Source organism: Lygodium microphyllum, chromosome 5 (assembly GCF_053477565.2).
Source record: "Lygodium microphyllum isolate KBCC chromosome 5, Lygodium_microphyllum_v1.1.10, whole genome shotgun sequence".
NCBI classification, from domain to species: Eukaryota; Viridiplantae; Streptophyta; class Polypodiopsida; order Schizaeales; family Lygodiaceae; genus Lygodium; species Lygodium microphyllum.
This window is the reverse complement of record NC_141139.1, coordinates 110,328,306-110,472,484: the sequence shown is the minus strand read 5'-3', so window position 1 is coordinate 110,472,484 and position 144,179 is coordinate 110,328,306. Positions and strand designations below refer to the sequence as shown.

Sequence of the window (144,179 nt, the reverse complement as noted above, 5' to 3'; positions counted from 1 at the left end):
GAGGCATATTCCACGGTGGATTTCGTGCCACGGTGGATTCCGTGAGGTTTTACGGTGGATTCCGTAAACTTAGATGACCGGGGCTCATACACAAAGAGGATTCTTTGTGCGAGAAGTTGATGGGGACGCCTGTCCTTTTCGGGCGTTTCATTAATTTAGTGTGTACATGGGTGATTCGATAGCGGGTGATTCCGCAAAATGCATATTAAATTAATAAACGTTTATGAGTTTAGAGTGTGCACTCGTAATAAATTAAGGTTAGGATTTCTTTCTAACCAGTTGATTTATTTATGTAGCTGAAGACTGCTAGGTATTCGCTTTTGTCGGTTTAATTGTATTATTTTACTAACGATTGTGAATGCTTCAGTTGATGTGTAGAGATAGCAGCAGTGGCGGAGGAAAGCATTGGAGTTTAGCGAGTATTCGACTTTTGGACTATATTTTGATAGGTGCCACGCCTATATTTTGTTATGTCTATTGAGGCATCGATTATTGATTATTATTTTGTATGCGCTTATGTGCCCGGATATGTTATTTCTATTTGGACATTGAGATTGGGCGTGCCAGACTCTATGGGCACCGTCCATTAGCTTTATTTTCCTATTTTTGTAGAAAGCAAACTCAAAAGCTAAAAGCTTGTCATATTTTTGTAATTGGGCTATTATTGAGCATGAAGATTGGAAATATACATTAAATACATGCTTTGTGAAGCGCTCACACAAGGCATGGGGAAGATTGAACCCAATTTGTCTCTTGCCTCTTGTCGTGCATACTTTTACATTGTTTTTTGTGCAAAAAAGTAGAGTTCATTGTTCTTGGGGACCTTCCGGGATTCACCACGTAAGCTATCTGCGACCGATCTGCGCACCAGTGGTATCAGAGCGGAGCAGAGATCAAGAGCTTCCAATCGCTACCAATCTCGGGCGAAGGCGGAGCTCCAGGAACAAACGGGCTCTACAGTCAATCTCATCGCGAACCGTCGATACAGGCAGACTTCTGGCGATCAAGAACCCCTGTTTCCACTGTCAGATCGCGAAGGACCAGGCTCTGCAGGTGGAGGACCACTCATACATCTCCATCATCAAGTCGTTGAAAGACAGTGAGAAAAATTCTTAATCTTCTTAATCAAAAGCTCAATTATCAAGCTTTATAAGCTTAAAGGAAGCTTAGTGCTTCAAAACTCACTTCGACGTATCAAAAGACCCCCCCGAAATTTCCGCGCGGCCAAAAAAACGGCCCCTCCCCCCCTCACGAAATCGACGCCGCCTGCTAGTCCACCATTAAGCTTATTAAGCTTAAGCTTAATCACTTAAGCTTAAGTCACTGCAAGTTACACAGGCCAGACAAGTCGGCAAACTCCAGGTCCCGCACTTTTGAAGTCAAGTTCAACAAGTCAATTGAAATCAAGTTCTGTAAGTTCTGCAAGTCGGCCTAAGTTCAGCAAGTCAACAACTCTGCAAGTCTGCTAAGTCTGCAACTCTGCAAGTCAGACTAAATCAGAACTGACTAGTGCTTAAAACTCCTAGAAGACTTGTTCGTACGCAAAAACTCTGAACTGGAAAGTTGTTCGCAGCAAGCTGTTCTACCTATCTACAAGTTCGTTGAAGTACTTTCAGCAAACGAAGACAGAAATATTGCAGAATTTCTGAAAATATACAAAGAAATACCCAAAAATACATAGCCTTGTAACCCCAAATTTGAGCTACGCTCATCCCACTAACCTAATTTTGAGTGAGAAAGGTTTATTGAGTTTTACAGGATGACTACCCCACATATGGATGATCCTATGACTGAAGACGATCTACCTGAGCCTACCATGGAACAAAAGCTGGATCTAATCATGCTACAATTGGAAGAAGAGCAAAGGGCTAGGCAAGCATTGCAAGTGCAATTGACAAAACTTCAAAGAGCATCCACCGACAAAGAAGAACCACAAGCTGAAGATTTGATTCGCCGTACCATCGACGCCACTCTTGAAGCACAAACCATTCGCAAGGAATCGAAGATAAGTAAACAAAGTTTCAAGTTTCGCACTTTCAATGGCATAAGAGAAGGAAAGACTGTTTTATCATTCATTAGCCAGTTTGATGACTATTTCCATGAGGAAACTTATCCCGAAAAAGATAAAATAAAGTGTGTTACTAATCATCTGATAGACAGGGCATCACTTTGGTGGACTGTAGTCCGCAAGAGCATAGAATGTCCTGCTACTTGGGAAGATTTCAAGAAGAAGTTCATGCAAAATTTCCTTCCACCGCAATTTCATGAGAAGGCTATCAAGCAATGGGATTTACTCCAACAGCGAGATCGTGAGCCTATTCCACAGTATCAGAGCGTTTTTGGAATGCACTCCTACAGCTACGCATGCTTGAAGACGTACTAGAGACGACACATAAGCGGAAGTATATGTCTGGACTTCTTGGACATTACTACGCTGAAGTGAACATGTTCAAGTCTGCTACCCTTGAAGACGCCATCTCCTTAGCTCACGACACTGAAGATAAGTTACGCGGAAGAGATCGACAACCACCGCCATTCCAAGCCAATGGTAATTATGCATCTAATCAATTCAATTCCAATTTTAGAAGGTTTAATCCAGGTCGTTTCTCATCACCATCTTTCCGCAAGAATTGGCCTAAACCACCTGCATTACCATCCACTGTCAATCCAAATCCCAAGCCTATTCCACAAGCAAATCCAAATGTACCCAGACTCCCAATCATTGCAAATAATGTAACAAAAGCCAAGCCAATAGTATGCTACAAGTGTCACCAGCCAGGGCATCTCGCAGTAAATTGTCATTCAAAGAAGCCATCAGCACATATCAGCTACCTTGGAGCCATGGACGAAGATGAGCATGATGATATGCCAGATTTCACTGAAGAAGAGGATGATCCTACTACTACTTCGGACACTTTACTAGGTATGCCTACTCCACATTCATTATTGACTATGAAATGTATGGTGCATGGTAAAGAAAGAACTATATTGCATGATGACGGTAGTACCCATGACTTTATTTCAACAAAATTGGTAAAGGAATTAAAATTGCATACTGTACCTACGCATTATCGCATAAAAGCTGCATTTTTAGGCACTAGGTACAATGGCACACAAGAAGTTCAAGATTTAGAAATTCAAATTGGTTCATATATTGAAAGAAGAAATTTCTTAGTTGTCCCATTACAGTCAAGCGACATTATTTTAGGAATGCCATGGAGACACCAGCATAATCCAAATATAGATTATTCCACGCACACAATGAATATTAATTTTCAAGGAAAATCTATTACATTATATGGTATGCATGCATCTCATATTTTTCCACTGCTTTCGCATACTCAAGCAAAACGTGCACTACGCGAGAATACTAAATCATATCTCATTTGGGTGAATGAATTGCACGCAAAGGAAAATCATATGCACCCTAGGCATAAGGAATTTCTTGCATATTTTAAGGACTGTTTTGCAAAAGACCTACCACCAGGTTTACCACCATCACGTCCAGAAGACCATAAGATTGATCTAATTCCTGGCACACAACCACCTTGCAAAGCACCATATAGGCACAATCAAATAGAGCAAAAAGAAATCCAGAGTCAAGTTGAAGAATTACTAAATAGAGGCTTAATTCGACCTAGCAGTTCTCCATTCGGTGCACGTGTACTCTTAGTCAAGAAAAAGAATAATACCTATCGTATGTGTATTGACTACCGAGCATAGAGTTGATGACCTTATGGACAAACTGCAAGGATCTTCTATATTTAGTAAAATTGACCTTAAGTCTGGATATCATCAGGTGAGGTTAGATAAATTAGACATATTTAAGACTGCATTCAGAACACAGTTTGGCCATTACGAATTCTTAGTCATGCCATTCGGATTAACTAATGCACCTGCTACTTTCAGTAGAATGATGAACCGTATCTTTTTGAAATATCAGTATTGTGTGATTGTTTTCTTTGATGATATTTTAGTGTTCAGTCAAAGTGAAAAAGAGCATCATGAGCATTTATCATTAGTTTTTCAATTACTGAAAGAAAATCAATTGTTTGCAAATCTTGAAAAGAGTGAATTCTTTAAGACAGAAATAGAATATTTAGGTCATATTGTATCAAAAGAAGGAATTAAAGTTGATCCTAAGAAAATTGATGCAATATTGCATTGGCCTGTTCCTAAAAATGTACATGAATTACGCTCATTCCTTGGTCTTGCTAGTTTCTATAGGAAGTTTGTACGTAATTTCTCATTACTTGCTTTACCATTAACCAAACTTCTTAAGAAAGGAATTGTTTATCAATGGACTGAAAACCATCAGAAATCCTTTGACTTACTAAAACGTGCATTAACCAATGCCCCTGTTCTACAATTGCCTGAATTTAATAGACCATTCTTTCTAGTTGTGACCGATGCTAGCGGATCAGGAATAGGAGCCGTACTAATGCAAGACAACCATCCAATAGCATATTCTAGTTCTAAGCTGAAACCCTCTGAGCTCAAATGTTCCACTTATGACAAAGAACTATTAGCAGTTGTACAAGCATTAAAACAATGGAAGCATTATTTAATGGGTTCAGAATTCATGATAAAGACTGACCAGCAAAGCATTAGACATCTACTTAGCCAACCCCAAATTTCTGACCGTCATATCAAATGGGCTTCCTTTATTCAAAGCTTTCATCCTATCATTCAATACCAACCTGGAAAAGAAAATGTAGTTGCTGATGCATTGAGTAGAAGACCTGCAATTCATAATATTTCTATCATATCTTTTGATTCTTTGATTGCTATGAAAGACACATATCACCAGGATATTACTTTTCATTCTGATTGGCAAAAATTAGTTCAAAATAATTTCATTCCTGTTGATTCATTATCATATAATGATGGATTTATGTTTTTTGAAAAGAGACTGTGTGTTACTATTCCATTCCGATCTTTTGTTTTGAATGAAATTCATTGTCCCCCATATCAAGGTCATAGAGGTATCATATCTACATTACGCATGTTAACTGAAGATTTTTATTGGCCGCATATGGATGCAGATGTATCTAATTTCGTTTCTGAATGTTTGATTTGTCAAAGAATAAAGAGACATCATGGTAAACAGTATGGATTATTAATGCCTTTGTCTATTCCATCTAAACCTTGGGAACATATTTCTATGGATTTCATTACTGGTTTACCAAATACTAAATCTAACCATGACATGATTTGGACAATTGTAGATAGATTTAGTAAGCAAGCATATTTCATTGCATGTAAGAAAACTTTAACAGCATCACAAGCAGCACAGTTATTTTTGAAAACTGTCTTTACTAACCATGGATTGCCAAAAGTGATTATTTCAGATCATGATTCTAGATTTTGTAATAATTTTTGGATCACACTGTTTGCAAATCTAGGCACAAAGATTGATTTCTCATCTGCATTTCATCCAGAAACAAATGGACAAACAGAAGCCACAAATAGTACCATTCTAGATCTTTTACGTGCATATACTATCTCTAAACCTCAGACATGGGATACTCATTTACATTTATTACAGTTTGCATACAACAATACACCGCACACATCTACAAAGAAAGCACCTTTTGAAGTCATTTATGGATATAGATTATCTACACCTGTTGCATCTTTGTCTAATAGAATTCAGAGTGCTGATGATATTGTTACTATGCATAATAGTATTTTTGATGAGGTTAAGGATATGATTGCTAAAGCCCAACAATCATATACCAAACAAGCCAACAAGAAAAGACAAGCCATGAATTTCAAAGTTGATGATTATGTTTGGCTTAGAATAGAAAAGCGTAGACTGCAAAGTGTAGATAGACATCCAGTTGTCAAATTAACTCCTAGATTCTATGGACCGTTTAGAATCATTCATAAGATTAATGATAATGCATTCAAGTTAGAATTGCCATCTCATTGGAAAATTCATAATACATTTCATATTAGTTTATTGAGACCATTTAGAGGGCAATTACCTATCCACCCTGTCTATGAAAACCCACCTTTATTACAAGAAGAGACTGAAATACTTGAACCAGAAGCCATCATAAACACTGACTACATGACCACTAGAACTGGCCGAAGGTATTCTAGATATCTAGTCAAATTTAAGAACCATCCTGTAGAGGAAGCACAATGGATGCACGCTAGAGACTTAAATGCTTTCCCCACTCTGTTAGCTCCACATTGAGCTAATAGCAATTGAGGTCAATTGCTATCCCACCCCGGGGGTATGATGCCATGAGGCATATTCCACGGTGGATTCCGTGCCACGGTGGATTCCGTGAGGTTTTACGGTGGATTCCGTAAACTTAGATGACCGGGGCTCATACACAAAGAGGATTCTTTGTGCGAGAAGTTGATGGGGATGCCTGTCCTTTTCGGGCGTTTCATTAATTTAGTGTGTACATGGGTGATTCCATAGCGGGTGATTCCGCAAAATGCATATTAAATTAATAAACGTTTATGAGTTTAGAGTGCGCACTCGTAATAAATTAAGGTTAGGATTTATTTCTAACCAGTTGATTTATTTATGTAGCTGAAGACTGCTAGGTATTCACTTTTGTCGGTTTAATTGTATTATTTTACTAACGATTGTGAATGCTTCAGTTGATGTGTAGAGATAGCAGCAGTGGCGGAGGAAAGCATTGGAGTTTAGCGAGTATTCGACTTTTGGACTATATTTTGATAGGTGCCACGCCTATATTTTGTTATGTCTATTGAGACATCGATTATTGATTATTATTTTGTATGCGCTTATGTGCCCGGATATGTTATTTCTATTTGGACATTGAGATTGGGCGTGCCAGACTCTATGGGCACAGTCCATTAGCTTTATTTTCCTATTTTTGTAGAAAGCAAACTCAAAAGCTAAAAGCTTGTCATATTTTTGTAATTGGGCTATTATTGAGCATGAAGATTGGAAATATACATTAAATACATGCTTTGTGAAGCGCTCACACAAGGCATGGGGGAGATTGAACCCAATTTGTCTCTTGCCTCTTGTCGTGCATACTTTTACATTGTTTTTTGTGCAAAAAGGTAGAGTTCATTGTTCTTGGGGACCTTCCGGGATTTACCACGTAAGCTATCTGCGACCGATCTGCGCACCAGATGTTCTAATAAAATATTCCTAGATAAGAAAACTAGTTGAAACCATATATATAGTAAAATTTTCCTATACAAGAAAACTAGTTGGAACCATTAATACAAGCCATTACCACACTAATATATAATGTTAAGCAAACTAATCACGATTTCTTCACAATGTTGTATTGTTAGCAATAGAATTGTGATTGAATCCACCAAAAATGTTTTGTCTTGAACACTACATTCTCTTTGCTTCACCATGTTATACAGCATCTATAATAAGCGCTGGCATTCGCAACAGGAGCTAGAGCAATTTATCTATAGCTATTATAGGGAATGCCATAGATCAAGAGAGCAATCTATCTATAGATGTTATAACATACCTACTATAATACTCTAAACACCTCTAAACCTATATTTTTTGACTAATAAGACAAATCTGAAGCTTCATTCACTAAAAGAAATGATAATTTGTCACCTGTCAAAGCATGAGAAGCACAACTAGACAACTAGATATACCTTTTTATTGTAGTCCCACAACCTCCTCCAAATAGGTTGCACAACTAGACAACTAGATATATTAAAAAAAAAAAAAAACCAGCTTTCTTTGGTGATGAAGAAGATTCAAAATCTGTCTCCCTGGAAGGTTTTTCCATAGTTGTGTTGCATCATGCATACTCTCTTACTGGTTTCACCTAAGCAAGGAAATAATGTGAAATTATATATTCATAGATAAAGCATGTCTTTCAAGAATGAAACAAAAAGCATCAAAAGCAAATTATAGAATGGTAAAGCACAAACCTTGTCAAACTGAAAATTTTCTATCACTTGTGTCGATGCCAACACTAGTAACAAGTTTCGTCGCAATAAGGTCATCTACTAGTTTTTAGGGTTCTGCTGCTCTCTGAAACCCTAATTTATGCACCAACAACTACTAATAACCTCATTTTTAGGGTATCCTCTCATTTACAACCCCAGAATCTGCTCAACATCATGTTACCTTGATGTCCTAGAGCTTGAGCACATGTTCCCTACTCACCACTAAGTTCTCCTTTAGATCTGCCCCAAACAACCCAAAATGGGAGAAAAACAGCCCATGGAAGATACACTTTCGTGCAACCAAAAACTGATCCAAACTTGGCATTTATCAATCAGGGAGGGTGGGACTAGGTCTAAATATAAGGTGATTGTTTTCCACTCTCTGTGTCCTTCAAGGAAGGAGGTGACTCATAAGCACATGAGTCGAATTTGTGCCTATAAGTAACAAGGGAGGGTGGTACAATGTGCTAAGGGAGACTTCCCACATGACCAGTCAGAGGATAGAGTATGATGCACTTGCGGATATGGAGAGGTGCATAATGCACAACTACCATTCCCAACAACAAAGCACTAGGGTGCAAAGTGGTACACCTCTAAGTATTTAATGATGGCCTAAATCCTAAATGTGCATCAAGAACACTGTGTGCTAAGACTAGATAACCTATGGTAGGTCTAAAGTAAGGTCCTAGAGTTAGTGTAGATAAATGTATATGTTCATTGAAAGTGGGAAGAAAGGGTAGAAAATGTGAGGATAAATCTAAAGTACCAAACTCATGCTCAAATGAAACAAAAGATAAAGGATTACCTTGTGGAACATCTATGTTCAGAGAATGTTCTTCAAATCCATATTAGTACTGAATTGGGTCTCCTAGATGACTTACAATTAGTCCCTACATAATTAAAGAAGCAATACATATAATTAGACTCACACAAAAAATGGATTGCACAAACCATCAAGTCAACTTCAAACTAGTTAGAAGTGAAAGGAACTTACATAGCACATAATGCAAAGTATACATATCCAAAAGTAAAATCTTGACTAGCTTCTTCGAGCTTTTCCAATGAAGCTTTTTGTAGCTCATCCGAGGAGATTTTGATCCCGTGATTTCTACAGATTCATCAAAAGCCTTGTCTTCTACGATCCTATCTTCTGCATCAAGCTTGAGTCATTCTATCATGCTCTGCTGTAATTCAACATAATCAAGCTATAGAGAACAAAAAGTAAATAAAAGGACATATTACCTCCATCCATCTTGATTCAAAAGAACAAAACTTAAATCTTATTTCCAAAATGGTCTCTACAACCTTGGCATGTACCCAATGGGGCAACTGGGACACAATGAACTTGAATGCAGGAGTTGTATTACTTACAAGCTGAGGTTCAATAGTAGCAACAATACTAGAAGCATCCAATTCGTGTGTCTGAAACTTGTCACATCTCATGGGGATTGAAAAAGTATTGTTTAGTTGTCCTTTTGAGTCAGTAAGTAGTATGGATGGATTGGATATTTGCAATTCAGATTGTAAACTGCAACATTTCTGCATCATCTTGGTCAGAAGATTAGGAAGCCTCCAAACAAACATACAACTGTCTCCACTAACCTCTTTGAAAACAATAAATTAGCAGCACCAAGTGAAAAAACCGTAGTAAAGAAGCCAAGATCAGCATATATACAATTCTAAATGCCACCTTAAACTTACCAAAATTAGCCGCTTGCAATCAGGCATGAAAGCTATCAAGTTGTCCATTGCAAGTTTCTTCTACATTGCAATCAAGTTGTTCATTGCAAGTTTCTTCTACATTTATTGTTTTTATTCTGTCCTCAAAAGTACCATGATCTTTCTCACTCAAAACAGTATCCTCTAACTCTTCAAAAGCTATCCATCAATTTCCTTATCCCCATGCTCCAAAATACCTAGAGTAAAATTTTGAGCTCTTCAACTCCAGGTTTTGTTCCATATACATTGCTGTGGAGTTCCTTAAAAGCATCAAATGTCTCTTGGTCAAGACCAAACTGCAAACCTTCTGCCTTCCTTTCATCCAACTTCATCTGCCAAAAACTCAATTTGTCAGGAGACCTTTTTTTTTTCCCAGTCATCAACCTTTGAGTATACCCGTAAGAGCCTCTGCCATTTATCCCTGCATTGCTGTGCATTCCTTCCAATTCCATTATTCTGACAAAATGCTTCTATTTCCTCCCACTGCTCCTTGGATTTTCCACTACTGCTGAACCTTGCTGCCTCAGACTCCAACTGCTTCTTCTTTGCAGCAATCAAAACTGAGACTTCATGTGGTTACCAGTGCTGCCTATTCGTTGCCTTCTTTTTGGATTGTTCCACATCCTATATAGAAGCTTGTGTGGCAACGCTTCTGGAGTATAAGGTCCACGGCCTGTGTTTTAGTGATTCAAGCCATGGAAGAGACCTGTGCATCAGCAGCATGCCTAGGTGGCAATTTCTTCTTGTGAGCAGCAGGATGTGACATTGGAGGAAGGCCAACTCTCAGAGCGTTCTGATTTTCAAGAACCCCATTAGGGGTTGCATTCTAAGCCGATAGAAGTTGGGATGCGATCTGCAGCTGCAAGCAAGCGGCGGCCTCATCGGAGAAGAAGGGACATGGAATGTCCCAGCCAAGGCGCAGACGTTTCTTGGGACACAAGGTCAAGATCCATTCGCAGCGACCAAAATCAGCAGAGAAGAGCAAGAGCCCGGGAGTAGGGTTTCAGGGAAGGGGACGACAGCAAATAGAAAGCAGTGATAAGGTTTCACAAGAACGTGAGAGAGAAAGAAATAGAGACAGAACTAGATAGACATAAGGCGCCTGGGGAAGCCATTCTGAGGCAGAGGCAAAGGGAGGCCTGAAAAGCAGTTCCCTGCAAGGTATCAGAAGCTCACATATATGTCAATAATGGCAATTCCAATGATGACATATTGATCTAGTTCAATTTTGACAACTTGACTATGTATCATTGTATCCCATTCTCCTTTTTGAACGCTCCCACATGCCTTTAAAATGGATGGGAATAGGTAATTGTCAGGCATTATACCCTATTGAAGAATTCTCACGTACAGTTTAGGAGCAATGATATGTTTACTAGCTGCCATGTACCCTGAAATCATTGCAGTCCATGACAGCAGATCTCAATTTTTCAGTTGATTAAAAAACAATTGTGCCTGTGCTATAAGGGCACACTTTGCATACATGTCAACAAGTGCACAGGTGCGCCCCTGCACAGACCAACTCCTCGGCTGCTTGTGAGTAGGTTCATCCTCATCTTTTGCTAAATGAACTCACACATAAGCCTAAATTCAAGTCCTTAACCCTGTTCCCAATATGTTTCATGCCATGGCAATCAACACTAAGTCGATGTTTTACCATCCTACACAATTAGTGCCCATCTATTCAACCCTGAAATGCACAATCCTTATAGCAATCAGTGCCCTTTCTTTGCTACTCCCTTGCTACCAAATGACCATATGCATTATCAAGTCGATTCCTATGGGGATGGCTCCAAAAAATAAGTAATTTATGTCAATGCGTTGTGAGAAATGCTAGAAATTGCATCAATCTCTACTCTACTATGTATTAATTCTAAATGTCAGCATGAATCTTTGCCTCTCTGAATGAGGAGAGAGCCCCCTCAAGAACAAGCTTAACCCCTACTAAAGTACCATAGCTCAAAGACTTGTCAAAAACTAGAATCCGCCTCATTGTCCATTGGTTTCTCTTGTGTTGTTGGCTCGCCTGAAGTAGTGCGCCACTCTACTGAATATTAAACAGCCCATCATGTCATAACATATTGTAGGAAGACACGAGCAGCATGTTGCCCTTTCTTTGCTGCTCCCCTGCTACCAAATGACCACATGCATTATCAAGTCAATTCCTATCGGGATGGCTCCCTTATTTGTTGTCCCCCTTGTTGTCCTTCCATTTCTCCTATGTTATAGGCTCCCCTCTTTGAACCAACCCTGCCACTCTGCTGAATATTAAAGATCCGGCTAATCTTTTGCAGGTTGACCTTGGCCTCATTTGCGAGTCCTTCCAATCAGCTCTTCAATCTCCTCTTGATTGATAAGGCCTGAAACATCCAACTAAACTCGCTGAAGACCTTGAAATAATTTTATTTTGAAGGCGATGCTAGAGTAAGGGGGGCAGTTATGTGGCACGTAACTTGGCCTCCGTCGAAGACATTGTATAAAACGAATCTCTTGAAATCCTTCAATACAGGCCTTCCTTGACCAGAACACAGTTGGGAAAGAAAAATCTCAAGGATAGTCACACGCCATATCTAGAAATCGACCTTGTAAAGTACAATCGAGACAGAAAAATTGACTTAATTAAATATGCATAATGGAGCCGTACACACCTTGTGATGCAGCCTGCACATGCGTAGAATATGTTGCTCCTCGTAGGACAGCTCCAGGTATGCACAGACGGAATTAGCAGCAGCACAACGAATGCACTCTTCTCACATGAGCCCTCTTCATGCCAAGAAACTGCCCCATAGTGTTCAAACAACAGTCAATGCTAGACCTATCACAAGGTCGATGGACACGATAATGGTTTTCATCTACTTCATGTGCATTGTCGCATGTAGTAGCACAGCCCCTACCCCATTGTTAGCCATTTTCTAGCTTGCCATCCTAGACCTAGCTTATCCTCAAACCAACCCATATCCCAATCCCATCCACTTATAAGAGCCCTCTTTGATGGTGACAAAGGAGGGCAATTCTAGTCCACATCCCCATTCCCATTCCCATTCCCAAAACCATCCACATCACTATGCTATGGGCACTAAGTAGTAGAGTGTGATGGTGGTATAGTGTCTAAGTATTATATAATCATGTGCTAATGCTACCTAGAGTGATTCATGAGTGCCTAATGTGGCCTAAATTGCTGAGTGAGGTTATTGTCATAAAAAAATGAAGTTCTCAATGTGGTCAAAGGGTGCCTCGTGAGATCAAGGGTAAGAGACATAGGAAAGGTAAAGTGAGTTGAAATACGGTGCATGATTGTGCAACTACGTGACTATGTGATTGAGTATGTGCACGTGGAAGAGTGTGCTTGAATTTTTGCCTAATTAAACATGTGGCCAAAGTGCTCCAAGTAGTTAGGACGATGTGCTTCAAGTGATCAAGTTCTCCAATGTGGCTAAACAATCATGTGGCCTATCTACATAGTAGTTGAGTGGACTAAGGTGCTTAAGTGGTTGGGTGAAAAAGGCAATGTGTGGTCCCCATGATGAAGAGGGAAAAGATAGTGTGGTTCAAGGGTACTAACCAATGTGGTGAATGCTCATGCATAGCCATGGTTGATGCAAATATATACCCATACAATATTGATAGCTTGTAGATATGTTGCAAGATGAGACTCATGTAGGTTTATTTATTTACTAGTTTTACCTAGCAAAATCATGAGTCTACGTTAACTTGAAAGACTATCCATAATTTCCTAGTTAGATGATAGTACTTGCTAGTTATGACTAGTGAAAAAAATAATTTCCTAGTTATGTTGATATTGTTACTAGATATACAATAACGTACTAGATAATGTTACTAGATAAGGCTTCAACTTTCTAGATACTATCTAGAAAAAGGGATTCACTAGTTTGAAGAGATTCGTGATGACAAAATTATCTAGTTATAACTAGAAAATTCTACATTCTTCCTAGTTTGGTTGCTATTCTTCCTAGTTATAGTGTGAACTTTCTATATAGTAAGTGGTCTAGAGTTTGTTGTGCACCCCCCTTATCACCACGTGTCATCCCCCTCTCTCTCTCTCTCTCCCAGCGTGAAGCACCTAGAGGTAGGCGTGGAGTGCCTAGCACACACACACACACACACACACACACATACACACACACAGAAAGCGTGTGTTTTCATAGCACTTCTTCACTCATGTATAAAATTAAACTCAAAATCACAAGGTAACCAAATCCATAAACATACATAGCCACATCAAATTACCACATGCACAAAAATACATGTTAATGCATATCCACATCATCATTGAAGCACAATCGTGTTCACTAAGAACACAACGGATATGCTACCGTAGCCTGAGCGTCAGATTTTGGTGTAGTTGCTCGTGACGTACTGCATGGCTTGGTGTTGTGAGGGGGCCCCCACTACTCGATCCAGCCCACTTGACTCCTCACTTATGACTTCGTGCGTGGCTTGGTCAAGATGGAGGGAGAGCGAGTGATCCACGGACCCGACTTCTTTTAGCTCGCTCCATGTTTTCAAGCATTACACACATCCACCATCACGATCCATACATCCCAGTAGAGCCAGGCATCCGAAAGGGTCCCCACACAAGGTAAGTGTTATTTTATAGTGGACCACATAACCACTCGCCCTTAGGCAGTTGCATTTCCTTTGGCACCTGCTCCGCCGTTCCAGCCGTACCAACACAGTAGCTCGACTTTGGAGACATGACCTAGCTTTGCCCACTTATTTGTATCGCTCGCTAGCATCCACGAGCTCCATTTCTTTGTCCTCGCCGGCACCTATGATTTTTAGACGGTTTAAACACAAAGAGATCGTAACATGGCTTTGCCCACTTCTTTACACACTCACCGGGCTCTATGAGCCCTCACTTGTTTATGGTCGTAGAGGCGTACAAGTCTCGGTCCAATTCATGAAGCACATTTGGCTTGGTTTCTTTTCATTCGCCCCAGGTCCACAAACGGTGACCCGATTTCTTTAGGCTCCCTCCAAGCTCAAGAGCTAACATTTTTACATTCTCTCATGTCAAGAATTTTGAGAGAACGTGGGGATTCCCTTTGGTGTCATTGAATTGAGGTGCATCACGCTTAAGCAAGAGGTAACTTGCATAAGTCTACATGAAAGCATACCAATTTTGTTTACGATTGACCTCTCCCATGGTATTATTGTTGCAAAGAGGACGATGATGTATTACATGTATACATGCAAGAAATTTAGGTAGCCATCACTCAAAAATTTATTTGACCGTGCTATTGCTTTTGGGAGACTTTTGTGGATCAACAATACTTGGACACATTTGGAAAGCATATTTCTAGACAAGAGGGATAATAGAGGCATCACATATATTTCTTCCTATTCCATCATTTATGCTACTATAGATTGCGATGAGGATTCTCTATATGGTTGGTATGATACTTCAAACACCTACTCCAGGGCTAGTCCATATCCCAATGTAATCCAACTTATAGGAATGATTATGCCTTGGATTATGTAGGGCATGATATGGACTACAATATGATGCTTGTGCATTATACTTGGACCATGTTGGTCATTATCAAGAGACCACGGATCATTCACACGCCACCTCCTCAATAGGATGTCGTTGTCCTCTAGGAAATACATGCACAAATTTTAGGTAGCTTAACACTCATATTTTATTTCAGTGCATTATTGCATTTGGGAGCCATTGGTAGATTGGCTAGTACTTCGATGCTCTTAGGAATTGTATTCTTCAATGAATGATAATAGAGCCTCGTGGCATTTCTAGCATAACTAAATACAACAAAAACATTAATACTCTTTAAGGATGAAATTCAATGTTTCCTTTGGTTCTAATCCACAACATCCAACACATTTTACTAACCTAAATGCTAATTCATGTAGTTTCATTTGAGAATAAAACCCCCTATGCATGTAGTGTGATATGAACATAATGTGGTTGGATGCATCTACATCATCAATACTTTCTCATTTCTCATCCTCTTGCTTGATGATTTGCTTCCATTGTTTGTTCTTGTTCTCTCCTACTTGATTGTCTTTCTTCAACATCAGAATCTCTATAGACTTACATGTCCTCAATGTGCAAGTGTGTCTGACACTAGCATGTGCCATCACTTTCCATTACACACCTTGCAGTCATTTCACTCTCACATGGTATACACATTTCAAGCACGTCACATGATATTGGAAGATACTTTCAAAAACACATCACGGAAGGTTGTTATACATTACAAGATTGGTATGCATACACACACAAAAACACACACACACACACAAGGCATTTCATTGCAATACTATAAAAAACAATCTAATAGTAACTAAAAAGGTTGCGTTTTTGGTAATTTGCCACTTTGACTTCATTTTTCCTAGGTTTATTTGGGAATATGTGTTGTACATATATAATACAAAAAAATCTTTGTTTATGTATGTTAAATCAAACCACCTAGTAGATTATTCCATTATAGCCCCATAGAGAGAGAGAGAGAGAGAGAGCACAAAGTTGTTACCCTTAAGACTTCATTTTTCCTAGGTTTATTTGGGAATATGTGTTGTACAGATATATAATACAACAAAATCTTTGTTCGTGTATGTTAAGTCAAACCACCTAGGACATTATCCCATTATAGCCCCATATATATATATATATATATATATATATATACATACATACATAGAGAGAGAGAGAGAGCGTGCACAAAGTTGTTACCCTTAGAAGTTAATGTTAATGTTATAAATACAACTATAATATATTTAAATTCTCATGATTAATCTTAGTTTACCAAGCCTTTCTTGTATACCCATCATAACTACCCATGTGGTCTAGGAATGGGGCCTGAATGAAAGTTAAACATAGAAATAAAATAGATAAAATACTAAATATTAGTAAAGTAAAAATAAGATTGATCTAGTCACCTTAGTCGAGTATGTGGGCTAGGTGTGGGGCCAGCAAGTTTGGCTAGGTATTGTATACCCAAAGCTAGAAATTTTAGTGTTGTATAAGTTGTAGCAAAGGCACATTCACTTTCTACAAGCTCGAGTACTAGCACAAGAGGCACATGCTATGGTTGCACAATAATCTCTTAATCACTTGGCATTTCTAGAAATGACATATGTTGTAAATGTGATTATAAGAAAATAAGCTCGAATTCTTGCATGGGAATGGAGGGGATAATGGTTGGCATGGAGCATTGTGGAATTGTAATATCTTGTGTTTTGTCCACGCATGTGTCTCTTTGGGTGTGAAGGGGGGGACTCATGGATGAAATTAAAACAAAGGTTGAATAATATTTACAAAAGCCTTTCCTTTCTCTCGTCAAGTGGAGCCGCCTCAAATTGCAATTGAAATATATGTTCCTCGTCATTTTCATTTTTCTTATCCTCATCACCACAACGATAGTCATCATCACCTTTGTCCTTACCTTCTCGAAACCATCAATATCAGCTGGAATTGAGAAATAGAGAATTGTGATAAACATCATCTTTATCTTATCCTCATTGTACCTTTAATTCCCTATTACATAAAAGTAAGGAATCACATCCTTATAATTCCTTATGTAGGGATTTTCAAAGGAATGTGGGGAATGTTCTATATTCCCTATTATAGGATGTAGGGAATGTAGGGACTTTCAAAGGAATGTAGGGAATGCTCTATATTCCCTATTATAAGATGTAGGGAATGCAATTTCCTAGTTATAGATGGGGAATACGTACTTGTCTACATAGGAAATATTGGAGAATTTCCTATATTTCACCAAATTGCCTATGTGGGGAATGATTGAAAGTTCCTTGTGATCCCGTCCGACACTGTTACTAAAAGATGGGCTTGTATACTCGAGTAAATACAATCTAAACGGGTGAAAAACCAGGCAGGGCAGAACTTCTTAGGGCGATAGGAAAGAGTCATTAATATCATAGTTAGTCAAGTCATATGTTTTCTTCTATCCTAGTCAAGGCTTGGAATACGTATTCAAATATTCTAGCTAAATATTTGACACAACTATCTTGTGCTCTTGTTTAGAAGGCCACAAACATATGCAAGTTTGCATTGCTAATGATTAGTGAAGACTGCATCCATTACTCAACCAAACATGGAAAGTAGTTGTTAGGGTGCTACTTCCCAGTCTTGCAATGCTCTCACATAAACACCTGATATCTTTCATATGCACACTTGGACAAAACTATTTAAAGAATTGTTCCCATTGTCTAGAAACAATTAAACTAAATTCTTTAATATACGAACCCTTAGCAATAATAATCTAGTTGTCTAGACACCCATATCATATATGTACCTTCCCTATACCAAAATCATATTATCAATTGTGCTATCATCCCTATTTTTGCAACAGTAGGCTTGCACTGCTATTCCATGTTGGCAGTAGCTTCTCTTGATGAGTGACTTATACAATGGAGGTTCTTATAAGCTAATCATCCCCACTTCCTTCTTGGTGTCACTTGCTATATGGATCATGAGTCCACCACAAGGTTGTAGAGCATGTTGCAACATCTGAAATTTGGGAAAAAATGGGTGGGAGTTGTTCCCATGATGTTTGATGTAGAGTTTGTTATGAATTTAAAATTCCAATTTGCAACATCATTTAAGCAAGTGTTACTACAAGTATCACTTATGAGACCAAGTTTTGTATATCATTCAATGTTTTTAGTGAAATGAACATTATAAGAGATGCAGAGAATTTTGACACTAGTTTCTCAAGCATTTCCAAAAAAAAAGGGACGTGGCTATAAGCACCAATATGAGCTTTAAAAAAGGTGTGCACATTATAATTGCCAATATTTCCACATGTAAATACAAGTGTTTATACTAATTCTATTTAAAATATTGGCTAACCAAAATGACAAAATATATTCCAACACTAGTAGAAAATACTTACAACCATGGGCTTCCTTTCTTCATTTTTTGATGGTACAATCTAGCTTAAAGGAAGTCCATAAACCCTATTGCATTTTTTATTTTAGTTTTCCTCTTCTTTGTATTATTTAAGATAGATTAACTCACCTAAGTGCATTGTATATTGTAGATAGTAAAATTTTTCCCTTTTTTGTGTGTTCTTATGGGCTAGGTGGATGTGCGGGTAGGTGGATGGGTGCATGTGTAGGGCATATAATTTAGCAATATCATTGAAATAAGGGTGATTGTGTTGCAATTAGGCAGCACGGTCAATCTTCATTTGACATATGCTAGGTACAAGCATGCACTTGAAAATTGATACTTCATTATTTAAAAAAATATTTATAATTTTAAAAAAATAGTGATTAATTACGAAATAAAAAATATAAAATTAATTAGTTATAAATATAAAACTAGTAAATCAATTGTAAAGTGATTTGGAAAAATAGAGAAAGAGAGAGTAGAGAGTAGAAAGGGGACAAAGAAAAAAGTTGAAAGAGTGAGAGACAAAGAGAGTGGAGGGAGATTGGAAATCCATCTAGCTTAAGTTAAAGGACCATAATGACAATCTCCTCAAAAGGCTCTAGTTAATGAGATCCAACATTAAGAATAACAAGAATCCAGCAAATCAAGGAGTGGGTTCTAACAACATCTTTTATCTCTACAATTAATGAAATGCAAGCACATCACAACTCTCCAAACATTGAGAAGAGGATTGGTAGACTCTAGCAAACTATTGGACTACATCAAATCACAAGTATACTAACAAGAGTTTATGACGAAAGTACAAAAAAAAGTCTACGCTCGATACAGTCAGTATTTCCTATGTTAAAATTACACTAATAGTTGTATCAGTATATCAATCAATAATACATGGTTGAATATTTTGACACATATTCCAATTGAGGATACCATGGCATATTCTAGCATAAGTATTGGCGCATATTGTAGCATGCATTTTGACATAGTTACCAATGCACTTTAAATTTACCCTTCAAGTGAAACTTTTCTTTTCTTTGTATAATTTACAAGGATACGTGTACCAAGAGCGAGCTAGAGCGAACGTGACCAAAAACAAAATGGTAAGAGCTCATCCCCTCCATAATTCTCAAATTTTTGGTTTTTTAATTTGCTTCATTTCTAAGCATTTTCTCTTCTCCACACTATCATTGAGAAAAGCCATGGCTTCAATATGGAATTTGTTGTTTTTGCATATATATACATGAAAAACCGACATTTTAAGCTTTGTTGCAATAGATTTGAGTGAGAGAGTTTAAATGTGTGTGTGAATTCAAGATAAATAAAGAAAATAACAATGTATTTTGTTATTTTCAAATTTAGTTTCTTAATCATGAAATTTGTACATAAGGAAGAGATAGAAAGAGAAAGACATATAATATTATGGTTTGGTTGCTTCAGAAAAAGAGAGAAAGAGATGAAAGCTTATAGTTTGATCACTTTCTTGGCTTATTTTTTTCTTTAGAAGAGAAAGAGAGAGATAAGGAGATTAGGGGAAAAAAATATTAAATAGAGAAGAAATGAAGGGACATAGAAAAAGATTAATAAAGAGACAAGTGTGAGGTCTTTTAAACCTAGATATAAATTATCTAGTAAGGCATATACAAGTAGAGGTAAGCTTCTTATGTGTAGAGGCAACCAAAGTAGAAAACATTGAACATCGATATCTCCATTGAGCATCCATGAAGTATGCTAGTTAACATTGTTAATTATAGAAAAAATTATTCGGAACAATTAGTGGTTTGCTATAGAAAACATGACAAGTCAATTTTAATTTCTTTATTAGAGTTATGGTTTATGTTTTAGAGGTCTTAAGTACATTGTCAGGCATTTATGTGAAAACTGGATCTACCTCAAACAAGTTTGAAATGTTATCTCAATGAGGTGAAGCAAGTACCATTTAGCTCGTAAGTCAGGCACACAAGGAACTCGTTTTTTTCAACTATTTGGAGGTGAAGGATTTTTTTAGCTTGACTGAAGAATTTTAGTACTTTTGAAATTGATTCTATAATTTGGTGGTATTACTTGGTCTATATTTAATGTTGGAAATCCTTATTGTTTTCAAGATAAAGACATACTTGGATATGTTGAAGGTGACCAAGATGGATGCATACTCAAACCTTAAGAAATGTAGAAAGAAATACATGGAAAAAGCTAAAAACTAATAAGAGAAACTTGTTGAGGTTTTTAAGCTTTAAAAAATGTTTGAAAGCCAAAAGGTTGTCGATTTTTGAGGGGTTGATTCAATATTTGATCGACAGAAAAATCACAAGGAGGGCTACCAAAGGACGTTCAAGAACGACCGGTATAACTAAGAGGAGTTGGCTTTTGCGGATGGAGGAGATATGAATTAAGGGTGGCATTGTTTTGAAGGACATAACTTCAAATTTTGGGAAGTATTGAAGGTTTATTATCAAGGCAAATCATCAAGGTTAAATACTATGATGGTGGTCAACATGGAAGTGCTAGTTTAGAAAAGTCCAAAAAGGGTTGCAACATTTGCGAAGACCTTATTTGATAACTTGATGGCTTAAGCTCAATATTTTCTAACTTTCAAAGATGAATGATTAGAAGAGTCCAACAAGGGTGGCAGCATTTGCAAAGATATTGTTTTATAGCTCGATTTCTTAAGCTCAATATTTTTTAATTTTTGAATATGAATGATGGTCTTCATGATCACGCAAAAGGTGGCTATTCGGCAATTCGGAGGTCAATAGAAAACTGGGGTTGATAAGATATATTGAATGAAAAAAATAAAGCTTAAGGAGTAAGTATGAGGCTTAGCTTTGATTCGGGGGGAGAATTGGATAAATCTTAAAAATACAATCTGATCGTGGAGTAAATTTTTAGAATGTTCAAGGTGGATACATTTTCAAGACGACTATATTGGATGTAAGGCTTGATTAAGGTGCAAATCGATAGAGCCGATTGATCACATCATCCTTGAAGAAGTTTCATCCGTTAAAATTTGCATGTTTCAAGTATTTGAGCATTTGAAAAGAAATGAAACTGATGTGTGATAATAGAATATCATTTGAGTATAACTCAACGTTGTTGGAATTGCTACTGTGTTGAAGACTACAGCTATGGATGAATGTGGGCAACCATTTATGTTTGTGGAAGTGGATTGTGATGGTGGGCCTCTTCAAATACCTGAGGGCATGCTACGAGTTACTTGATGAGGGACTCCATGAGGTGCTTGTTATCAAGTTTTATATTCTTGGATCCTTTTTTATGCGTGATTTTATTGCCTTGCACATGTTGTATTCAAAAATTGTGGGATGTGAGCAAAAGGATCTCTTTTTTTTTCATCTAGCACTTTTTAATGGGATACATGTATTCTACTAGATATCTAATTGCGAGGTGATATTTTATTTGGTTGAGTGGGTGGAGGAGTTAGGGGGATGCACATCAAAACATTGAGTTTCATGAATTCTAGAAAGAGTTGTTTGGATAGAAGCAATTGAATTTTCAGAGTTTTAAAGACATCACAATGAGCCATAACTTATACCAACACTCCTTTTTATTGCATGTATTGGGTTTTGTGAAAGATTTACTCTCGCTCATTGCTCAAGATACATTATTTTTGGTGCCCCCACACCCTTAAGGAGCACTAAAAGTGGTTTGGTGATATTTCTTTGCAGTTATTGGTTACAAACATGGCAACATTTCATAAGAGATTGGACAAAGATGTTTATGCTTGGGTGGATTTTATGGAGCAATGTATGTGTATGTTTGATATTGTTGGTGATGAAGATATGGTGACTTTTTCCTTGAAACGGTGTCATGTTGCTGCGCATCCGAGTCGTATACACCTCCATTTCTTTTGTTGTGCATTTGTGTTAATTTCTGCGTGTGATTCATTGTTTGTGTGATGCATTCTGATAATCCGCATCCAGTGTACATATTCCCTTAGTGCATGTGTATGATTTTGTTTGGATGCATGATGTGTGTGTATTAGAAAAATATGAAAAACTGATGCCAAAGGATCTTTGTCCTGCTGCTATTTGTTCTAGCTCTATGTGCAATGACAGTCTTTAAGATCACCACATGCTATACATCTCGGTATGAAGGTCAAAAACCAGGAACTTCAGGGTTGAGGAAAAAGGTTACTGTTTTCAAACAACCAAATGAAGTCACTTTTGTTTCTGCAGTCAAAGTTTGCTCCAACATGACAGCCTTGGTGCAAGTGTTTTGAAGATATGCTACAAGAAGGACATTTAAAGGAGGAAGCAGAGTTGCTGCAAGATATGCCTCTTGCAAATAATCTTGTTGCTTGGATGTCAATGTTAAATTAATGCAAAAGGCATGGTGACATATTGCTAGCACAGCAATGCTTTGACAAAATTGTCTCATTGAACTCACATGATGCCTCAGCTTATATGCTCATGTCAGACCTTTATACAAGGGTCGGAATGAGGGAAAAAGCTAAGAAAAGAGAGATATTTTTGAAATGCTATCAATGGCGGGCTTGCAGAAAAGCCAGGAAAAGGAAGGACGCTTTCGGAACGAAAAGAGGGGGGGGACTGGTCAGGAGCCGCCTGTGTAGGATACGAAGGTGGAAGAATTTGAATGGGGAGCTCTTCCTGTCTCTCTCTCTAGGGTCTACCTGTACAAGATGCTTGTGACATAGCTTAACTTTTGCGGCGTTCATGCAACTTGGCTGCTCAGGAAGACGCAACACTGTCACGCAGATACTCTACTGTCATTGTATCACCGGCCAAAATGCAAGCAATTGCCAAGTCTTTCTCCGTCAAAGGAAGGCTTCTCTAAGAATCCGTGCTGCAACATATTCGAGTTGCCAGCCCCTCTGCACGACCTGCCATTTTCTAGCGGTCTGAGTCTGGAGCCCCTGAGCGCTTGGAAGAGCTTGGCTTTGAAAGCACAACTATTTCTGATATTTTGAAAGCCAAGGGTGAGAAAGCTGATGGTTCCTGGCTCTTCTGTACAACAGAGGACTCAGTGTACGAGGCTGTGAAATCTATGACTCAACACAATGTGGGGGCTCTTCTGGTGGTAAAGCCAGGTGAACAGCAGGCTATTGCAGGGATTGTCACAGAAAGAGATTACTTGCAAAAGATAATTGTGCAGGGTAGGTCATCCAAAACAACCAAAGTTGGTGATATCATGACTGAGGAGAATAAGCTTATCATAGTGACTCCAGAGACCAAAGTTCTGCGAGCAATGGAGCTGATGACAGATAAAAGGATCAGACACATTCCAGTGATTGAAGGAAAGAAAATGAAGGGAATGGTTTCGATTGGTGATGTAGTGCGTGCTGTGGTGGATGAACATCGAGAAGAGTTGAAGCACCTGAATAGCTTCATTCAGGGTGGATACTAAAACAGAAACATATCAATATGGTTGTTGAAATGGGATTCAACAATCTTGTGCTTCAAGCCCCAAAACCTGGAGATCACTGTATCCATATAGGTTTCACTGACTTCAATTGTCTTTGGAGGTTAATAAGTACCATCTGCTAGTTGTTGCTGATGGTATACTGACTGAAAGGCTCCAAAATCCAAATATGAGATCTTTGAAGCATGGGAGAAAGCATATCTCTATAGTGCAATCCTAACTGATGTGGTGGTTTTTATCTGGAGGCTTGATTTCAGGTTGTAATACAACCTATCAAAGGGTCCTTTGTTAGACATTCCTTTTTGTGGAAAACCTATGACTCCTTTGTTGAGTGTATTGGGTTCAAATCATACAGCTAAAGTGTTTCCATTCTCGGCTGTTCACTGCTATTGTCTTCTCTTGTGGCAAGATCTTGCTGAAATCTGAATGCTAAAAATAATCTTGAACTGATGCTGAATGTTGGGCTGATTTTTGGGTTGATTGCTCAATGTTTAAAGCGAGAAAAAGCTCAGATTTGCTGCCCAGTAGAACTCTTCAAATCTCCTCAAGCCTATGTACTAAAGACATAACTGTCTTCAAAAACCTGAATGTAAACAGTTTATGAGGAACTTCTGATTATTCTGAACATGAACTTCTTGTAACTCATTTGACAAGGAATATAGTGAACTTTGGCATCAACAATTCAATTTTCTTCTTGTTAGTCTCTTCCATTGCTGTACCTTGAACTCCGTGTTCCACAGCCCTTACACGAAATCTACGACAACGGTTCAAGGATTATGCCTTGGAATGTATCAGTTGTGTTCTAGATTATATTCTCAAAAATTGTGGGAAAGTCTCTCTTGGTTATACAGAGTTTCTTCTTTATTTGTCACGTAGGTTCTAGCATGAGTGACCAATCATATAGAAAGGATTAAGGATTCTACCAGCTTCAACTCAATGACATTAGAGAGATGGAATGCTATTATGAGAACTATGTGGATGTATTGGATCCACTTTGGCAAAAGGTACAAGATTTAGCATTTGGAGTATATCCACAAAGCAGTGATGAGTATGTTGAAGAGAAGGCATTTGTATGTCTAGATGAGATGGAAATATCCACATTGTGGATTATTCTTTAGTTTTGGACAAAGCTAAAAAATTTTGCTAGAGTGACAATTTATGATAGTGATAGAGAAGAGGAGGGATTCCAGGAGTCTCCTACATCTTGTGGTGATATAGGAGGTGTTTTGTCTACTGATATTGGTTTGGACTCTTTGGTTTGCAAGGAGGATGATGGTGTTTCTTTGGGATTTGGTGAATTGTTGAGTGATGTTGAGAGTCATCATGTTGAGGTGTTCCATGATGATTGTGGTGATGTTTCTGGTATTGTAGGGGATGAGTTGGGTGTAGAGTTGGTTGTTGAAGGAAGTAGACAAGAGCATCTGTCTTGTATGCCAGAGGATAAGGGGATTCTTGAAGAGTACTCCTTGGAGTTGGTTGATGCTTCTAGTATTGAGAAGATATTTTTGGATAGTTTGGGACGTGATGTTGATGATGATTTTGTATGAAGATGCTGGTACAATATTATTATTAAATAAAGTAGTGCAATATGTATCTATTAAAGAAGACCAAGGTTTGTAGATAGAGGAGGCTATTCCTAGCCCTTGGCAAAGAAATTGTTGGATGTATGTAGCAATGCCTAGTCTATAGGGTATCAAGGAAGAATACTTGATTAAGCCTTTGGAATTACCTCTTGTAAAGGAAGTTATATGGAATATGAGGAGGAAACATTCCTATTGCATTAAGGAGTCCAAGTCAAAGTAAGAGATCATGCTGATCAATTTATATGTAGGCTTTCTTATTTGGATGTATGGTTGTTGGTAAAGCTTGCAAGTTTTGAGGAATTAAATATGGTATTTGGAGGCAAGGATTTGAGTTTATGAGATGATGAGGTCATTATTATGGATTTGCATTGGATAAAGCATATTTCTCGAGATACTAGACTACAGAACTTTTATGCATATGAGTTATATGGATTTCCTATTTTATCTTCAGGCCTATAGGAGTATCATGCATGGGATGAAGAAGATGTTATCTATGTGTTTGATCCAGGAGTTCCAAAAGTTTGCTTTATAGAGAAATTTGATGAGAGCAGGATTACCTTTGTGTTTGATCTAGGTACTTGACAAAACTTCTTTGGTGGCTATCATGATGAGGGTGAGATTATTTATGTCTTTGATCCAAGTCGACCGCTACACGTAAATGTTTCCAGGCTAGGGGGAGGGCTGAATATGTCAAGCATTGTTGTGAAAACTAGATCTACCTTGGACATGAGGTTCAAAATGCTATCTCAGTGAAGTGAAGAAAGAACCATTTAGCTTGTAAGTCAGACACAAGGAACTTGTTTTTCCCAACTATTCAGAGGTGAAGGATTTTTTCGGCTTTATTGAAGAATTTTAGCGGTCTTGACATTGATTCTATAATGTGGTGTATATTGAATGTTGGAAATCCTTATTGTTTTTAAGATAAAGACATTCTTGGATATGTTAAAGATGACTGAGATGGGTGTATACTCAAACCTTAGGAATTATAGAAAGCAATACATGGAAAAAGCTAAAGACTAATATGAGAAAATCGTTCAGGTTTTTAAGCTTTAAAAAAATTTTGAAATCTAAAAGAAATTTGGAAAGCAATTGTGTTTGAGGATAGATATTTAGATGAGGATGGTTGTCGATTTTGAGCGGCTAATTGAACATTTGGTCAAAGGAAAAAAAAGTGAGGAGGGTTGTCATAAGACATTCAAGAACAGCCAGTATAGGTGAGAGGAGTTGGTTTTTGTTGTTGGAGGAGATATTAATAAAGGATGGAATTGTTTTGAAGGACATAGGATCAAATTTTGGGGATTATTGAAGGTTAGCTATCAAGGCAAATCCTCAAGGTTAAGTACTATGGTAGTCATCAACATGCACTACAACATATAGAGCCAATAGCAACGTTTAAAGTGACAAATTATTCATGGAAAAAATTCCCTCATCATCGCCATTCGCGTCACTAATAGTGACACGAAAAATTTGTTAGTATATGCATCTCTAATTAGATTAGCGACTCTAATAGCAACAGTTGTAGAGTAAATGTTCGACGCAAATAGCGACAGTTATAGAGGGGAAAACAATTAGGTGGCAGGGCATGCAGTCTTGCCACCCTTCTAGCTCTATGCACTAAATATTCTTGCATAATTCATTTACCAATGTCATGTACACATAATGTCTAAATATTGTGCATCATATTTTCTTAAAAAAGAGGGATCGTCTGATTGTAAACTAGATATAATCAATTCAAAAAGGTATTAGGCAATGAGCTTTTTCATTACTTGCTTAGGCCCAAGAAGAAGAGCTTCACTTCAAGCTTTCATTGACGTTAAGACCCTAAGGTATGCATAAGTCCCATTGATCTTCTGCTCACTCCAGCTTATTCCAAGCTTGTTCAAGTCTTTTTGTGAGAGAATTTAGGCATTTGTAAGAGTTATACCATGGAGTTTGACCCACAAACGCTTATATAGGGAGTAATAGTGTCTCTAAGCTATGCATCTTTCTTCTTGTTTTTACCTACATCTAAGTTGTCTTCTATCTCTTCTTTCTTGGCCTCATCCTTCATTAAAGGCATCTGATGCCTCACAAGAGGGTGCCGACCTAACCTCACCCTCAATCTCAATGGATGGAGGTGTTTCAAGATAAAAAGAATCAAGCTCATCCTCCCCCTTCTCAAACTCCATTTCTTGAGCTGCAACTTGTGGTGCAAGGGTTCATCCTTCTAACATATCCACATATCTTTGTCTTCTTTGTTGTATCCTAACTCCATCACGATACTTTATACCTTTGAACACACATCCATTCTCCATCCTTCTCCCTTCACATAATACTCCATCATTTCTTCCTCTTCTTTGACTCTGTTAGGTTGACATTCTTCGAGATAGGGGTGGTTGGTGTAGAGATATTATCCTTCTAGGTGGTAGTTGATGGGAAAATATTCATCGTATTCATTATAGAGGTACTAGTCTTTAGGGTAGCCTTCTTGGTAGTAGTCTTCAGGGTAGTAGTCGAGGTAGCAGCAGTCAACTCCTTCTTAGGGACAAGGTGTTCCAAGATCTAGGTTGAGCTCATCCTCTTCCTTTTCTTCTTCTTCATCTTCATCTTACCAAAATTATTCATCTTTTTTCACATGTTTCTTCTTTTCTTGGCTTGGTTCTTTTTTGGTTAGCTCCACTCCATTTTTGAGCTCTTGGACTCTTTTGGCTCTCATCTGCTTCAAGTATGGTTTGGTCTGCTCTCTGGCTTCTTCAGATCTAGGGGCAGTCTCCGAGTTCCACCTCAGTATGCTTTCTTCTTGTAGCCCCATATCAAGGTCTCGAGCCATCTTCACTTGCCATTGCCTCTCTACCCTCTCTCTCTCTCTCTCTCTCTCTCTCTCTCTCTCTCTCTCTCTCTTTCTCTCTTTTCTCTACTTTTCTTTTACCTCTCACTCTCCCTCTATCAAGGAAGTTACTATATGTATATCATCTACAACACGTGCGTTCAAGGCCTATTTATAAATATCTTTATCTGTGATTTTTTTTGAATAAAACATAGCCCTTTTCTATTCAATCTATAAATAACCCTTTTATATTACATCCTTCTATAAGTTTAAAAAATGTATAAAAATGATATTTTAAAAATGCTTTATTTTGAACCCATGTGATGCACACATATATTCATGAGTAACTTACCCGAGCTCTCTCTATATATGTGTGTGTGTGGATATGTTCTCTCTCTCTCTATTTTCTCCTCTTTTCTTTATTTCTTTCTCTCCATCTCTCTATCTATTTCTCTTTCTCTCCCCCTCCCTATCTTTATTTCTCTCCTTCCCTCCCTCCCTTCCTCCCCCTTCCACCGTCATATATATATATATATATATATATATATTCTCTCTCTCTATCTCTCCCTCTATTTTCTCTTATTGTCTTTATTTTTCTATCTCCTTCTCCACCCTCTATTTCTTTGACTCCCTCCCCCCTCTTCTCTTTTTTCCTTTTCTCTCTCTATTTTTCTCTCCATATATATCTATATATATCTCTCTATGAATCTCTTCATAAACAATAAGAAAGAGAGAAGCAAAGAAAAGAGAGAAGAGATAATGCACTTACCTCAAAGCCTGAAGAAGAATCCTTTCACGCTTCTCTCTTTCTTCTTTGTCTCCTTCACAGGTTCCCTCCTTCTCCTTTGCAGTTGTCCCCTCTCTATTCATGGTGGATGGCGATGGTAGCGGACTCTCTCTCAATCTCCCTTGCTTTGATCTTTCTCCCTTCTTCTCTCTATACATCTCTTCATCAACAAAAAAAAGAGAGAAGTAAAGAAAAGAGAAAAACAAAGAGAGAAGAGATAATGCACTTTCCTCAAATCTCGAAGAAGAATCCCTTCGTACTTTCCTACATTTTCTTATCCTTTACGAGTTCCTTCCCTCTCCTTTACAGTTGTGTCCTCCCTCTTCGTGGATGGTGGCACGATTTTTAAAGTTAGTGGAGAATTTAAAAATTATAAAAGTAAAAAACATTCATAAAAAATGAATAAAATGAACCTTTGTAAATTTTTTTAAAAATGACAAAATGAATAATACTTAAAAGTTATATTTTTCAAGGTATGATCCAATGGATGTAAGCTTACTGGCTATAATTGTAGTGAATGATAACATGGAAAAGGATTGTAACCTTTGTTAAAATATGCCTGATTGATGAATGATGCTTGACTTGGAGAAGAAGAAAGGGAAGGAGTAAAACAAGTCTTTAATGCATACTTACATGCTTAGGAGAAGAGAAAAAAGGATGGCTTTTATGGAATCGGGCCCCACATTGCACACAATCCTAATGAGATATATTTGAAATGTCCCCTTGTCTGTCATTTGGTTTGCATTATCTATTGGACAAGGCACGTACTTGGACCCAATGGCATGCACAAAGACTATAAGTCAAGTTTGGAATTCCTTGTCATGATCATTGAGTCTGAGTCATCAAGTTTCTCCTCTTTGTAATTCTCATTTGTTTGATGTGAATTACTTGTAAATACATAAAATAGTATTTGATTGTGACGGTGGACCTCAAAATTCGCACACTCACAATTAGATAAATTCAAAATTTCCTTTTATATGTCACCATTTTGGCCAAGTTCAATTAATTTGTGTTGTATGGTTCCAAATGCATAATAATCATAAAAAATAATTTCTATACATGGAACATACATAGAGCCAACAATGCTCACATAGACTATAAGTCAACTTTGGAATTCTCCCTTGCATGTCATTATGTCTAGATCATCAATTTTCTCTTCTTTGCAATCTTTCTCCTAATCACATGTTTGATGCAATTGTTTCCAGGTGTCTAATGCTCACATTCTGAAGTTGATAAGATCAACAATTGATGCCAAGAGGCATATTCTACGGTGGATTCTGTGAGAGCATGGTGGATTCCGTGAATTTTTCTTCCACGGTGGATTGCGTAACACTATATTTATTTGTCGGGGCTCGTACATAAGGTGGATTCCTTATGCGAGAAGTTGACGGGGTCGCTTGCTATTTTCGGATGTCATGTTTATTTAATGTGCACGTGGGTGACTCAACAGCGGGTGATTTTGTAAAATACATATTTAAATGAATGGATGTTTATGAGTTTAGAGTATACTCGTATTAAATTAAGGTTAGGACAACAGAGTTCCAACATATTTATTTATTTTGTAGCTGAAAACTCCTAAGTATTCACTTTTGTTAGTTTAATTTTATTATTTTCTAACAATTGTGAATGCTTCACTTGATATGTAGAGCAGGTGATGGTGGCGTTGGGAAGCATAAGGTGATAGCGTGTATTTAAATTATCTAAAGTAAATTATCATTTTTAATGGGCACACGTCTTAATATTAAAGACGTGGTGCTAATATTTATTAAGGCATGCTTATTTATTGAAGTATTTGAAAAATATTTATTATTTTGTATATGCATGGATGCATGGTTTAAATATTTCATTATTGGACATTGTATTTGGGCATAGCCCGACTTTTGGGCCGCCCAACCGCTTTATTCTTTATTTGGACAAAAGCAAACATAAAAGCTAAATCATGCTTATTGTAAAATTGGCCTATTTTTTGAGCTTTGAGATATATGAATTTATAAATACATGCCTTATGAAGCCCTCACACAAGGCATGGGAGGAGATTGTACCCAATTTATATTTTTACCTCATATCGTGCAAATCTTCTTTCTTGTTTTTTTAAGCTTAAGTAGAGTTCCTTGTTCTTGGGGACCTTTTGGCGCTTGCTATGTACACATCTAGCATCCGATTTGCATACCAATGGTATTAGAGCGAAGCTGAGATCAAGGGCTTCCAATCGCTTACCATCTTGAGCAAAGGCAAAGCTCCTAGAATGAACGGGATCTATAGTCACTCTCGCGACAAATCGTCAATACGAGCATTTTCTTAGCGGTGAAGAACCCTCTACTGTGCAGTTGGATCGTGAAGGACCACTCTTTGGCGCGGAGGATCACCTCCCAACCTCCTTTATTAACACCTTTTTCTTAGAGAAGAAGATAAGAAAATTTCATTAGTTTGGAGGTTATAAAGCTTAATTAGCTTTATAATAAAGCTTAACCCTCTTAATCTCAGCAATCGATGGCGGTAGGATGTACTATAGGATACCGGCGTTGTCAAAAAGCTCCTGACGTCCTGTTGTAGCAAATTCATTTGGTCAAAGTTTTTGTATTAAAAATCTTAAGCTTAAAGTTTTAATCTTAGATTAAAGCTTAATAATTTATTATTTAAATCTCCTTCTCAGTAGCCACTACAAGGATACGGAGGCATAGCGACGGCACTTTCCGAGACAAAATAGCGGCATCGCTATTCGACATAATTAGCGATGGTGCTCAGATGAAAAAATGCGGGCCGAAACCCAAGCGTATTATTTTGCGCAAATGAATGAAAGAGAGAGCGAAAGGGAGAGTGAAAGGGAGAGCAAACTCCATCTTTCATTTGAGAGGGAGAGGGAGAGAAAGAAGGAGAAGGAAAGCTTCTTGCCACCATCGCCGCCGTTTGTGAAGAAGAGGAGGAAGTGTACGGAGGGCAAAGAGGAGCCACCGGCGCGAAGAGAAGCCGCTGAATCCATCCTCGGGCCTTTGCGGTTAGTACATTGTTCCTTCTTGCTTTGTTTTTATTTTTTCTCCTTTTTTAAAACTTTTTTTTGTTAAAAATCACGTGTATTGAGAGAGGGAGAGGAAGAGAGAAAAGGAAAGAAGGAATGAGAGAGAGAGAGGGGGAGAAAATATCAAACATAATAGGGAAAGAGAGAAAGAGAGGGAGAGAGAGGGAGGGAGGGAGATTTTGTTGTTATTATTGTTGTTGCTTTATTTCTTCTTTTCTTTTTTTCTTATTTGTTGTTGTTGTGGTGGTAGCGGTAGCGATAACAGGAGTGGTAGTTGTTGTTTAATTTCTTATTTTCTTGTTTGTTGTTGTTGTGGTAGTCATAGTAGTAGTAGTAGTAGTGGTAGTGGTAGTGGTAGTGATAGTAGTAGTAGTTGTTGTTTAATTTCTTCTTTTCTTGTTTGTTGTTTTTGTGGTAGTCATAGTGGTGGTTGTAGTCATCGTAGTCATGATTGTAGTAGTAGTACTAGTAGTAGTAATAGTAGTTTTCTTGTTTGTTGTTATTGTAGTAGTTGTAGTTTTTTTTCTTTTCTTGTTTATTATTGTTTATTTTTCTTATTTGTTGTTGTTGTTGTTGTAGTAGTTGTAGTAGTTTTTTCTTCTTTTCTTGTTTGTTGTTATTGTAGTAGTAGTAGTAGTAGTAGTGGTAGTAGTGGTAGTAGTGGTAGTAGTAGTAGTAGTAGTGGTAGTAGTAGTGGTAGTAGTAGTAGTAGTAGTGGTAGTAGTGGTAGTAGTGGTAGTAGTAGTTGTTGTTGTTGTTGTTGTTGTTGTTGTTGTTGTTGTTGTTGTTGTTGTTGTTGTTGTTGTTGTTATTGTTTTCGTTTTTTTTCTTCTTTTCTTGTTTATTATAGTGGTAGAGGTTTGTTATTGTGGTAGTCATAGTCATAGTCGTAATCGTCGTAGTCATGGTTGTAATAGTGGTGGTGGTTTTCTTGTTTATTATTGTTGTAGTAGTAGTTTTTTTTTCTTGTTTATTGTTTTTTAGTTTTCTTATTTGTTGTTGTTGTTGTAGTAGTGGTAGTAGTAGTAGTTTTTTCTTCATTTCTTGTTTGTTGTTGTTGTAGTAGTTGTTGTTGTTTTTTCTTCTTTTCTTGTTTATTGTAGTGGTAGTGGTAGTGGTAGAGAGAGAGAGATGTTCTTTAAAGGAAATGAGAGAGGGAGAGAAAGAGAAAAGGGAAGAAGGAATGAGAGAGAGGAAATAAACATACAACATAATAATGAAAGATAAAGAGAGAGAGAGAGATGGAAGGAAAGAAGAGAATGAATGGATAAAAAACAAAGAGAGAATGGTAGCAAGGTCTAGTGCAATACCACGAGACGGGAAACATTCCATTCCGACATACGATAATTTATGGGTGGGTGGAGACTTTACATACGTTAATTTTGCTGAGTTACAAGAGAAGAAATCCCTTCTCAAACAATTTAAGAAAGAAAAAAAGATTGATAACAAAAACAAATTATTTGTCATAACGTAGACCAAATGGAAACCAATAAAGGTCCTGATGCTCAAAATCGGGAGAGGCGTATCTTAATTAGTGTGTCCCATGTCCCTGCACTCAATGTAAGTTGGCAATTAGACAAAACATTGATTGTCTATAGAACACATACGACACTTCGGTGAGTTTCAATCTGAGATCATTGATTAGGTGATCTTTGATTTTGAGAAAATGGTAAGAAAAGTATATATCAATCATGCATTGTATTCGCAAGCTAATTGAATACCATATATAAAAACATTGGGTGTGACTGGTAAATTTTCTATCCATGGAGGTGACGTTTTGTCCTAAGGAGGTGTGCACCCTTTGCGGCCAGTTAGAAGAGTTCCTGGGTGCACGATGGATGGAGTGCCTGAGCCAATCCACCACTTGGAAGGTACTATCCAATCTATATGGTCAATACTAGAGGAGACAGGCAGCCTTCTAGACTTACCTACAATCTTGGAGCCTGAGATAAAGGCAATGATCGATGCATTGATGCCCATGGATGTCGAGATTTCTGATCCGCTTAGAGAGGAAGCATCCATACCATTATATGATGGGTGCAGAGTATCTCGCCTGAAGGCACTGCTTGCACTCCTAAGTGTGCAAGCAAAATATGGGTGGAGTGATGCGAGAGTGACCGAGTTGTTCAGGTACCTTGTATGTACACTTCGTTGATTTTTTTTCGCTACTATCATTAAAAATATTTGTGCTTTTTCAAGGTGTTTTATGACTCTTTTTCAGGTTACTGAAGTATCATATATTACTAGTTGCAAATACCATGCCTGAGTCTTGTGATGATGCACGACATGTTTTACGAAAACTTGGCATGGACTACAACAGCATCCATACATGTATCAACGATTGCATACTGTTTCGAGGAGAATAGGAGACTATGGAGATATGTTCAAAGTGTGGTGCTCACAGGTATCGACAGGACTTGCAAGGGTAAAACATCCCTCAAAAAGTTCTTAGACACTTTCCGCTTATCCCTCACATAAACCACATGTTTCATACGTCCGACATGGCGAGCTTGACAACGTGGCATGCGCAGAATAGGTCCACAGATGGAGTTCAATGAATATCAGCGCATTCACGTGCATGGAGCCACATTGACTCTACCTTCTCAGGCTTTGCTCGAGAGCCAAGGAATCTTTGGCTCGGTCTTGCTATGGATGGCGTGAACCCATTCGGTCTGTGTTGAACCTCTTATAGTGTGTGGCCTATAGTCCTTGTCAACTACAATATCCCTCCATGGCTTTCTATGAAGAAATGACATCTCATCCTTAGCTTACTCGTTCTCGACCGCTATAAAGTCAAAAATATGGACGTGTATCTTCCTCCATTAGTCGATGAGCTTAAGATTTTGTGCGCGATTGTCAATGGTCCTCCAATATTTGAGTCATTCTCATGTGGACCATGCATGACTTTCTGAGATTCCGAGAGTGCTTAGGTAAGTAGGCTTCCATTCTCGTTGGTAATATCTATCATAGCTTGTTCAATTTTGTATTCACTAGATAGAGGTGTTGGGACAGGTTTGGTTACCTCAGGTTATCACGCATGTCCATTGTGTGGGCCATAGTTAGACTCCCAAAGGTCACAAACCATGAAGAACATGGTATATCAAGGACACACCGCTTTCTTGCCAAAGGGTCATGAACCCAGGGAAGGTTTTCTTGGACGATCTCCAGCACGTACAAATGCCCAAAGCTGGTGCGAGCTAAAAATGGTCCACACCGAGTCACATCCAAATGGAATGCGATGGTTCTCAGTTTTCTACGAGTTGCTATATTGGACCCACTTACAGATCAACCACTTGTTGGATCCCATGTATATTTTCAAAAACGTAGGTAGCTTGATATAGGACCACATCACAGAAAAGAGAGACACTGTAAGGGCACGAATGGATTTGAAGGAGGTAGGCAAGATGGAGGCGCTTTGGCCGCAATCGAGTGCTGATGGTCGCTTGCAACTACCTCGCACTCCTTGGGTTTTGTCCAATAAAGAAAAGCATACTATGAAGCAAATATTCAAGTCTATTCATACTCCGATGAGTATGATGCGTTCTCTCAAGTCCGCATTTTCTAAAGACGACCAATTATTGGGGCTAAAATCCCATGATTGGCATAAGATATATCAGGTTTGTACTACGAATGGATTGTAAGTGGCCTACATATTTTGCTATTTAGAGTGTAGTCATTGTTCATAATTCTTTCTCGTTTGTGGCAGTTTGTACGACCGATCACGATCATAGGATGCCTTACTCCACAAATACGCGGGGCGATTTACAAGTTGTCGACTTTAGTGCAATGGATCTCACAGAAGGAGATTAAGATGTTCGCTATTGAATTCGCGAGGCAAGGTGTAGTGGAGATAGTCTATCTCTTTGAGAAATACCTGCCTACCAGCATGCTCACAATACAAATCCACCTTCTTGTGCATCTTATAGAGGAAGTGGAGATTGCTGAACCTGTCCATACGTAATGGATGTTCTTCTTAGAGTGCTTCATGAAAACCCTAAAAGGCTTTGTGCAACAACGATCTCGGCTAGAAGAAAGCATGGCTGAAGGTTTGTTGGTGTGTAAGGTGCTAGTGCATATTTCACAATGGCTACCAACGGTGGATTTAGACAGCAGTATGCTATGGTCATTGAAGAACGATGATAGACTGACCGGAGATGTGGTGGTTGGAAATGGGTTACAAAAAAGAATGGATGGTGCAATGGAGGAGAAAGTGAATCGCTTTTGTATGTTGCACCATGTCTCTATGGAGATGTGGCTTGCTAGGTACCAGCAAGCTAGGAAAGATCGAGAGGAAACGCGATCTGAATTTCGACGTAGTACACACCATCGACCGATTTGATATCCCAAGGGCATGGAGGAGATGCCACGGTTTATGTCAATGTGATGGTTGGGGGAACATACTGGAGGGGAGCAAGGACTACATAGTAGCATCCTTGCATGAGGATTTTTCGGGACCAGCCGTAGCAGATAGGTTTTCTATGGGCTGGATGATGAAGTGCATGCATGCATACATGTCACATAGATGATGGGACACACGCAAGGCACTCAAGAGTGGGGCTTCAAAGCCCGAGTGGCTAGATGCGGACGACTGGCATCGACTCAGGGAGGAGGCTACATATTCTCCAGGATGTTGGAGACAACAACGTGAGATGGTGAGGGCACCACTAGAGGCCGGAGTGGTCCATCATCTTCGGAGTGGCGGGCACAAGATATATCTGGAGGACTTTGTAAGTTTTTCTTTTGTTTTTCTTGCTTATTTTTTTGCAATATCCTTTGTACTGACAATCATGTTTCTAACAGTTGTATTTTGTTTTCTTTGCAACACTCCACTACAAATCACGATCCCACGCAGAGAGGCACGGTCTCACTGCATTGATCAATTGATTATATGGATGTGGCGGCCCTATAAGTCACTCATCTTTCTTGTACATAGTTACTATGTTTAATTAGAATGCATTATTGTATGGTGGACTGATGTGTAGTTGTTTCTTTTTTTGCAGAGTTCGTTCAATGCTCCTTTGCGACGGGATGAGGTTTTGGATGGCGAGAATCACCCTTGGATCCCTATAGCTCACATATCCTTCTTTTTTGGTCACCTGATCTGTGTAGATATTTTTAATGTAATAGTAGTATCTTGCCATGATTGTACTGGTCGCTTTCATTATGCGATCATGCATTTATTTCATGTATCAGTGTTATGATTTAAGTACACTTTGCCTTTATTTACATGAGCATTGTACACATTACTAAAACCATTTTGTATGGCCCAAGTAAAGCACATAGTGCTATGTGTGACAGTGCAACAATAAATTTTTTTTCCCTGTTTACGGTCGCTATTAGCGTCACAAAATGCATCACAAAGCGTCATTATTAGCGTCGCTATTTGCATCGGTATCGATGCTGATACGATGCAAATAGCGACACTAATAACGACGCTGATACCGACTGTTCTATGGCATTACCAATAACGACATTTTTTACAACGACGAGGGAAATTTTCTTTATAAACATTTTCGTCGCTTTTAACGTCAGTATAAGGCCTATATCTTGTAGTGAGTTGTTCACACTGAGTTAATTCCGAACTTGTTTCCAATCTTCCAACAAGCCCCTCTTCGTACCTACACTCTGATAGAGCCAATTTCCAGTAAACAGATTCCTATACACAATCTACACGGACAAAGTATTCATTGAAATAAGAACTTCATCAATTTCCGTACTCGTAAAAAGAAGAAAGATTGCAAAAAGTCATTGAAAAAAAAGAAGCAAGCCTTGTAAATCCAACTTTGAGCTATACTCATCCCGCTAATAAGATTTCAAGTGTGTAAGGTTGATTGAAATTTTGTAGGATGTTTCATCAAACCATAGAAGATTTTATGGCGGAAGGTGACTTACCGGAACTAAGGGTGGAGTAAAAATTGAACCTAATTATGATGCAGCTTCAAGAGGAAGGAACTACACGTCAACTTTGCAAGCTCAACTAGCTACTCTTCAACAATCTACTATCAATAAAGATGGACCGTAACCCAAAGACGTTATACAACGTACGATCAGTGCGACACTCGAAGCACAATCTATCAAGAAAGAAGCCAAGATAAGTAAAAGAAATTTCAAATTCCATGCTTTTAATGGGCTACGTGACAAAAAGTCCATTCTTGCTTTTATCACTCAGTTTGATGATTGTTTCCATGAAGAACAGTATGCCGAAAAAGACCAACTTAATTGTATCACAAACCATTTAGTGGACAGAGCATCGTTATAGTGGATTGTTGTCCGCAAAAGTATTGATTGTCCTACTACTTGAGAGGCTTTTCAAAAGAAATTTTTGTAGAATTTTCTTTCATCCCAATTCTACGAAAAAACAATCAAGTAGTGGGATCTTATGCAAAACAAAGAGATCCTGAGCCTATTTTACAATATATTGAGTGTTTTAGGAACATCTTATTGCAACTTCGAATGCTTGAAGATGTACTTGAGGCGATCCACAAGCGCAAGTATATGTTTGGTTTTCTTGGTCACTTCTATGCGGAGGTGAACATGTTCAAGCCAACTCTCGAGGATGCGATTTCTTTAGTCCATGATGTTGAAGACAAAATTTGAGGACAAGAGAAGCTACCACAACAATTCTCTACTAACGATAACTTCGGTACAAAGAAATCAATTCTAACTTTCGAAGATTGACTCAAAATCACTTTGTTCCATCTTCTTGGACATGACCCCCTGATTTACCATCAAATACAAATCCAAATCCTAAGCCATCTTTCCAGCCAAATTCCAACATACCTAAACTCCCAGCCATTACCAATAATGTTTCCAAAGCCAAACCCATAGTCTGCTACAAGTGCCATCAACCTAGACATCTAGTGGTGAATTGTCAATCTAAAAAGCGAACTATTCACATCAACCACTTGGGAGCAACTACAGATGAAGACCATGAAGAAATGTCAAATTTCATAGAAGACGATGATGATATCAGTACTACTTTAGATACTTTAACAGGTATGTCAAATCCTCATTCATTAATAACGATGAAATGTCTTGTGCATAGTAAAGAAAAGATTATTTTGTATGATGATGGGAGCACACAACATCAAAGAATCGAATTTACATACTATTCCAACTCATTATCGCATAAAGCATGCATTTTTAGGTACTAGATATAATGGTACACAAGCACTACAACAAAAAGGCTCCATAGACGCGCTTGTAGACACAATATTTGAATTGTGAAAAAAAAAGTGGACGCGTTTATTTATGCATCTATTTTTGCGTCTACAAAATCGCGTCTAAAAGCGCACTTATAGGCAGAAGTAGACGCACACTTAGACGCGCCTATAGACACAGGTATAAACGGGCTACATAAATATATAATCATATTTATAAAAAAGTGGATATATTCATATTGTGCATCTATACATGCGTGTATCTACGCGTCTAAAACCGCGTTTACTCTGAAAGTTTTTTACGAGAATAGACGCGCATTTATCTTGCAATTTAGACGCGCTGATAGATGCGCAAAACAGAGGTATGAAAAAAAACCAGAGAGCATGTGGCCTTGCAGGCCACATGCTCTCTGGTTTTTTTCCCCCCCATCAACATCAAATTGTATACTTAGGGAAAACAGAGAAAGATTATTTCGAAGATTGGATACTGAAAACAAAACAATGTATGTAGCACACGAAATTTTATATATATAGATGAAACGTTTTAACATTATGAGTTCTAGTGCTTGTGATGTCATGATCGCAAGCACTAGTTGAAAGTAATACATATCAAAAATGAAAATTACAAGCCAAGGGGAGGCATGCATGCATGGGGCTCCTCTATATCTCCTCAGAAGAGGCATCATCATCGCTACCACCACCGCTGCCTGTGCCGCTGCCGTTGCCGCCACCGCTACTGCTAGTTCCCCCTTCACTATCCTCAACTGCATCAGGGTTCGCCTACACAAAGGATTAAAGTATATAAATACCATTACAAATAATAAATCATATTGATCTATACTTTTCATGTAAAAAATAAAACATACCTCTTCTGGTCGTGGAATCCTCATGGCGCGATTATATTGGTCCTCCATGATGAGTCCCTCCTCGTAGAAATGCTGCCAATAAGTGGACACCCGGTTATGACCTCGATGGTAGCCTACCTCTCTAGGAGTAGGCATCCTACCAATGATATGGAACTACAAAACAATTTGAACATACAACGTATTAAAACACACTACATAATGAAATGAAACAAATTACAAAATTTAATTTTTTTTAAAAATCAAATAATACTTACAAACTCAGCCTCCCATGACTCCCTGCCACCCGATCCATAATGCGACGATCCCATGGTTGCCATCTGGATACGTCGTGCCTCTGCATGCTGGCGACTTGTCATTTTCTCCGTTGCTCTCTTCTTGGCCTCTTTCCACTCCTTGCGGTGGCAATTGGATGGTTGGCCATATCCAGGGCGCCCCTGCTCTTGTCTCCGTAATGACTCCTTGGCGCGCGTCATAAGGTGAGACCTCTTGTTATGAAGCGCGTCTCTCACCTTTGACAGTCCCCAATCATCTGAGAATCGTGAATTCTCGGGATTAGGGTACCTTTTATGTACTGCCCGCATCACCTCTTGCCACAAATCATTTTTTTGGTGCTTGAAGGGAATCAAGCAATCTTTGTATGTAGCATGCACGACACTCCTCAAGTAGGCTATCACTTTCCTCCCCTCGAAGTCATGCAAGATACCACCAACATCAATGATAGAGTAGTACATTTTTGGAGGCTCACCTCTCTCATTTTCCGGTGAGGGTGATCGAGAGCCACCACCTAGGCAACCCCCACAAAGCCCTCGACCTCCTCGTCCTTCCGCACCACTCTCCCTCCTGGGGATTGTTACGGCTCTCAAATGTGACAAGGAGTACTTTATTGGAGCTTCAGTTGTGGTAGAGACAGATTGCTTGCCATTGATTGGTATGATTATGAGTTGCTCTACTCCGGATATAGCTATGTTGAGATGGATTGCATACATCAAGTCATTAAATCCGGAATTTAAACACATAGCAAGGAATGATAATCCAGTGTGGCAGATATGCTGTCTAGAGCTAGATATGATGATGAGGAGACTTTACTTGCAGAAGAGGATGTTGCAGAAATTTCAGCTGCTATGGTTGATCATGTTTGTCATGTCTATGATATTGTGGCTTTCATAGAAGAACTCTATGTTGGAGATTGGTTGCAGATTGGCAAGTATCTTAGTACATTAAGAAAAAGAGATGAATGAACAGATGAAGAGTTCAAGAAGATCAGAAGGAAAGCCTATGGTTATTTTCTCAAGGACGGATTTCTTTGGAAGCATCCGAAGAAAAGAGGCGGATTACCTTTGCGGGTTGTCTGCAATAGAGAGACACAGTTACACGTGATGAGGGAGTTTCATGAGAGTCCTTGGGCTGGTCATAGAGGAGTGTGGGCTACTTATGAGAAAATCAAGGAGAAATATTGGTGGAAAGGCATGTATAGAGATGTTTCTCACTTTGTAGAGACTTGCAGGGGCTGTCAGATGTATTCGGCAGTGCGTCATCGAGATGAGCTTCATCCGACCTATCCGCTATGCATTCATTATAAGTGGGTAGTTGATTTGGTTACTATGCCTATGGGTCTATGCAGATGAGGTATATTGTTTTGGCTAGAGAGGATCTTACCAATCATGTTGAGGGCAGATCTTTGAGAACAAAGACCACTAGCGCAGTGTGTAAGTTCTTATTGGAAGAAATTTTCTGCAGGTATGGCTGTGTGAGTAAGATCACTGCGGATCGCGGTGAATTGGATGCAGATGAAGCTAGGGAGTTTTTCTCTCAGCTAGGAATCAAGTTGGCTCTAACCAGAGCATACAATCCAGAGGGAAATGGGAAGAGTGAAAGAGGGCATCCGCCGATAGTGAAAGCATTAGCCAAAGCATGCAAAGGACGGATTGGAGAATGGTCGAGACTTCTACCATTTGCTTTGTGGGCTGATCGTATGACTCACAGTGTTACCACAGGATATATGCCCACAGAGTTGATGTTTGGTCAGAAACCTGTTATGCCGATTGAGACTTGTGCTTTGACTTGGTCAGTTTTACCTTGGCAGGAGGATTTGACGAGAGAGGAGCTCTTAGCTCTTCGGATTCGGCAGTTGGAGAGAAGACCTGAGAATATTCAGCTAGCTATTGACAGGTTGAAGGTTGCTAGACTAAGAAATAAGGACAGATTTGATAGCAGGCATCACTTGCGGCCTAGAGCAATAGAAGAGGGAGACTGGGTATTAGTCTTTGATAGCAGCCTTGAAAATCAGCATACTGCACTTCGAAAGATGGTGAAAAGATGGTTTGGGCCGTACATAGTCAGACATGTCTCTGATAATGCAACATATGAGTTGACAGAATTGGATGGGACAGTGCTTAGAGTGCCTATTGCTGGAAAAAGAATCAAGATTTTCAAGAAAAGAGATGATGAAGATTATGCATTGGAAGAATTTTCAAGAGAAGAGCAACGAGAAGAAACTCCAATGGAAGAGCCAGATGATATGACAGATAATCTTGTTGATATACCGGAAATGCATAATGAAGAGATTGATCTGTTTGTGGATCTTGATGATAACGATCATGGGTACTTGGCCCATCTGGAGGATGCACAGGATTAGAGGGGGTGGATGTCATATTGCTGCGCATTCGAGGTGTGAAAACCACCAAAAAGTTGTGTGTGTGGGATTTGATACTTTGTACATATTTAGTTGTTGTGTTTATACTTTTGTTTTGCGTGGGTAATAAAGTGAAGAGGGGTTTGGTACAAGAGGAACTTATCCGTAATGCTTTGGTTGACATGTACGTTAAATGTGACATGCTTGAAGAAGAACAGGGAATTTTTGATAGATTGGTAACTCGAGATGCAGTCTCATGGGCTATACTTATTTCAGGATATGCTGGTTATGGGCTTTTTGAGGAAGTACTAAACTGTTTTAAAGAGATGCAGATTGAAGTAGTAAACTGTTTTCATACCCGTATTTAGCTCTGGCCTGCTACTTTCTTCACAGACAGGATATTTAATGCATTGGTACAGTTCAGATGGATTGGAGTGGTGTATAGAATGGCTCCTTTCAAGGAAGGGACAGTTTTGTGCATATTTCACAAGCTGGTGGATAATTTGAATCCATTGGAGAGCGGTCTTTCTGGAGCGAAGCACCAAGACAATGTATGTGTGCAGTATTTACATACAATGTATGTGAAGTTTGAACAACTTGTGTAAGGAATCCTTATGCTTTCCTAAAGGGAATTGTATTTCTAGAGGAAGGAAGCAAAAGCATTAGGGAATGTTGGAAAAAGTAAGGATACACGGAGGGCTATTTTTTATAAGGGTTTTTTGGGGGGAGAGGAGCTTAACGGAGAAGGAGAACAAAAAAGCAGAAGGAGAATTTTGGGGGCAAAGGAGGGCGCTATGTAGAAAAAGCGGAAGGAAGAAAACTCTGAGCATCAGAAAAGAAAGAATAGAGAAGAGAAGTGGGACGGACTGTAAAAAAAAATGGCCAGTTGATACAGAAACTGAAAGCAGGATCTTCTTGTCGAATTCTATGCTGGAGAAAGGAAACTGTGATGAATGATTTGAGTGAATTGAGAGTTTTACAGGCCCATCTAGATACGGTCCTGGAGGGGGGGGGAAATAGTGACGTGGGACGCATAGGGACGACGATGCTAGATCTCGAAGGTGATGACTGAACATAAGGAGAAGGCCATAACAAAGAGGGAGGCCGATATTGATCATCAAGCTGTGATAAACATGAAAGAGGGACGAGACGAGCAGAGGACGATGACAAAGAAGTACCAGAGCCACACTTTTTGTGCCTGTTAAATGAGTTATTGGTTCCAGATCCTTTCCATAGGCCTGATATGGTTTTCATACTGACCGTTCAACATACTGAACCAGTGATGAAGCTCAAAATCTCAGAAGCAAAGTGTCGTAATTTAGTAGGTGATCACAGGAAAAGGATTGCCATCGCTCGAAAGGTGGAAACCTCCTAGACTGGCAGCGTAACATTCGTGGAACCATAGGAAAATGGAGGCACAAGTCGCTCTGAAGTGTGGTCCTAATCCCAGGATTGTAAAGTTACCTAGAGGCCAATCGTTCGCAGGAATGTGCTTCAGCGCAGGCACTTGAATGGGGGCTCCGATTGTTCCTCTCTTGCGCCGCCTGTGGATTTAATACTCATGTTTGATGTCTTTTACAATATCAATACAATGCCTCAGCTTTGCAAAATCCCTGGAAGATTTATGCGATTCTTACACGCAGATTTTACTGGTTTATGAGCTCCATGAAGGAAGTGCTGAATTGAGGGAAAAAGGCGACTTTTCTGATGATGTGTGAGGGAAAAGCCTGAGAAAGAAAACAAGGAGCAGAGGATTGGGGCAAAAGGGATTTTGGGGGATGGGAAATCCTTCGTCAACAGGGCTGGTGTTCTCTTACAGGAGGCAGGGCATTTGTGGAATTGTGGGGAGATGAATAAAAATCTTCAACTTCAATTAAAGCGAAAAAATAAGTCGCAGCGAACCACCGCAGGATCACAACCAACAAAAGCTTCTTGGCCAAGAGACTCACTGGAACATCTTCTGTAATAGACTCAGAAAAAGCTTTTGGATTGTGGGAAGAACAGAGGATTAAAGAAGAAACGAAAAACGGACAATGGAGATGAGGACAGGAGCCAGAGTTTCGGAAAATATCTCAACTCCTGGAATTGCCTCTCATATGTACACTGCTTAGTAAAAATGTACTTGAGCTGAAGAATTGCTCACTTCCCCAGAAAACATGTTAGCAAGGCTGGTGCATAAATACGACAATGCATTCCATTCGCACATACAAGCTTCTTGGTTTCATTTTTTTTGCTTGCAAGTTACTCAACCATTCATGGCAGTAGCCTGGAGATAAATGCAACTTATTGTGTAGGGTACAGATGAAATCTTATTTTGATGCATCCTATGGGCATTGGCTTCTGAGGATGTAAACCATGTGTTACGGGCCTATGGGCCACAACTGATTTTCTAAAGTCGTTTCGTAATACTACATGGCATCATCATAGATGATCATGACTTCATACTAGATTCTGTATATCCGTACACACCTGCCTAACATGGACATAATCTAGTATTGAAGTTATCTAGATTCTTTAATCATGGAAGTTGTGTGATATGTAACAAGCAACCCTTCATCTGTTAGAACTGGTTATCTGAGTTGTGCATGATTCTTTGACAATCCTGTGTCATCTGCTATCAAGTATACCTCAAACTTTCACAAGTCACAATGCCTACCATTCGAAAGCAAACATCAGACAACAAAGAACAAACTTTCCTCGCCACTGAGATCGATGATGGGACGTTTCTTCACATGTCAAAAGAAACAACCACTAGTTGAGATGTGACGTCTAAAGAGTGCAGAGGTAAGAGGAAATGCATCAGTAAACATTGACCTGACAGAGACTCTGCATTTGAAGGGAGGTTTATAGAGACAGCCCATCATAACAACATATTGCCACCTACTCATCCTATTCTGCTTGGATTAGCCCTGAAAACTTGATGTTGAGCTCACTGTAGAATATCTACTTTCAGTGTACTACAAGAATGCTATTGATGCACTCTACCTGTATGACATGCTGAAGCCTAAGTAAACAAGAAAATACTTTATACTTTCCCAAGAAGAAGATGGAAAGACTCTCAACTGTCTTCAGTTTTCCTTCTGCAATTCTGGGAAGGCATAACTAGTAATCAAATAGACTGTTCTTTTCTGATTTAAACTCACCTTGAGTTTACCATTTTAAACTTTACATATTGGATAATAAAAGTTACAATTGCTTTTGCTCAAGCAAAATTTATTGATTGAGTTCTGGAATTGTTGTATGGCTATTAAAAATATATGATTCAAAGTTAATGCTAGAACTAGTTTGATGATGAGTTCAATCTCTGACATTGGATTATTCATTTGATTGATCTTCTATCTTGACATATATCAAGGTCTTCTGAAGATGCGACTTTGCTTTCACAAACCCTTCGACAGCGGAGTCATTGGGCTAGGGCAACTACAGAGACGATGGTAAAAATTGGAGAGAAATAGGTGCCTTATGTTGCTTTGGTGGATCATGGTTCAGAGATTAATCTCATAGTTCATGGAGTTTATGAGAGTAACAGATGGCCTATGGATGTAGAGCATGGGTGGCGTATGAGAGTTGCCAACAACACTGCAGGTGATTTGTATGCTGCTTGTTTCAGTATCAGGGTTTCTATTGGAGATGAAGAGGAGGATTTCCATTTCTTTGTGCAGGATTCATGCTCTTATCCCATAATTCTTGGACATCCATTCATCACAGAGATGCGTATGGAAACAAAGGTAATGGATGATGGATCTGCTTATGCACGGATTCGCAGTAAAGATGGCATGAGAGCAGTTCAATTTATGACTGTGTGTGTGAACCATGTTAGAAATAGGGATACTCTCAGAGATGCACCTTTGCCCACTGTGAGAGATTCGGGTTTTCATTAGATGAACAGAAGGAATAAGTCTATCTTGATTACATCAAATGCCTCTGGATACATACATCATATCATAAAGGATATTTTCAGATTCTCAATTCATTTATAAATGTCAAATACAAGTTCTAATGGCATTTATTTCAAGTACATAGATGGATTTCAACCCTCTGGATCAAGTATATTGATGATAGATTCAAATGCATCCAAGATTTGGGCCAAAGATACATGAAATGAATTGAAGAAGTATAATTTTAGCTTCAGCCCTGTTTTAAAACAGAAAATTCCAGGCCATAATCAAGTTCAAAATGAGTGCATAAACTCAAGAAGAAGCACTTCTGATCATTCATGAACAATGTCCTGAAGAACGGATTTCAGCAAACAGTTCAATGAGTTATCAGAAGACTTCTAAGTTGCCTAGAGCTGCCAGGCAGTACATATGCAGGAAGGAGAAAAATTTGAAAAATGCAAGAATTTTAGAGGATGATGAGCACATAGATGGGATGTATGATAGTATGACTTGTGCAAATACGATGGAAGAGATGGAAGATATGCTGAAAACTGATATGCAGAGTTGTCACAGTAATGTATTAGTGCAATCCCTGGACATGTTTCATGGAATTGCAGATTTTGTGTCACAGATTGAATCAGAGGCTGAGGTGATTCAGCAAAAAGTGTTGAGTGCTGAAGAAATTCAGCAAACAGAGTTTCCAGCTGATTATGATCATCTTACAGAGACACAGAGGGCTGAAAATTTTCAGCCAACAGAGTTTACTGCTGAAATATTTCAGCATCCAGAGTTTAGGGCTGTTCCTATTATGCACTCCATAGAGCAGAGGGCTGAGGATATTCAACAAATGGAGTGCAGAATTGCAGATTTACAACAAGATTTGAGTAATGTAGAGGATCATAATGAAGCCAGGGTTGACACGAAATACAAGACTATGGATAAAAAGCTGAAGCCAGTAGCTGTACCGCTTCCACCTAACAGTGATCAGCAAATAGAGAGGGCTGCCAAACAGCCAATTTTGAGGAATCCGGAGCATATTGGCCATAAATTTTCAGCAGAGACTCTTGCTGAACTGAAAATTGGAAATGGTGATTTATTGCTACCTACAGAGAAGCAATGCTTTTAGGAGATGCTTGAGCGACATGGAAGGGGGTTTGCTTTTTTCCCGCATGAGATTGGATGTGTGAATCCTGATATTGTTGCTCCTATGTGGATCTTTACTATTCCTCATATTCCATGGAACCTCCGACCTATTCCAGTGCCTAAGGCACACCTGCCAAAGCTGATTGATTTGTTGAATGAGAAAATCAGGATGGGAATTCTTGAGCCTTCATCTGCACCATACTCAAACAGGTGGTTTACGGTTCCAAAGAAGAATGGTACTCTCCGATTTATACAGGACATGCAGCCAGTAAACAGAGTAACTATCAGGAATGTTGGTATAGGTCCAGTTGTGGATGAGTTTGCAGAAGCATTTGCTGTACGTGCCATCTATTCTTTAGGCGATTTGTATTCGGGATATGATCAGTTTCAACTGGCTTTGGAAAGCAGGGACATAACCACCATGAGAACTCCTATTGGGCTTGTCAGGATGTGTACCTTGCCTCAAGGTGCCACTAATTCTGTTGCGCATATGATGAATGCCATGCATAAGGTTCTTCGTGATTACATACCTCAGCTTACCATGACTTTCTTGGATGATGTGCCCATTAAGGGGTGTATAGAAGAAGATAAGAATGAGAGTCTAAATGAGAAGGGATGCAGATACTTTGTGGCTGATCATATTTCAGCTTGTGAGAAGATTTTGGCCAGGTTCAAAGAAGTGAACTTGACACTATCAGGGCAAAAATCTATTTTTGGAGTAAATGAGGTTGTCATTGTTGGACATATGTGTGGATATTATGGTAGGAAACCCTCACCTGAGAAGGTGGATGCTATAGGCAAGATTGCGGAGTATTGTTCTACCACTTCAGAGGTACGGAGATTCATTGGAGCTTGTGTGTTTTACATGATTTGGATACCCCATTTTCCACACATAGCAGATTGTTTATATCAGCTGCTTCGAAAGGGGCAGAAATTCTATTGGGATGAGAGCCACACTAGAGCCATGCGGAAATTGAAGAAGTTATTGCAGATTGCTCCTACTCTCAGAAAAGTGGATTATAATTGTGGAAGGCCTATTGTATTGACAGTTGACACTAGTCCAATTGGCATAGGTTGGGCTGTGGGTCAAGATGATGCAGATGGAAACAGGTATGCTATTCGGTTTGGGGCAAAAGTCCTAAACAAGAGACAGAGGAGATATCCGCAAATCAAGAGGGCGTTACTGGGGATTGTTACGGCTCTCAAATGTGAGAAGGAGTACTTTATTGGAGCTTCAGTTGTGGTAGAGACAGATTGCTTGCCATTGATTGGTATGATTACGAGTTGCTCTACTCTGGATATAGCTATGCTGAGATGGATTGCATACATCAAGTCATTAAATCCGGAATTCAAACACATAGCAGGGAAGGGTAATCCAGTGGCAGATATGTTGTCTAGAGCAAGATATGGTGATGATGAGGAAATACTATTTGCAGAAGAGGATGATGCAGAAATTTCAGCCACTATGGTTGATCATGTTTGCCATGTTTATGATATTGTGGCTTTCATAGAAGAACTCTATGTTGGAGATTGGTTGCAAATTGGCAAGTACCTTAGTACACTAAGCAAAAGAGATGAATGGACAGATGAAGAGTTCAAGAAGATCAGAAGGAAAGCCTATGGTTATTTTCTCAAGGACGGATTTCTTTGGAAGCATCCGAAGAAAAGAGGTGGATTACCTTTGCGGGTTGTCTGTGATAGAGAGACACAGTTACAGGTGATGAGGGAGTTTCATGAGAGTCCTTGGGCTGGTCATAGAGGAGTGTGGGCTACTTATGAGAAAATCAAGGAGAAATATTGGTGGAAAGGCATGTATAGAGATGTTTCTCACTTTGTAGAGACTTGCAGATACTGCCAGATGTATTCGGTAGTGCATCATCGAGATGAGCTTCATCCGACCTATCCGCTATGCATTCATTATAAGTGGGTAGTTGACTTGGTTACTATACCTATGGGTCTATGGCAGATGAGGTATATTGTTTTGGCTAGAGAGGATCTTACCAATCATGTTGAGGGCAGATCTTTGAGAACGAAGACCACTAGTGTAGTGTGTAAGTTCTTATTGGAAGAAATTTTCTGCAGGTATGGCTATGTGGGTAAGATCACTGCGGATCGCAGTGAATTGGATGCAGATGAAGCTAGGGAGTTTTTCTCTCAACTAGGAATCAATCTAACCACAGCATACAATCCAGAGGAAAATGGGAAGAGTGAAAGAGGGCATCCGCCGATAGTGAAAGCATTAGCTAAAGCATGCAGAGGACGGATTGGAGAATGGCCAAGACTTCTACCATTTGCTTTGTGGGCTGATCGTACGACTCACAGTGTTACCACAGGATATATGCCCACAGAGTTGATGTATGGTCAAAAACCGGTTATGCCGACTGAGACTTGTGCTTTGACTTGGTCAGTTTTACCTTGGCAGGAGGATTTGACGAGAGAGGAGCTCTTAGCTCTTTGGATTCGGCAGTTGGAGAAAGACCAGAGGATATTCAGCTAGCTATTGACAGGTTGAAGGTTGCTAGACTAAGAAATAAGGACAGGTTTGACAGCAGGCATCGCTTGCGGCCTAGAGCAATAGAAGAGGGAGACTGGGTATTAGTCCTTGATAGCAGCCTTGAAAATCAACATACTGCACTTCGGAAGATGGTGAAAAGATGGTTTGGGCCATACATAGTCAGACATGTCTTTGACAATGCAACATATGAGCTGACTGAATTGGATGGGGCAGTGCTTAGAGTGCCTATTGCAGGAAAAAGGATCAAGATTTTCAAGAAAAGAGATGATGAAGATTATGCATTGGAAGAATTTGCAAGAGAAGAGCAATGAGAAGAAACTCCAATGGAAGAGACAGATGATATGACAGATAATCTTGTTGATATACCGAAAATGCATAATGAAGAGATTGATCTGTTTGTGGATCTTGATGATAATGATCATGGGTAGTTGGCCCATCCAGAGGATGCGCATGATTAGAGGGGGTGGATGTCGTACTGCTGCGCATCCGAGGTGTGAAATCCACCCAAAAGTTGTGTGTGTGGGATTTGTTACTTTGTATATATTTAGTTGTTGTGTTTGTATTTTGTTTTGTGTGGGCAGTAAAGTGGAGAGGGGTTTGGAGCAAGAGGAACTTATCTATAATATTCTGGTCGATATGTATGCTAAGTGTGACAGTCTAGAGCAAGCATGCTAATTGTTTGATAGATTACTAGTTCACAATGTAGTTGCATAGACAGCCATGGTTGGAGCATATGTCTGATGCAGTGATTGTAATTCTGCTCTTAAACAGTATGACAAAATGCTTGATACAGGCATTAAACCAAACAAAGTCACCTACTTGCTGACATTCAAAGCTGCAAGTTCTCTCAAAGGAGCATGTTTAATAGAGAAAGGCATCCTGGAGGATGACCATAGCAGCAGAGTTTGTCAAAGACAAGTTACTCAATTACATTGTTGAAGATGTGGCATTTCCAATTGCAATAGAAAAGGCTGTCTATCATGCCTTTCTGCAGACTGAGACAGCATTTGCAAAAGCTTGTTCAATTAATCATGGCTTGTCATCTGGCATAACAGATTTAACTGTCTTAGTGCTTGGAAGAGAGTTGTTTGTGGCCAATGCAGGAGATTATAGAGCTGTCCTCTGCAAGAAGGGCAAGGCCATTGATATAACAAGGGATCATATGGCCTCATGTTCACTTGAAAGATGGTGAATAGAGTTCCTTGGAGGCTTTGTGGATGATGGATATCTGAATGGACAGATCAATGTTGCAAGAGCCATTAGAAACTGGCATATCAAGGGATTAAAGGAGGGCATGAATTGTCTTCTCAGTGCAGAGCCAAAATTGAGACAAGCTTTGTTGATGTGACTGAAGAAGACGAGTTTATGATTATTGGTTGTGATGGTTTCTGGGATGTGTTTTCAAGTCAGATACTTGACAATAATGAGTGTTTTAAATCATATACCTCAAATATATACAACCGAAGAGTACTCAGTGGTGAATTTGTGGTTGTGAACAAGCATCTTCTGAATGATCTGATTGACATGGGACTTTGGAACTTAGAGTTGAAGATGGCTCTATACAGAAAGTTTAGCAGATTCCTAATGATTTGAAAGCAGTTTACAGGAATGTTTGGGAGATCAAACAGGGGACCATTGTTGACACGGTTGCAAGACCATATGCATTTATCAAGTTTGATACTGATATTCAGAAGACCAGAAAGCTTTACTTGGACATTTGTGTAAATGAACTTCTTGTGTTTTGTAAGGAGACAAGTGCTCTGTCTCTCGAATTGCCTGCTCTATATGACCAGTCACTCAGTCAGGAAGATCCAAGTTAAATAAATGCTGAAGACATAATGGACATCATGCTGATAATTTTCTGTTCATTGGCTGGGTATATTCGCCATCCTGCAAGATTCAAACTCTGGTTTGTGGTTCTGGTTGGTGCACTTGCCATGCTTCTTGAGATATATGATTTCCCCCCCCCCTGTATGGGGTGCTTTTGATGCTCACTCTCTTTGGCATGCAACCACTATACCCTTGACAATGCTATGGTGGAGTTTTATCAAAGATGATGCATCATTCAGAACCACACAACTGCTTCAAAAAGCCAAAATTGTGGATGGAACCAAAAAGGATCAGTAGTGCAGATGTTGGGGCCGCTTTTCTGTATAAAAAAAAGCTGCGTGTTGTATGGCAAAAAGGGGGGAAGATGTTTTTTGGGATGGAATCTGGCAGAAAGAAAAAGCTCCTACAATTATAGGCTGTAAGGCTTTATTGGTCGTGGAAGAACAGCTCTTACAGAGGGGGATGCTGGTGGGACAGAGGTTCAGGGCTAGCAAAGGTGCACCAAAGCGTAGAGATTAAAGGGAGAGTACATGCAGTGATTGACAAATTCGCTGAACAATGGCATCGACTCTCGACCGAGATGTTTTGGGAAAAACTTCCTAATTGTTGGTGGACAGCGTCTGTTGGCACACCTTCAAATCCAGAATTCCTAGATGGCAGAGAAGAAGGCATTGGCAGGGTGTGCTTAACTTTGAAGACAGGATATAAACCGTCAACCAGAAAAATGGGGAGAGACGACATCAAAGGTAAAAAAAGAAAAAGCTCTGAAGAGGCAGAAGCCGAGGACAAGACGAGACGAGGAAGGAGCCAAAGTCGAAGATGACCTGCAGTCACGAAAGGATAGTAAAAGACGAAGCGACAACAACGAGAGAGGACAATGTGCTCAAGGAGAGATTGAGGCCACAGTGAAGCTGAAGGATGAGAAGTCAAAGAGAACAAATCAATGCAACAGAAGAAGAACAAGCGCTAAAGAAGATAAAGATAAAGGGTGAGGACGCTGCGCTGAAGACAATGTGGTGAAATCACTGTTTTGAAGACGATTGAAATCCAGAGGATACTGCTGAAAATCTGAAAATTACTGGCCACTATAAAAACAATGACTTTGATGGCATTGCATTATACCCAATCGAGTTCATCGACATCAGCACAGGATAACTTGTGGCAGAGAAGATTGACAAAAACGTTGTAACCATTGGTCCTGTAAACAAGCTTCATCCTGATTAAATTGCTTGCATCTGTGCTTATCCATATTGTTACAGATTCAGTACAATTACCGTGACTTTTTTTAAAGCCTGATCCAGAACAACACCTTATAATAGGTTTTGATTGTGAAGATGTTGATCTTGCCCGACATGGTTCTCTTTGTATTATGCAGTTTGCCTTTGAAGATGAAGTTTAGCCTGTTGATGCTTTGAAAGGCTGAAATATATTGATGCAGGCTTACAAGCATGCATTAGAATCTCCTCACATTACCAATGTTGTGCATGAATGTAAGCAGGATAGTGAGGCTTTGTACTTCTGATATGGGATTAAGCTAAATAATATTTTCAATACTCAGACTGCCTATTCTTTAATTGAAGAAGTAGATGGGATTAGTGCAACAGGAACACCCTGGTTATTTACAGATTCAGAGACTAGAGATGGTGTAGAAATAGAGATTGACCTTCTATCCTGAAATTATTCAAAGTCCTCTATGGTCGCGACTTTGCTTTCGAAATCCTTCGACACTGTGTAGATAAAACATATTATATACAGCGTCTATACCTACGTCTCTGTGCGCGTCTATACCTACGTCTTTGTGGGCGTCTGTCAGCGCATGTATCCTCATGTGTACACTGCAGAGCACACGCGCCCGCACTCGCACTCAAAGACGCACCCCCAGAGAAACGTTTTCCGCATCTATATCTGCGTCTACACTGAGATGTAGACGCACTATCAGACGCGCTTGGTCGGCTGATTTTGGCAGACGACCACCATTATTGATTTACAAATGCAATACATAATGGAATCACAAATCCTAAATACACAGACAGAGCAGAGAGAGGAAGATAGAGAGAGAGAGAGAGAGAGAGAGAGAGAGAGAGAGAGAGAGAGAGACTCACCTTGGGTGTTTGGTGTGGCGGGTGGTGGCACTTCTTCCTTCTCCTTTTTCCTCTCCTTGGTAAGTTACCCTCCCTTGATGCTTGCTTGCTGCTTCTTCTTGTTCTCCTCTCTCTTGTTCTCTCTTTCTTCCTCTCCTTGGCTTTCCTTTTTCCCTTCTTGTGTGTTTGAAATGAAAGAAGAGGTGAGTCATGAGGAGGTGAGGCATGAAAAGACTAGGTGAGGCATGAAGAAGGGAATCACTACTCGCTCCACATTGAGCTAATAGCACTATGATACTAGGAGGCATATTCCACGATGGATTTCGTGAGTTCTTATTCCACCATGGATTCCATGAGGTTTTGCAGTGGATTTCATAAAACTATATTTATTTGTTGGTGCTCGTACATAAGGTAGATTCCCTGTGTGAGAAGTTGACAAGGACGCCTGTCCTTTTTGGGCATCATGTTAATTTAATGTACATGTCGGTGACTCCACAGCGAGTGATTCCACAAAATACATATTTAAATTAATGGACATTTATGAGTTTAGAGTGCACTCGTATTAAATTAAGGTTAGGACAAAGTTTCAACCTATTTATTTATTTTGTAGCTAAAGATTGCTAAGTATTCACTTTTATCAGTTTAATTTTATTATTTTCTAATAATTGTGAATGCTTCAGTTAATGTGTAGAGTCGGCGGCAGTGGCATTCAAAAGCACTGGGTGATAGCATGTATTCAAATTATCTAGAAAAAATTATCATTTTTAATGGGCACGCATTTTAATAATACAGACATGGCTCTAATATTTATTTAGGCATGCTTATCTATTGAAAAGCTTGATAAATATTTATTATTTTGTATGCGCATAGACACACGATTTAAATATTTCATTATTAGACATTGTATTTGGACATAGCCCGACTGTTGGGCTGCCCAACTACTTTATTCTTTATTTGGAAAAAAAGCAAACACAAAAGCTAAAGCATGCTTATTGTAAAATTTGGCTATTTTTTAAGCTTTGAGATGAATAAATTTATAAATATATGACTTGCCCGTAGTAGTCTATACATAGACATAGTACTATCTTTCTTATTTTGAAATAGAATTGTGCTCTCCACAGTGAATTACTTGGTCTAATGTATCCTTGGTCCAGCTACTTTAGCAATCCCTTTTCAACGGTCTTGGAAATTCACATTCGATAAGGTCGCTTTTCTATGGGTCTAACTCTTGGAATAAGCTTGATCTCATGGTCAACTTCCCTTTTAGGAGGAAGCACTGTCAATTCTATTAGAAAGACAGCAAAATATTCATTCATCCAAGAAGATTCTTCTTTTGCCTTGTTATCCCAATCCACCATGTTAAGCATGATTAGGTAGACATGTAATCCTTTTCATAAACCTTGGATAATATGTGAAGCTTTTGGTAGTTGGAGATTTGGTCTTCTAGCTTTGCCTTGCATAGCTATTTGAATTCCTTTTGCATTTTGCAATGTGACTTGGCCCTTTCCACAATGGATGTGGGAATCACTAGGGATTCGCTAGTTCATTCCAAGAAGGTTCTCACATGTACCTAAATTCATGACATTTAACCTCATATTGGTATGCTCACTACCTAGATCAAATCCCACTTCTCTAGAGTTTTGTATAGAAATGGCCTCTTTTCCATTAGCTAATTCTACCATAAGACTGGATGTAGGTGCATTTGCTATTTCTAATCTTTTTGAGTGTTTGGGTGAGATAAATGAACGAGTGCTTCCACAGTCAAGAGAATCTTGAAACTTTAACCTTGATAGCTTGTAGGGGTTTGAATCACCAAAAATTGGTGGTTCAAACCTCACTTGTTGAGGGTAACATACATAGTTCCTTTCTCAAATTTGGCCTCCATAGTGGGTTTCTCTTCTTCTTGTCCCTTGAAGGTAACTACCATAATCGTTTATTTACCTTTGGCCATTGGTGATTCAAACCTCGCTTGTTGAGGGTAGCATACATAGTTCTTTCTCAATTTCGGTCTCCATAGTGGGTTTCTCTTCTTCTTGTTCCTTGAAGGTAATTACCATAATCTTTCATTTGCCTTTGGCCATTGTTCCCTTTTTCTGGCCATGGAATCATCGTTGATGAAAAGTTTGGTTTAATTTTGGGCACTCCCTCTTAAAATGTCTAGGCTCATTACATTGATAGTATCATTGAGCATCATTATTTCTTACTATGGGATTAAAATTTCATGTTGTATGAAGGTACTTGGTCCTTTGTTTTGGTAACCTTGCTCCCAATATCTTCTACCATGTGGTTTGGATTGGATCTCTTAGTACAGGGGCTTGGCACAAAGCAACGCATCCTAAAGGTCTGTAGGTCACATCGCTTCAACTCATGTATGAGGTATCCCAAGGAAAGTTCAACCCATGACAAAACTTGGTCACCTCTTGAACATTGTCCATGGATAGCACATATTTCTAGAGTGTAACAAAATTTGAGTAATAAGCTGCTAAGCTCAATCCCTGCTAACACAAGGTAAAGAACTCATTCATCTTCATGGTGTGATATGCAGGGAAAGATATATCCTACACACTCTGTTAGTTATTTCCAAATAGCAACTAACTCAACTTGATCCTTCCACAATTTTTTCCACCACAATTAAGCTTCGCTTTGTAGCTTAAGCTTGGTAATCATGTCTTAGTTTCTAGGACTAGTTATGTAGTAAGGAAGTAGTCTTCCATTGTCTCTATTCGGGCCTCTGTGTTTGTTTCTATATCTCTCTCTTCCCTCTGCCCATGAGGCAAAGTCTCATTTTGTCCCCCCTAAAGTGACATTAATCAGGCTCTAAAATGTTCCCTAGCACAATCACATATTCAGCTCGTTCTAATCCAATGTCCTAGGATTTGTGGGAAACCTCTTGGCTTATCATGACTACCCTTCCCAACTTTTGCTTCACTTTTAAAGTGGATGTTCTTAGTTACCTAATTACCTAGCATGGTTAATGGAACATACAAAAAGAGCTTTCTTAATTAGCCCCATTAGCATAGGTTCAATTCAAATAATCTTAGCATGGACACAAGGACAAGTTGAAAACAGTCTTTCAACAAAAAATAATTCTTCATTCAAATTGGGGAATATAGCCTTATTTAGATCAATATACTTGTCCAAGATAGGACTTCCTCATAGGAATTTCCACCAAATTCCTACCCTTAGCTAGTTTTAGGGCCTTTTGAGAACCCATCCTGGACTCATAGGGGATTAGACTAGTATTTTAGGTGCAAGGGATTAATAGACAGAGCCCCCTAGTACCCTTTCTAGCTCTAGCTAACTATACTCACTATGAAGAGACCTCTCACTTACGGAGATGGTCCTGACATCCAGAGTGACAAACACCACTCTTCGGTGAAATCTTCTACAACTATCCTTAGGGGAGATGTAGTGCATCTTTGAATTTATCCTAATTTTTAAATATTTCCTAAATTAGTATAGGTTCAATTACAAATAGTCACATTATTGCATCATCCCCTATGCATCAAATAGTCTTTGGATGCAATTTAAAAGAGTTGGGATTTATTCTAGGTAGTATCCTACCAATATCAAGTTTTTCTTGATTATTGGTGTCAAGTTTAGGTAAGTAGCATTATTCTAACCCTCGGCCTTTTGATTGTATCCAAGTAAATAACTATAGGGTCATAAGATTCAATGACCTTTAAACAAGTTTAATTTTCTCTTTCAAGGATCCATAATCCCTTTGATTCGAATAGTTGGGTTTAATTCTATCAAACCTCTTTTTCTATGATCAATTTGATCATAACTTGAAAATTCTAATTAACTTCTGGTCTTATAATGTCCTAAAGTTACTTCCTCACGTGCGATAGAAAGAGAGATAAAGTGTCTAACTCCATCTATATAGTTTCCTTTCCTAGTTTCTTGGTATTAAACCCTTAGGGGGTTTCAAAAGAACTAATTCTCTTTAGGGGGTTTAAAAAAGATTTAATGTCTTTGATAGCATATTTGGTAGGTGGCGTAGAATCTATAAATTGTATTAGTTTCTACTCCATTTGAAATAATGCATTTCTTATAATAGAAACTTTAATGAAACAAGGACAAAGGTTCACTTCCTAGACTTTGAATCCTTGTCCTTGAAGAACCTGATCCCACACACACACACACACACACACATCCTTAAAATTATGGGCCTAATTCTTCTCTAATTTGTTCTTGTTCCAATAGAGATTTGAATGTGTCCTAAACTTCCTCATAGTATTTATTTAGACTTGGAAAAATCTATCAGTGTGTGAAAAAAGGAAAAGTATTCATTAATTTTTATCGAATATTTCTTGCATTTCTAATTCTTACTACCCTAATCTACATTCGCGGATTAAGCTACTTTTATGGATTAATGCACTCCCACTCAGATCTAACCACATCATGGAGAAGAGGTTCTTTACAAATGTCCCTCTAGGTTGTCATAAAAATATACGAATTTACCTCACTAACTCACATTGCACCACAAGGGGTCCCAACTTTTTGGGGGGGATTGCACATCCTTTATTTCAACTTATTTTAATGATGATCATTCAATTTAAACTATAACAAAAAAATGATAGAAGGAACGTGGGTTTGGTTTGGAGTGGTGACATGTCCCACTCACATGACCTCTACAATTTTGTGGTGCATGCTACACTATTTGGTCTTGGCTAGTCTTGAAGCTTCGAATCAATGCTTCTCCGTGCTTTGAATGAAAACAGGGACTTGATAGGATAAAGAGCTTGGAAATCCTTTGGTTCTTGAGTATCTTGGGCGAAACTACCTTCCTTCCTTTGTCTTTCTTTCACTCTCTTAATCTTTATCTCTCTCTCTCTCTCTCTCTCTCTCTCTCTCTCTCTCTCTCTCTCTCTCTCTCTCTCTCTCTCTCTCTCTCTCTCTCTCTCTCTCTCTCTCTCTCTCTCTCTCTCAACCCTTCTCTTTCTATCCCTCTCAATCTCCTTCTATGTCTTGTAATTACTTTCAATCTCTCTCAACTTCAATACCTTCTCTTCTTTATCTTCTCCAATACTTACCTTCTATTCCTCCTAGCATCTCTCTCTCTCTCTCTTTCTCTCTCTCTCTCTCTCTCTCTCTCTCTCTCTCTCTCTCTCTCTCTCTCTCTCTCTCTCTCTCTCTCTCTCTCTCTCTCTCTCTCTCTCTCATCCCTTCAATGATTAGGGCTCTTTCTCTCTCAATCCCACTCTTCTTTTGTCTCGTCCAATACTCTCCTAATGTCCCTTGGCCTATCTTCTCTCTTAGAAAAAAATTAAGATTAAGGAGGAGCCTAAAATCATCTCTCGCTACATCTTATATAATGTTTGTATGTACGCATCTTCTTGCCATTATCACTCTGTTATCCCTCTCTCATGATTATCATTGAGTAAAGAGTTTCAATGCCCATTTTATGGGTTTGATGAGGATTAGTTTGTTGAGGCATATGGAAAGGATGATGATGATAATAATCAATTTGTTAACTCTAGTATGTTGGTGATATTACCCATGACAATGAGGAGTTTGAACATCTCGTGATGATATTAATGGCAATGAGGACGATGATGATTGGGAGTCCAAGTAGCAACTTTAGAAATATTATTATTATCATTAGTATAATTTTAATCCATAGGGATATCTCAATATACCGAGCATCAGTGTAAAGATAGTTGTGGGCTTCACCTAGCCTATACCTGTGTTGCATGGATGCGTCATCTACACCCGCATCTATATGTATACACTAAATGTAAACTAAGAATAAGTGTAGACATAGACATGACTAAATAAAAAACTTAAGAAAATAACAAAGAGAAAGTTTAAAGGGCTTGAACCCATAACCTGTTCATCACAAGACAAGATTTTTGCCATTACTACATATACACACATTAAAGATAGTGAGTTTTAAGGTATTTATAGAAACTACTTTTTGATGGGCTATTACCTAAAAACAAGATTCTGGTAATAAACTTTTGTCAAGCTAGATTAATTGTTGAATTGGGCACTTATTTTTCTAAAAGTAAAGATCATGATCACTTACATGCGTCAAGTGCAATTTGGGTTGTAGATCCCAACTCTATGGGGTCTTTAAGACCTTGTGGGAGAGTGTTGAGGCACCCATCCCCCTTTGGACCCAACAATGGATGTTGTGGAACACTAGTATTGAAGACACATTCACATTATATTGTCTACTCTTTGTATAGGGGCCAATAGGGTTATAACCCGTGAAGGAACTATAGGTGACAACCTAAAAAGTTACACTTTTCTTGACACTTCTAGCTTTGTGCTTGGTGGATCGTTTGAAATGTAGCTTCTAATTAGTTCTTGTTTTCCATTGTTTCTCTCTCTTTTGGCTTGTCATTGATTATAACTTTTTTTAAAAACATGGAAGATTGGTAGCATTGTATTGGCCCTTTTATATGCTATAATGTGATAGTGTAGAATATGCAGCTAGTAACTACCCGCAATTTCAAAACATTTTCAAAAAGGAAATGTGGAGGGGAGAGGGGAGGTTTGTTGGTTAAAAGGAGGTCAACTCATTGTGTATCCAATAATTTTTTGTTTTGTTTTCTTTAAAACTGATTTTATGCATGCAAGGCTACTAACTGCAGAGAAGCAGGTCTATAGACACGTCCATAAAACACTAGTAAGCTTCATAGCCTTGCTCTCACTTTAGAGAGAGAGAGAGAGAGAGGGGGAGAGAGAGAGGGGGAGAGAGAGAGAGAGAGAAAGAGAGAGAGAGAGCATGCATGCATGATATCTAGTACATGAATAGAACGATCAGATTACCACCAAACAAATATGATTCCAAGACCAAGCATGTGCGTTGGATGCTGCAACCCAAGGTTGAAAATATAAGAAGAACACGCTAATGATGCATTGAATGATGCTATGAGAAGAAAAGCTGATACAATAGAGCTGAAGCTCAGAAGATAATGACATTGTTTGTTTCAATTAGGTGGTAGCACCCATGGGAAATTTGCACACTGAAGGGTACGAAATGCAGTCCTTTGGGCAATGGGCTATCGCAATAATCACTGGAATGTGAAAGAAAACTATCGAGGGAGTGGTGAACCATAGTCCTCTAATGTCGTCAAAAATGTGGAAGATGATCACCAGTTGTTGAGGGAGCGAACCACAATCCTCTGAGGTGGAGGACTAACTTGCGCAGCAAAATGCATATCCTAGAGTGTTGCAGCTGTCAAATGTAGGGAAAGCAGCCCAAATGCTCATGCCAAGTGGATAATGATGACGCCAGATAATGGAAGATGAGTCGAGCTGCTGCAAAAATGATGCTAGGAGGCATATTTCACGGTGGATTCCGTGCCACGGTGAATTCCGTGAGGTTTTACGGTGGATTCCGTAAACTTTGATGACCGGGGCTCATACACAAAGTGGATTCTTTGTGCGAGAAGTTGATGGGGACGCCTGTCGTTTTCGGGCATTTCATTAATTTAGTATGTACATGGGTGATTCCATAGCGGGTGATTCTGCAAAATACATATTAAATTAATAAACGTTTATGAGTTTAGAGTGCGCACTCGTAATAAATTAAGGTTAGGATTTATTTCTAACCAGTTGATTTATTTATGTAGCTGAAGACTGCTAGGTATTCACTTTTGTCGGTTTAATTGTATTATTTTACTAACGATTGTGAATGCTTCAGTTGATGTGTAGAGATAGCAGCAGTGGCGGAGGAAAGCATTGGAGTCTAGCGAGTATTTGATCTATGGATTATATTTTGATAGGCGCCACGCCTATATTTTGTCATGTCTATTGAGGCATCGATTATTTATTATTATTTTATATGCGCCTATGCGCACGGATATGTTATTTGTATTTGGACATTGTGTTGGGCGTGCCAGACTCTATGGGCACCGTCCATTAGCTTTATTCCTATTTTTGTAAAAGCAAACTCAAAAGCTAAAAGCTTGTCATATTTTTGTAAATTGGGCTATTATTGAGCATGAAGATGGAAATATACATAAAATACATGCTTTGTGAAGCGCTCACACAAGGCATGGGAGAAGATTGAACCCAATTGGTCTCTTGCTCTTGTCGTTCATGCTTTTTACATTGTAATTTGTGCAAAAAGGTAGAGTTCATTATTCTTGGGGACCTTCTGGGATTTACTACGTGAGCGTACAGCGACCGATCTGCGCACCAGTGGTATCAGAGCGGAGCTGAGATCAAGAGCTTCCAATCGCTACCCATCTCGTGCGAAGGCGGAGCTCCTGGAACGATCGGGCTCTACGGTCAATCTCATCGCGAACCGTCGATACAGGCAAACTTCTGGCGATCAAGAACCCCTCTTTCTGTTATCAGATCGCAAAGGACCAGGCAATACAGGCGGAGGACCACTCATTCATCTCCTTCACCAAAATCGTGGATAAACAGAGAAAAAGAGTAACTTTCTTTTCATTAAGCTTCAAAGCTTCAATTTATGATCGCGGTACATCAGGAGCTGCCCGCGTTTTTCGCCGCCTGGGAAAAACGCCCCCCCCCCTCCACGAAATTCATCGATTGAGCTTTTTAAAGCTTAATCCCTTAAGCTAAATCAATTAAGCAATACTAGTCATCTCCTGCAAGTCAACAACTCCAAGTCCCGTGCCACAGAAATCAAGTTCTGCAAATCATCTGTGATCAAGTTCTGCAAGTTCACTAAGTCGGCTAAGTTCTGCAAGTCTGCTATGATGCTAGGAGGCATATTTCACGGTGGATTCCGTGCCACGGTGAATTCCGTGAGGTTTTACGGTGGATTTCGTAAACTTTGATGACCGGGGCTCATACACAAAGTGGATTCTTTGTGCGAGAAGTTGATGGGGACGCCTGTCCTTTTCGGGCGTTTCATTAATTTAGTGTGTACATGGGTGATTCCATAGCGGGTGATTCCGCAAAATACATATTAAATTAATAAACATTTATGAGTTTAGAGTGCGCACTCGTAATAAATTAAGGTTAGGATTTATTTCTAACCAATTGATTTATTTATGTAGCTGAAGACTGCTAGGTATTCATTTTTGTTGGTTTAATTGTATTATTTTACTAACGATTGTGAATGCTTCAGTTGATGTGTAGAGATAGCAGCAGTGGCGGAGGAAAGCATTGGAGTCTAGCGAGTATTCGATCTATGAATTATATTTTGATAGGCGCCACGCCTATATTTTGTCATGTCTATTGAGGCATCGATTATTTATTATTATTTTGTATGCGCCTATGCGCACGGATATGTTATTTATATTGGGACATTGTGTTGGGCGTACCAGACTCTATGGGCACTGTCCATTAGCTTTATTCCTATTTTTGTGAAAGCAAACTCAAAAGCTAAAAGCTTGTCATATTTTTGTAAATTGGGCTATTATTGAGCATGAAGATGGAAATATACATAAAATACATGCTTTGTGAAGCGCTCACACAAGGTATGGGGGAAGATTGAACCCAATTGGTCTCTTGCTCTTGTCGTTCATGCTTTTTACATTGTAATTTGTGCAAAAAGGTAGAGTTCATTGTTCTTGGGGACCTTCCGGGATTCACTACGTGAGCGTACAGCGACCAATCTGCGCACCAAAAAACGCAAGTCCCAATAGCCTATATGATAGACGAGTGACACTAAGTGATGGAGGAGGAGCCAAAGTGCAAAACATAGGTCCTAGCAGCCCTTGTGATAGACAAGTGATTCCAGGTGATGGAGGAGAAGCGAGGCTGCAAAAATAGAGGTCCTAGAGCAGCCCATGTGATAGATGAGTGATGAGATCACTCACGCTTGGTGATGTGGACTATCCCTAGAGGTTATGATGCTGATGCCAAGCTAGAGATGATGATGCCAGGCAAGGAGAAGATCTCCACACTAAAAAAATGTAGGAGAAAGTGGAGCTTGATGGAGAAAGGTGTTGACACCAAGAAGATGATGGTGATGTTAGGTGGAAGATGCTCAAAATGCAAGGCTTGATGTTGGAATAGTGTGCTTGAAGTAGAAGAGGAAGGGTGAAGGCAGCCACAATGAGCCATGAACCGCAATGTCCTACTAAAGGGGTGCGAGGGCAGTGGAAGGGGTTGGTGAGAGAAGGGAAGGGTGTCTGATGTGATAGAGGAAGAGGGCTAAAGAATGATTGAAGAGTGATGAGAGTGTTAGAAGAAGGAATGAAGTGACTACCTATTTATAGGTGTAAGTTGTCTAGGGTGGTGCACCATTGTGTGGGTGCCCACTGAAAAAATGGCCAAAATGTGGACACAAACCCTTTTTGGGGCTATTAGTGTGAAACCCTATATGAAGTGTGTGAATTGAGGAAGTGGTTTCTCAACATCATGCACTTTGCTTTGATGGCATTTTGACATGGTGACCCCACCAACGAATCATGTGTTTGAACTCCTACCCCAATCATCTTAGGGGGTAAAAAAAGTTTCTAGTCTTCCCTTTTTCATGCCTATTCACACATTTGTTAAAGAAAATCATCACTTCCACGAAGGCAACCTAATGCTCCACTTTTTGAGCTCTTTCATGAAGGCATATAATACAAAGGTGACATAGAAGAAAAATGAGATGCAAAGGTTGATGACCTAGAATTTTGTCTCTCTTCACTATATTCCATTCAATCATTCAAATTTGAATGTGGAGAGCAAGAAATACTGCTCTCAAGTAATACTCACTTTAACACCACAAGGATGTAATATCAAGAACTAAAATGGGGAGTGGTTCTTTTATATATCTTCTGAGGAAAAATTTTACCTTCCTCCACAATGGATTATCACAGATCAAGAATTTTCTTTTTTTATTTTATGTACTTTTCAAAAAATCTAATGACTTTGAGATGAGCATGTGGGGCGGGTTTTAGCATATGTTTCACCCTACTCAATTGAGGTGTGGTGATAAATGGACCGCCTGCCTAGCTTACAATAACAAAGTGGCAGTCCTTTGAATCACAAAGCCATACTAGGGCTTCAAGTATATGTTCAAAGTATAAGGCTTCGCCTTCAATGCTTCAAAAATGTGGCATTATCTTTTCCCTGGTTCCTATTGTTTGCTTATTGGAAAGTGCAATCTGCATACCAGTGGCTTTGGTGCACATGTTTTGTGGTCAAAACCCCTCACGCATACTTGACTTGCAAGAGAAATCAATCATGTAGAGGGGATAGTTATACAAAGTTTTATAAGCATGCACATGATATTGGGGGTTTATGGTAAAAGGATGCCAGATTATGCAAATATTTATGACCTATAATTATCAAAATAGAGTTCCATAGTTTCAACTCTTTATAGAATTATTTAAATAAAAGCATTTCTACACATTCTAACCTAGAGCAAAAGGTTATTTATGGATATATTCTAGCCTAGGTTTGAGACTATAACTTGTGATGAAGCTAACACGGACACCCATACGAGCTTTGGAGAAATCTCTAACTGGGTGGTCAAATATATTATGGGACACTCAAAAATTATAAAGAAAGTTATGCAATGACCATATGGTCAATCATCAAGAAGCCTTCCCTTCGTTTCCTTCCCACCAAGAGGAGCATACAACTAGCTATTACACATAATTAAGTCAGCTCCTAAAGACATTGCATAGTATTGAGGTTGGCTTAAAAGACACTTGCCACCAAGTCATTATGAAGATGGGTGTTTATGTAGGTACCGCGTGTCACTAACAATAAATTAGAATACAAGGCCTTTTTGATGGGGCTAAATCTTCTAGATACGGTGGTATTTGTTATTTTTTAGTAAAAGGTGACTTGTATTTGGTAATCAATTAGTTGAATGGGACTTATAGGGTATGTGATCCCATTCTTTGTATGTGTTGTTGTGCTTGATATGCTTTACACATTTGAGTTAGTAGCCTACTGGTTAATTCATTATCTCAATGGAACCACTTTGTGAATTCCTTGTCAAACTATACTTACGTTAAGGATGTATTCTTCAACTATTGTCTTGAGGATCTTTTGTAATTATTTGATTATATCAACTGCCGCCTAGGGATACTTTGTGTTTTACTTTTTGTTAAAATATAATTCTTTGGTAATTAGTGGTGGTTAGTCTGGGTGATGAGTTAGGCAGCTATAGACCACCTTCCAATTCTATCTTGGACACACAAGGTTGCTCAATGTTATATTCATTTTAGACATCCATTATGTGAGATTTGTATAAATCAAGGGAGTGCTTGTCAGTAGTGTATTACTAAATATTATGATATCTTGATATATTTCATTAGGCCAAGAGGGATATTCCATTTCCTTAGGTGCAGGTGGTTTTAACTTTTTTGTTGTTGAACTTTGTTATGCAAGTCCTTTGGTTCACATTTAAGGAGGCGTCTAAGATCTGTGATGTGAATTATTCTGTTATGCAAATCCTTTGGTTCACATTTGATTTGATGCCAAGATGGGGGCTATGGATTGAGTGGTCTCTCTAAGAGGGATGCATCCTTTTCTATCCCCTTTCTTGAGGATACTCATAAGTTGAACATGAGAGTCATTTTAGTTAGCTTAATGGTCAAAATCTTCTATAAGGTAGCTATCCTAAGTATAAGTCCCAAGCTAAGTTCCTATCATGATGAAGTCCATAGTGGCTAAGGGGCTAGTTTGAGTGATTTCCTACAAGCTAAAATTTCTTAAAAGTCTCATCATGAATAAGAAAAACCAAAAAAGGAGCTAGAAGGATACTTATTTCCTTGTGAGGGCTTGATAGGTTATTGGGTTCAAGCCAATTCAAGCCTAGCAATGATACACTATCCTCCTTGGAATGAGACCTAACCATGGGGAAGAAAGTAAAAAAGAAGAAAAACCCTATCTATTGCCTTGCAAGATCTGGGCAAGTTCCTAGGTATGAGAAAACCTTGGGGCCAATGCCGTGGTCTCCTTAGGACATGGTACTGACTCAATTGGTAGAGGAGCTATTTTCACTAAATAAAAATATAATGAACAATGATGGAAAAGAAGAACCTCAAAATATAAATAAAAGGGCTTCAGTTTTATGTTTCTCAATAGAGGGTGGTAAAGTGATAGGGAGATGGCCTAGGGTTCCTCCTAAAGCTAGTGTGCATTATGTGGGGGCGATATGATCCCTAGGTGTTGAGATGTCAAGCTATACATGAGCTCCCATTCACTACATGCCTTGTTGATGTGGTAGAATATTATTCACTGGCATGCTAGGTGACTGACATGAGGATACACCAATGAATCTACAAGCTTAACTACACCCACATAGTCCATCCTTAGTTATGGCATATTCATTGTGCCACCTCTTTTGTACATACATTGTGGTACTTTCATATTAGTCTTTTATCATGTTGTAGACTTAGTCCTTTGTGTGGAAGAAGAAAAATATAGAAGAAGAAGATAATGTCAACCCTATCTCTCTATGTGCTTAAGTTTCCATTGTTCTATGTGTGTGCTCTTGGTTTATTCACCTCTCTTCTCCCTTATCTGTTTTCATGCTATCAGAGATATCCTATGGTTATATGGAGCTTGATTGAAGGCTGAGGTGAAGGCATTGGAGCACAAAAGTAAGCAAACAAGCAAGAGTAAGAAGTTCTTTCACCTTAGTTGATTTGCCTTGGATTATAGCCAAAGGAGGCTCCTCAAGTTAGCAGGGTTGCAATCTCTAAGTTTGTAGTGAAACTTTGTGAACAAGACTAATAATGGATATACTATAGCTAACCCTTTTGGGATTATCTACAGTGATTTCTGCCGTCAATTTGGTCTTTGTTTTAGACTTGTAACTTTTCTCAATAGCGATTTTTGGATATACTCTCACTACAAGATGTAGGCCTTATACCAACGTTAAAAGCGAAAAAAATGTTAATGAAAAAATTTACATCCATCATTGCAAAAAGCGTCATTATTAGCGACGCTATAGAACAGCCGATATTAGATGCTGATAACGATGCTTTGCGATGCATTTTGCGTCGCTAATAGCGACGGTAACAAGGAAAAAAAATTATGGCAGGGTAGAAAATGTATACAATGCTCGTGTAAATAAAGACAAAGCATACTTAAATCATAACACTGATACATGAAATAAATACATGATCACATAATGAAAGCGACCGGTAAAATCATGGCAAGATACTACTACTACATAGAAAATGTCTACATAGATCACGTGACCAAAAAAGAAGGGCGTGTGAGCTCCAGGGATCCAAGGGCGAGCTATAGATCATTGCCATCCGGAACCTTGTCCCATCACAAAGGAGCATCGAACAGACTCTGCAAAAAAAAAAACAACTACACATCAGTCCACCATACAATAATACATTCTAATTAAACATGGTGACTACGAACAAGAAAGATAAGTGACTTACGGGGTCGTCGCGCCTATACAATCGGTCGATCAATGCAGTGAGACTGTGCCTCTCTACATATCGAGTCTTAAGGCCGATGGGATCGCGATTTGTAATGGAGTGGTGAAAAGAAAACAAAATAAAAGTGTTAGAAACACAATTCTCAGTACAAAGGATATTGCAAAAAAAAAAAGCAAGCAAAACAAAAGCAAAACTTACAAAGTCCTCCAAATATGTCCTGTGGCCGCCACTCCCAAGATGATGGACCACTTTAGCCTCTAGTCGTGCCCTCGTCGCCTCGCATTGCTCTCTCCAACATCTTGGAGAATTTATAACACCCTTCCTGAGTCAGCGTCAATCTTCCGCATCTAGCTACTCAGGCTTTGATGCCCCATTCTTGAGTTCCTTGCGTACATCTGATCGTCTGTGTAACATATATGCACGCATGCACTTCATCATCCAACCCATAGAAAACCTATCTACTGCGGCTGGTACCAGAAACTCCTAATGCAAGGATGCTACTATGTAGTCCTTGCTCCCCACTAGTATATTATTCCAATGATCCAAGACATGCCGAGAAACTTGTTGGCACAACTCTCTCATGCGAGCCATCACCCTCCTCCCCTCAATATTCATGATGATGGCTCCTGACCTATCATCTACAAGGTAGGCATACCCCTCTAGGGTATGCCTAAGATGGGTCCTCTCCCACTTGCGATTACGCTCTTGGACATATCTAAGATATCCCTGTACATCTGGTGTACCGACCGGGGTAGTATCTATCGGAGTAGCACCCATAAGGAAGCCACCTACGGATGGTTGTGGAGTAGACGTCCCCACAGGTGTGACAAATCCCGGAGGTGACGCAACTCCAGCAGAACGACAAGATGGAGATACCGCATCCATGCCTGCATAGCAACCATCTGAGCCACACTCTCTCAAACCACCACAAGAGCAAGGAGTAGCACCTGTATCCCGAGCCGACTATGGGCTCATTACATCCGGATCTCTACAGTACCCCCCTAAACCACTCCCTCCGTTTGGCCCAAGTCTGGAGTGTTGACCTCCTCTACTCGAAACTGAAGCATCAGTTCGTGCCGATGTAGATCTAATAGAGTGGCCTGACGGTGTCCGAGACAGCTCCTGGTCCGCCATGTCTTTGAATCTCGCCATTTGATCTAGAGACATATGCGTGAAGATCTCTTGCAGCTCCTCATGGCTCATCCCTCGACTCATCCTAATGATCTAAATATCCACAAAGGTCACTTGCACAGATAAAAAATAATGTTAGCATAATCAATTTAAATCATACAAAGCACGGTAATATAAATCTTTAAAAAATTAACTTACTTAAAATGCATATCTTAGCTATCCTTATAAGCGATTCGTTAACGAATTGAGTAGGTGGATGATCCAAGTATGAAGTATCCTATGGTCCCATGTCTATCTTCTGACACAACTCCGCATACACTAGAAGATCAATAGACATGTCACCACAAAAGGATGAGTCCACCTCATTGTCAAAGAATTCTTGGATTCCTATATTTCCATCATTATTACCCGATGCTGGCTCCTCTACATGCTCCAAGCTTTCGGTGGCCTCCACCCCTTACAATATCGACCCCTCTATTTGCATATTGTCCTCATCTATGCTTGGAACATCGCTTTGATCATATACTCTCGCATTTCGGGGAGCTGAAGGTATAACATACCACCATCGAGGTTTTCGGGGGTTTGGATAGAAGATTATATGTTCACAATCACGTACAAGAGAGATTTAACTATTGTGACATGTATCATATCGTAATACAATTAAAAAACAAATGAGTTCATGCACCTGTTCACAATGGGCCAGCAACACAAAGGTGTCGCGCAAATCCGTTCATCGTCAAAGTGTTGCTCCAGCTCCTTCAAGTACCACTTTGAACCATTGCACATCGAATTGGATCATGGAGAAGCTACATTAATCCACCTAACAATACTTTGCAAATTCCCAAAATATTCCATCTCATCTATAGCCATGTTTGGATCCATTGCTCATCGTCGGCTCTCTTGCTCGAACCTTGCCATGATACCACAAACTGTTGTGGAGCGCATTTTTTCAATATGCTCCAAGCGAAAATGCCTTTCGTGCGACCACGCTGCACTATATATTTTTTACTGTACATTGAAACACTCAATTAGTTGTCGCATATAAAATATAGATATGAAAAACCCTAAACACGTCATCACCTTTGGACTACATCCCCTCGAGAATTCCCACTCCTCAGTTGAGACCTCCGTCCCTTCATGAGATGCTGCAATGAAAGCTCCATGCAACCATCGTCGTTGAAATAAACTGTGGCATCTCCTCCATGCCCTCGAGATATCAAATCGGTTGATGGTGCGTACTACGTTGAAATTCAGATTGTGCTTCCTCTCGATCTTTCCTAGCTTGTTGGTACCTAGCAAGCCACGTCTCCATAGAGGCATGGTGCAACATACAAAAGTGATTCACTTTCTCCTCCATTGTAGCATCCATTCTTTTTTCTACCCCATTTCCAACCACCACATCTCTAGTCAGTCTATTATCATCCTTCAGCGGACCGTAGCATACTGTTGTTTGAATCCACCGTTGGTAGCCATTGTGAAATATGCACTACTGCCGCAGACTCCAACCAACCTTCAGCTGTGCTACCTTTTGGCGGAGCTTGTTGTCGCACAAAGCCTTTCAGGATTTTCATGAAGTGCTCCAAGAAGAATAGCCATTGTGTATAGACAGGTCCAAGAATCTCCACTTCATCTACAAGATGCACAATAAGGTGGATTTGTATATTGAGCATGCTGGTAGGCAGGTATTTCTCAAAGAGACAGACCATCTCCACTACTCCCCACCTCATGGATTCAATAGAGGATGTCTTAATCTTCTTTTGTGAGATCCATTGCACTAAATTTGACAATCTATAAATTGCCCCGCGTATTTTTGGAGTAAGACATCCTGCGATCGCGATCGGTAGTACAAACTGCCACAAATGAGAAAGCATTATGAACAATTGACTACACTCCAAATAGCAAAATACGCATGCCACTTACAATTCATTCGTAGTACAAATTCGTAGTACAAACCTGACATATCTTATGCCAATCATGGGATTTTAGCCCTGATAATTAGTCATCTTTAGAAAACGCAGACTTGAGAGAACGCATCATACTCGTTGGAGTGCGGATAGACTTGACTATTTGCTTCACAATGCGCTCTTCTTTAGTAGACAAAACCCAAAGAACGTGAGGTAGCTACAAGCGGCCATCAGTACTTGACTGCGGCCAAAGCGCCTCCATCTAACCTACCTCTTTCAAATCCATTCGTGCCCCTATAGTGTCTCTCTTTCCTATGATGTGGTCCCATAGCAAGCTACCCACGTTCTTGAAAATATGCATGGGATCCAACAAGTGGTTGATCTGTACTGGGTCCAATATGGCAACTCGTAGAAAACTGAGAATCGTCACATTTCGTTTGGATGTGACTCCGTGTGGACCATTTTCAGCTCGTACTAGCTTTGGGCATTCATACCTGTTGGAGGTCATCCAAGAATACCTTCCTTGAGTTCGTGACCCTTTGGCAAGAAAGCGGTGTGTCCTTGATATACCATCTTCTTCATGGTTCGTGACCTTCGGGAGTCTAACTATGGCCCGCACAATGGATATACATGATAACTTGAGATAACCAGACCTATCCCAACACCTCTATCCAGTGAATACAAACTTGAACAAGCTATGATAGATATTACCAACGAGAACGGAAGCCTACTTACCTGAGCACTCTCCGAATCCCAGGATGTCATGCATCATCCACATAAGAATGGCTCGAATATTGGTGGACTGTCAACCATCGCGCTTACTCATATCTTGCACGGTGAACCCCTCCTCTCACAAACTCTTAAGCTCATCGACTAATGGATGAAGATACAGGTCCATATTTTTGACTTTGTAGCGGCCTAGAATGAGTAAGCTAAGGATGAGATGTCCTTTCTTCGTAGAAAGCCATGGAGGGATATTGTAGTTTACAAGGACTATAGGCCACACACTATAAGAAGTTGAGCATAGACCGAATGGGTTCATGCCATCCATTGCAAGACTGATCTGAAGATTTCTTGGCTCTCAGGCAAAGCGTGGGAAGGTAGAGTCAATGTGGCTCCATGCACGTGAATCCACTGATATTATTTGAACTCCCATCTGTGGACCTATTCTGCGAATGCCATGTTGTCAAGCTCTCCATGCCGGACGTACGAAACATGTGGTTTATGCGAGGGATAAGTGAAAAGTGTCTAAGAACTTTTTGAGAGAGAGTTTTCCCTTGCAAGTCCTATCGATACCTGTGAGAACCACACTTTGGACATGTCTCCATAGTCTCGTATTCTCCTCGAAAAAGTATGCAATCATTGATACATGTATGGATGTTGTTGTAGTCCATGCCAAGCTTTCATTAAATATGTCGTGCATCATCACGAGACTCAAACATGGTATTTGTAAGTGGTAATATATGATACTTCAGTAACCTGAAAAAAATCATAAAACACCTTGAAAAATCACAAATTTTTTTAATGATAGTGATGAAAAAAAATCAACAAAGCATATGTACAAGATACTTGATCAACTCGGTCACACTCGCATCGCTCCACCCGTATTTTGCTTACACACTTAGGAGTGCAAGCAGTGTCTTTAGGCGAGATATTCGGCACCCATCATATAATGGTATGGATGCTTCCTCTCTAAGCAGATCAGAACTCTGGACATCTATGGGCATCAATGCATTGATCATTGCCTCCATCTCAGGCTCCAAGTTTATAGGTAAGTCTCGAAGGCTGTTGGTCTCCTCTAGTATTGATGGTATAGATTGGATAGTACCTTCCAAGTGGTGGATTGGCTCAGGCACTCCATCCATCGCACGCTCATGAACTCTTCTAATTGGCCGCAAAGGGTGCACTCCTCCTTGAGATGACACGTCACCTCCTTGGATAGAAAATTTGCCAGCCACACCCAATCTTTTTGAATATGGTATTCAATTAGCTTGCGAATACAATGAGTGATTGATATAAACTTTTCTTACCATTTTCTCAAAATCTAAGATCACCTTATCAATGATCTCAGATTGAAACTTGCCGAAGCATCGTACGTGTTCTATAGGAAATCGACGTTTTCCTCTAATTGCCAGCTTACATTGAAAGCAAGGACATGGGACACGTTGATTAAGATATGACCCGCGATCTTGAACATCATGACCTTCATCGTTTTCCATTTTGTATATGCTACGACAAACACTTTGTTTTTGTTATCATTCTTTTTTTCTTTCTTAAATTGTTTGAGAAGGGATTTATTCTCTTGTAACTCAGCAAAAATTACCGTATGCAAAGTCTCCACCTACCCATAAATTAATGTATGTCGGAGTGTTTCTCATCTCGTGGTATTGCACCGGACCTCCCCACCACTCTCTCTTTGTTTTTTATCCATTCATTCTCTTCTTTCCTTCCATCTCTCTCTCTTTTTCTCTTTCTTTATTATGTTGTATGTTTATTCCCTCTCTCTCATCCATTCTTCCTTTTTCTCTTTCTCCCCCTCTCATTTCCTTTAACAAAACATCTCTCTTTCTCTACTACCAATTTCCTTTAACAAAACATCTCTCTCTCTCTACCACTACCACTACCACTACCACTACAATAAACAAGAAAAGAAGGAAAAACAACAACAACAACTACTACTGCTACTGCTACTGCTACTGCTACTGCTACCGCTACTGCTACTGCTACTGCTATTGCTACTGCTACTGCTGCTGCTGCTACTACTACTACTACTAACAATAAGAAAAAAAGAAAAATCTACTACTACTACCACTACTACTACTACTACTACTACTACTACTACTACAAACAAGAAAAGAAGAAAAAACTACTACTACTACCAGTACTACAACAACAACAACAATAACAAACAAGGAAACTAAACAACAATAAACAAGAAAACAAAAAAAACTATTACTACAACAACAACAACAACAACAAAAAATAAGAAAATCACTACTACTACTACAACCAGGACCATGACGACGACTACGACTATGATTACGACTACGACTACGACAAACCACTACCACTACCACTACCGCTGCCACTACCACTACCACTATAATAAATAAGAAAAGATGAAAAAACCACTACCACTACCACTATAATAAACAAGAAAAGAAGAAAAAACAACAGCAACAACAACAACAACTACTACTACTACTACTACTACAGACAAGAAAAGAAGAATAAACTACTACTACTACCACTACTATTACTACTACTACTACAAACAAGAAAAGAAGAAAAAACTACTACTGCTACCACTACTACAACAACAACAACAAACAAGGAAACTAAACAACAATAAACAAGAAAACAAAAAATACTACTACTACTACTACTACAAAAAAAAAAAACTACTACTACTACTAACAAGAAAAGAAGAAAAAACTACTATTACTACTACTACTACAACATCAACAACAAACAAGGAAACTAAATAACAATAAACAAGAAAATAAAAAAAACTATTACTTCAATAACAACAACAAACAAGAGAACCACTACTACTACTACAACCACGACTAGGATGACTACGTCTACGACCACGACTACGACTATGACTACAACAAACCACTACCACTACCACTGCCACTACTACTATAATAAACAAGAAATGAAAAGAAAAAATAAAAAAACAACTACTACTACTACTTCAATAACAAAAAACAAGAAAAGAAGAAAAAACTACTACTACTACTACTACTACTACAACAAAAAACAAGAAAACTAAACAACAATAAACAAGAAAAGAAAAAAAACTACTATTACTATTACTAGTACTAGTACTACAATCACGACTACGACCAAGATTACCACCACTACAACTCTCTCTCTCTCTACCACTGCCACTACCACTACCACTACAATAAAAAAGAATAGAAGAAAAATCAACAACAACAACAACAACAACTACTACTACTACTACAACAAACAAGAAAAGAAGAAAAAACTACTACTACTACCACTACTACAACAACAACAAACAAAAAAACTAAACAACAATAAACAATAAAAGAAAAAAAACAACTACTACTACAACAATAACAACAACAAACAAGAAAGCCACTACTACTACTACTACTACAACCAGGACTACAACAACTATGACTACAACTATGCCTACACCTACGCCTACCACAACAACAAACCACTACTACTACAATAAACAAGAAAAGAAGAAAAAACAATAACAACAACAACAACTACTACTACTACTACTACTACTACAATAACAACAAACAAGAAAAGAAGAAAAAAAAACAACAAACAAGAAAACTAAACAACAATAAACAAGAAAAGAAAAGAAATAAAAAACAACAACAACAACAAACAATAAAACTACCAATACTACTTCTAGTACTACTACGATAATCATGACTACGATGACTACAACCACGACTACGACTACCACAACAACAACAAACTAAAAGAGAAGAAATTAAACTACTACTACTATCACTACCACTACCACTACTACTACTACGACTACCACAATAACAAAAAATAAGAAAATAAGAAATTAAAAAACAACCACCACTACGTACTGCTACCACTTCCACTACCACTACCACTACTACGACAACCACAAAAACAACAAACAAAAAAATAAGAAATTAAACAACAACTACCACTACCGCTACCATGACTACCACAACAACAATAAAAAAATAAAAGAAGAAATAAAACAACAACAACAATAACAACCACCTCTCCCTCCCTCTCCCTCTCCCTCTCTTTCTCTCTTTTCCTATTATGTTTAATGTTTTCTCCCTCTCTCTCTCGTTCCTTCTTTCCTTTTCTCTCTTCCTCTCCCTCTCTCATTTCCTCTCCCTCCCTCTCCCTCTCCCTCTCCCTCTCCCTCTCTTTCTCTCTTTCCCTATTATGTTTAATGTTTTCTCCCTCTCTCGTTCTTTCTTTCCTTTTCTCACTTTCTCTCCCTCTCTCATTTTCTCTCCCTCTCTCAGTACACATGATTCTTCAAATCTAATTGTGAGAAGTTGGGAAGATTGAAAATACAGTTGGAATATCACATCCTCTTCCCCTTAGGGGAACTGAGATGTCCTCATCTCGAATGAAACTAGGGATGTCCTCTTCCCCTTAGGGGAACCGAGATGTCCCCATCTCGAATGAAACTAGGGATATTGGTTACATAGTGATTTTTTGTCAACCTAAGTGGCATCCTCTTTAGGGTAGTCTTTCCATTGGACGAGATACTCTCTAAGGGTTTTTCTTCTTAGAGTCTTCTCCCACATGTCAAGTATCTTTTCTGGTTAAAGTTCGAGAACTCTTTGAGTTGGCATCACAATTTTTTGGTGGTTAAGTACATGGTCTAGATTAGGAACATATGCTTTCAATAGACTGACATGAAATACATTATTTACTTTCAAGTTATTAGGGAGTTGCATTTGGTAGGCATTTAGTCCTAGACACTTTAGCACCTTATATAGGCCACAATACCTGGGACTTAACTTCTTTAATTCCCCCAAAGATAATGAACTTTTCTTTGGACAAACTGGTATGAAAACCATGTCACCTTCTTTAAAAATGCGTTCTTACCTTCGTTGATTCGCATATGCCTTCTATTGATCCTTGGCAACTTGAATATCTTGCCTTATAGTATTTACTTGTGCTAGTCCACTTCTTCCAACATTTTCATATATGCTTCTACCCGTAGGGTAGGATCGAAAACATTTAATGGTGTAAGATAATCTTGCCCATATAGTACCTAAAAAGGAGTCATTTGAATACTTTGATGGTATGATGCATTCTAGGAGAATTCAACTAAGGGTACGTATTGGATCCACCATTTGGGCTTTCTATTACAATAAGCTCTCAGTATGTCTTCAATAACTTGGTTGACCCGCTCTATTTGACCATCGGTTTGGGGAGGGTAGGCAATACTGAAGCAAAGTTGGGTTCATATAGCTTCAAACAAACTCTTTTAAAAGTTTGATGTGAAGAGAGAAGTCGTTGATGATTCTTTGGGGGGGTAATCCATGTAACATGAAACTTTTCTTAATGAAAATCCTGGCGATATCAGAAGCCTTGTAATTGGTTTTTATAGGAATAAGATGTGTAACTTTTATGTCCTTCCCGCATAAGCACATGCAACCCAAAGCAAAAGATCTTGCATCCGTTATGACTTTGAATTCTTTGCTTAGGTTAGGTAGCCTTAAGATAGGGGCATTACGGAAAAGCTAGATTTTCGGTTAACGTCCATATAATGGAGACTTGCTTTTTGAGAAGGTCGGTGTGAGAGGCGTGGTGATTGAGGCATAGTCTTTAATGAAGAATCTATACCAACCTGTTAGTCCTAGAAAGCTTTGCACTTCCTTGATCATTTTTGGGGATGGAAAATCTTGTACATCTTGGACCTTGGCAAGCCACTGAAATGCCATCTGCCGATACTATGAATCCTAAATATTCAATCTATTTTTTGAAGAATGCACATTTCTTCTTTTTAGCATACGGTTTGTGAGCTCTCATTATTTCAATAACTATTTGTAACTATGGTCCATGGTCTTCTTCATTCTTGGAATATGTTAAGATATCATCAAAGAATATGCGAATCAAGTCATCAAGGAAGGGTCGAAAAATGTCTTGCTGATATCAACCTGTTGAATGTGGTAGGGACATTTGTTGATCCAAATGGCATCACAATAAACTCATAATGACCGTATCTTTGTGTTAAAAGCAGTTTTAGGGAGATATTCCTCCCTAATTCTTATTTGATAATAGCCTAATGATCTGAGATCGATCTTTGAAAAAACATTCTCTCCTTGGAGTTGGTCAAGCAACTCGTTTATCGTGGGGATTGGATATTTGTTTTTTATTATCGCCTGGTTTAATCCACGGTAATCGATACAAAGATGGAGTATTCCATCTTTTTTTTTCTGAAATAGTACCAGGGCTTTCTATGGTGAATTACTTGGCCAGTCCCTGGTCTAACAGCTGCTTGAGTTGTTATTTTAGCTCAATGGCTTTATTAATTGACATTTGGTAGGACCGTTTGGCGGACATGGCAGCACTTGGAATGAGTTGAATTTCGTGATCTACTTTCCTTGTTGGTGGAAGCTCTGTCAGGTATTCTGAAAAAACATCCGCATATTCTTTTAGCCAAAATGGTTGATCCTTGGCTTCACTATCCTGTTTGGCCTTGTTGAGTTTAATTAGATAGACGGTGTTACGCGAGCGATGATCAAGAACAAGTCTCACTCACAAATTGAAAACGAGACATTAAGGAGTACTGGTTGGGGAAATCGACTTTGCGAGATGCACAACACAACACAAAAAATTTAAATGTTTCAACAAACACCACATGAACTACACATGAAAAAAAAACAACAAACAATGCCTTTCTTAGCTCAAAACCACTTAAAACCCAAATGCAGGTAGAGCATCATTCCAATACAAATTTCAAAAACACCAACAATTTGAAGACAAAACCAAGTGAAATATATTCCCATACTTTGACAACCTTGAGTTGAGACTTGATGCTTAAACATCCAAACTCTTCCGACTTCACAAGTTAGCATGTCAAGAGTTTGCTCTTGCATGTGACCCTCCTCTCACCTCTCTCATAAGATACAAGATCAATACATTGGAAAAGGCCCATAACTCTTCCTTCTCATCTCCTTATATAGTTTTTTTCAATAAGCTTTAAAAATAAAAAGCCTTAAAGCTTTTTAACACGTATAGCCTTTAAGACTATTCATGAAGCCTCCTCTCCTTTTTCGAAAACGCAGGAGCCTACTGCCCGCCATGAAACCCTTCATCCTAGATTTGTTGCCGCCGAAAGTCAACATTTTAGAACGCCTATTTCAGAAAAGCATCAATGAAAAGTCACATGACTTTGACCATACTTGCCGTCATTTTTCCCGTCAACTATGCATCATGTACATTGATCCATGTCCGCAATCATAGCCCGATTAATCAAGCCACCCTGATGTGCTAATTGCAATCATCACAGGTCAAACAACCGACTTTATCTTGGTTAATAATGCCCTCTTCATCCCCAGCGTCTCTAGAATCCTGTTTTTTGCCTGCGATCAACACTTCAAGTCGCTAGTTTTGGCCGTCGAATTTCCTGCCTTTTGAGAACAATGCCGCCATGTTTCTATATTGATAAGAGATTTTCGCCATCACTGCTTGCAATCGATGCCATTACTGCCATCATCAAAGGCAGGTATCCTTTCTCTTCCTTTTCATATTGAACAATTCAAAGATACTATGCATTTTAATTGTTTTTCATTCTTCTTGTTCTGTGTATGCAAACTTGCTCAGCTCATGAGCCTTCCGTTGACTATAGCTGCTGATATATCTAGACTTCTAGCGATAGCTACAAACATTTGGCTACTGAAAGAATCCTGGACAAGGTCATATTTTATCCCTTGAATGTGTTGCGTCGTCCGCGTTGGCCTTAATCTTCTAGTAGAATGCAAATTTTCCTTCAATTCACCTCTTCATAGAATGAGCAAATCAAGATCACCCATCCTTGTGAGCTTAGTAGATAATCTGTATAGTCTCTAAACATTGCTTTGACTCGATCACTACTCTCATAACATCTCTTTTTGAGGAGTGTTTCCCTTCAAAATGCCCATTCAAACCGCTTCTATACCATAACTATTTCCACATCCATCTTTAAGGCATGTGGCAGCTTTCAATGTGCCCTCATGAGCTTTGAATAATTAAGTCTTGTTGTTGTGTGCAATTATCAACCTATGGTAATGTATCAAAATTGCCATCTTCATATTCCTTCGTTTATAAACTCCATTGTGGAACACATACCCTTGGAGTCTCCAAAATGAACCTATATTTTCATGCAATGTGCCCTAGCAACAAAATATGCTTTGAAATAGAACTTCATGCTCATCCACTCTTGATTTGAGAAAACATGCAATTGATAGAATCCATAATATGTTACCATTCAAACAATGCTCACACTAAAAATATGGATGCACTGGAAGAATTGTGCCTAGCCTATCTAGATGTGCTCCTGCGTCATGCAAAGTGCAAACAAAGTTCCTTATTAAGAACTAATCCTTAGACTCAACTCTCAACTCTCAGCAATAAAATATGTCATACTCCACTCCATCCATCCAAAATCTCATAGTCGCTCTGGAAATGATAGTCCTCAAGATGTTGACTAGAGAAGAATAACCCATCTCACAATTGGTGGCGTCCTTCACGACCTTCTAACTCACCCAACCACCTTACACACTCATCCATAGGTTCATAACTTTGTGAGGAATATCCCAAATATTGTGCGTGCAAGAAATGTGTGTGCTCAATGATAGGTCCTATCTCAAGTGTGTGTGCAACTAGGATTTACTGCATATAGCTACAACGGGCCTCATGCCATGCTAGTGCTCAATGATGGCGCAAAATGTGCAAAATCCCAATTCATGGCATGGAAGTTCTGAACAATTCAGGAGACGATCCCCAAGTGTAGTGCATCAACAAGTGCAACTTGAAGTGCTCGTGAACCCATAGTCCTTGTGATGTGCAAGAGTCTCAGCAAGAAAACAAACCTTGTTCCACAATGTTCGGCAGCTACTAGCAAACTCCAACTTCAACTTGTCTTTAAAAAAAAAACCAAGCTTGACTAAGGCTATCAAGTTCCCACACAAGAAATACAATTACAAAAAGACAAAACAAATTGTTAAGCAAACAAAAATCAAACCTATCTACAGTTTGATTAGGGGTTTTCATTTTTCTCAAAAACACTTGACAATGGGTAATCCTTTTTTTAGTCCTTTCCAGGAAGCTTTAGCCAGCTGGACCTTAGGATTGCCTCCTCCTTGAGTGGTTACTTATTCTCCCTTTGAGCTTTGAAATGTGGTTTGGCCCTTTCCCCAATGGATATGGGCATTATTTGAAATTAACCAATTCCATACCTATAAGATGTTCATAAGCCTCAAGGTTCATAATTCGGAACCTAATTTTGGAAGAAATGCCATCCAAAGCTAAATTCTACCTTGCTAGTTTGTTGTGTTGATAGAACTTCTTTGCTGTTATTAACTCCACAATAAAACTAGGTGCAAGAATGGTGTTTATGCCTACACTTTTTGCACATTTTGGTGATATGAAAGAGTGGGTACTTTCACCGTCGATTAAAATTCGAAAGGGTTTACCTTAATAATTTTATGGTGTTTCAATTATTAAGAATTGGGGATTTGGACCCTTCTTATTGAGAGTGGTGTGTACTCTAGCTCTTTCCATATTAGATTCCATTGTAGGATCTTTATTATTACTGACCTCCTTTAGGTTTATTCTAGCAACCCTCCCCTTTGGCATCTTGGCTTTGCCCGCGAAACTAACCTTGGTGGATGTTTGGGCCAAGCTTCGAGCACTGCCTCCTAAAATGTCCAAGTTTCTTGCAATAGAAGTACCATGGAGTCTCATTGCTCTTTCCTGTAGATACAAAGTTTCCCATTGCATTTGATTTGGCTTTATTTATCATGTTTGGTTGGTACTGCCCTTGGGCTCTTTTTGCGTAACCTTGGAAGTTGCCCTTATTTTGACTGTTTCTATTCTATATTTTTGCATTTCTTGGCTTTTGTTCGATCTCCTAAACTATTAGAGCTGCTCGAATCAATGCATTCTGTAAATTTGATGGTCTCATTGATTCAAGGTGCATATTCAGGGGTAGATTTAGACCATTGCAAAATTTGGATACTTGTTGTGAAACATCCATCGTAGGTGCATATTTTAGAAGTGTTACGAATTTAGAGTAGTAAGCTTCTAGGCTTAGGCTTAACTGCTTTAGATTAAAGAATTCATTCATCTTTTGGGCTTAATATGTGGGTGGAAGATATCTCCCACACACAACTTCCTAAATATTGTCCCAACAAGTGATAGCACTTTTTCGGATGTTCTTTGGTCCTTGCACTACTATTTTCACCAAAGACAAGCATCTCCTCTGAGTTTTAGTTTGGTGATCATGGCTTGATTTGAGGATGTTGTCCCTGCAACAGTGAAATAGTCTTCCATAGATTCTATTCATGTTTCTGCTTCAGTTGGAATGTGCCTCCCTTTACCATCAAACTCCAGTGGCTTATACTTCTTGAGAAGAAATTTCTTCTCTTGAGCTTCTGTAATATTGAGATTTGGGGTGACATTCTGGAAAATTATGCAATTTTTATGATCAATTTTCTCTCCAACCATATTCAAAAAAATATGTTTACTTGCTTATTCTACCTCATTAATTTAGGAAGGGAATTATGTACTACTTGGGCGTGTGATAATGATCAGGGTTTACATTGATCAAAAGAGAGTTTTAATTTTAATTTAAAAAAATTCATCAAACAGATAATATCTTTCCACTATTCTTGATTATTAAGGAGACAAATGGGTAGACAAAAATAATTCTTTACATCAATAGGAAGGGAATACATTATTCGAGTAGTTTGGGAGCTCATATTATTCTTAGGATCATGATTAAATACAATAATGTTTGATCTCTAATGGTTCATCAAAAATATTATTTTTATTCCTTTTTAGGAAAGCTCTCGGCTTACCGAGACCACCCAACCATAGCTCTGGATCTATCGGGGGTCCATCCTCATGCTTCCCTCGAGAGAGTATTTTTAGTTTCCTAATTACCTACTACCTTAGATTCATCATATAAAAATAGCTTATTTGTGTAATAACTTTTTTCAATGTTTTATATTCTAACTAGAATGATGTCAACCCAAAGGTATTATTCTCTCCAAGTTTAGTTCGTAAACTTGTATTAGAACTTCTAGGATACTATTTGGAATTGGAAGGGTAGTTGGTAGTTCATAAGAGCCTAGGGGTTTATGACCAGAGCCCTCTGGTATTCTCACCTCGTCCTACCGACTAGCGTTCCCTACAACAAGACCTTTCGCGTCATGATTGGTCTACCCTCACTAATGCAAAACCAGAAAGAAAACCCCTTGGAGTAGGTTTTATTCACGCTAGCCTTGGAAAGGTCTAACGCCATCAAGAACACTGCCTTAGTCAGCATTCTGTGCTCATCTGAATACTGCGTCAGTCATGGCAATCTGTACTCCATCGTTCATCTTTTACCTTGATGATTTTAGGAAAGATTAGTACCAAACTTACAATCACAAACATCTTATTTCGAATGCATTATGCATAAAATTTTAACAAATTTATTTCCAAGACAAATATTTTCTTTCCAATAATAATAATATCATGGTGAAACTTAGTGTAAGTGGCAATATGTTCCAATAGTCTTCTCGAATTTTTGCTTCCTTGGGATCTAGTTTGGACTGAATCTAAACAAGAATTTTATTTTTGAGAATAGCTCCCTTGGTAGACTTTTCTCAATGGAGTTTTGTGGGTCCTTGCCCGCAATTCAAAAATATATTGATTAGTTTTATTAAGAAAAGTATTCTTTTGACAATTCCATCTCAAGGTCTTTTAGATATAGAGAATTAGCATCTCTGTTTATCCATCAAGGGTTTTGTTAGATCAATACAAATCAAAATATTAAGTCTTTTAGGGACACAATATCTTCCTTGTAATCTCCTTGGTACATCTTGTACAAATCCAAATTACCCCTTGCAATTTGTGATTAATAATTTATTTAAAATATTATATGCAAGAAATAAGTAAAATTTTATTTTACGAATGTAGCTTTTTATTGCTAATTCATGGGATAATGGCCTGCTGGACTGCCTTTGTAGTACTTGGGGATCCATGACAATTGCTTGGTTAATGGTGTTTGCAATTTCGTTTGTAATGCTAGTACTCGCCATTTCGTTTTGTAGTGGTCGTATCTACAACATTATTGGCAGCTTTTGCCTCTATGACCTTCATAACTTTCTTTTTTGGGCCATGGTCTTTAATCGTGAGATTGTAAGAGAGATTGGGGTTGTTTGCAAATTGGATTGATGGGAATTTGACTGATGGAGGATGGCAATCACTCTAGGAATTTAGAAAAATCAAGAAGAGTCTTGATTCCATAGGAAAGTGGGGTAGAAGGGATAGAGAATTCAATTCTAAGAGCCTATGGATTATCCTCCTTGTCTTCGTGACAAGAATTTGCTATCCTTGTGCTTCTCTTGCCCCACTCCCTCTTGCTCTATACTCTTGAGAAGAGCCTCTTCTCTCTTGCTTAGGCTGCCTTCCAATGGCTCCTCATGCCTTGTATTTATAGTTAAATCGAAGAAGAAGAGTTGTGGCGGCCAAGAAGAGGAGCTCTTTCTGGAGGGTATGCGTGATTCACCTGGCTCTCCGATGATCTTGCTTCAATCTAGGCCCCTTGTCAAACTGAGAGGAGGGAGATATTGTTGGAGTTTTTTTATTGTGATTGAGGTGGAGAATTCAAGCTTTTTCTCGTGCATTTAGGATCTCCAAATTTAGGAAAATTTGTGCACCATGTTTTTTATCAAAAGAAATGGGGGAGAGAGCAACTGTCTATTTGTCGTCATCTTCCTCTTAATCTTTTTTTTTTCATATAGCTTTGCCAAATCGCTTTGGTCAATTATGACTTATGGCTAATGACTTGCGTTTGTGTGGTGACTTTCATCAAGGATGGCTACAGTCCCTATCAACCTTGGAAAGTGTTAGGTTACGAACTTCAGACTATTTTTGTTCAAGACTTCCTCTATTTAATGGTCTAGAATTCTTCAAATCTAATTATGAGAAGCCGGGAAGTTTGAAAATAAATTTGGAATATCACATCCTCTTCCCCTTATAGGAATCAAGATGTCCTCATCTCGAATGAAATTGGGGATATTGGTTACATAATGATTTTTGGTCAACCGAAGTGGCATCCTCTTCAGGGTAGTATTTCCATTAGACGAGATACTCTCTATAAGGGTTTTTCCCCTTTGAGTCTTCTCCCACATGTCAAGTATCTTTTCGGGTTGAAGTTTGAGGACTCTTTGACTTGGCAACACAATTTGTTGGTTGTTTAGTACATGGTTTGGGTTAGGAACATATGCTTTCAATAGACTGACATGAAATACATTATTTACTTTCAAGTTATTAGGGAGTTGCAGTTTGTAGGCATTTGGTCTTAGACACTTTAGCACCTTATATAGCCCACAATACCTGGGACTTAGCTTCTTTAATTCCCCTAAAGATAATGAACTTTTCTTTGGACTCGTATGAAAACCATGTCACCTTCTTTGAAAATGTGTTCTTGCCTTCATTGATCAACATATGCCTTCTATTGATCCTTCGTAGCTTCAATATCTTGCATTATAGTGTTTACTTGTGCTAATCCATTTCTTCCAGCATTTTCCTAGATGCTTCTACCCATAGGGTAGAATAAAAAAAAATTAATGGTGTAAGATAATCTTGTCCATATAATGCCTCAAAAGGAGTCATTTGAATACTTTGATGGTATGATGCATTTTAGGCAAATTCAACCAAGGGTAGGTATTGGATCCACCATTTGGGCTCCCTATTACAATAAGCTCTTAGTATCTCTTCAATAACTTGGTTATGTTTGACCGTCGGTTTGGGGATGGTAGTCAGTACTAAAGCAGAGTTGGGTTCATAGAGCCTTAAACAAACTCTTCCAAAAGTTTGATGTAAAGAGAGAATCACGGTCGTTGACGATTCTTTGGGAGGGTAATCCATTTAACCTAAAATTTTCCTTAATGAAAAGCCTAGCAATATTAGAAGCCTTGTAATTACTTTTTACAGGAATAAGATGTGTAACTTTTGTTAGCATATCAATGACTATCATTATGGAGTTATATCCTCCTTGTAGTGGGGGTAATCCAACTATGAAGTCCATGCCGATATACTCCCATTTCATTTGAGGGATGTCAAGTAGCTAGAGCTTTCCTAGCAACTTGACATGTTCGGCCTTAATTCGTTGGCAATTTAGGCATTTGCTGACATACTTGAGTGCATCACCCTTGAGTCTTTCCCAATATAAGCTTCTTCTGACTGTATTAAGAGTCTTAGTATAAGCAGGATTACCCAAAAATGGAGAATCATAAGCTTTCCAAAATATTTTCTTTTTGAGTTCTTGACATGCATGAATACATAATCTTGTCCTAAAATAGGCGAGCTCCTCATTTATGGAAAAATCTTGATACTTAGTCTTGAGTTTTGGATTTGAATCCTTGATGGAAATTTCTCTTAACAATCTCTGATAGCTTGGATCCTTCACTGCCTCTTCTTTAGCCATTTCTATGAGAGGGTTATTGGACATTGAAATCATTGTAGCAATAGTTCCAACCCTAAAGGGTTCCTCTAGGATTAGGGAATTAAGAAATTATTTATGGCTTAGAGCATCTGCAATCACATTCTCCTTACTTGGTCTATATTTGATCTCAAAGTCAAATTCCTGCAAGGTATCAATCCATCGGCGCTGCCTCATATAATGGAGACCTTCTTAGCTTAGGTTGGGTAGCCTTAAGATAGTGGCAATTATCGTAAAGCTAGATTGTTTGGTGGATGTCCATATAATGGAGACCTTCTTTTTGAGAAGGTCAGTGAGAGGTGCGGCAATTGAGGCATACTCTTTAATGAAGACTCTATACCAACCCATTAGCCCTAGAAAGCTTCACATTTCCTTGACCTTGGTTGGGGGTGGCCAATCTTATACATCTTGAATCTCTCTACTGAAATGCCATCTACTGATACTATGAATCCTAAATATTCAATCTGCATTTTGAAGAAGGCACATTTATTATTTTTAGCATACCGTTTGTGGGCTCCCATTGTTTCAAGAACTATTCGTAGTTGTGGTCCATGGTCTTTTTACTTCTTGGAATATGTTCAGATATCATCAAAGAAGACGAGGATGAAGTCATCAAGGTAGGGTTGAAAAATGTCTTGCATCAACCTGTTGAAGGTGGCAAGAGAATTTGTTAATCCAAATGACATCACAATAAACTCATAATGACTGTATCTTGTGTTAAAACCACTTTTAGGGAGATCTTCCTTCCTAATTCGTATTTGATAATAGCCTGATCTGAGTTCGATATTTAGAAAAACCTTTGCTGTGGAGTTGGTCAAGCAACTCATCTATTCTGGGGATTGAAAATTTGTTACTCACTGTCACCTGGTTTAATCCACGGTAATCGATACAAAGGTAGAGTGTTCCATCTTTCTGTTTCTAAAACAGTACCACGGCTCCTCATGGTGAACTACTTGGTGGGATGGTCTAATAGCTACTTAAGTTGTTCTTTTAGCTCAATGGCTTTATGAATTGACATTCAGTATGGCCGTTTGGCAGACGGGGTAGCGCTTGAAATGAGTTGAATTTTGTGATCTACTTTCCTTGTTGGTGGAAGCTCTGTCAGGTCTTTTGGAAAAACATCCATATATTCTTTTAGCCAAGACAGTTGATCCCTGGCTTCACTATCCTACTTGGCCTTGTTGAGTTTATTTAGATAGATGGGTGGTTCTCTTACTATTGGAGAAGCTTTAGCCAGTTGAACCTTAGGGTTCCCTGTTTCTCCTTGAGTGGTTACTTATTCTCCCTTTGAGTTTTGAAATGTGATTTGGCCCTTTCTCCAATGGATATGCGCATTATTTGGAATTAACCAATTCCATACCTAGAAGATGTTCACAAGCCCCGAGGTTCATAATTCGAAAGCTCATTTTGGAAGAATTGCCACACCCAAGCTAAATTATACCTTGCTAGTTTATTGTGTTGATAGAACTTCTTTGCCGTTTCTTAACTCCACAAGCAAACTAGGTGCAAGAGTAGTGTTTATGCCTAGCCTTTTTGCACATTTTGGTGATACAAAAGAGTGGGTACTTCCAATGTCAATTAAAATTCTAAAGGGTTTACCTTGATAATTTGTTGGTGTTTGAATTACTAAGAGTTGGCAATTTGGACCCTTCTTATTGCGAGTTGTGTGTACTGTGGCTCTTTCCATATTAGATGATATTGTAGGATCTTTATCATTACTGACCTCCTTTAGGTTTATTCTAGCAACCTTCCCCCTAGCATCTTGGCTTTGTTGCGAAATTGACCTTAGTGGATGTTTCATGCATTGCCTCTTGAAATTTCATGGTTTCTTGCAATAGAAGCACCTTGGAGTCTTTTGATCTTTCTTAAAGGTACAAAGTTTTCCATTGCATTTGACTTGGCTTTCTTCGTCCTATTTGGTTGGTTCTTCCTTTGGGCTCTTTTTGCATAACCTTGGAAGTTGCCCTTTTTTTGATTGTTTATGTTCTGAATTTTTGCATTTCTTGGCTTTTGTTCTCGATCTCTTGAACTACTGGAACTACTCAAATCAATGCATCCTGTAAATCTGATGGTCTCATTGATTCAAGGCACGTATTCAAGGGCAGATTTAGACCATTGCAAAATTTGGATACTTGCTATGAAACATCCATCGTAGATGCATATTTTAGAAGTGTTACAAATTTAGAGTAGTAAACTTCTAGGCTTAGGCTTAACTGCTTTAGATTGAAGAACTCATTCATCTTCTGGGCTTAATATGTGGGTGGAAGATATCTCCCACAGACAATGTCCTAAATCTTATCCCAATAAGTGATAGTGCTTTCGAACGTTCTTTGGTACTTACACCACTCTTTCCACCGAAGACAAGCATCTCCTCTAAATTTTAATTTGGCGATCATGGCTTGATTTGACGATGTTAACCCTGCAGTAGTAAAATAGGTTTCCATAGATTCTATGCATATTTCTACTTCTGTTGGAATGTCCCTCCCTTTACCATCAAACTCTGGTGGCTTAACTGCTTGAGAAGAAATTTCTTCTCTTGAGTTTCTGTAATAATGAGGTTCCGGGTGACATTCAAGAAAATAATGCAATTTTTATGACCAATTTTCTCTCCAACCATATTCAAAAAATATATGTTTACTTGCTTAATCTACCTCATTAATTTAGGAAGGGAATTATGTACTACTTAGCCTTCTGATAATGATCAAGGTTTACACTCAAAAGAGAGTTCTAACTTTAATTTAAAAAAATTTGTCAAACGGATAATATCTTCCCACTATTCGTGATTATTAAGGAGACAAATGGGTGGACAAAAATAATTCTTTACGTCAATAGGAAGGGAATGCATTATTCGAGTAGTTTGGGAGCTCATTTTATTCTTTGAAAATGTTTTTCTACCACAATCTAAGCATGGCAATGTGATACATCCATTGCATAGTAATTAGGATTCTAAGAATGAATATCCATAAATCTATATTTTAAGGGAAGATCAAGTCATCCATCTTTCTTGTAGTTGCAGCAATTGGAGCGTCCTACAACCATGACTCGATCAGCCACTATAACCTTTGTAACCTCCTCATAGATGTACTGATTTAATTTGACTTCTCCTCTAGTGAACATATTTGAGTTTACTCTGACCTCATAGAAGAGATAAATCTTGGAAACCCTGAGGGTTTCCATCCATCTTAGCCTATTTAAATTATTATGGAGGTAAGCAAGATAGTTTGCGTTAATGTAACAATACTCTCTGCTTAACATCCATCGTCAGTAAGAGAGAGAGGGAGAGAGAGAGAGAGAGAAGAGGCTCAAGGGAAATTTATTTCTTGGATAGAGCTTTGAGTACCCTCTCTCCCCATCACGAATTTTCGGGATCTCTCTATCAACTACCCCGCTACATGGAAAAAGGTTGCGGGATTCAAGGCAAAGAGTAGGAAACTCTAGCACAAAGGAGTGCTCAGAGAGAAGACAAGGTTCTCATTCCAAGCTCTCAAATGGCCAGAAGTGCAAACTCTCCCATGTAACTGGGGAAGCCGCAACCACATAAGGAGGATGAAGTAAGGATGACATCGCTAACATGAATGGGTTTTCAGGTTTAAACGCTAATTCGACACTACAAAACCAGGTACCGTTACGATGTCTAGTCCGATGAACGAAACATCAAAGCATAGTTATCGTAAAAAGAATCATATTTTTGCATTGTGTAAATTGCTTAACGGGAGAGGTAGTTGTTAAGGCTTAATGCCCATGATTTGCCACGAATCGATTAAGCATCTACAAGTTGTTGGGGTACTAAGCCAAGAGCTCCTTGTCGCTCATCCCTTGACTGATCATGTGGATCCAAATATCCACAAAGGTCACCTGCACCATAGACAAAAATTAATGTTAGCATAATCAATATAAATCAAGCAAAGCACGGTAATAAAAATCTTTAAAAAAAGATCTTACTTAAAATTCATATCTTATGTACCCTTATAAACGATTCGTCAAAGAATTGAGTAGGTGGATGCTCCAAGTATGAAGTACTATGTCAATCTCTTGACACAACTCCGCATACATTGGAAGGTTGATAGACAGGTCACCACAAAAGGATGAGTCCACCTCATTCTCAAAGAATTTTTAGACTCTTGTATTTCCATCATTGTCACCCAATTCTGGCTCCTCTGCATGCTCCAAGTGTTTGGTGGTCTCCACTCCTTGCAATATCCACCCCTTTATTTAAATATTGTCCTCATCTACGCTGGGAACATTACTTTGATAATATACTCTCGCACTTCGGGGAGCTGAAGGTACAACATACTATCATTGAGGTTATTGGGGGTTTGGATAGAAATTTCAAAATCACATACAGGAGAGATTTTAACTTTTGTGGCATGTACCATGTCGTAATAAAATTTAAAAAAACATGAGTTCATGCACCTATTCATAATGGGCCATCAATACAAACGTGTCACACAAATCCGTCTATCTTTTTTTAAAATCTATTGAAAGAAATCTAGATGGACCTCGTCGAACTATTGCCCCAGCTCCTTTAAGTACCACTTTGAAACGCTGCACATCGAATAGGATCATGAAGAAGCTACGGTAATCCACCGTGATAATACTTAGCAAGTTCTCAAAATACTCCATCTCATCTATAATGGTTTTTGGATCTGTTGCTCATCATCAACTCTCTAGCTCAAACTTTTCTATGATTCCAAAATCTGTTATGGAGCGCATTTTGTCGATATGCTCCACACGGAAATACCGTCCACGTGATCATGCCGCACTATATATTTTGTACTGTACATTGAAACAGTCAATTCGTTATCACATATAAAATCTAGGTACGATAAACCCTAAACATATTGTCACCTTTGGACTACATCCCCTCGAGAATTCCCACTCCTCAATTGAGACCTCCGCCCCTTCGTGAGACGCAATGGTCAAAGCTTCATGCAACCATCGTGTTGACATAAACCGCGACATCTCCTCCATGCCCTCGGGATATCGAATTGGTTGATGGCACGTACTACGTCAAGATTCAGATCGCCCTTCTTCTTGATTTTTTATGGCTTGCTCATATCTATTAGCAAGCCACGTCTCCATGGAGGCATGTTGCAACATACAAAAGTGATTCACTTTCTCCTCCATTGCAACATCCATTCTTTTTTCTACCCCATTTTCAACCACCACATCTCCGATTAGTCTATCATCATTCTTCAATGACCATAGCATATTATTGTTTGACTCCACGGTTGGTAGCTACTGTGAAATATGCACTAACACCTCAAACACTAATCAACCTTCAGCCATGCTACCTTTTGGACAAGCTCATTGTCACACAAAGCCTTTCAGGGTTTTCATGAAGCGCTCCAAGAAGAACATCCATCGCGTATAGATAGGTCCAACAATGTCCACTTTATCTACAATATGTACCAAAAGGTGGGTTTGTATCATGAGTATGCTAGTGGGTAGGTATTTCTCAAAGAGACAGACCGTCTCCACTGCTCCCCGCCTTGCAAATTCAATAGAGGATGTCTTGATCTCCTTTTGTGAGATACATTGCACTAAATTTGACAACCTGTAAATCGCCTCGCGCATTTCTAGAGTAAGGCGTCTTACGATCGTGATTGGTACTACATTACAAACAACGACTACACTCCAAATAGCAAAATACATAGGGCACTTACAATCCATTCATAGTACAAACCTGACATATCTTATGCCAATCATGGGACTTTAGCCTTGATAATTGGTCGTCTTTAAGAAATGTGAACCTGAGAGAATGCGTCATACTTGTCGGAGTGCTGATAGACTTGATAATTTGCTTCACAATGTGCTCTTCTTTAGTGAATGAAACCTAAGGAGTGCGAGGTAGCTGCAAGGGACCATCAGCACTTGACTTCACAATGTGCTCTTCTTTAGTGAATGAAACCTAAGGAGTGCGAGGTAGCTGCAAGGGACCATCAGCACTTGACTGCGACCAAAGCGCCTCCATCTTGCCTACCTCCTTCAAATCCATTTGTGCCCCTGCAGTGTCTCTCTTTCCTGTGGTCCCATAGTAAGCTACCCACATTCTTGAAAATATGCATGGGATCCAACAAGTGGTTGATCTGTAAGTAGGTCCAATATGGCAACTTGTAGAAAACTGAGAACTGTCTCATTCCGTTTGGATGTGACTCCGTGTGAACCATTTTCAGCTCGTATGAGCTTTGAGAGCTTATTTGTGCTAGAGGTCATCCAAGAAAACCTTCCTTCAGTTCATGACCCTCTAGTGCAAGAAAGCAGCGTGTCTTTGATATACCATCTTTTTCATGGTTCGTGACTTTCGAGAGTCTAACTGTGGCCCACACAATGGATATGTATGATAACCTGAGGTAAGAAAACCTACCCCAACACCTTTATCCAGTGAATACAAAGTTGAACGAGCTATGATAGATATTACCAACGAGAATGAAAGCCTACTTACCTGAGCATTCCCTGAATCCCAAAAAGTCATGCATGGTCCACATGAGAATGGCTCGAATATTGGCGGACCGTTGACCATCGTGCTATTGCGATGTTATGAAGACAGTGTGAAAAAGTATGGAATGCATCATCGTCCGACTTTTGTATTAATCTAGAGAGTCAATGTGATCTGAGCCATTAGTACTAACTAGTGTGAGTTGCATGGATTATCCGAAAATACTAGATTTTTGGATAATTTTAGTCTATTTTTTATATTATTTATTGTAAAATTTTGAAAAAGTTAGAAAAAGCTTCTAGATTAGGATGGCATGCAAAAAGCTAGTTGCTTTTTCAGCTAATTAGGAGATTTTTCATAAAAGAGACAGATTGACAAAATCGCGCGCGTCGCGATCATTGTAAACAGGCTGAAAACTACAGATTGAACTGAAAGAAGAAGGAGTTATTTGGGAGATCCGTGAGCAGGTGTCCTAGGTGTCTTGGGGTTTTACCCCACTTTTGGAGCCAACGGAGCCATTAGATTTGGGTTCCGAGCAGTAGAGAAAGAGCTGATTTTTCTGATCCACGTTTTTGGTCTACGAAAGAGCTCCAAGAGAACTAATGCCTGGAGATTGCTTATGAATAGTGCATAGATTCCAGGTTCTTTCAATATATATTGATTCAATTCATTGTGATTTATTTTTGTCGTGTTTACCACTTGGGTATTCTCTATCTTCTCTTCCATCTCCTATCTCTACTTTCTTCTACTTCTGATCCTCTATGGATTCGACCTTTCGACAAAAACCCCTCCGACATTGGTGAACCCGACGTGAAAGGGCATCACAAAAGAAGGAAAGATAATATGGGAGAACCTTTGAATACAATCTCCAGTGATGTTTTGCAACAGTTGGTGCAAAATATGAATATGCTTATGCAAGTACAACAACAACAACAGGCAATGTAAGCTTCAGCTCAAACAGAAAGTGTTGTGATGAATGCTTTGCAAGCAGTTGAAAGTGAGGTGAAGTTATTCAATGGCAGGAATGTTTCTGCATATGTACATACCTATGCTCAGAAGATGGAATTCTTTGGAGTGACTCAATCTGCATGGAGCCAGTATTTTGTACATATTAGTGTTCATGAACTGAAAGCACGGATTACTGAATTATAGTTGCAGGATGAAGACTAGGTAGCCTTCAAGAAGACACTTAGGGAAGAATTTTACATTGAGGACACTAATTTGATTACGCGCAAGACTTTTCAGGAGTGGGTTATACGACCCAATAAGGGTCTTGTGGCTACAAAATTGTTAAGAGAATTTGAAAGTAGATTTGAGCAGTTGGATCTTGCAGAACAGCAAGCTCTTGCAAGTCAGAAACTTGAATTGTTTCTACAAGCAGCTGATCCTGAGCTTTAAGAGAAGCTTAATGATTTGCTTGAGGATCACACTACAGAGACAGGTTTGAAAACAGAGTGAAGACATGTCAAGGAAGCTGTTACTGCGCTTGTGAAGAAGCATAGAAGAAGAGAAAGATTGTATGTCTCTAGCTTGCCCACTGTTACAAGTAAGACAATTGAAGTATTCAGTGAGCCACCCGCTTCTGTGGCTAACCCTATGGTTGTACCTACTATTGTTCCCTGTTTTAGGGAAAATGTCTTACATGAATTGGTCAAAGGCATGTGGGATCTTCAATTGAAGGTTGCAAAATTGGACGAAAAAGGACAAGATGAAAGGGGATGGGCAACAACCCCTAAGCCTCGAAAAAGATGTATGTGATGTGATAGTTTGCAGCACGAGAGAAAGGATTGTGCTGCCTATTAGGAGGCCTTGGCACGACAGCTTATCTTTTGGAAAGATGGCAAGATCCATGCACAAGAACCGACATTGCCTCTTGCTTTGAATTTTGGAAAGAGAGGTATGCAAAAGTTGTTGGAAGACTTGGCTATCTGAAATGCTTATGCGGCGGTACATGCTTCTACTTTTGGTCTACAGTTGGATAGAATGCATGGCCGTCCAAAGGCTGAAATATGGACATATGCTTTACATGTAGCTGAAAAGAGAAAGGTCACTGATAGTGAAATGTCTCATGCAGGGCAAGACATTCGTGGCATACCGGTAGATGCATATTCAGTGTATGCATATTTAGCAAAGGTACAAAACACGGATGTACTTGTGGAAGAAAAATGAAAAAGAGATGAAGATATTGAAGGGACATCTAAAAGAATGACAAGAGGACAAAAGAAGGGCAAGTAGCCAAGATATAAGTTGCAATCTGACATTGAGACAGCCATAGATCTTAAGAAGGTTCTTGAAGAATGGATCTTAAACAGCCGAGTGGAATTTACCTTGAGAGAGGTACTTGGCATTGCCAAGCGAGAATTTCATGTGTTCAATTCATTGTGATTTTTTTTTTGTCGTGTTTACCACTTGGGTATTCTCTATCTTCTCTTCCATCTCCTATCTCTACTTCCTTCTACTTCTGATCCCCGATGGATTCGACCTTTCAACAAAAACCCCTCCGAGAGCGCTTGCTCATATCTTCCACGGTGACTCCCTCCTTCCACAAAATATTAAGCTCATCGACTAATGGACGAAGATACACGCCCATATTTTTTACTTTCTAACGGTTGGGAACGAGCAAGCTAAGGATGAGGTGTCCTTTTCTCGTAGAAAGCGATGGAGGAATGTTGTAGTTAATAAGGACTACAATCCACACACTGTAAGAAGTTGAGCATAGACCAAATGGGTTCATGCCATCCACTACAACAAAAAGGGTTCATACACGCACTTGTAGACGCAATATTTGAATTGTGAAAAAAAATATCGGGTGCGTTTATTGACGCGTCTATTTACGCATCTACAAAATCACGTCTATAAGCGCGCTTATAATCAGAGTTACACGCACACTTATATGCGCATATAGACGCGCGTATAAACGCGCTACGTAATTATATAATCATATTTATAAAAAAGTGGACATATTCATATTGTGCGTCTATACAAGTGTGTATCTACGTGTCTAAAACCGCGTTTACTCTGAAAGTTTTTGACGAGAATAGACACGCATTTATTTTGCAATTTAGACGCGTTGATAGATGCGCAAAACAGAGGTATGAAAAAAAAACCACAAAGCATGTGGCTTGCAAAGCCACATGCTCTCTGGTTTTTTTCCCCCCATCAACATCAAACTGTATGCTTAGGGAAGACAGAGAAAGATTATTTCGAAGATTGGATACTGAAAACAAAACAAGGTATGTAGCACACGAAATTTCATATATATAGATGAAACGTTTTTACATTATGAGTTCTAGTGCTTGTGATGTCATGGTCACAAGCACTAGCTGAAAATAATACATAACAAAAATGAAAATTACAAGCCAAGGGGAGGCATGCGTGCATGGGGCTCCTCTATATCTCCTCAGAAGAGGCATCATCATCGCTACCACCACCGCTGCCTGTGCCGTTGCCGTTGCCGCCACCGCTACTGCTAGTCCCCCCTTCGCTATCCTCAACTGCATCAGGGTTCGCCTACACAAAGGATTAAGGTATATAAATACCATTACAAATAATAAATTAGAGTTATCTATACTTTTCATGTAAAAAATAAAACATACCTCTTCTGGTGGTGAAATCCTCATGGCGCGATTATATTACTCCTCCGTGATGAGTCCCTCGTAGAAATGCTGCCAAGTGGACGCCTTGTTATGACCCCAATGGTAGCCTACCTCTCTAGGAGTAGGCATCCTACCAACGATATGATACTACAAAACAATTTGAACATACAACGTATTAAAACACACTACATAATGAAGTGAAACAAATTACAAAATTTAATTTTAAAAATAAATCAAATAAAACTTACAAACTCAGCCTCCCATGACTCCCTGCCACCCGATCCATAATGCGACGATCCCATGGTTGCCATCTGGTTACGTCGCGCCTCTGCATATTGGCGACTTGTCATTTTCTTGTTGAGATATCGAGCTCCACTCGTGATATGCCAGGGTGACCGTTGAGTACTTATGTCACCGACTTGTCAGTTGCAGACGCGGTTGGTACACCGCCGATGAATAATAGCTACATGATAGCTATCCTTATCTACTCTAGTTCGTGGCTCAGTTAGTATGCCACCTTAGTTAGTTGAGTTTGGTTTTGAGACCCATATAGGGTTCTTCTATTTCTTTGTAAGAGAGTTCTTTTGGATTACACAACTAAGAAGAGGAAAACTGTTTTTAGCCTCCACCCTTGTGTGTCTTCCCCCATTGTGCAAGCAAGAAAGCTACAAGTGAGACTCCTTCCTTCTCTCCCACAATCTTGACATGGTATCAGAGCCTTGTTCATGGTAAGGAGCTCAAGAAAGCAAGCCAAGCTCGCGGTGGTCTGGTAAGAGGAGCAGTGTTGCTTTCATTTTCTGTTTTGGGAGCAGATCTCTGCAGGTTGAGACGACCTTGTTTTTTTTATTTGAGGCCATTTCGGTGACCTGTTTTGGAGGCGGAAGTTTTCTGCACGCACTCAGGAAAATGCCCAGTTTTATGCTGTGCGACCACTGTTCTATAGGTCGGTGAAAAGTTATTGTAGAAATTGCATTGTATGCTTGTGTGCAGAGACATTGGGAGTTACAGATTCATCCTTGTTGCCTGTTGATGCAAAATCGTCACTAGGAGGTGACTGTGTGGTCAAATACTACTTTCGCCAGTTTTGCAGATTTGCCCTTGTGAGGGTGAAGCTGTGTTTTTTGCAGTGACATAATTTTTTGCAGTATTCTGTAATGGCATCTGATTCTCTCTCACAGATTGTCACTGAAAAGCTTGACAAGAACAACTTCCAAGCATAGCAGTTTAGAATGACAAATTTCCTTATGGGAAAAGGATATTGGGAATTTGTTGCAGGAAATGAAAAAGAACCAGTTCTTCCTGATGTTCCCAATCAACAGCAAATGCAGGCATTTAAAGCATGGCATGAGAGAGCCAGGAAAGTTATGTACTGGCTGTCTATCAGTATTTCAGACTCTATGATTGTGCATATTCAGGATGCAAGTACGCCAAAGGAGGCATGGGATACTTTGTCAAAAATGTATAGCACAAATACTCAAGCCAGGAAAATGTAGCTCAAGCAAGAGTTGCATAATGTGCAAAGAGAAAATATGAGCATCAATGACTACCACATGAAGGTGAAGAAGATTGCAGATGCACTTGCTTCCATTGGGTCGCCAGTGGAAGATGATGACTTAGTTTCTGTGACCTTGAATGGTCTAGGAAAGGATTATGCGCAGTTTCAGACATCCATTTCCGTCCGTGAAAGATTTCCTGATTTTGAGAAGTTGATTGCTCTTCTAATTTCTGAGGAGCAGAGAAATGGTGGTGCATCTTCTTCAGGAGGAACTTCAAAAGAAGATGTCTTCTACTCAAATGCTGGAAGAGGTAGAGGCAGAGGTAGAGGAGGCCGATTTGGAGGCCATGGTAGAAATCAGAATATGCAGCAAACTCAAGAAAACCAGTCCTATGGAGGAGGACGTGGTAACTCTAGAGGCAGGGGGAGCCAAAGAGGTCGTGGTGGATGGCAAAGAGGTCAAAATGCAAACAGTAATGTTGAATGCTACTACTGTGGTAAAATGGGTCATATGGCTAAAGACTGTTATAAAAAGCAGAATGACATCATGAATGGAAAACTGCAACAAGGAAATTATGCATCTTCTAGTAGACAGGGTGATGACAGAAATGAGCATTTGTTCATGGTACAGCACATGAACAATTCTGTGACAAGTGCAGAAGAAAGCAATGATGTATGGTATGTTGACTCAGGTGCATCAAACCACATGACAGGTCATGTAGAATGGATGGAGGATGCAAGGAAAATGAAAAAACCAGGATTTGTGGAGACTGGTGATGATACTGCACATCCTATTGTGCAGATTGAAAAAATTCCCTTGTCTATGTAGGATGGGAAAAAGAAATACCTGTCCGATGTATTTCATGTCCCGAATATCACCAAGAATGTGGTTTCTATTGGTCAAATGGTTGAGCAGGGCTTGCAGGTCAGATTTAATCCTCATGGATGCTTTGTTGAGGATATGAAAAATAAAGGTCGCTTGATAGCAAAAGGAAAGAAGAAGGGCAGAATGTTTACATTGGATGCAGACATGCCTGAATTGAGTGCAGCAATGTTTGCACATGGGACCCGTGTAGTTGCAGATATTGGTATCTGGCATAAACGCATTGGTCATGTTAATGTACAGTGACTTAAATCAATGCAGGCCCAAAACATTGTTGCAGGATTGCCTAAATTCAAGGTTGCAGAAATGCATAAGGTATGTGAATCCTGTCAGTTTAGAAAACAGGCAAGGAAACCATTTCCTAGACATGTTCAAGAGAGTAAGAAGCCATTGGAATTAATCCACTCTGATGTGTGGACTACTAAAGCTGCATCTCTTGGAGGTTGTCATTATTTTGTCAGTTTTATTGATGACTATAGCAGAAAAGTTTGGGTGTATTTTATGAAAAAGAAAAGTGAAGTTTTTGGGCATTTCAAAACTCTTAAAGCTATGGTTGAAAAAGAAACAGGCCTGCAAATAAAATGCCTAAGGTCAGATGGAGGGGGAGAGTACCTCTCAAATGAGTTTGCAAGGTTCCTGCAGGAGCATGGCATAAAGCAGCAATATTCATGCAGTCATACCTCACAACAAAATGGAATTGCAGAAAGGAAAAACAGGCATATTAGAGAGGTATCTCGTGCCATGCTCAATGAAAAAGACCTGCCAGATTTTTATTGGGCTGAAGCAGTTGCTACAACAGTCTATATAATGAACAGGACTCCCACTGCAGCAATACATGGGGTGACTCCAGAGGAGAGGTATACTGGTAGGAAACCAGATATTTCTCATTTGAAAATTTTTGGTTGCATTGCCTATGTACATGTGGCAGATGAGTTGAGATCCAAGTTGGATCCAAAAGCTGAGAAGTGCATCTTTATTGGTTACTCTCTGCAGCAAAAAGGGTATAGATGCTATAACCCTTCTAGTCGTAAGTTTACAGTGAGTAGAGATGTTGTTTTTTATGAGATGAGTAGCTGGTATAAACTAGTAAATGTGATTGATGATGTAGATGCACAAAATGGTAATGCTGCACAGAATTCACAGCAGCAGTCACAAAATATTAGTGGACCTGGAGCACCCTCTAGCAGTGGTTCACATTCTTCACCATGGACAGGTAGATTGAGATCAGGAGAATCTTCTCAAAGCAATGCAGATAGTGGTATGCAGGTATCACGAAAAGGAAAAGAGAAGGTTGATCAGCCCATGTTTGATGTGAATGCAGGTCACTCTTATGTGAATGGTGAATCCAGTGGCTCAGAACAGAGCATTGATGATGAGTTGGGCATTCCTTCTATTGTTACACCTGGAGTAAGGAAAACCAGGGATGTTTTGAGAGCACCTGGGAGTGAACCTACTTTGCGCAGGTCTACGAGAGCTAGGTATCCTGTGGATAGGCTGAAATATGATGGATTTACAGCCATTCACTATGCATATATGGTCAAAGTGATACATGAACCAGAACCCACTTCTTTTGAGCAAGCCATGGGAAAAGAAAAATGGGAGAAAGCCATGGATGAAGAAATGGATGCCTTGGAAGCAAATGCTACATGGGAATTGGTACCTTTGCCTACAGGTAAAAATGCAATTGGCTGTAAGTGGGTTTATAAGGTGAAGCACAATGCTGATGGTTCTGTGAACAGATACAAGGCAAGATTAGTAGTCAAGGGGTATGCACAAACATATGGCATTGACTATGAAGAAACATTCAGTCCGGTTGCAAGGATGGCAACCGTAAGAGCAGTCATTGCTATGGCTGCATCAAAGGGATAGTCTTTACATCAGATGGATGTAAAGAATGCCTTCTTGCATGGTGATTTGCAAGAAGAGGTCTATATGGAGCAGCCACCAAGTTATGTGCATGCTATTCATCCTGAGTTTGTTTGCAGGTTGAAGAAAGCTTTGTATGGCTTGAAGCAAGCACCTAGAGCATGGTCTGACAAGATAGGACAGTATCTTATCACTATTGGCTTTCAGATTTCCAAGGCAGATTTCTCACTTTATGTGAGAAAAACAGAGAAAGGTATTATGCTACTTGTCATTTATGTTGATGATTTGATTATGACAGGTGACAGTGATGAAGATATCCTTCATGTGAAAATGCTATTGAAGCAGAAGTTTGAGATGAAGGATTTGGGAGAGCTACGTTATTTCTTGGGCATTGAGGTGATTAGATCACCAAGTGGGATACAGCTCTTGCAGATTCAGTATGGATTGGACATGCTGTCCAAATATGGGATGACAGGCTGTAAGCCTATTTCAGTTCCTTTGGAGCAGAATGTGAAGCTGAGCGTAGATGCAGGTGAGCTTCTGGAAGACCCTACTATGTACAGACGCATAGTAGGAAGTTTGATTTATATGACTATTACCAGGCCAGATTTGAGCTATGCTGTTGGATTGGTAAGTCAGTTTATGCAGGCTCCAAGGAAACCGCATTTGGATGCGACTAGACGCATACTCAGGTATGTGAAGTCCACATTGCAGTATGGACTATTTTATGAGACTCGGGTTCAGATACAGCTGCATGGATACACTGATGCTGATTGGGCTGGTAGTATTTTTGATAGACGATCTACCAGTGGATATGTGTTCTCTTTTGGGAGTGCTGTAGTCACTTGGAGTAGCAAGAAACATCCTACAGTTGCCTTGTCGAGCACAGAGGCTGAGTACAGGGGTGTAGCAATGGCTGCATGTGAGGTAGCTTGGTTGCATAAGCTACTTTATGATATGCATCAGTCTACAAATGGGCCAGTTGTCATTTATTGTGACAACATGAGTACTATACATTTGGCAAATAACCCAGTCTATCATGCTAGAACAAAGCACATTGAGGTGCATTATCACTATGTGCGGGAGAGGGTTTTACTAGGTCTTATTGATCTAGTTTATGTCAGCACAGAGGATCAGGTAGCTGACATATTCACGAAGGCATTGGGCGCAGAGAAGCTGCGCAAGTTCAGAGACCTGCTTGGTGTGCAGGAATTGGGATTGAGCTCGAGGGGGAGTGTTGAGATATCGAGCTCCACTCGTGATACGCCAGGGTGACCGTTGAGTACTTATGTCACCAACTTGTCAGTTGCAGACGCGGTTGGTACACCGCCGATGAATAATAGCTACATGATAGCTATCATTATCTACTCTAGTTCGTGGCTCAGTTAGTATGCCACCTTAGTTAGTTGAGTTTGGTTTTGAGACCCATATAGGGTTCTTCTATTTCTTTGTAAGAGAGTTCTTTTGGCTTACACAACTAAGAAGAGGAAAACTGTTTTCAGCCTCCACCCTTGTGTGTCTTCCCCCATTGTGCAAGCAAGAAAGCTACAAGTGAGACTCCTTCCTTCTCTCCCACAATCTTGACATTTCTCCGCTGCTCTCTTCTTGGCCTCTTTCCACTCCTTGCGATGGGAATTGGGTGGTTGGCCATATCCAGGGCGCCCCTGCTCTTGTCTCCACAATGACTCCTTGGCGCGCGTCATAAGGTGAGAACTCTTGTTATGAAGTGCGTCTCTTACCTTTGACCGTTCCCAATCATCTGAGAATCGTGAATTCTCGGGATTAGGGCATCTTTTATGTACTGCCCGCAGCAACTCTTGCCACAAACCATTTTTTTGGTGCTTGAAGGGAATCATGCAATCTTTGTATGTGGCATGTACGACACTCCTCAAGTAGGCTATCACTTCCCTCCCCTCAAAGTCATGCAAGATACCACCAATATCAGTGATAGAGTAGTACATTTGTGGAGGCTCACCTCTCTTATTTTCCGGTGAGGGTGATCGAGAGCCACCACCTAGGCAACCCCCACAAAGCCCTCGACCTCCTCGTCCTCCCACACCACTCTCCCTCCTCCTTCAACGTGTACTACCCTCTACCTCACTCGATACATGTGCTTCTGCAGATGCACGTGCTTCGGCCGATCCATGTACCTCAGCTGATCCCTATGTAGGCAAAGATGTGATAGGTGTCCCAGACATCACACTGAAAACCTCATCTGCAGTGGGAGGGCGACCAAGATAATTGGTCATCTCCCCCATGAATTGCTCCTTGTTGAATGGGGTGCTGGAGGATCGAGGATTCCACATCTACACAAGAAAAATCATATTACCCTATGTAGATAAAACATATTACATAGAGCGTCTATACCTGTGTCTCTGTGAGCGTCTGTCGCAACGCGTCTCTGTGGGCATCTATCAGTGCGTCTATTTTTGCGTCTATAGCTGTGTCTACACCGTTATCTGGATGCACTGACAAGCGCTCACAGTCACACCATTTCTTCTCAAACTTGCTTAAAAAACAAAGCTAAGAAACCTCCATAGATGACAAGATCCAGCATGTGAAGAGAGAGAAGAGAGAGACAAACAAATAGATAAACCAAACAAGATTAAGAGAGAGAAGAAGAACTCACATTCTTTGCTTGTTCCAACGGGTGGCGGCGGCTAGGTTGCAAGCTCCTTGTCCTCCTTCTCCCTTCCCTTGGTAAGTTGCTTCAATCTTGTTCTCTTCCTTGGTGTTTGGCTCTTGTTCTTTACTCTTTGGCTCTTGTTTCCTCCTATCCTCTTTTTACTCTTATTTTCTTGCCTCATTGTCTTCATGAAGTGATAGATAGACACGAGTAGTAATGTCGAGCTTGAATTGCAGAAAACGTGCAAAAAATACAGGAAAGCACAGGTTTGAAAAGAAAGCCACAACTTTTTTTACATTTTTCTATACTTGCGTGACACGTCTGTCAGCGCGTGTAATAGCGCATGTATATGCACAGATAATTCTTGTTACACGCGCTTACAGACGCGCAAAAACAATTTAAAAAATCAATGCATGCATTTAGAGAATCAATTGACCTATGTGGTGACATATATAACAAAGCTTGAGGATAAGAGATAACACATTGGCAAGTCAATTGGCACATATATATGTAGTGACTTACCAGACCATCCCACTTACAATTGCATATTATCCCACTTACGTATCAATAGGTGGATAAAGCACGAATGGTTTTTAGCTAGAGAAAGATAATGCAATGAAGGTTTACACGAAAGAGATAGAGAAAGGCATATTATCCATCAATCAATCAAAGATATGTGAGCTATAAGTACACCTTGACATGATTGGAATAGCTTGCATATGCACAAGCCAACTGATTTACATCAATCTACTCGTGCTATGAACTGGCATGCATGGCTAGGTTAAGTGCACAACATTAAATGAGACATGTGAGTGTATTGATCAGTTCTCTCTCTCTCTCTATATATATATATATATTGCAAATGCACAAGTCAACCTTTGATTTATATATACATCCAATCATCATGCCCTATCCAATCACATTTGTATAGGGCATGATTGGATGTATATAGGGCATGAAATCACATATATGTAATTAGCTTTGAATGATTGGATGTAGATTTGTAATACTTAGAATGATTGGATGTTTTAAACTACTCAGAGTCTTGGGAAATTTAAAGAAAAGATAGGATTCTTTGCCACCCAAGCCTACCCTACTTACTCTATTGTTGCCTGAGAGATTGTTGCAAGGGCTTCCCCCAATTATGAGGTCAATCTTTCCCACTGCATCCACAATCTCAGCCAACTTATCATCAGTAAGATCTCTAACATCATCCTCCATTTGAAATCGGCCTGTTTGGAAGGTCTTGTTCCACGAGCTGGCTATTATGTTTTTACATTTATCATTGATCTCCACAATAACAACAGCCTTCAAAATTATACCCAATTTGTGCAATGCCACTTCTTTCCCACCAAGGCTCGAGATCCCATGGGGGCCAATACTTCTTTGTTTTCGGAAGCACCTCAAAGATTGTCATGGGAGCAGGGGGAAGGATCAACCTTCTTCCATCTAATTGGAAGGTTATAAACATAACCACCTCGGGCTTAAGCGTGCTGAAAAATATCTAGAGTCTGTGAACTTTGGATCTATGCCATTAAAATTCCGTTTGATGGTCTCCCACTCTGAATTGGAAACGTTCTCAACATTTTCAAAATAGAAAAAGGGAGGGCCTTCCATCAAACTATTCAATGGTTTTGGCTTGCCTTTAAAAAAGCCAGGAATTCCAAACCCCATGCCCTTTTTGAACTTGAAGGGTGGGATAGAACCTAGATGTGAACGTGATGTTTTTCCATTCATAGATTGAGTCTTGAGCCATAAAACACTTGAGTCTTCACTGGCACTTTTATCCAAGTCTAGAGTAGGAGTAATGCTGATCTTTGTTTTAAGGCCCAAGTAAGTGTACTCTAGCTTAAGGGCTCTTTCATCTACCCAGTATATTTTGCTATAGACACCTCGTGAGGGTCCAGCATGTCTAGTTATTTGAACACCTCGTGAGGGTCTAGCATGTCTAGTTATTTGAACAACTCGTGAGGGTCCAGCATGTCTAGTTTGATCTTTTATCTTTTACGACTAGTGCACATTATTCAATGCACTTTGGTGTGAGGGTAAACATCTTCGAACTCAACGCATAGATGAAAAGACAAATACCCAAGATTGTGGTGTCCTTGCTCACTTCAAGGATGCCAATGGTACTTCGAGTAATTATTAACTCTATTTTTTTAATTCAATGATTCAATGTGTATTCTTAATTGTATGGTTTTTATCATGCACACATGTGCATGCTCAAGAATCAATTTCAGGTGGTTAAATAATTATTAAATTTGGTTTTTTAATTATGTGAATTACAATTTTAGGTGGTTAAATAATTGTGCGTCTGCTGGCGCGTCTATATTAGCGTCTATTTGCGCAGATATATAGATGCACAATTCACGTCTATTTACACGCACTTATAGACACTATGATAGACGCGCCTGACTTTGCGCATCCAACATGCGCTTCTATGCCTCGTTTCTGTTGTAGTGATCCAAGCTGAAGATTCCTTGGCTCTTGGGCAAAGCCTGGAAAGGTAGAGTCAATGTGGCTCCATGTGCATGAATCCGTTGATATTCGTTGGACTCCATCTGTGGATCTATTATGCGCATGCCACGTTGTCAATCTCGCCATGTCAGACGTATGAAACATGTGATTTATGCAGGTGACGAGCAGAAATTGTCTAAGAACTTTTTGAGGGATGGTTTGCCCTTACAAGTCCTGCCAATACCTGTAAGCACCACACTTTGGGCATGTCTCCATAGTCTTATATTCTCCTCGAAACAATATGTAATTGTTGATACATGCATGAATGCTGTTGTAGTCCATGCCAAGCTTTCATAAAACATGTCGCATATCATCACGAGACTCAAGTATGGTATTTGCAAGTGGTAATATATGAGACTTTAGTAACCTGAAAAAAAATCACACCACCTTGAAAAAGTATAATTTTTTTAATGATAGTGCCGAAAAGAAATCAATGAAGTGTACGTACAAGGTACCTGAACAACTTGATCACACTCACATCGCTCCACTCGTATTTTGCTTGCACACTTAGGAGTGCAAGCAATGTCTTCAGGCAAGATACTCGACACCCATCATATAATAGTATGGATGCTTCGTCTCTAAGCGGATCAGATATCTCGACATCCATGGATATCAATGCATCGATCATTGCCTCCATCTCCAGCTCCAAGTTTGTAGGAAAGTTTGGAAGGCTGTTTGTCTCCTTTGGTATTGATGGTATAGATTGGGTAGTACCTTCCAATTGGTAGATTGGCTCAGGCACTCAATCCATCATACGCCCACGAACTCTTCTAAGGTCGAAAATGGTGCACTCCTCCTTGGGATGAGATGTCACGTCCCTATAATAAATTTTCCAGCCACATCCAATATTTTTGTATATGATATTCAATTAGTTTGTGAATACAATGCATGATTGATATACAACTTTCTTACTGTTTGCTCAAAATCTGAGATTGCTTGATCAATGATCTTTGATTGAAACTTGCAAAAGCGTCATACGTTTTTTATAGATAATCAAACTTTTCGTCTAATTGCTAGCTTACATTGAGAGCAAGGACATGGGACACAATGATTAAGATATGTCTCACGATCTTGTACATTATGGCATTCATCGTTTTCCATTTGGTCTACGTTATCACAAACAATTTGTTTTTTTAATCTTTTTTTTTCTTTCTTAAATTGTTTGAGAAGGGATTTCTTCTCTTGTAACTCAACAAAATTAACATATGTAAAGTCTCCACCAACCTACGAATTGCGAGCCTACACTATGTAAAGTCTCATATTCTATTCATAGGGACCAGGGAGTAGCTACCCTATGTCCGAGTGTTTTCCACATCGTGTGGTATTGGACCGGACTTCACCACCTTTTTTCTTTTGTGTGCACCTTTAAAAAAACCTCTCTCTCTCTTTACTACTACCACTACTACTAGTACTCGCCTTCCCGAAGCGTCAAACATCCCCAAGATGCACCTTTAACAAAACCTCTCTCTCTCTCTCTCTCTACTACTACTACCACTACTACTACTACTCGCCTTCTCGAACACACCAAAGGTGCACCTTTAATAAAACCTCTCTCTCTCTCTCTCTCTCTCTCTCTCTCTCCTACTACTACCACCACCACCACCACTACTTCTACTACCACTCACCTTTCTGAAGCATCGAACACACCCAAGTTGCACCTTTAACAAAACATTTCTCTCTCTCTCTCACTACTACTACTACTACTACTACTACTACTACTACTACTACTACTACTACTACTACTACTACTACTACCACTACAAAAAACAAGAGCAAACAAGAAAAGAAGAAATTAAATATCTACTACTACTACCACCACCACCACTACTACTACTACAAAAATAAGAAAAGAAGAAATCGAAGTGCTACTACTACCACTACAAACAAGAAAACAAGAAATTAAAGTACTACTACTACTACTACTATTACTACTACTAAAAACAAGAAAAGAAGAAATTAAAGAACAAGATCTTACCCTCTCTTTGTTTTTAATCCATTCATTCTCCTCTCTCACTCCCTCTCCCTCTCTCTCTCTTTCTTTATTATGTTTCATGTTTTTTCCCTCTCTCTCATTTCTTATTTCTTTTTCTCTCTTCCTCTCCCTCTCATTTCCTTTAACAAAATATCTACATCTACTACGACTACTACTACTACAAAAAAAAAACAAGAAAATAAAAAATTAAAGAACTACTATGCATACTACTACTATTACTACCACTACAAACAAGAAAAGAAAAAAATTAAAGAACAAGATCTTACCCTCTCTTTGTTTTCTATCCATTCATTCTCCTCTCTCCCTCCCTCTCTCTCTTTCTCTGTTTCTTTATTATGTTTCATGTTTTTTCCCTCTCTCTCTCATTCCTTCTTTCTTTTTTTCTCTTCCTCCCCCTCTCTCAATTCCTCTCTTTCTCTCTCAGTACACATCATTTTTAACAAAAACAAGCAAAAGGAAAGGAGAAAAAACAAAAACAAACCAAGAGGGAGCAATGCACTCACCGCAAAGGCCGGAGGATGGATTCGGCGGCTCCTCTTCGTGATGACAACTCGTCTTTGTCCTTCATGCACATCCTCTTATTCTTCGCAAACGGCGACGGCAGTGGTGAGAATCTCTCATTCTCCCTCTTTCTCTCTTTCTTTCCCTCTCTCTCTCAAACACACGATATAGTTTACTCTCTCCTTTGCTCTCTCCTTCGCTCCCTCTTTTGCTCTTTCGCGCAAAATACTACGCTCGGGTTTCGGCCTGCTTTTTTTTCACCTGAGTACTGTTGCTATTTGCGTCGCATTTCCAATGCAAATAGCGACGCCACTAATTTGCATTGGAAACGGCCATCGCTATACTCCTATATCCTTGTAGTGACATTTGGAAATGGAAAGTGTTTCTTGCAATGCCTTGTTTAATACTCGCATAGTCTAAAAATATATAGCTCTTGAAGCCAGATTTTGAAGCTTTGTGGTGTTTTATTAGGGAAAAATATATTGAAATATATGCATTTTGGAACTGAGATATAGTCCTAGAATTAAGTGTGATAGTTTGTTGCCCCAACCCCATAGTTTTCACAATGATACTCACAATTTTGTAGCAGTAGCCCTACAACAGATCTTGAAGCCTTGTAGTATTCTATCAAAGAAGAGTATGATGAAATACATGCTTTTCCACATTGGAATACAGATCTGGAATAAAAATTACAATTTTTTACCCACGATCTTGTAGTCTCCATAGCAATACTCACCACTCTGCAGTAAGTTCTTAAGCTTTATAGTGTTTATCAAGGAAGATCATACTCAAATATATTAATCCTTTTCACGCTAAATACATATTTGTAATTAAAAGAGGCAATTAGCTATCCCCAACCCTATAGTCTCCATAGCGGTGCTCACAACCCCACAGTGGGTTCACAACTCCTAAAAATGAAGAAATCTGTAAATTTGAATTAAATTTGAACTATTAAAAGTCTAGATTAAGCTTTCAATGAAAGGACAGTAATCTAAGGGACCTTGTTTTACTTTCTGTGGTGTTGATTTGAATAATTTTGTTGAGAGATTCTTGGCTTTTATCTTGTGGTGTTTTGAGGGGTGACAATGAGGGTAACCACCTAATTGACCTACCAATGTGCTTCTACAATATTTCATGATGGTCTTTGCTAAACTTTTATAATTTGATCTCAACAATAATGTCTTCATTTGACTAGTTAGAGGTGGATAACATTATCACCCCATTATAACCCATGTTGTTTTGGGGGCAAGAGTTAGATCGCTCAGTGGTAGTGTCATTGGCATGGATTGTTGGCTTTTGCAAGCCTTATTGATAATGTAAGCAGTCAATTAGACTAAGTTCCTCCATGAGGTAGTGAATGCAATCATGAAAGCATGAATGCAATCATGAAATCACGGAAGTCACTTCATTCAATGGTCTCCACACCCAATCAAAGTTAGATGAGGTGAAGGATTGATTCCTATCCCATCAAGGTCTTCCCAACAACTGCTTTGCTGCTATAGATTACACCCACATTAGCATGATTTTACTACCAAAAGAATATTCTACTACATGGTTTGATCACTCCAAGAATAGCATGATAATTCAAGATATTGTGGGTATCAAGGGAAATTCCTTAAATCACAAATGTGCATGCAACAAGCTAGTTGCATGCAAACCAACATGCAATCCAATATGCACCTTCGAGATAGATTTTAATCAATAGGGAAAATGGAAAGATGCATGCAAATGTTCAAATCGGGATTTGAATAATCTAAAAACATAATGAACCATGTATTCAAAAATCGAGGCCTTCAAATGTTGGTAGCCCTCCATTCTAGACTTTTACCAAGTATGGTAGCCTCAGGGAAGTTATTATTTGTATATCCTCTACATCACGTGCATTCAAAGTCTATTTATAAATATCCTTATCTATGAATTTTTTCTAAATAAAAGATAACCCTTTTCTATTCAATTTGTAAATGACCCATTTGTATTACACCCTTCTGTATGTAAAAAATATATAAAAATTGTATTTTAAAAATACCCGATTTTAAATCCACGTGATCTATGCATATATTCATGAGTAACTTATCCGAGATAATAGCACACCATTGGGGGATGTAAATTTATTCAAACTTTGATTATTCCAAACACATAATCAATCAACATCACAATTCACAGAATTAAAAATTTTTCAAGTGCATGTTAATTTTGATAATGAAGCCCCCATTTGGTCCTAACATGAAGGGAGGTTAATCTCGACATCATGGTAGGTTAAGCTCACATGCAGTCATATAATTGAGCACTTTGTGTTAAGGTCTACCACCATGAAAGGAGAGGCTATTTTCTGTTGTCATGCCACTACGCGCACACCTTGTTAAAGAAATCTAGAGTGTGGCTTTCTTATTGATTTAGATAGCCAATGCCAGTTTAGACATTAGTGTTAGTGTCTATGGTTCAAAAATATTAGATTTTTGGATAAGTTTTAGCAATTTTTGATATTCTAGATATTATCTCTTGTAAAAATCCATAAAACTATAGACAACTTCTAGATTAGGATGACATGTAAAAGAAAGCATGTAGCTTTTAGCCAATTTGAGAGGTTTTTATATAAAAAAAGAGATTGACAAAATTGCGCAAAGCGCGATTGCTGTTTTTAGACAGTGAACAACACTCCGAAGTGGGAGATGAAGAAGGAGTGATCGAGCAGAATTCTAGCCAGGTATGCTTGTATTTTACCCCCCTTTCGAAGCCAATGTAGGCATCAGATTGGTGATCTGAGCAGCATAGAGGAAGGTATTATTTTATACACGTTTTTGTCTATTAGAGTTATATCTTCTTATAATGTTGAAAGAAACTGATAGGCTTTATCTCTAATAATATTCTTCTACATTTTCTAATTCTATTTTGGAGTATTCTTCTATACCTTCACCTTGTTGTCTCTTACCCCTGTGGTGGACTTTCGATACCAGATGCTCTGACACTGTGTTAGGGAAACTTTATGCTATCATCAGAGTTGGAAGCTCTATCAACATCTTCAAGAACTTGGCTTGAAACCTTCAACCCTTCTCTTATCTCTACCATCTCCAAAGTCTAAGCTCTTAAACCCCCATACATCCTTCTCTTGCCACACCCTTGTGGTGACCTTCAACCCTACGGGCTGCGACATTAGTGAACCCGACATGAAGGTCGGTATAAGAGAACTCCAAGATGGGGGATTCTTCAAGAGATATTCTACAACAATTGGTGCGCATACTGTGGCAAACTCAGCAACAACAAATCCAAATGTTACAATAACAACAACAAAGGCAAAACGAAGAGAAGATTGATTCCATAGCTATTAAGGCCCTAGAAGAAGTTGGATAGGAATTAAAAAAATTTAATGGTCAAAATGTCTTTATATACATTCGCTTGTATATTGAGAAAATCCTTTTCTTTGGTGCACCGAAACATGCATGGAGTCGCTACTTTGCAAGACTAGCCAAGCATGGTCTTCAAGGAAGAATCCATGATCTTTTTCAGCAAGATGCGGATTGGGCGGCATTTAAAAAAGCCCTACGTGAAGAATTCTTCTTAGAAGACTCTGGCCTAATGACGAAGAAAAGTTTCACTAATTGGATTGAGAAACCCAACAAATGTTTAGCTGCAATAGCTTTATACCATGAGTTTGAAAGTAAATTTGGACAACTTGATGCTGAAGACCAACAAAGTATGGAAGGTCAGAAGATTGAATTATTCCTTAAGGCTGCAGATCCCATTTTTCAAGAGAAGCTTGCTGATTGCCTAGATTATGCTACCTCTGAACTAGGAGTCAAGACTGCATGGGACAGAAGCTACTGATGCAGTTAACATGATTGCTCGAAGAGAGAGGATGTAACTAAGATTGGGCTCTACTTCAACTTTAACAACTCCATTGATGGAGCTTGTTCCACCTTCAAAATCCTCTATTTCTTTGACTGATCAATTATCTCTTTCTTCTTCTGTTCCTTCTAAAAATGATGTCATGGATGAACTCATTAAAAGCATGTGTGACCTTCATCTGAATCTTACAGAAATTAGTTCCAAGGTGGAGAAGTTGAATGTCAAAGTTGAAGAACGAGGACGATCATCAACTCAAAGACCCATGAGAGAAGGCTTTAAGAGGCAATGCATTTGGTGTGATAGCCAACAACATGATAAGAGGGAGCATTCTGCCTTTCATGAGGCTGAAGCACAGAAGCTCTTTTGGAAATACGAAAAAATTCATGCAGCTGAAAATGGTCTTCCACTGGAGCTAAATTTTGGCAATGATAGAATGAAAAAAAGATTAGAAGATTTAGCAGTAAAGAATGCCTATGCAGCAATTTATGTAGCTACCTATGGGTTGCAAATTGAGCCAACTAAATCAAATTTGAAAGCATCTAAAGCTAATGTGCAATCTAGAGTATGGATGCATACACTAGATCAAATGGAATGTGGTAAAGCAGCCAAAGAAGATTTGGCTAACACCAGTCAATGCATCCGAGGAATAACTGGTTGGAAAGAACCGATAGATTCTTTTTCTGCTTTTGCACATTTGACTCACGTCAATCATAAAGATGTCTTGATTGAAGAAAAGAGAAGATGAACCGGGGCCTTCCTCTTATGGTCCCTCTGAAACAGATAACTAGAATAACTCTTGAACAACCAAAGCTTGCTCAAAATATAATCCTAGATCAAGAGATGGAAGATGCACCGCAAACAAAGAAGACCGAAGGAAAGAAGAAAGGCAAGCAGCCAGGCTACAAATTGCAGTCTGACATAGAATTCAAAAAATGAGACTTGGGAGATTCCTAGACTCACTAATATTGTGTTAAAAGACAATATGTTGGTGATGAAGCTGAAGAAATAGTGCATGTTTTTTTGCAAGTTCTTCGAGTTTTTCTACAGGATGAAGAGAAGCTGACTTCACAAGGAATTCATCTTGAAGTAGTTAAAGAAAAAATTGTAGCAATTGAAGCTGAAGATAAAGAAAGCATGAATGCAAAAATTAAAGAAGTGAAAGCTGAAAATGTAATGGTCGAGCTAGTCCAAACCAGTTGAGCAGGACACCTCTCAAAAAGAAGGTCATCTATAGTACATGCATGAGGAGAAAGAGGCTTGATTCATTCCAAGCAATCACTACTTCCATATACATTGGGCAAGAGTGACAACGGAGATGGTTGTCAAAATTGGAGAAAAAGAAACACCATGTATTGCACTCTTAGACCATGATTCTGAGATAAAAGTCACGGCAAGAAGTCTTTATGAAAGTGGCAGATGACCCATAGATGTTGATCCAGGTTGGCAAATGAGAGCTGCAAATAACTCTTCTAAAGAGTTATATGCTGCATGTCCTAATGTGCAAGTAAATATTGAAGACATAAAAGATAATTTTCACTTTTTTATTCAAGACTTTTGTAGTTACCCTATCATTCTTGGGCAATCTTACATTTCTGCTAAAGCCCGCTTGGAAACAAAAGCTCTTGATGATGGTTCTTCCTATGCTCAAATCCGAAGCAAGCATAATGAACGAGTTGTCCAATTTCTTACTGTGTGTGTTAACCATCGTCGAAACAGAGATCAACTGCGTGATTATCCTATGCCTCCTAATGCTCGAGAATTCAAGGGTTTTCGGGCTACATTGCTATAAAAGGAGGCTATGACAGTGCGTCATGTAAAAAGATTGAACCTCCTTATGTGACAAAAATTGTCTCTCTAGCAAATCTATATGTATGTACAGCCAATAGTATAGGCTGTTATTAGTCTCTTCCAACCATGACTAAAGCTGAAAGAAAATATTTATGTCATGTAAAAAGGGAGCTGAAAACTTATGACATGATGGCTGAAAATGAATATATTTCGGGCATTTTTTTTGGACTGATTACTACTGGCACATTGGCTGAAATATATGCAGCTGCTCATACACAAAATCAGTCTATAGAAGTATATACATTGGATTTTTATCAAACAATTAAAGAATTTTTTGAGCAAGAAGACATTGGTTTACTCAAAAAGTCTAAAGCGCAAGTGGAGACAAAATACAAGATGGTGGATAAGAAAGTCAAGCCTCTGGCAATCCCACTGCCTCTTGAAAGTGAAGGGCTAGCTGATAGGGTAGCAAATCAACCAAGTCTTCATGGTCCTTCCAACATTGGTCACAAGTTCACATTTGAAAGTATAAAAGAGCTCAAAATAGGTGAAAATTTCTTTCCTTTTGCCAGCTAAAAAATACTCTTTTATGCAAATGCTAATGAAACATGAAAAAGATTTTGCATTTTAGCCAAGTGAAATAGGTTGCGTGGATCCAAATATTGAGGCTCCTATGTTCATTTTTACGGTTCCATATGTGCCTTGAAACCTCAAGTCTATTCATGTTCCAAGGGCGCATTTGCCCAAATTATTGGAACTTCTAAATGAGAAGATCAGAATGAAGATTTTAGAACCTTCTTCAACACTTTACTCAAACCGATGGTTTACCATGCCCAAGAAAAATGGATTTTTACAAATCATTCAAGATCTACAGCTTGTTAATCGTGTCACAATTGAAAATGTTGGTTCGGGTCCAATTGTTGACGAGTTTGCTGAAGCTTTTGCAGGTAGACCAATTTATTCTGTGTGCGACCTATATTCAGGATATGACCAATTTCATTTTTCATTAGAAAGCCGAGACGTTACCACAATGAAGACACCTCTTGTATTGGTCACTATATGCACTCTATCACAAGGTGCAACAAACTTCGTAGCCCATATGATGAATGCCATATACAAAGTCTTAAGGGACTTTATTCCACAACTTATTCTTCCATTTCTTGATGATGTACCTATCAAGGGATGTGAAGTCAATGAAAAGAATGAAGAGCTTGACGAAGATGGCTGCAGGACATTTGTAGTTAACCATATTCATGGTTGTGACAGGATTTTAACAAGGCTAGGAGAGATACATCTTACTCTTTCTAGAGCTAAGTTGATTTTTTAGAGTAGAAAAAGTCCTAGTGGTTGGATATCTGTGTGGCCCCTACGAACGTAAACCTTCACCAATCAAGATAGATGCCATCAACAAAATGCAAGAAAAATGTACAAATATTTCAAAGGTGAGAAGATTTCTTGGCGCATGTGTATTCTATCTCATATGGATACCACATTTTGCTCATGTAGCCAAAAATCTCTATGAATATTAAGAAAAGGCAAAAGATTCTCTTGAGGGAAAGAGTATACTCTCACTGTACACAAACTAAAGAAGAAGTTAATTTCAGCCCCCACTTTCAAAAGGGTTGATTATTCAAATGGTCAACTCATCATCCTTACTGTGGATACAAGTCCCATTGGGATAGGATGGGCTATTAGCCAAGAAGACCTTGAAGGTAATAGGTATGCGATTCGTTTTGGAGCAAATATTCTCAGTGAATGTCAAAGAATGTATGTACAAGTAAAAAGGGAATCGTAGGGAGTCGTAACAATATTAAAGTGTAATCGTGAATACTTTATAGGTACTTCCGTAGTGGTAGAAACTGATTGTCTTCCACTCTTGGGCATGCATGCCAACTGCTCTACACCCGACATTGCTATGCTAAGATGCATTGCATATATTAAAATTCTCAGCCCCGAATTAAAGCATGTTGCAAGAAAGGCGAATCTAGTTACTGACATGCTATCATGTGCAAGATATGACAATGAAGAAGAGCTTATGAAAGAAGATGAAGCTGAAGAATCAATACTTGTTGAATTTCATTCCATGGCTGCTGAAAGTACCTTTTGAGTTGCTGCATATACAAACCCAAAGATGAATCGTGCAGGTGAAGCTAATCTTTTTAATGGTAAAGCATTAAGTACAGTAAGAACATGAAAATGTATTGTTGTAAATCAACATCATACAGCAATAAATATCAAAGATTTATTTATGGAAGAAGGGTGGTCAACTAGAAAATCCAGCATGCTCATTGCATTGCTCAAGTTCTAGTTCATTTCCTTGAAGAAGATTGGCTAAAGATTGGCCAATATTTGAGCACAATGAAGAAGGTGGAGTCTTGGACTGATGAAGAGTTCAAGCATATTAAGAGGAAAGCTTATGGCCTTTTTCTTAAAGAATGGCATCTATGGAAACACTCAAAGAAGAAGAAGGGAGCGCTTGTCCAAGTTTTAGGTAACAAAAGATTGCAACAACAGGTAATGAATAAATTTTATGAAAGCCTGTGGGCTGGCCATAGAGGCATATGGGGAACCTTTAATAAAGTCAAAGAAAAAAATTGGTGGCAAAACATGTATCGCAACATAGCACATTTTGTTGAAAACTGTTACATGTGTCAAATGTATTCTATGGTAAGCATTGAGATGGGGTACAAAAAACTTATCCTTTGTCTATACATTATGGATGGGTTATTGATCTTGTAACCATGTCTACAAGGATATGAAAAACCAAGACCACTCAAGTTGTTTATCAGTTTTTGCTTGAAGAAGTATTTTGCAGATATGGCCGTGTTGGCAAGGTAATCACAGATAGAGGAGAATTGGATGCCAATGAGGCACGCAAATTCTTTGCTCAATTGGGTATTAAGTTTGCTTTAACATCAGCCTACAAACTTGAAGGCAACGGGAAAAGTGAGAGAGGGCACCAGCCTATTCTCAAAGCTCTAGCAAATTCTTGTAGAGGAAATATCAAAGAATGGCCTAAAATGCTACTTTTCGCATTATGGGCTGATCGGACTACTCACAGTATAGTGACTGGCTATATGCCAGTTGAACTTATGCATGGACAACAACCAATTATGCCAATTGAAGAATCAATTGTCACATGGAGTCTTCTACCTCAAGAGGAAGGCATCAGTAGAAAAGAGTTGTTGGCTTTGTGCATATGTTAGCTAGAAAGAAGGCCTAAAGATGTTCAAGTAGCTATTGAGAAGCTAAAGATAGCAAGACTAAAGAACAAAAGAAGATTTGATAAGCGACATTGACTTTGGCCAAGAAAAATTCAAGAAAATGACTAGGTGCTAGTCTATGTTAATAGCCTAGACAATCAATACAGTGCTTTTAGGAAGATGGTAAAGCATTGGTTTGGTCCATATGTGGTAAAAATGGTTCATGACAATGCCACATATTCATTGGCTGAATTGGATGGGACAAGCATGAAGATACCCATAGCTGGAAAAAGAATCAAGCTCTTCAAACGAGGAGAAAGTTCAACATATGAGTTAGAAGACTTGGATATAATTCAAGAGCATGAAGACATATAGGAAGAAGAAGAGGCAGAAGATGAAGACATTGACATGGCAGAAGATACTTCTTCTGACACTACAAAACATGCCAGAGAATGTGCAAGTTAGGAGGGAGTGGATGTCATGCTGCTACGCACAGACAGTAAAAAAAAAATTCTAGACTGTGGCTTATTGATTTAGAGCCAATGCCATTTTAGACATTAGTGATAGTGTCTATGGTTCAAAAATATTAGATTTTTGGACAAGTTTTAGCAAATTTTTGGACAAGTTTTAGCAAATTTTTAATATTCTAGATATTATCTATTGTAAAAATCCATAAAACTATAGACAACTTCTAAATTAAGATGACATGTAAAAGAAAGCATGTAGCTTTCAGTCAATTTGAGAGGATTTTATGTAAAAAGAGAGATTGGCGAAATCGTGGGAAGCGCGATCGTTGTTTTCAAACAATGAACATCACTCCGAAGTGGGAGATGAAGAAGAAGTGATTTGGTAGAATTATGGCCAAGTGTGCTAGTATTTTATCCCCCTTTCGGAGCCAATGGAGGCATTAGATTGGCGATCTAAGTAGCATAGAGGAAGGTATTATTTTATACACGTTTTATATAGTATTATTTTATACACGTTTTATATATTAGAGTTATATTTTCTCATAATGCTGAAAGAAACTAATAGGCTTCATCTCTATTAGTATTCTTCTACATTTTCTAATTCTTTTTTGGAGTACTTCTATGTCTTCAATATCTTTGAACCCCTTCTGTTCCGTCTAGTCCTCTCCCCGAATCTACCTTCACCCTACTATTACTCCCGTGGTGGACTTTTGATACCAAATGCAGGGGATGTTTATGCTATCATCAGAGTTGAAAGCTCTACCAACATCTTCAAGAACTTGACTTGAAACTTTCAACCCTCTCTTATCTTTACCATCTCCGGAGTCTAAGATCTTGAACCCCCATACATTCTTCTCTTGCCAAACCCCTGTGGTGACCTTCAACCCTACGCGCTGCGACACCGTTACATAGCCCCTATTTTTGTATGCATGCTAGAAATGAAGGGCAAGTACAATAGACACACCATGTCAAAGAAATTACATAGTAAAAGAAGAGAAATCAACATGATGTCTAGCTTTGGCATGAAAAGAAGGCTATTTTACAAAGTCCCCCAATCAGAAACACCATTTGAGTATGCATGGCAAAGCTCAACGGTATTTCATAACACAAAAAATGACAACTAGTACTGAGGGAGAAAGGCATACCTCTTTTTTTTGGGGGGAGGGAGGGGGGGTTTGAAGAAGAAAAAACACACAAACCTGATTGCTCTTCAAACCTTGCAAATTATGTAGCTTGAACCAATGGCAAGGAGCACGAATTAGGAGCAACATAAGATAGCGAAAGTAAATGTTTCAAGTAGAGGGAGAGGTCATTCGAGACTTGTGTGCACCAATGCCCACCATTAAATTGATCAACGACAACAAGGAAAATGAGGGAGTTGGGTGTTTGATTTTAATTCAACTGTATAACGTGTCCACCTGTTATCTTCAGGACATGTCTTAGAAATCCATCAAAAACAATGTCTAGAAAGCTCCGCCCGGCAGTCCCATGGAATGTTACAAGGTTTGCGATCTAGGACTTTCCACGTCTGCCATGTAGCGGAAATATTCCGGTCGTTCCCACTTAGGACCGACCTGAATTAGGGTTTTTACTATTAGTCATTTCCTAACAGTAACTAACATCAAACCCGAGCGAACTACTTTACGTAGAAATGCCAGGTCCGAAGTGGATTCACGCTGGCTTGGTTCAAGGAGAATGGGAAACGAGAGGGATGCGAAGCTCAACCTTTCTGCCATAAGGCATAGTCCCATTCCGTTCCCCTAAAACAGCGTAAATCGGAATCATTTATAACTTAGACTCTAGGTCAGCGCCTTTTTTCTATTCGTATCCTTTAAAACGATCTTCTCGATGTCCATCATGATTGAGAAAAGTTCCCAGCCAACCGAGACCACCCATCCGTAGGACGGACCTATGGCCACATCCTCCGCACTTTCCTCAGGTTGTTTTAGTTATTTAATTACCTAACACATTTAGTTGGACATGTATCAATTAACTTCCTTAATTAGCCCATTAGGCACTGGTTCCTTCACGTAATCATAGCACTTGACATAGAAAAACAATGTCAAACAAGTTCCTTTTCAATAGGTTATCATATTTATATTTGAAATACATACAGTCCAGCCCGTAGGCTTATTCATAATCCGCTCGAAGGCTATCCAGCAATCCACAGGAATTACTAATCGAAGATTCCGCCCGTAGACTAGTATGGGGCCTCAAGATCCAATCCCGAGTCACGTTGGCCTCTTGTACAAGGCCCGGAAGGCAAGGGATTTACGGCCAGAGCCCCCTCTGGTACCCAAGCGTCCTCCTGCTCCAAGTAGCGCTCAACGGAGAGACCTCTCACGACAGGTTCAGTCCACCTTCCTGACGCGGTTAACAACCCCCTTGGTTAGGGTCAGGCAGGCAGTCGCGGGTAACTGAAGCTGCCTTTCTCTTCAGGCCTTCAACCTGAAGCATTATATATATTTTCATCCTTTAATTGTTTGAGCAAACAAAGCAAAACAATGCTCTTAAAACTGTTACAAGCACAATCATTTCCATTGGTCGTTATTTGGCCAATTGGTAAGGAGCGAATCCTTCTTTTCGAATGCATCCAGCACTCGTTCCAGGATCAATTGCGACTTGGGAAGATCCTCAAGGGTTTGTTTGTTAACCCTATATCCTTGGGTTAGGGTTGTAAAATATTACACGGCGCAGCAAACAGAATCTGAGAAAGAGATAGAGAGTACACAATAGATAAGAGGAAAATCAGTAAATTCTTTAACTCCAAACAACTGATACAAAGATGGCTATGTCCACCCGTGCGCTTCCGCTGTGTGAAGCTTAGATGGCGATCTAGACAGAAGATAGGTGAAGAGCTTAAGGCTAGCTGGAATAACAACTCTGACTGGGTGAAAGATGAGTGTAAGATGGCTGCGAAAGGGTTTAGCTTTTATAGCCCGCGAAGGTCGTTAGGTCGGCCTGCTGACCCCGACCTACCATATGAGCCTCCACTAGTCGGCCAGTGAATATTCCATATTCCAGGGAATATTCCCTTTACCATCGGGCTACCAGCTTAACCACTCCGTCTAACCCAAAGATTAGACCCACAATGGTCACCTTTTTGCCATCCGGTCACATAGACCTCATCTGATATACAAGTCAGGACTCCACCAATGTCTGGGCTCACACTTGGCTTCTCCTCATAATGGGGGCCTTACAACTTTGAGCACCATGGATCATTGGTAGCACCTAATGAGGGTGGGGCATTGATCATATCTAACACCCCCCCTCAATGTCCACCCATAGGTGAACTATCTCCTCGGCCCAATGCCGAGTCTCTGAAGATAAACTTGAAGCAGATCCTTCGTAAGTGCTTTGGTGAAGATATCTGCTCCATTCTCCTCTGTTGGACAGTAGACCAATTCCACTATCCCATCCTCCATCAAATCACGCACATAGTAATACTGGATCTCTATATGTCTGGTGCGTGCATGAAACACTGGATTTTTGGCAATGGCGATGCAACTCTGATTGTCACATCTCAGCACAGTTGGTTCTTCATCCTGCACTCCCATATGCCATAGAATCCTTCTCAACCATACGGCCTCACATGCAGCAAAACAAGCTGCCTTGTACTCTGCTTCGGTAGAAGACAATGCCACTGTTGGTTGCTTCTTACTAATCCAAGAGAAAATTCCTGAACCCAAAGAGAAACAATAACCAGAAACTGACTTCCTGGAATCAATGTCTCCTGCCCAATCTGAGTCACAGTTCCCCACAAGAGAAGTTCCGAAACTGTATGTGATACCATAGTCAAGAGTTTTCGTCAAGTATCTGAGCACCCGCATCCTAGCCTTCCAATGACTCTCATGAGGTTTGTTTGAGAACCTACTCAAAACACCAACAACAAAACTGATATCTGGTCTAGTGTTACACAAGTAGATCAGACTGCCGACCAACCTCCTATACCTCCCAATGTCTGCAAGTGCTGATGTATCCTCGACGGATAACTTTGCATTCACCTCCATAGGTGTAGTTATCTCCTTGCACTCGGTCATGCCAAATGCCTTCAAGATCTCCCATGCATACTTCTTCTGAGAGATGAAGATCTTTCCTGGGACTTCAATCCCCAAACAATAGTGCAGCAAGCCCAAGTCTGTCATTTCAAACTCAGAACTCAAAGCCTTTCGAGTTTGGTTGATCATATCTTCATTGTCACCTGTAATAAGAAGGTCGTCCACATATAGGACAATCACTACAGACTTTTTACCATCCCTGTAAACATACAAGTTAGCATCTGAGGCACATCTTTTGAAGTTTAGGTTTAAAAAGAACCTATCTATCCGTTGATACCATGCTCTGGGGGTTTGTTTCAACCCATACAATGCCTTCTTCAGTTTACACACTTTGTTCTCAGAATGGGGGGCCTCAAACCCTGGTGGCTAAGCCACGTATACCTCCTCCTTGAGGTCAGCATTTAAGAATGCTGACTTAACATCCATTTGGTACACTGGCCACTTCTTGTGGGCAGCCACTGCAAGTACCGTGCGAATAGTGGTCATTCTGGCAGTTGGAGCAAATGAATCTTGAAAATCAAACCCTTCAACTTGTGAGAATCCTTGGGCAACCAGTCTAGCTTTGTACTTTTCTAAGGTACCATCAGCCTTGTACTTTACCTTCCAGATCCACTTGGTGCCAATAACCTTCCGCTTTGCTGGTCGATCCACTAGCTCCCAAGTGTCATTCTTCATTATGCTGTCATACTCCGCCTGCATAGTAGCCTTCCATGATGGATCTGCAAGTGCTTCTTCTAAGTCATTTGGCTCCTTTACTTCTCTCATAATCTCAACCATCAAGGCCATATTGACTATGTGAGCAGAAGCCCTCCTTTGCTCCTCTATTCTCTGAGACCTCCTTGGTCCGTCTGCCTTCTCCTCAACAGATGCAGGCATAGGATTATTGTGGTCATAGAGCTGCTTCACCCAGCGTGGCAATGGCTTTTCCGGTGGGGTGATGTCAGGTTGGTGAACTTTTTCCTCATCATCTGAAGATGATGCTTCCTCCTCCTTAAGGATAGGAATAGCTCTCGGAACAGGTTCATAATGGACTACTTCTTCGCTTGATGATAAAGTGGAAGAACTTGCCTTCTCCTCCTCCACTGTATGCGGCTCCTCCTTGAACACCACATCACGGCTCGCGATGATCTTCTTTGCCTCTTGGTCATATAATTTGTAAGCCTTCTGCTCATCACTATAACCCAAGAAGATACATTTTTTGCTTTTTGGTTGTAACTTGTTTCTCTTCTCATCTGGAACATGTGCATAACATTCACATCCAAAAATTCTGAAATGTGAGACAGATGGTTTCTTACCAGTGTAAGCCTCATGAGGTGTTTTTCCCTTGAGAGCCTTTGTATAGCTCCGATTTAGAATGTAGACTACAGTATTAACAGCTTCAGCCCAAAAATGGTTAGGCAATCCCTTGCCCTTTAGCATGCATCTTGCCATCTCCACAATGGTGCGATTCCTGTGTTCCACAACACCGTTCTGCTGAGGTGTGTGAGGCATCGTCAATTGACGCTTGATACCTTTGCTCTTGCAAAAACCTTCAAACTCCTTTGAGTTGAACTCACCACCACCATATGTTCTAAATTTCTTCACACTTTTCCCTGTTTCATTCTCAACAAGTATTAGCCATTCTTTAAACTTACCAAAAGCTTGAGCCTTATCACGAAGGAAGTACACCCACATCTTCCTACTGTAGTCGTCGACAATCAACATAAAATAAGAAGATCCCCCCAAGGCCTGTGTAGGCATCTTACCACACAAGTCAGCATGCACCAACTCTAGAGGAGCCTGTGCTCTATTCTTGCTTTCTTGTGGAAATGCCTTTCTCTGTTGCTTGCCCATCATACAAGCTTCACATGGTTCCTTCAATTCAGTTATTGTAGGTAGGTGAGCAACCATACCTTGCTTTTGCATCTCCTTCAATACTGCAAATCCGATGTGTCTAAACCTTTCATGCCAAAGCTTACTTGTGCCCACTCCAGCGGTGGCTGTAAGAGCACTTAGCTCATACAGGTTGTTCCTTCTTTCTCCTTTGTCAACAATTGTGCCAGCACTATCAATAATTTCTGCACCTGTCTTCTTGAACCTCACTTCATGACCAAGATCAGTTATGGCAGCAACTGATAAGAGATTTCTCCTGATTTCGGGAACATACAACACATTTGAAAGCTTTTTGACTTCACCATTTGCAGCAACAAAAGAAATAGTACCTGTGCCCGCAGCAGGGCATTTAGCATCATTTCCAACCGTCACAGTGATGAATTCTTGTAGAGGCTGCATAGAACTGTATAGACCTTTCTTGTTGGTCATGTGACGGGAGGCCCCACTATCCAACACCCATGAGTCAGTGGTAGATTCTTCTTGCGCTGAGGAGCACACTTCCTCAATGGTCGCCATGAATAATTCCAACTCTGCTTCAACCGTATTGGCTGTCTCTTTCCCTTTACTTTTAAGAGTACCATTCTTTTCATCTGCCTTCTTGACACGACAATCTGCAATTGCATGTCCTTTCTTCTTACAGTAGAAGCACTCTCCTTGAAACTTCTTCTTGTCGCCCTTCTTCTTTTTGTCACCATCATTTTTGGTGGAGGAAACACCTTTGCCTTTTGCATTGGCAGAGAATGCAGCATCTCCATTGTTGCTTCCTTCTCGGGCTTTCAGCCTCAACTCCTCCTCCATTAATAATGCACAAAACTCCTCAAAAGTCAAAGCTTGAGGTCTCACCTGAGTATTAAGGGCAGTTACTAGTCCATCAAACTTTTGTGGACAAATACGAAGACACCTCCGAGCTAGCTCTTCACTAGTCTTTTGTATCCCAGCGCCAGCCATCTGGTCGCGCAGATTCTTAATCCAAGTGATGAATACTTCAACCGTCTCTCCTTCAGCAAACTTCTCCGCTGCTAGTTGATTCTCCAAGTTTTGAATCCTTATTTGGTTTCGTGTTTCATACTGACTCCTTAGTACATTCCAAGCATCTGACGCTTTGGTTGTATGCTGAATCAGAGTCAAAACACTGTCAGAACAACTTGTAACTAAGGCACACAATGCATCTGCATTCCTTCGTTTCCAAGCTCGTAGAATATCTGCATTCGGAGGAATCATCACACTAGGATTTGATGGGTCGGGGGTAGGCTGTGGTTCTGCATCAGTCCCCAGCACAGTCTCCAGAAGCTCATCAGAATCAAGGATAGTTGTAATTTTGAACTTCCACAAGGTGTAGTTTGTACCATCTAACTTGCCTTCGCTGAAGGTTGGTGGATGAATCCTCAGTGTTTGAATAGCTGATACAGCAGCACCACCTCCTGCACCGCTTCCTAATGCGCCAAAACCGCTTCCTGGAGTCAACATAGTTTCTCTTTGCTGTTGAAGCCTTTGCCTCTTGCACGCTCTTCGATCTCTAGAGCCCCCTGGGCTCTAATACCATGTAAAATATTACACGGCGCAGCGAACAGAATCTGAGAAAGAGATAGAGAGTACACAACAGATAAGAGGAGAATCAGTAAATTCTTTAACTCCAAACAACTGATACAAAGATGGCTCTGTCCACCCGTGCGCTTCCACTGTGTGAAGCTTAGATGGCGATCTAGACAGAAGATAGGTGAAGAGCTTAAGGCTAGCTGGAATAACAACTGTGACTGGGTGAAAGATGAGTGTAAGATGGCTGCGAAAGGGTTTAGCTTTTATAGCCCGCGAAGGTCGTTAGGTCGGCCTGCTGACCCCGACCTACCATATGAGCCTCCACTAGTCGGCCAGTGAATATTCCAGGGAATATTCCCTTTACCATTGGGCTACCAGCTTAACCACTCCGTCTAACCCAAAGATTAGACCCACAATGGTCACCTTTTTGCCATCCGGTCACATAGACCTCATCTAATATACAAGTCAGGACTCCACCAATGTCCGGGCTCACACTTGGCTTCTCCTCATAATGGGGGCCTTACAACTTTGAGCACCATGGATCATTGGTAGCACCTAATGAGGGTGGGGCATTGATCATATCTAACAAGGGCCATACCCTATTAACCCAACTTAACCAAAATATTAAGTGCTATTAGCAATTAATATGTTATTTTAATTTATTGATTGGTCTTTTTCTTCCAAGCACATATCTAATCCGCGTATCTTGGTCACTTTACCCAAGAGAGGTACTATATCAAGACAATTATTCATCCTCTTGCAAGATAAACTTGCGTAAGAATGTGCCAATCTCATTCCGAGGAATTGGCCATTCCCTTGTGATCAAATCACAAGATCATGCGACTCTGCAACTTGTTGCACAAGTGTTGCATCAAACTATGGGACTATTCTACCCATCAACAGTGTCTTCTAATCACGGTATCATGATTAGATATAACAATTTGTTCCTAATTGCATTAGGCTGACATTGTCAGTCCTAAGGTTCGGAGTTTCATCTTTTTAGAGAGAGATCCTTAGGGTAAAAACCATAGATCTTCTCGGGCAAGTATGTGCTACTGTCCCAACATTCCATGAATGTGGGCAAGCCTTTAGGGTATAGGAGTTTCAGCTTTGGCAATACGAGCGACTAGGTCACGTCTCAACATGTTAAATCCTAGTTTGTTCTTTGGAATATGTTGCATTGAATTAACCCTTCCTATATGAGTCTCTCGCGGTTTTTAGGTGTTTAGGTTTAAACCAATTTAACTTGTCTAATCTTGAACATAATTACACTACAATTTCTGTAACCACGTGATTCAATGCCTGCGTATAAGTTGATTTACAAGTCCTAACTTTTCGGATTAAGATCAAAGCATAGGTTAAGTTATAGCATAATTCCAATTGATCATCCTATAACATGCAAACAGGATTCATGCTACTAAGCTTTAGGATTTTATGTTTGAACATGCAATCTTTTTCTACTTTCTTTTCCGAATGGATTTGTGGAAATTGCTAGCAACTTTCTATAACGAATCATTTCGAAGAAAATATGTTCAATAATGTGATATACGGTTTATTCCTTCCATGCTGAGGTATACTATCATAATTTCGTTTTGTAAAGATGGGCATTAATTAATCTAATTAATGCATAAAACCCACTTGGTAGACATGCATAGAAATCTTATGCTTGCCTTATTTTGTTCGTTTTATTGAAAAATACTAATGACCGAATCCCTCAATTGTGATCTATTAGCCAAAGTATTTTTCAAAAAAAACATGGATCCTTATTTCTCAAATGATCCATGCATGACGACATTAATCAAATTGAAGAAGAACCTGGACTTATGGTGAAATGTCCACATGGATGTTAGGAGATGATCCTCCTGCGGTTGCTCCTTGTGCTTTCTTAGGAGCCATCACGAATGCGGCCTTTCCACCTTGGATGCAGATTTATGATGTTGGCCGATCTTCTTCGAACACGAACTCCCTTTATGACCGCTTGCACCGTCTTTTGAAGTCGGCTTTATAGGATTCCTCCTTAAACTTCTAGGAAGAAAAGGATTTGCTTTGTGAAGGCAAAGTGAATTTTTAAAAGATCTCGGGTTATCAAGAACCCACTTGAGAGGGCAATAGGGGAGGCCCACGGGAAGGGGTTTAGCACTCGGGCTTTTAGGAGATTGTGGGAAAATCCAAGAGGGGGAAAAAAAAGCTTAACGAGCCTTTTCAAAGGCCTCGGATAGGACTCCACAGGAAAGGGGGTACTAACTGAACTTTAGCGGATTGAAAAAGGGGGCAAAAGGGTATAAAAAACATTTTTAAAAAAGATATTTCTGTGGAGGGGGGGAGAGAAACCCACGGGAATGGGGTTTAAATCCTAGGGAGGGGATAGTTTAGGACGCACTTCATGGACAAAAGGGGGGAAAAGGGGAGTATGAGAACCACAATAGGGGCTTTGGATTCCCGGGGTGGGGGAGGGGGGTTTATCAAGCCCGCATGAAAAAGGGCTAGGACGAAGCCCACAAGGAAGAAATGGGGGGGGTATAATATGAAAGGGGGCTTAGGAAGCCCCCTTGGAAAGCTTCAAGAAGCTTCCAAAGAGCTTCTGCCCACGTGGTGGGAGAGGAATTGACTAAGGGCTTGTAGGCGGTAGCTGGCAGTTCGGTGGCAGCAGGGCAATCCCCAGTTGTGGCGGTGCTATTGCGGCAGCTGTGAATCTCCTTCACGAGCTCCTTGCCGCTCTCAAGGAACCTTTCCACTAGCTCCGGCAGCTGCAACTCTCTCCTCCTCTTCAATAGCGGCGAAGCTACAGAATCCTCACGACCTCTCTTGACGGCGGCAGTGTCAGAAACCTCACGGCCCCGTTTCCTCCTACTCTCCTCCCACAGCTTATATAGCTGAGGGGAGGGGATCCTCCCTCCCCCACGCGGCATCATGCATGCCTTTGCCCCCTTCATGGCATCCAGCAGGGATGCTTAATCATCCCATCTTCCCTCCCTCCCCCAACACGAGTCGGCTAGAGGAAGGAGGGAATAATTTAAAAAAGGGGAGGGAATAATTTAAAAAAAATTCCCATAATTCTAATAATAATCTCTTCCCAAGAGGGGATTTTTATGAGGAACATGGGAGGAAATCGGAAATATTACAAACTGGCAATAGCAAGTTTGCATTGCTAGTACTACCTTGCCAAGAGGGGGCTGGTGGGGATTCAATTTTTTGAGATCCCCTACTATCCCTATACTATAGGCTGGGTCGTGCGACACTAGTGGGAGAAAGCTCACCCCACTCACCTTGTAAGTACATGGTTGCACTACAAGGGTTGGGTTGAGTAGGGGTACTATCATAAATCCTCAAAAACCCCTACAAACCCCTCTTCAAAAGGGGATTCTAAGATTGTTTTAGCAAGGTTAGGGATTCTAATTGGCAAATGAAAAAGATATTCCATCTCCTCTGACAAAGAAGGCTCCAATCATCCAATCAAGCACATAAGGCTCTAACATGGCTCACACAGAAGACAGTAAATATTTCGACAAAGCTTTCACATGCTCACACAGACATTAAATATGTATTTTGATTCTCCTTTCCCTAAGCCTCTGCTGGTCAACACGAACAACAAGTCTTACCTTCTCACCTACTCATGTTAGTGAGACCCAACCCTAATAGGATCTTGTTGTGAGTACCAATGGAGTGGAATCCATTCACTTCCCCTAGATGTGACTTCACCGTAACAACTTTGAAAACTCTAAGAGAGTTGTTGACTAACAATCATCTTTAGCACACATTACAATGAGATGTTATCAAATGACCAAAATTGAACCAAAATTCATCTACATCTAGGCTTCACTACAAGATATAGACCTTATACCGACGTTTAAAGCGGCGAAAATACAAACAACAAAATTTGCCCCCGTCGTCGCAAAAAGCGTCGTTATTGACGACGCCATAGAAACGTTGCTATATGCGTCGCATTTGCGACGCACATAGCGATGCATATAGCATCGCAATTCATAGCGAGGCCAATAGCGACGCGAGCAGTAAATTTGCGACACATATAGCGACGGTAACAGGGAAATACAAAATAGTTTTTGCACTATTGCATACAAAGCGTTTGCAAACAAAAAGAATGTATACTGAAATCATAAAACTGATACATGAAATAAATACATGATCGCATAAAATGCGATTGGTACAATCATGAAAGGATATCACTAATACATAAAAAATGTCTACATAGATCAGGCGACTAAAAACTAAAGGTGTGTGAGCTCCAAGGATCCAAGGGCGAGCTAGAAATCCTCGTCCCCCGAAAGCTCGTCCCGCCGCAAAGGAGCATCGAACGGATTCTGCAGAAAAAAAAACAACATATCAATCCACCATACAACAATGCATTCAAATATCTCATGGTAACTACGGACAAGAAATATGAGTAACCTACAGCGCCGCCGTGTCTATACAATCGGTCGATCAATGCATTGAGACTGCATAACGAGTCTCAAGGCCTTGAAGATCACGATTTGTAATGGAGTGCTGCAAAGAAACAAAATGCTAACTGTTAGAAACATGATTGTCTGTACAAAGAATATTTCAAAAAAACAAATAAGCAAAACAAAAGAGAAACTTACAAAGTCCTCCAAATATGACTTGTGGCCGCCACTCCCAAGTTGATGTACCACTCCGGCCTTGAGTCGTGCCCTCGCTGCCTCCCGTTGCTGACTCCAACATCCTGGCGAATCTGTAGCCTCCTCCCTAAGTCGGCGCCAATCGTCTGCATCTAACCACTCGGGCTTTACAGCCCCACTCTTGATTGCCTTGCGTGCGTTGGATCGTCTATGTGACATGTATGCATGCATGCAATCCATCATCCAGCCCGTAGAGAATCTATCTACTACGGCTGGCACCGGAAACTCCTTGTGCAAGGATGCTACTATGTAGTCTTTGCTCCCCTCCGGTATGTTCTTCCAATGATCCAGGACGTTGTGCCGAAAAACTTATTGGCACAACTCCCTCATGCGAGCCATCACCTTCCTCCCCTCATCATTCATGATGATGGCTCCAAGAGTAATTGGAGTAGACGTCCCCAGAGGTGTGACAAATAAGTTTTTCGGTACAACGTCCTGGATCATTGGAAGAACATACCACCAAAAGGAGTGCCACCAAAAGGCGTGCCACCTGCTGCTGACAGCTGCGCAAAAGCCAGAGTAATTGGAGTAGACGTCCCCAGAGGTGTGACAAATCCTGGAGGTGACGCAGCTCCAGCTGAATGACAAGACGGAGACACCACGTCCGTGTCTCCACAGCAGCACCCCCTGATCCCGATGCAGTCCCTCCCTCTAGCACAAGTCGTGAGCGTCGAGATCGTTTGCTCAAAGCTGAAGCATTTGATTGCGCTGAAGCAAATCTAGCAGAGCGCCCTAACGAAGAACGAGACAGCTCCTAGTCTACCATCTCTCTCAATCTCGCGAGCTGATCTGGAGACATGGGTGCCATCATGTCTTGAAACTCCTCATCGCTCATCCCTCGACTCATCCTGAAAAGGTTACCTGTACAGATAAAAAATGATGTTAGAATAATCAATTTAAACTATACAAAGCACAGTAATATAAATCATTTTTGAAAAATCCCTCTTAAAATGCATATCTTATGTACCTTTATGGAAGATCTAAACAACGAATTGAGTAATACAATTCTCCAAGAATGAAGTATTCTATGGTCCCATGCTAATCTCCTGACACAACTCTGCATACACTGGAAGGTCGATAGACATGTCACCACAAAAGAACGAGTCTGCCTCGTTCTCAAAAAATTCTTGGACTTCTGTATTTCCATCATTGTTAGCCGATGCGGGCTCCAAGCTTGTGGTGGCCTCCACCCCTTGTAATATCGACCCCTCTATTTGCTTATTTTCTTCATCTATGCCTACAACATTGCTTTGATCATATACTCTCGCACTTCGAGAAGTTGAAGGTATAACATATCACCATCGAGGTTGTCGGGGGTTTGGATAGAAGATTACTTGTTCACAAACACTTACAAAGCGAGTTCAAACCATTGTGACATAAACCATGTCGTATTACAATTAGCAAGCAAATGACTCTTTGCACCTGTTCACAATGGGCCGGCAACACAAAGGTGTCGCGCAAATCCGTCCATTTTTTTTCGGAATCTATTTCGAGAAATCCAGATGGACCTCGTCGAACTGTTGCTCCAGCTCCTCCAAGTACCACTTTGAACCACTGCACATCGAATAGTATCATGGAGAAGCTACAGTAATCCACCGTAATAATACTTTGCAAGTTCCCAAAATACTCCCATCTCATCCACAACCGTGTTCGGATCCGTTGCTCGTCACCGGCTCTCTTGCTCAAACCTTGCCATGACACCACAGTCCATTGTGGAGCGCATTTTGTCAATACGCTCCACGCAAAAATGCCGTCCGCGCGACCATGCTGCACTATATATTTTGTACTGCACATTGAAACACTCAAATTAGATGTAGCAAGCAAATTTAGATACGACACATTCTAAACCCCTCATTACCTTTGGACTACATCCCCTCGAGAACTCCCACTCCTCCATTGAGACCTCTGTCCCTTCGCTGGATGCTGCGGTCAAGGCTCCATGCAACCATTGTGTTGACATAAACCGCGGGCGGCATCTCCTCCATGCCTTCGGGATATCGAATCGGTCGGTGACGCGTACTGCGTCGGAATTCAGCTCGCGCTTCCTCTCGATCTCGCCTTGCAATCTGGTACTTGGCGAGCCACATCTCCATAGAGGCATGGTGCAACATACAAAAGCGATTCACCTTCTCTTCCATTGAGGCATCCATTCTTTTTTCTACCCCATTTCCAACCACCACATCTCCAATCAGCCTATCATCGTCCTTCAGCGTCCATAGCATTTCATTATCTGGTTCCACCGTTGGTAGCCATTGTGAGATATGCACTAACGCCTCTGACACCAACCAACCTTCCGCCATGGTACCTTCTGGACGAGCTTGTTGTCGCACAAAGCCTTTCAGGGTTTTCATGAAGCACTCCAGGAAGAACATCCATCGCATATGGACAGGTCCAGCAATCTCCACTTTGTCCACAAGATGCACAAGAATGTAAACTTGTATCGTGAACATGCTAGTGGGTAGGTATTTCTCAAAGAGACAGACCATCTCAATTGCTCCCCGCCTTGCGGATTCAATAGAGGACGTCTTAATCTCTTTCTGTGAGATCCATTGCACCAAAGTTGACAACTTGTAAATGGCCCCGTGAATTTCTGGAGTAAAGCATCCTGTGATCGCGATCGGTAGGACAAACTGCCACAAATGAGAAAGCATTATGAATAATGGTCACTTTTCAAATTGCAAAATGCCCACGCTAATTACAATCCATTCTGTTCACAAACCTAACATATCTTATGCGAATCATGGGATTTTAGCCCCGACAATTGGTCATCTTTAGAAAATGCGGACCTGAGAGAACGCATCATACCCGTCGGAGTGCGGATAGACTTGATTACTTGCTTCACAATGCGCTCTTCTTTGATAGAGAAAACCCAGGGAGCGCGAGGAAGCTACACTCCCCCTTCAGCACTCGACTGCGGCCAAAGCGCCTCCATCTTACCTACCTCCTTTAAATCCATTCGTGACCCTATAGTGTCTCTCTTTCCTGTGATGTGGTCCCATAACAAGCTGCCCACATTCTTGAAAATATGCATGAGATCCAACAAGTGGTTGACCTGTAAGTGGGTCCAATATGGCAACTCGTAGAAAACTGAGAACCGTTGCATTCCATTTGGATGTGATTTCGGATTTACCATTTTCAGCTCATACCAGCTTGCAGCGTTCATACGTGCTGGAGGTCGTCCAAGAAAACCTTCCCTGAGTTCATAATCCTCCGGCAAGAAAGCGGCGTGTCCTTGATATACCATCTTCTTCATGGTTCGTGACCTTCGGGAGTCTAACTGTGGCCCACGTAATGGACATGCATGATAACCTGAGGTAACCAAACCTGTAAGGCGAGCCACGCCCTACTGAATACTTGATTGAATGAAATAAAATATAGATATTACTAGCAAGAATGGAGGTCTGCTCACCTGAGCACTCTCCCAATCCCGGAAAGTCATGCATCGTCCACATGAGAATGGCTCGAATGTGACCGCCGACCATCGCGCCTGCTCATATCTTGCACACTGACCCCCTCCTCCCACAAAATCTTAAGCTCATCGACTAATGGACGAAGATACACGTCCATATTTTTTACTTTGTAGTGGCCCGGGACGAGCAAACTAAGAATGAGATGTCCTTTCTTCGTAGAAAGCCATGGAGGGATGTTGTAGTTGACAAGCACTATAAGCCACACATTGTAAGAAGTCGAGCGCAGACTGAATGGGTTCACACCATCCATGGCGAGATCGAGCCAAAGATTCCTTGGCTCTCACGCAAAGCCTGGGAAGGTAGAGTCAATGTGGCTCCATGCGCGCGAATCCGCTGATATTCGTTGAACTCCATCCATGGACCTATTCTGCACATGCCACGTTGTCAAGCTTGCCATGCCAGACGTGTGAAACATGTGGTTTATGCGGGGGATGAGCGAAAAGTGTATGAGAACTTTTTGAGGGATGGTTTGCCCTTGCAAGTCCTGTCGATACCTGTGAGCACCACACTTTGGACATGTCTCCATAGTCTCGTATTCATCTCGAAACAATATGCAGTCGTTGATATATGCATGGATGTTATTGTAGTCCATGCCAAGCTTCTGTAAAACATGTCGTGCATCATCACGAGACTCAGGCATGGTATTTGCAGGTGGTAATATATGATATTTCAATAACCTGAAAAAAACCATAAAACGCCTTGAAAAAGCACAAATGTTTGCAATAATACTGTTTTTAAAAAAAATCAATGAAGCCTATGTGCAAGGTACCTGAATAACTCAGTCACACTCGTATCGTTCCAACCGTATTTTGCTTGCACACTTAAGAGTGCAAGCAATGTCTTCAACCGAGATACTCGGCACCCATCATATAATGGTATGGATACTTCCTCTCTAAGCGGGTCAGATGTCTCAACATCCATGGGAATCAATGCATCGATCATTGCCTCCATCTCAGGCTCCAAGATTGTAGGTAGGTCGGGAAGGTTGTCGGTCTCCTCTGGCATTGACGGTATAGATGGGCCTTGCGAGTGGTGGATTGGCTCCTGCAATCCATCCATCGCACGTCCACGAACTCTTCTAATTGGCTGCAAAGGATGCACTCCCCCTTGGGTCAAGACATCACCCCCCTGGATAGAAAATTTACCAACAAGACCCAATCTTATTGTGTATGGTTTTCAATTAGCTTGCGAGAGGGAGAGAGAATGCACTCTCCCTCCCTCTCCCTCTCATTTCCTCCCCCTCCCTCTCTTTCTTTCTCTCTCTCCCTCTCTTTCTCTCTTACTCTCTCGTTTCCTCTCCTAACCCTCTCCCTCTCTCTCTCTTTCTCTCCCTTTCTTCCTCTCCTTGTCCCTCTCTTTCTCTCTTACTCTCTCGTTTCCTCTCCTAACCCTCTCCCTCTCTTTCTCTCTTACTCTCTCGTTTCCTCTCCTAAACAAGCAAAAAAGAAAGCGATTTAAACATTAAACAAGCAAAAGGGAGAGGGAGAGAGAGAATGCACTCTCCCTCTCTTTCTCTCCCTCTCTCTCCCTCTCCCTCTCTCTCTTTCATTTCCTCTCCTAAACAAGCAAATGAGAGTGATTTAAACCTTGAACAAGCAAAAGAAAGAGAGAGGGAGACTCACCGATGAGATATGGCGAGCGTGGGGCGGCTTCTCTTTGCGATGAAGGCTCCTCCTCTCCTTCACAAACAAGGGTGGCAGCGGCGGCGGCAAGTCTTCTTCCTCTCCTTCTCTCACAACGGTCGCTCTCTCCCTCGCTCTCGCTCTCAAATGCGATGCAAATAGCAATGCTATTAGCGACGCAAATAGCGACGCCAATAGCGACGCTGCTATCCGCCATCGCTAATTGGCGTCGCTAGTGGTCCAAATCCTTGTAGTGCTTTAAACCTTTTTAGAAACCAAGATTTTTTTACCTAAGATAGTCCATCCAATAACTTTAGCACATCCTTGAGAAGTGAGACTTTGAGTTGCCCTATATATGGCATTCGTATGCCACTACTCCTTGGTCAATTCATTGGCCTTAACAAAGGGGATATGCTTCTTAACAATGAGATATTCTAACCGAGATTTTTTTAACCTAAGATAGTCCATCCAGCAGCTTTAGCACATCCTTGAGAAGTGAAACTTTTGAGTTTTCCTATATATGACATTCGTGTGCCACTACTCCTTCGCCCTAAAAAAGGGGATATGTTTCTTAACAATGGGATAATCAAGTAGTACTTCCTTAAATCCGAGTGTGAGTGATTCTCTAGGGGTTCACACATAGGAATTGTAAGTTAGCACATCATCAAGAAGCAAGAGCTTGAAGAAGCAGCCCTAGGAGCAGCCCTATATATAACATTCCTGTGCCACTATTGGCCCTTTAGCACATCCTCGAGAAGTGAGAGCTTCAAAGCATGAAGTTGCCCTATACAAGTCCCACTACTCCTTCGGTTCAATTCATTGGCCTTTGTGAAGGGACATGCTTCTTAACAATGGGACACGTACTTCCCAAACTCAAGCATGAGTGATTCTTTAGGGGTCCACGAAGTAGCCAATGAGAGCCTCAAGCATTGCGTTGGCCAATGGACATGCTTCTTAGCAATGGGATGAAACTTGCGTGTGAGTGGTTCTCCAAACTCAAGCATGAGTGATTCTCTAGGGGTCCACGAAGTAGCCAATGAGAGCTTCAAGCATTGAGTTGGCCAATGGACATGCTTCTTAGCAATGGAATGAAACTTGCACGTGAGTGGTTCTCCAAGGGTGGGATGAAACTCCAAGCAAGAGTGGTTCTCTAGGGATTCATGTAAAGTAGCCGCAAACACCCTTCGTATCACTACCCATAATGGCACTCTTATTTGCCTTCCCCATAATGGAGGCGCTGATTATGCTTCAACAATTTTTCAAAACCACCAGTTAATTATTTAGAAGGCGTATCAAGAAGAACCACCAATTACATCCATTGGCAAAAATGACAAACTACGGAAATATATTTTAGGTCTTCTAACTACGAAGAGATCGAATCTATCTTATACGATTCGGATGACGTCCTCTGAATATTTCGACTATTTTCCTCGGCTAGAGTAAATCAAGCGATCAAACTCCGCCACTCGATTAGAGAAACACACACTTAAGAGTAACAGAGTGGAGGGTTCCATAGGTCTTGGTCCATAAATCCTAACATTTTAAAAAACCACTCCACAAATCAGACAATCACCCCTAAATCAATCGATTAATTACTAGGTGGTAGGCAATTCGGTCCATGTTCCAAGTCTAATTTATTCAAGCATTTTTGTGGGTGTATGATAGGTAGTATCGTTTGTCATGATGCTATACATTAGTCTCTATCATGGGGTTATGAATTTGTTCGAGTCAATAGCCTCAACCACACAGTTATGAAAATTTCTAACTCACAACACAGATATGAAAATTTGTTGAGTTGGTCATAATCACATACATAAAATGCACAAACAAACACAATTACACATAAATAAATGATTTTAGACCACCGTATCACCTTAAAAGATTTGCACAAATGGTTTACACCTACAACATCAACCCTTCATGACTCTCTTACAAAACACGTAGGATTAATGTAATGAGACTTCGATAATATAACAAAAGATTGGATAATATAGTAGTAATATTATGTTGAATCACATAGTTCGATTCAAGCTAGCAAACATATTTAGTACTAGTAGTAGCATATATTACACATATTTAGTAGTAGTAGTAGCGGTCTAGATCTGCAAACCTACATTCGATCACACAATATCTATACAACCAAATGTGCATTTGATCACACAATATCTATACAATCAATATTTCAAAACTTCCAATTTAGGTGTCCGAAGACAAATACACTAAGGACTCGCAAACTATTTTCAAATGTAGGTAAGATACCCAACAAAGACAGAATATTCTCACAAAACTAATATAGTAGATAAGGTGTAGATTTGAATCTAACCATGGTTCTGACAAGTGGTATTTTAAATTAACTTTAGCGGTATTTTAAATCGACTTAACTATAGTTAAGAGACAATAATTGATATATTATTAGATCATATCCATTGCATTCATATCATCGCAAATTAAAATAATATAATTTATATATTAGATCATATCCATTACATTCATATGCCACTCAATCATTGCAAATAAAAAACAGAGACAAATACAAGAGAGAATGATTGATATACTAGATCATATCCATTATCTTCATATGCCGTTCGATCATCGTAAATAACTCAGACAATTATAAGAGAGAATAGACAATTACAAACCGATGAGAGAGAACTTGTGGCGCAGACGAAATGCACTGACGAAATACGTATAGATTATGTTAGGTTTCATATATATTAAAATGACGGAATCTACTAGGTTCATTTATAAAATGACGGGCAATGCATCTAAAATAGATATAGATTATAGTAGGCTGATATATAAAATAAAATGACGGGCAATGCATCATTTAGACAACATACCTCGGGACGACCTCGCACGCATTCGCGAGGGCGAAGGTTGCACTGCTGGAGGAGGCGAGAGGATAACTGGCCGGTCATGGTTCTCTGCTGCTGCTCCGACTCCTCTCCTCGTCGCTGCGCCCAGACGTCCTCCTCTTCATAACGACGGCGGCGCTCGCCGCCTCCGTAAGCCTGCTGGAGGGCGTAGCAGCGGTCCTGCGACGGGACGCGCTCCACGGCCTCGCAGCACGTGCGGGACGGCTGCTGCTGCGTCACCCCTCTCCCCTCAACCGACCTCCATGACAAAATAGGAATTGTAATACGGCGACGACTCTCTTTCCTCCTCCACCTCTCGCCGTTGCTGCCTGAAGAAATAGTCGCACGCCCGCAGCCTCGCGTGCCACTCCTCCCTCCACCCTTCCCCTCTGCTCCTCTCCCTCTCCCTTTCCTCTTCCTCCCGACGTCGCTCCTCCTCTCGACCGCGGGACGTCGCCGACGCTTGAGTGCACTCACTATCGCCAACATCACCAACAGTGCTCCCAACAAAAACACACGAGCTGCCATATTGATTATCACCACCAACTGCACACAAACTAACAGGAGCTACTGTACGGGAAGCCTCGCACTAGCCGGTATGCTGGCAAAATGCCTGAGGCCCTCGACCATACTTATAGGCGAGCGGCCCCTGCCCTGGCCTGGACGTGACCACGCGTGATATTCTCGTTTCTATTCGGCGCTGCCGCCGCGTCTCCCACAATCCTCCAGGGCGACGTTCCCTCTGGATAAGCATGCCACTCTCCTGCCATGCTCCTTCCATATTGGCACCTTCCATATTGGCCCGATCCCATCAGCCAATCTTACTAAAAGATGAGCTTCTTTCATCGAATAAATATAGCGTAGTCAGGTAGAAATTTGGGAACACCAGACAATCTCTGAGGTGAATAGAGAAGAGACATTGATACCACCTTCCATATTGGCTCCATCCCATCCGACAATGTTACTAAAAGATGATCTTCTTTACTGAAGTAAATACAATCTAAACGGGTGAAAAACCAGGCAGGGCAGAACTTCTTAGGGCGATAGGAAAGAGTCATTAATATCATAGTTAGTCAAGTCATATGTTTGCCTCTATCCTAGTCAAGGCTTAAATACGTATTCAAATATTCTAGCTAAATATTTGACACAACTATCTTGCACTCTTGTTTAGAAGGCCACAAACATATGCAAGTTTTCATTGCTAATGATTAGTGAAGATTGCATCCATTACTCAACCAGACATGGAAAGTAGTTGTTAGGGTGCTACTTCGAGTCTTGCAATGCTCTCACATAAACACCCCTATCTTTCATATGCACACTTGGACAAAGCTATTTAAAGAAGTGTTCCCATTGTCTAGAAATAGTTAAACGAAATTCTTTAATATACAAACCCTTAGAAATAATAATCTAGTTGTCTAGACACCCATATCATATATGTACCTTTCCTATACCAAAATAATATTATCAATAGTACTATCATCCCCATTTTTGCAATAGTAGGCTTACACTCCCATTCCATGTTGGAAGTAGCTTCCCTTGACGAGTGACTTTACAATGGTGGTTCTTTTGAGCTAATCATCCCCACTTCCTACTTGGTGTCAGTTGCTATATGGATCATGAGTCCACCACAAGGTTGTAGAGCACGTTGCAACACCTGAGTTTTGGGAAAAAATGTATGGGAGTTGTTCGCGTGATGTTTGTTGTAGATTTTATTATGAATTTAAAATTCAAAATCGCAACATCATTTAAGCAATGAACAAGAGTGTTACTAGAAGTATCACTATGAGACCAAGTTTTGTATATCATACAATGTTTTTAGTGACAATGAACACTATAAGAGATGAGGAGAGTTTTGACACTAGTTTCTCAAGCATTTCCAAAAACAAAATTGGGGGGTGGCTATAAGCACCAATATGAGCTTTGAAAAATGTGTGCACACTATAATCGCCAATATTTCACATGTAAATACAAGTGCTTATACTAATCCCATTTAAAATATTACCTAACCAAAATGACAAAATATATTCGAACACTAATAGAAAATACTTACAACCATGGGTTTCCTTTCTTCATTTTGATGATATAATCTAGCTTAAAGGCAAGTCCATCAACCCTATTGCATTTTTTGTTTTAGTTTTCCTCTTCTTTGTGTCATTTAAGATAGATTAACTCACCTAAGTGCATTGTATATTGTCGACAGTAAAAATTTTCCATTTTTTGTCTGTTCTTATGGGCTAAGGGTGGATGGGTGCATGTGTAGGACATATAATTTAGTGATATCATTGGAATAAGGGTGATTGTGTTGCAATTAGGCAACATTGTCAATCTTCATTCAACATATGCTAGGTACAAGCATGTGCTTGAAAATTGATACTTCATTATTTAAAAAATTTGATTTATAATTTGGTTAAAAATAGTGATTAATTATGAAATAAAAATTATAAAATGAATTAGTTATAATTTTAAAACTAGTAAATCAATTGTAAAATGATTTGGAGAAAGAGAGAAAAATAGAGTAGAAAGCTAGAGTAGAGAGTAGAGAGGGGAGAGAGAAAAATGTTGAAAGAGTCAGAGAGAAAGAGAGTGGAGAGAGTAGAAGAGAGAGAGTGGAAATCCATCTAGCTTAAGTCAAAGGACCACAATGACAATCTTCTCAAAAGGCTCTAGTTAATGAGATCCAACCTTGAGAATAACAAGAATCTAGCAAATCGAGGAGTGGGTTATGACAACATCTTTTAGCTCTACAATTAATGAAATGCAAGCACATCACAACTCTCCAAACATTGAGAAGAGGATCGGTAGACTCTAGCAAACTATTGGACTACATCAAATCACAAGTATACCGACAAGATTTTTTGACAAAATTGCAAAAGAAAAAGACTACGCTCGATACAGTCAGTATTTCCTATGTTAAAATTACAAAAATAATTGTCTCAATATATGCATCAATAATAGATGGTTGAATATTCTGACACATATTCCAATTGAGAATGCCATCACATATTCTAGCGTAAGTATTGGTGCATATTGTAGCATGCATTCTAACATAGTTACCAATGTACTTCAAATTTACCCTTCAAGCGAAACTTTTCTTTTCTTTGTATAATTACAAGGATACACGTATCAAGAGTGAGCTAGAGCAAAGGTGGCTAAAAACACAATGATAAGAGCTCATCCCCTCCATAGTTCTCAAATTTTGGTTTTTTTATTTGCTTCATTTCTAAACACTTTCAATTCTCCATACTATCATTGAGAAAAGCCATGGCTTCAAGATGGAGTTTATTGTTTCTGCATATATATACAAGAAAAACCCATATTTTAAGCTGTTTTGTGATACATTTGAGTGAGAGAGTTTAAATGTGTGTGTGAACTCAAGAGAAATAAAGAAAATAACAATGTACTTTGTTATTGTCAATTTTATTTCCTTAATCATGAAATTTGTATGGAAGCAAGAGATAGAAAGAGAAAGACATATAATATTATGGTTTGGTTGCTTTAGAAAAAGAGAGAAAGAGATGAAAGCTTATAGTTTGATCACTTTCTTGGCTTTTTTTTTCTTTAGAAGAGAGAGAGAGAGATATAAGGAGATTAGGGCAAAAAAAAGAAGAGAAGAAATCAAGGGAGATGGAAAAAGATTGATAAAGAGACAAGTGTGAGGACTTTTAATCCTAGATATAAGTTATCTAGTAAGGCATATACAAGTAGAGGTAAGCTTCTTATGTGTAGAGGAAAACGAGGTAGAAAACATTGAACATCGATATCTCCATTGAGCATCCATCAAGTATGCTAGTTAACGTTGTTAATTATAGAAATTTTTATTTAGTACAATTACTGGTTTGCTATACAAAACATGACAAGTCGATCTTAATTTTTTTTTACCTTGCATTGATTGAGATTTAATATTTTGATACACTTCTTTATAATTAGAATTATGGTTTATGTTTTAGAGGTCTTAAGTACGTTGTTAAGAAATTTTTAAAAAGTTGGATCTACCTCAAACAAGTTTGAAATGTTATCTCTGTGAGGTGAAACAAGCACCATTTAGCTTGTTAGTTAAACACACAAGGAACTCATTTTTTCAACTATTTCGAGGTGAAGGATTTTTTCAGCTTGATTGAAGAATTTTAGTAGTCTTGACATTGATTCTATAATGTTGTGGTATTACTTGGTCTATATTGACTATTGGAAATCCTTATTTCTTTCAAGATAAATACATACTTGGATATGTTAAAGGTGACCAAGATGGATGTATACTCAAACCTTAAGAACTGTAGAAAGCAAAACATGGAAAAAGCTAAAGACTAATAAGACTAGAAAATCATTGAGGCTTTTAAGCTTTTAAAAATGTTTGAAAGCTCAAAGGTTGTCGATTTTTGAAGGGCTGATTGAATATTTGGTCAAAGGGAAAAATCGCGAGGAGGGCTGCCAAAGGATGTTCAAGAACAATTGGTATAACTAAGAGACTGGCTTTTGTTGTTGGAGGGGTGGCATTATTTTGAAGGACATAACATCAAATTTTGGGAAGTATTGAAGGTTTGTTATCAAGGTGAATAATAAAGGTTAAATACTATGGTGGTCGCCAACATGGAAGTGCTAATTAGAAGAGTCCAACAAGGGTGGCAGCGTTTGCAAAGACCTTGTTTGATAGCTTAATGGCTTAAGCTCAATATTTTTTAATTTTCAAATATGAATTATTAGAAGAGTCCAATAAGGGTGGCAGCATTTGCAAAGGCCTTGTTTGATAGCTCGATGGCTTAAGCTCAATATATTTTAATTTTCAAAGATGAATGATGGTCTTCATGATTGCAGCAGAAGGTGCATGTTCAGCAATGTGGAGGTTGAGAAAAAATCCTGGGGTTGATAAGATAGATTTTTTCAAAAAAATAAAGCTTGAGGAGTCAGTATGAGGTTAAGCTCTAATTCGGGGGGCAAATTAGATAAATCTTTAGAATACAATTTGAGCGTGGAGTAGATTTTTAGAGTGTTCAGGGTGGCTACATTTTCGAGAAGACTACATTAGATGTAAGGCTTGATTAAGGTGCAAATTGATAGAACCGATTGATCACATCGTCCTTGAATAGCTTTCATCCTGCTGAAATTTACATGTTTCAAGCTTTTGACCATTCGAGAAGAAAGGAAACTGATGTCTAGTTAGCTAATGTGTTGAGATATCGAGCTCCACTCATGATATGCCAGGGTGATAGTTGTGCATTTATGTCACCGACTTGTCAGTTGATGCGGTTGGTACACCGCCCATGAATAATAGCTAGATAACAGCTATCCTTATCTACTCTAGTTCTTGGCTCAGTTAGTATGCCACCTTAGTTAGTTGAGCTTGGTTTGAGACCCATATATAGGGTTCTTCTATTTCTATGTACTTGACTTCTTTTGGCTTACACAACTAAGAAGAGGAAAACTGTTTTCAGCCTCCACCTCTATGTGTATTCCCCCATTGTGCAAGCAAGAAAGCTACAAGTGAGACTCCTTCCTTCTCTCCCACAATCTTGACATAATCATCATGATTTGATTATATAATAGAATATTAGTTCAATGAATCTATTCAGAGAGCCTTTTCCTCTCGATAGCTAAAGTGATTTTCTTGAAGCAATGCTTGGAGTATAAGTCAACATCATTGGAATTTCTATTGTGTTGAAGACTTCAACTATGGATGAATGTGGGCAAAAATTTATGTTTGTCAAAGTGGATTGTGATGGTGGGCCTGTTCAGACACCGGAGGGCATGCTATTAGTTAGTTGATGAGGGACTCTAGGGGATGTTTGTTATCAAGTCTTAAATTCTTTGATTCTTCTTTATGTGTGGTTTTATTGCCTTGCAAATATTTTATTCAAAACTTTAGGGGTGTGAGCAAAATGATCTTTTTTTTCATCTAGCACTTTTTAATGGGATACATGTATTCTACAAGGTCACTAATTGCGAGGTGATATTTCCTTTGGTTGAATGGGTGGAGGAGTTAGGGGGATGTACATCAAAACATTTAGTTTCATGCATTCTAGAAAGAGTTGCATGGATATAGAAGCAATTTAATTTTTGGAGTTTGGAAGACATCACACTAGGCCATAACTTATACCGACACCCCTCTTTCTTGCATGTCTTGGGTTATGTGAGAGATTTATTCTCACTCATTG

At 39.6% G+C, this 144,179-nt stretch overlaps 1 protein-coding gene and 2 pseudogenes across 1 annotated transcript; 2 read left to right on the top strand and 1 right to left on the bottom strand.

Annotated features, from left to right (window-relative positions):
- Positions 1–23,299: 23,299 nt before the first annotated feature.
- Positions 23,300–23,917, top strand: LOC148036283 (CBS domain-containing protein CBSX3, mitochondrial pseudogene; annotated as a pseudogene).
- Positions 23,918–51,204: 27,287 nt separating this feature from the next.
- LOC148036282 (putative protein phosphatase 2C 57 pseudogene) lies at positions 51,205–51,911 on the top strand (annotated as a pseudogene).
- A 977-nt stretch (positions 51,912–52,888) lies between these two features.
- On the bottom strand, positions 52,889–138,616 carry LOC148036281 (uncharacterized). Its single transcript, XM_087678908.1, has 2 exons — positions 138,019–138,616; positions 52,889–52,972 (listed from the first exon to the last, which is right to left on the bottom strand). Exons 1-2 carry the CDS (start codon positions 138,559–138,561, stop codon positions 52,889–52,891), a joined length of 627 nt encoding a protein of 208 aa, XP_087535034.1. The 5' UTR covers positions 138,562–138,616.
- Between the last annotated feature and the right edge of the window lie 5,563 nt (positions 138,617–144,179).

Excerpts from the sequence above, each read along its gene's own strand:
- LOC148036281 (XM_087678908.1), bottom strand. The coding sequence starts at position 138,561 with ATGGCAGCTCGTGTGTTTTTGTTGGGAGCACTGTTGGTGATGTTGGCG. Across the intron at positions 52,973-138,018 it reads GCGTGCGAGGTCGTCCCGAG|GTCATCTTCGACTTTGGCTC; the intron begins GTATGTTGTCTA and ends TCGTGACTGCAG.